The 101,703-nt window shown below is 46.5% G+C and overlaps 1 protein-coding gene and 1 pseudogene across 1 annotated transcript; both read left to right on the top strand.

Annotated features, from left to right (window-relative positions):
• Positions 1-8,297: 8,297 nt before the first annotated feature.
• Positions 8,298-14,661, top strand: LOC121171530 (annotated as a pseudogene).
• Positions 14,662-22,919: 8,258 nt separating this feature from the next.
• On the top strand, positions 22,920-98,802 carry ADCY10 (adenylate cyclase 10). The gene is made up of 32 exons (XM_041003250.1): positions 22,920-23,067; positions 23,649-23,753; positions 25,574-25,612; positions 25,802-25,945; positions 28,734-28,939; positions 31,746-31,842; positions 36,562-36,650; positions 40,749-40,940; positions 42,691-42,809; positions 43,100-43,176; positions 47,850-48,039; positions 50,447-50,502; positions 51,510-51,663; positions 54,393-54,585; positions 55,071-55,157; positions 57,573-57,847; positions 61,315-61,451; positions 64,625-64,753; positions 66,211-66,489; positions 66,627-66,917; positions 72,908-72,977; positions 73,296-73,527; positions 75,816-75,923; positions 79,315-79,490; positions 80,090-80,246; positions 81,389-81,593; positions 81,671-81,767; positions 82,380-82,495; positions 85,002-85,119; positions 92,391-92,586; positions 95,770-95,958; positions 98,610-98,802. The coding sequence occupies exons 1-32, from the start codon at positions 22,920-22,922 to the stop codon at positions 98,769-98,771; spliced, it is 4,833 nt and encodes a 1,610-aa protein (XP_040859184.1). The 3' UTR covers positions 98,772-98,802.
• Positions 98,803-101,703: the final 2,901 nt, after the last annotated feature.

The following is a 101,703-nucleotide window of genomic DNA, read 5'->3' as shown; positions in this document are numbered from 1 at the left end:
TTAGAAAGATTCATTTGGATGATATTTGACCAAGTCTCCAGCCCATGATGAGTGTTAAGTTGTTGAATTGAATTCAGTAACTGATGGATGCAGCAGAGAAAAGACTAGAGAGAGACGGACCTGAATTGAGCTCCATGACTTGGAAGTGCCTAGCAGAGTCCGTGGGATATAAGCAGGCTTCCTGTAAATGTTTCCGACCTTCGTTTCCACCGCGAGGACAGACAAGCCACAGTTGCCTTCCTTAGAGGTAACAGTATGTGGGGCCGATGCAGTGGCTCAGTTCACCTGCAAGCACCAGCATCTCTCATGGGCTCTGATTCAGGTCCCACCTGCTCCACTTCCCACCCAGTTCTCTGCTGGTGGCCTGGAAAAGCAGTGGAGGATGGCCCAGGTCACTGGGACCCTGTACCGACAGGCTCCTGGCTCCTGATAAGCTATCATGGCCATTTGGGGAGTGAACCAGCAGATAGAAGATCTTGCTGTCTTTCCTCTCTGTAAATCTGCCTTTTCAACAAAAATAATAAATTAAAAAGAAGAAAGAATGGTATGTTCAACTTGGGGCTCAGTTTGGAATTCTGAGCTTTTTGAAAAAGGTCTTTTAGACTTCCTAAAAAGTCATTAGAACTATAGTCAAACTAATCAGAAAAGTTGTTTAAGCATTTGAACAAACAAAATGCATGTTTTTTAAAAATATTTTATTTGTTTTTATAGGAAAGGCCAATCAAATTTATACAGAGAAGGAGAGACAGAAAGATCTTCATTCACTGATTCACTCCCCAGATGACCACAACAACCAGAACTGAGCTGATACGAAGCCAGGAGCTTCTTCTGAGTTTCTCACATGGATACAGGGTCCTGAGGCTTTGGGCCATTCTCTACTGCTTTCCCAGGCCACTAGCAGGGAGCTGGATGGGAAGTGAAGCAGCCAAGACACAAAACTGGCATCCATATAGGATCCTGGCAAATGCAAGGTAAGGATTTAGCTTCTGAGCCATTGTGCTGGGCTCTAATTTTCTTTTCTTTTTTTTTTTTAAGATTTATTTATTTATTGGAAAGTCAGATATACAGAGAGGAGGAGAGACAGAGAGGAAGATCTTCTGTCCAATGATTCACTACTCAAGTGAGCGCAACGGCCGATGCTATGCTGATCTGAAGCCAGGATCCAGGAACTTCTTCTGGGTATCCCACATGGGTGCAGTGTCCTAAAGCTTTGGCGGGCTCTAATTTTCAAATGATACTGAGCAATGACTGATTTCTTTTTAAAGACTTATTTTGTTTGTGTGAAAGGCAGAGTTACAAAGATGGAGAGAGCAGTCTTAACATTCTGGGGTTCATTCCCCAAATGGCCACAACAGCTGGGGCTGGGTCCAGCAGAATCTAGTTTTTTTCCAGATCTCCCATGTGAGTGCAGGGCCCAAGGACTTGGACCATCCTCCACTGCTTTCCAGGCATATTAGCAAGAAGATGGATCAGAAGTGGAGCAGCCAGCATTCAAATGGCATTTACATGGGGTGCTGGTGCTGTAAGCAGCAGCTGGCCACATGTAGTTACTTTTAAAACTTGGCACTTAGTTGAAAATCCTGCATTTGATCTTTTGTTTGTTGAAATGTATATGTTAAATTAGCATTTCACCTCCTTTCTAGTAAAATCACTTCTTTCTTGGATAGGGTTTCCTAAGTCCCACTGGTTAGTAGCATTTCGATACACTCAGGAACAATGCTTCTCTTGGTTTGCACAAGTTTCCTTAACAAGGCACCACATGCCTGCTTTCTGCACCAAAATTTTCAATCCCACCCAATAGTGGGTTCTAAATAACTCCCGTGTGTATCTTGTCAAAAAATCTCACGGCCAATGCCATGGCTCAGCAGGCTGGTTGTTCACCTTCAAGCACCAGCATCACATATGGACACTGGTTTGTGTCCTGGTTGCTGCATCTCCAAGCCATATCCCTGCCTATGGCCACGGAAGGCAGCAGAGGATGGCCCGAGCTCTGCTTACGGCCGCGGAAGGCAGCTCTGGCCATGGCAACCCTTTGGGGAATGAACCATTGGAGACAAGCTCTTTCTCCTTCCAATAAAAATAAATCTTTTTTTTTTTTTTTTAATTCTCAGCGTCATTTGGATAACAGCTAGTGAGCAGTTTTCCCACTTCTCTCCAAGATACAGAAGAGTTTTTAGGCCAAAGTCCTTGCTGTCACTGTAGAAACCTACTCCATGAAAATGCCTTCCACAATGGTGAAATCAGTTGTTCAGTGCAGTTTCACAGTTTCTAACAGGTCCTTATGGATGGCTTTGATAGATAAGTTCTGTTAATACAGATCTGAGCGTGCTAAGCTTCAGCTCACTTCCTCCTCTTACCCGAGCTTTGATGTTTTCAACAGTAAAGCAGGGATAACTTCATAGAATGGTCGTAAAGATTGATTGAGATAATATTTTAACACATATCAGGCCCATGATAAGTGCTAAATGTAGAAAGCGCAGCTAAGATCATTACTTGAAAATAGACTGAGAAGGTGCTTTGTAACTGCAAAAAGGGTCCACAGTTGGCCCTCCATGTCTGCAAGTTTCCCATTCATAGATTGAACTAACTGTAGGACAAAAATATTGGGAGGAAATTGTATGTACATGGGACATGTTAAAAACTTTTTTTTTAGTATTAATCCCTAACAGTACTGCATGGCAATTATTCATGACATTTATATTAACAATTATAAGCAACCTAGAGATGATTTTAAAGTGTACAGGAAATAGATTATCTGCAAGTACTGGGTTATTTCAGAGAAGGGACTGGAGCATCCTTGGGTTTTGAGTGCACAGAGGTTCTAGAGTCCATCCGCTGTGTGTACTGAGGAGTGTTAACCAGTGGACTTGTCATCTGAAGGCAGCTTTGGACTGGCAAAGCTTTCGTATTTGATGCCAGTGAAACACACTGCTTCTGCTTTGGCTTTCATTTCAAGGACCACTGGTGTGGGGAGCATCAGAGCAGCTGTTTTTGCCACAGTGAAACAATTTCTTCAGGTTGTTAAAATGCTAGCAATTGCAGGTTAGTAACATAGTCCTCTGCTAGACCTGCTTTGTACAAGACAAAAATAGAATATACTGGCTCTTCCCCTGAGGGGCGCATTTAATTGTATGAAGTATGATTCTAATTATAACACTGGTTTCTGCACTAATACCAGTAAGTTCACACACCAATTAAATGAACCTCTTTGTTCCTCCTCTAAGATAATTATGTTTTGCAACATTTTGAAGCACACATTAAATTTAATTGTAGCACTAACCATGTGAAAACATTTGCTGGCTCTTCAATTTAGAGAGTCCACGTAAGTCTGTTCAGAGGCATGGGTACCTTACTCTCCCAGCCACATAACTGTGATGGGGAGAACCCATACCTGGCCAGACTTCCAGCTGGGAATCCTAGCTCCCTGTCCACTGCTGCCAAGTGGTGGGCGAATCCTGGGCACATCCAGGCCCGAGGTCTGAGAATTTCCTCTGTCCACAGTGATAATGCTGTAGTTGGCTCTCAGGGATGACTTGGGCATGCCCGGGATTGTGGTTCTGCCCACTGCCTCCACGTTGGTGGGCGGAGTCCAGGTAAGTCGGCTCAGAGGCACGGGAACCTTACTCTGCTAGCCACATGGTTGTGGCTGGGAGAACCCACACCTGACCAGGCTTCCAGCTGGGTATCCTAGCTCCCTGTCCACCACTACCAAGCAGTGGGCGAATCCTAGGCTTGCAGGTAGCCAGAGCACCAATCGGCACCGGGCTATACCTACTGGATGCCAGGCAGTGAACGCTGGTGTCTGGGAGTATGGAATTACTATCCAAGTACATTCATGATTAAGGCCACCGTAGATGTAGGTGAGGAATGAATACAGAGGGACACCCAATGATAAGGTCACTGTACTTGCAGGTAAGCAAGGAGATCGAGACCTGGTGGTTTAGATGGGAGAGACTAGAAAAATCTGTATGGGTCAGACTCATGCTCCAGCCCACATGGGAGCTCTGAGTTAAGCTAGGAACATGAAACTTTGCTGACCACCACATGCCAGTGCGTAAAGCTAGGGCTGGGGACCTGTCCAGCAGGACTAGAACCCGGTGCTTGACTGAATGTTAAAACAGGGGACAGGTCACATTAGGCAGGGCCATAACACTGACCAGCATGTGAAAGAACCAGATCTGGGGTAGATTCTATGGGGAATATGTGGGCCAAACCTGTAGAAATACAAGATTCACTGGTTAACTGAGGAGTTGGGGTGGTGATGGTTAAGCTAGCTGTGACCTTGGAACCTGCCAACACTCATAGGTGCAGGGATTGAGAACAGTCTGGGCAAGTCCAGACTACAGCACCCACATGTACATCCGAAAGAGCATGTAGGGTAGGCAGGGCCACAGCATTCACCAGCTCATACAAAACCAAGATGGAGAGAAAAGCTAAACCAGACAAGGGACTACCACCTGCTGTGTGAGATCTGGGTCAGGGAGTAGGCCCAGTGGGGGAACTTGGGAAATTCTCCTAGTGGGTCATAGTTCCCACTGATGAGCATGTTGTTCAGGCATGGGGATTAGGCAGGCTAGGCAAGGTAGCTTCGTCCTTTGGCAAGTGTGAGTTGGTTTTGGAAGGGAGTGGACCACGCAGAGCAGAGCAAACCTTAACTCACCATCAAGTACAGAAACCAGGTTGGAGCTCAGGTCAAGCTGTGTCAGGCTGTTACACCTGCTGGTTTACATGAGCCATGGATAGGGGCAGACTGAGCAAGGGCAGGTTGCAGCACCAGCCAATCAGAGTTAGGACTGGTGGTAGGCTGGGTCAGGTCAGGCTACATCATCCAAAGGCAAAGGCCAAGACAGGAGAGGGAAAGGACTTTGCCAAGCTGCATCAGAGCAACCACTGGCATGCATGATAACTATGGCTGGGAAGAGGCCTGGTTCCCAGGGACCATAGGGGAGCAAAGGGGATGCCCTGTCTGGGTTGTGGTTCCCATCGGTGAGTGAGAAGGCCAGAATGGGGGCTGTATTCTGGTCTGGACATGACTGCAGAGTCCCTTGGCACAACAGTGGACTGGATCTGGGGGTGTAGGAGACTGGACTAGACTCCAGCACCCACTGGTGCTCATGAGAAGCAGGGTAGGTGTAGGATAGGCTGGGCTAGGTCTCTGCCCCTGCTGAGCCATGTGTGAGCTGTGTCCAGGTATGGACCAGGTTTGACTGGGCTGTAATACCCAACAGTAAAAAACCCGAATGGGTGAATGCCAGTCAGGAAAGGTCACTGTTCCGGCTAAGTAGGGCTGGCCCACAGACCCACCGGTGTGTGAGATCTGGCAGTGAGAGAGGTTCAGATGGGAGAAACTGGAGAAACTCCCCTGTCAGGACACAGTCCTTGCAGGTGAGCACAAGAACCATGATAGGGAGAAACCCATCTAGGGAATGGTACCCACTGGCATACATTTGGCACAGCTCAGGGGCGAACCAGGCTGGGCCACTTCACATCATCTTCTGGTGAATCCAAGCACAGCATGGTGTGTGTTTCAGGTCATGTTGGACCACAACACAAGCCAGGTCACATGAGGGCCAGGACTGGGGGTTGCCTGGGCTAGGCTGGGCTGGGTTGTAGCCCCCACTAGCATGAGCTGGAATTGGAGGTGGGCTGAGCCAGACCATGCTACAGCACCCACTGGCAAATATGGAGGAGAGGCAGGACATGCCAGACTGGGCCACAGTACCCAGCGAGCACACATGAGAACCAGCAGGGGAGGGGGCAAAGCTGGAAGGAGGGCTGCATGGGACTCCTCTGCTGGACTACCACTCCCACTGGTGAGCATGAGAGTTGGAATGGAGGCAGATTAAGCTGGGAGGGCTAAAACACCTGTTAGCCTCATGTGAGCTGGACCAGGGGAAAGTCAGGCTAAGGTGACTATTCCTACCAGTGCATGCATGAGTCAAAGTGGGATTGGGTTGGTTGGGCTTTGCCACAGCATCAGCTGCTGATGGTGGCAGGGGGCTCAAATACTGTCAAGCCGAACTGCAGAACCACCTGGAAGAGTACATGATCCGGGAGTGGGAGGGGGCCCAGTAGAGAAACAATAGGCACCTCCCTCCTGGGTTGCCACTCTGGTGAACATGAGAACCAGGACTGGGACAGGCATGGTTAGACAGGGAGTGGCACCTGTTGGGAGGTGTGGGCTAGATAGTGGGGCTGATTAAGTTGAACTAGGTTTCAATGCCCATTGACATGTATGAGAGCTGAATAGAATGTGGGACAGACTGGACCAGTCTGCTCTACATACTGGCAAGCACAGGAACCAGGGCAGAGTCGAACCTGGTGGTGGTTAAATGCAGGTTGATCTGATCAAGCTTCAGCTCCCACTGCTTTGCGTGAGGACCAAGTGTGTGGTGGGTAGGATTGGGTTGGACTCCAACACTCATTGCTTTGTGTAGGAGACAGGGCTAGAAGCAGAACTGACCCAGCAATTGCAACTACCAGCATGTGTGTAAGCTGACTGGGGTGACTGTGCCAGACCCTGTATTGGCAAGCACATTCAAGAATCTAATCTGGGATGACTTCAAATGAAATTTCTTTTGAGAATCCCCCCAATCGAATGCCTATTGAGAACCAGAACCATAAAGAGAATTGGAGATTCCATGGTCTGTCCGTGGAGTGCATGTGTCAAAGCTGACCCTCCCTAATAGCTGAGACAGGGCAGTGGACAGCATATCCAGGTGCACATGGAGAACATGGTAGTACATTGGAGCCTGCCTAGGACACCTTGTGTCACATGAGAGGACAGAACAAATTGAGCAATTATCCCAGCCAAGTGTTGACAATAAAAATCTGGGCAAGTGGAGACGCTAAGGTGGACTAAGCAATCAGTGGATTCTGGAGAGATTTCATTGTGCTTGGAATGGTGAGATCAGCAGTAATTCAGAACTGTTGAACCTCTTGAGCAGCACCTTCAAAGCATGGGGGACCCTGGGATGGTGTAGGGTGGCTGTCCCCCATCCCAGTGTGCAGAAGCATTTGGGAGGCTGGATGTGGCTTCTCTCCTTCACCACTTTAAGATACAGGAAGGAACAAAGAGAATGTGGAGGACCTGGCGCAATAGCGTAGCCGATAAAGTCCTCGCCTTGAACATGCCTTGAACATGCCAGGATCCCATATGGGCATCAGTTCTAATCCTAGTAGCCCCCGCTTCCCATCCAGCTCCCAGCCTGCGGTCTGGGAAAGCAGTTGAGGACAGTCCAAAGCTTTGTGACTCTGAACCCGTGTGGGAGACCCAGGAAGAAGCTCCTGACTCCTTGCTTGTGATTGGCTCAGCTCCAACCATTGCAGCCGCTTGGGGAGTGAACCATCAGATGGAAGATCTTCCTCTCTCTCTTCCTCTCTGTATATCTGCCTTTCCAATAAAAATTAAAAAAATTTTTAAGCACCCACCTTCCTTGAGCCGTTGACCCTTATCACCCTAATTAATTATGTAAATATCAAAAAAATTAAGAGTGAAAAAAATAATCTTTATAGGGCCCAGTGTGGTATCCTAGTGACTAAAGGCTTTGCTTTACATGCACGGGGATCCTATAGAGCACCAGTTCTAATCCCAGCAGCCTCACTTCCCATCCAGCTCCCTGCTTGTGGCCTTGGAAACCAGTCAAGGACAGCCCAAAGCCTTTGGGACCCTGGACCCACGTGAGAGACCCAGAAGAGTATCTGTGCTTCTGGCTTTGGTTCAGCCCAGATCCGGCTGTTGTGGTCATTTGGGTGGTGAATCAGCAGACAGAATTCCTCTGCTGGGGTCTGTGCAGTGGGTGTTGAGGACACGAAGGTGTGTGGAGAACTGTTCCATTGCTGGCAGGGCTGCAAGGAATTTCCCGCTGTATGGTAGGGCTTGGCAGATGTCTCTCTAAACCACCTGAAGGCAGTTCCACCTTCCATTGCATGGACACCAGATCACCCTGCTGAAGAATTCTGTAATTTATTCAGGCATTGTTTACTGTGGAGGAGTTTGTTTTTTTTATTGTTAATGTGAGCTTGGAGGTTAATCTCCCTGATAACGGCAAAAGGGCCTTTTATTATTCCTGTTGTCTTTGTCTCTGCTGCCCCCATTTGATCATCCTTGATCTTTAGGTTCCCTTTTTGTGTGTGTGTGATGCATTTCTTCCATTAACTGAATCAAGATTAAGTTGTAGAATGGGGATTGTAGTAGTAATGTTACTGATTGATATGCACCATCTATTGACAACTTCTATTGAGAGCTTTAAGGTGAAACAAATGGCAGAATTGTTCTTGGATACACCCTCTTCACCATGACGTCAACAGTCTTTGCCAGAGCTTGTGAGGCTTTCTGTATAAATAAAGGGGACAGCTTTCTTGCATTTGTCCATTACGATCCTGAAATTGTAGTGGTCCATTTCTTTTCTCTACACCTACTCCACACACCCACAAACTTGGCTGGAGTTGGACTTAGGCATTCCTCTCTGTCTCTCCTCCTCTCTGTATATCTGACTTTCCAATAAAATTTCTTTCAAAAAGGAACCTCCTTTTGAAAAAAAAAATTAGGCGTTGGGCTGCGGGGCTTGGGTGAAGAGAGCTCTTGGCAACGTGGCAGCAGCTGGGGCGACCCCGCTTCCCATCCAGCTCCCTGCCTGTGGCTTGGGAGAGCCAGTAGATATCCTCTCTGTATCTCTGACTTCCTAATAAAAAATAGATCTTCCAAAAACAAACAAAACAAGTAAGTCAGGCCTTATGTAGACCACTTGGACCATGGGGAGGGGAGAGGAGAGCAGCCAACCAATCAGAAGCAAGTCAGTGCCCAGTGCTCCTGATGGGGGTGTGGCCTAGAAAACGGCGGTTACAGGAAACTGTCACTTCCGCAGCCAGCTACAGACATGGCACTTGCGCTGTCTTCGGAATAATGTCACCCAGTCCCCTGCCCTGTCTTCTGCTGCAGTCCTGAAAGATCTAGACCCTAATCTAGGCTCTGGCTTTTCCTTAGCCTTGGTGAAGGAGCAGGTATGTTGGAGGAGGAGTCTGAGTAGAAAGAACAGTTAGTTACTGAGCCAAAAGATGAGGGCGACTGGCAAGAAGACAGACATTGGAGCTGGGAGAAAGGGGGAAAGGTCAGGTTGGGAGTCAAAGTTCAAGTTTGTGCGTGTCTTTCTGTTGGAGAGCTGGAAGGCCATGTTAACCTCGTGCTATTCTCTAACTTACCCATTTCCTTTTGTCTCTTTTACAAGATCAGCCTTTCTCTCTCTCTCTCTTTTTCAGTGTTTAAATAGCAAGGGTCTATCTTTTTTGAGGGAGACACCAGAAAGCACTTGTAGAGAAAGCTGGTTTAATACATTGTGGTCTTTTATCTACCCGGGCCCCAGTGATGTGGGGCCAGGGACCGGGCAGCCCCGGTGGAGGTCACGGTCAGGGCTGCAGTGAACGGGACGTAGCCCAGAGGCACCAAGGGCACCGCCCTCCTGCACTGGCTGAGCTGCTGTGGGAGCCCGGACCCTGGAGCCAAGGGTGGCGGTGCGAGGGACGTTGAGGATGCGGCCACGCCTCCGAGGAAGAGGCCGAGGAGGAGGCGGAGGCCGGCTCAGGGTCCGAGGCAGAGGAGGACGTGCTGTGCAGTGGATACAGGGCGTCCGGCACCCGCACGCCGTCAACCCGGTCAAGCTCATGCAGTATCTGCTCCAGTGCCAGCTCATCAAGGAGCAGGACAAAGGGATGCTGAGCGCTTACCGCTTCTATACACCACACCGAGCACCTGGTGGACATCCTGCGTTGCAGTGGCAAGAGGAGCCTACCAGACCTTCCCGGAAGCCCCGGAGTTCAAATATCAGGGACGCTTTTTTTTTTCACATTTAAAAATACTTCATTTTGTTTTAGGATACAGTTCCACAGGCTCTGTGTTATCCCAAGGTCCTTCCTTCACCCATCAGGAACACTTTTCGCAGTTCATGAGCCGTGTTCCTGGATGAGGAGGGGTTCCAGGGTCTAGCCCAGTTCTTGATGACCGGGGTGCGGGCGGCTGCAGGACACTGGCAAGAGCCGGCAAGTGGTGGGGAGCCGGAGGAGCCAGCAGGGCTGGAGCAGCAGTTGTGGGAGCAACAGCAGACTCAGGAACGCTGCCAGCAGATGCAGGAGGACTGGGAAACAGCCTGTGCCTCAAGGATGACAACTATGTGATCGCCAGGCGTCTGGCCCAGCTCAGCAAGCAGAAGAACTCAGCCGTGTAGCCTAGCTGGGACCTGCAGCTGGCAGTGGACCCGCTGAAGCTCAATGTGAGCTGCCTGGAGGAGGAGTGCACGTTGCTGTGCAGGGCCTGGGAGCCGCTCCCTGGGACAGAGGAGATGGAGAAGGAGCCAGAGAGCGTGCTGAGAAACAGCAGCTGCTGGCATCACTGCGGGAGCTGCAGCAGCACGTGCAGCAGGAGGCGAGCCGGCGGAGGGTCTGGGGTTCCAAGTGGAACATGTTGGACGTTCTGGAACATGACTGGCAGAAGGCACAGAACAGCAGGCAGGAGCTGTACTAGACGCTGCTGGCAGTGCAGGGGGTGCTCAGTGGGCCAAGGAACTGTGCAACAGGTACCTGCAGGAGATGGAGGACCTGAGGCTGAAGCACTGCACATTGCAGGACTGTGACCTGCACAAGCACCGTGTGGCACACCGTGCTGGCCCAACTGGACCAGGCCATCCAGAGCCAGGACTGCATCCAACTGTAGTATTTCTAGAGCCTCATCAAGAAGGACCAGTACCGCAAGCAGGTGCGGGGTCTAGAGGCTGCCAAGGCTGCTCAGCAGCCTGGAGGCACTGCTGGAGGCGCAGCTGCAGAGGGACCAGCCTCAAGGCCTTGCCTCCTCTCATTCCTCATGTTCCAGGTCCTTCAGCAGCATGTCAGACGTCACAGGGAGTGTGACACTGAAGCCCTGGTCCCCAGGTATGTCCTCCTTCTCCTACAACGTGTGGCCTTTGGGAAAGCTAATAGGTGCTCTGTCCTGGCGCGGTGGCCTGGATCACCTCAACAGGTCTCTGATCATTGGAGTACCTGGCTGGAGCCCTCCTGGGGGACCAGAGTTTCCAGACAAGATCCCAGACTGCCTGCCATTCCTCGGGGACAAATGTTCTGGGGCAATCATGCTCAGGGTGCTGTCTGGGCTGGGGTCAACCAGCACAGAATCACAAGAGCCAAGAATGGAGGTAGCTGGCCATGGGGGTGTGTGCATGGAGCCAGAGACCCAGCATAGAACCCTAACCTGGAATCAGGAGTCCACACTCCCCTCCCTGCTGGACTCCCAGGCTTACCAGTCCTTCCATGAAGCCCTCAATGCCCAGGGGCTGAGTCCCTCTACATCCAAGACGACCTCAGCCTGCCCCCAGCAGATTAATCCCTCTGCCTTGTGCATGAAATCCAGGAGATCCTGCACCCGGTGGACTTAACGTAACAGCAGCAATAGGACTAGTGCTGCACATGAGTGGACCCCTCATGCTGCAGGGCCTGGATCAGGGCACCATTCCCAATTACAAGAGAGCCCAGCAGAGTCTGGATGCCCAGGAGAAATGTCTGTCTTTTACCCCCACTGAAGCCCTAGAGTAATCTGAAGAAGCAAGTCCTGGACCAACTGTGGCTGGTGAAGCCCAAGTCTGGGGGTTAGAGGTAGAGGCAGCATGGGGGACTCTCCAGGGCAGCTGCTGCTGGAGCCCTGTCCAGATCCCAAGCGGAACCTGAAGACCTACAGCTTGGTGTGGCCACTGTTGGTATCTGCCCTGCTGCCCGTGGTGCTGCTACTTGAGTTCCCAGCACCCCAGCTCATCCACAACCTGCTGGACCTGCCCAGCTCCCTGCTGGACTTACAAGTGTGCCCAGGGGAAAGCCTGTCTGGGGAGAAGCAGGGTACACTGTCCATGCCTGGAGCCCCAAGGCCCAGCCCACCACCCCCGGGCTGGGTGCCAGGATCCGTGCCATCCAGGAGACGGTTGGGAAGAAACACTCTCTGCTGGAGCAGGGCACATGGGACATGCGGACACTGGTCCACGATGAGGTCTAACCATCATCATGCAGGTGGAAGTCACCGAGAAGAAAGTGCAAGAAGTCTGGGGCTGCTGAGCCAACCAGGCTGACTGGACTCAGAGCTGCTGCCGTACCAGTGCCACAGCTTGGAGCAGGTGCTCCATGGGCTGCCTTGTTCCTGGGTGCAGGTGCCAGGTTCATGCAGAGGACCTGGTCAAAGGGAGTCCTCAGCCACATTCTGCAGGAGCAAGCCTGCCTTCTGTGGGTGGAGCGAGGCAGCAGCCGAGGCTGTCAGAGCAGCATTGAGGCCCGAGGCCTGAGGAAGCCAAGCCTTTGGATGGCATCTGAACTCTCAAGCCTCATTTCATGCATGGCCTTCGGGTGCCAGTGGGAGCTGGGACGTGGTGCTCATTTCTCAGACTCCCTGCCATGGAGGCCATGCTTGCACCCTGTGTGCACAGGTCACACACTCCCACTTCTCACGCGCAGGCTCAGGTCTGACTGGTCCCTGCCCCAGGCCTTGCATGTCTTTGGCCTGTTCCTACAGAACTTAAGGCTGTGGCATTTCTTGTGTGAGCCAGCACCACACTGAGCCTGTGTGGCTTCCTCCTCTGTGGCCGCCTTTGCCTGGCTCCTCGCTTGGATGTCCCCGGTTCTCCCCTGTGTAAATGTTGTGTTCTCACCCAGGGACGTGTGGGCGCTATCACACGTGTGTTCCCACTGACCATGTGTCACAGCGACTGTCCCCCACCCTGCATCTTGTCCTGCCAAGAGTGTGGGTGGGGCTGTACCCAGAAGCAAGGTACATGGCTCATTTGCGGGCCTCTCCCACTGGGAAGCTGCACATTACAAATCATTAAACTACTGTTATTGCTATAACTCACAAGTAATGATATTTATTCTTTGTTGTAATTTCTTTAGCACTGCTTGGGTCACACTCTGGCATCCATTCTTACGTGAAGGTTCCTGATACTCTTTCTCACCACTCTAGCGATGCATTGGTATATTGTTGTATGTCCATTAACTTCATGGTGATGAAAGTTTGCTATTATTCTCCCTGTTGTGGGCTGTGTATACTGCTCTGTATTTAAGGGGATGTATAGTGTAAGTGTAGTGAAAACGGATATGCCCAGAGGTGGAGACAGAGAGCAGTATGTCTCTATGCATACAGAACAAGGATGGACTCCCAGTGAGATGGCTGAAGATGTTCTGACAGTAAGTGCTGGACTCTCCGATTACGTCCATGCCTACGTTGTTGGGAGGCACTTCAGTGGCAGCATGATGGACTTATCAATGTTCATGAAAGACACCCATTGTAAAACTGAAGGGGGAGTGGGGCGGGGAGAGGATTTAGAGAGGGGGAAGGGAAATTCCAAAGCCTGTTAAACCATGTCAAAACAAAATTAAAAAAAATTAAATAGAATGTGGTCTTTACACAGGGAGCTTCAAATTCAGAGGAAGACTGAATATAAACAGGCCAAAAAACAATCAAAGATATCTGTGTAGAAAAGAAGCCACATAACTTTATGGATACCAAGTGCCACCATCACCCAGAAAAACAGTCACCATGTCCAGGGTTGCCCTGCTGGATTTCATGACGTCTGGACACCATCCCTTGAAGTTCATCTTCTTCTTTAGACTCTTCTAAAATCTGAGTTCAGATATAGATAAATGTTAGGAGAAATTCATTAAAAAAAATTAGGAAAATTCCAGAAAAGATGTAATCAATTCCTAATGCTCTTTCTCACTTTTATGTATTACTGAGTTTTCCTTACACCAGAGTGAAACAGAATTCTCCTTCATTCAGAAAACTCTTTTCTAAGATTTTTTTTTTATTTGAAAGGCAGAGCTACAGGGAGTCAGAGAGATCTTCCATCCACTGATTCACTCCCAACAGACTGAAACAGCCAGAGCTGACTCAGGCTGCATCGAGGAGCCAGATTTCATCCGGTTCTCCACATGCATGTAGGGGCCCAAGCACTTGGGCCAGCCTCTGCTGCTTTATCAGGCATATTAGCAGAGAACTGAATGGGAAGTGGAGTGGCCTGGACTCCAGCTGGTGCCCATGGGGGAAGTCGGCACGGCTGATGACGCCTTAGCCCACTGTGTCACAGCACCTGCTCCAGGAAACTCTTCCCTGATGTATATTACAGCTCCTTTCAGCTGCTTGCTGTCATTGAAGGAATCTTGGTGCTTTTATGTTTCCTTGCACTCACTCATTTCATGTTCTGTTTCTAAAGATTGTTTATTTGAAACAATTAGAGAGGCAGAGAAATCTTCCATCCATTGGTTCACTGCCCCTCACCTCCGCCACTGGCCACAAACACAGGGCTGGATCAGGCTAATCCTAGGAGTCAGTAGCCAGGAACTTCATCCAGCTCTCCATGTGGGTTACTAGGGCCCAGGCACTTGGACCACCTTTCCTTGCCCTCTGGGTGCTTTAGCAGGAAGCTGGATAAGGAATGGGGCAGCTGAGACTTTAAGCAGTATTCAATGGGTTACCAGCATTGCAGGCATAGCACAACCCACTACAACACTGGCCCCATGCTGTATTCTTGACTGTGACAGAATCGGCCAAACAATTGATGAGGGTTTTGTGACGATGTCTTGAACGTGTTCTTACATTAAACACGTTTTCTGTAGGTCACAAACATCTTCAAAGTGGCATAAGGCATATGAGTGGATGTAGTGCATAGTAGAAAGAACATGGTTTCTAAAGGCTCCCAGACCTGACTTTTCCAGCTATGGAACCTAAGGCGAGCTGGTATCATTAAGCTTCTTTTACTAAGTCCATAAAATGGAGATCGGCTGTGCCTCTCAGTGCTGTTTCAAGGTCTCAATGAGGTCATCTATGCGGAATGTTTCACAAGTTAAGGCTTTAAAATTGGTGGTATCTACAGAAAACGAATATCACTACTAATTTTCTAATATTCCAAAATTTAAAGTCCGGGCCGTCTTCAAATAGAAACATATGTTGTTCCTATGAGTGCTTTTAAGAATTCTCCTGTGCGAGTATTCGTTTTAGACACCTATTCCATTTAGATTCATGAGCAGATAATTTTCTAGTTCTACTGCTACTTTTGTTATCTTAATCCCAAAATGTATCTACTATATATGCTGAGTGATTAGAAATTTAGAAAAATGTGTCCATGTCCTCAAATTACCCTATTTAAAGCAAGAGCATCTTAGCAATGATCTTATTCATCTTCCCACTAAATGCGAGGAACCCCTGTACCTCACAGGCAGTCGGTCATCCATCATTTCCTAAGACTGTCCAGCTGGAACTTTCCTCATTAGATTGTATTTGCCACCCAGGACTTGAGGGTCATTCTTAATTTCTTTCTTTTTATGTTATTATTCATAACTTTAATTTTAATATTGTTTACATAGTTGAGAGCGATGCATATCCGTGTGGGTCTATAATTAAGGAGGGTTGAAGTGTAGAGGAAGGTCCGTGAGATAAATGTTTCAGTTCTTTTTTCCTGTGTCCCGGAGTGGGGGTGATTGGAAGGGAGCCTTAGAGACCCGGATGCGGTAAGAATGCTCCGGGGATCTGCTTGTGTGGTCTTGATAGCGCAGCAACATTGTTGGCTTCATTGCTCTAAGGCTGAGAAAGTTGGCCAAGGTCTATTGCCTGCCTGACTCGTCTGCTTCAGTGAATCCATAGACCCAGACATGAGAGTTGTTTAGTTTGTTCTTCTTTCCACCTTTGGGTGAGGCGCTCCACATCCTCTTGGCCTAGATGAGCTGGCTGTTATGTCCCCTGTGTGCATCTGGACATGCTGTCCACCGCGCAGGCAGCAGCAACTGAGGAGGCCCAGTCCTGATACATACACTCCAAGGCTGGACTACACACCTTGTGATTTTCCCTGTGCCTGAGATTTGAGTCCAGTGATCTAGTTGGGGAGTCCCTCAAGAAACCCCACTTGGGGTGACCTCAGACTTGACTCCTGTGAGTGTCAGCTAGTACAGGGTCAGGTTCGGTTGGTTACCTGCGCCTACCAGTGCACATACGGTAGACTCAGCTGCCTGGTCAGTTCTGCCCCAAGCCCGTCTCTCATGCAAACTGATGGGTGCTATGGCCTAGCCCAGCCCCGCCCACCACAGGTCTGACCCTCACACACACACCAACAAGTGCTGCATCTAGTCAGGGCAACCCTCAATGACCCCCAGCAGGCCTGCCTCCAGCCATGGTTTTTGTACTTGTCAGCAGATATTGTAGTTTAGTCGGCCCCTCCGGCATCCCTTTCCGCTCTTCTATAGTCCCATGGGTGCTAAGGACTGGCCCAGCCTGGCCTGCCCCCATGCCCAGGTCTCAATGTTACCAGCAGGAGCAGAGGCCTAGCAGGGGAGTCCCCAAAGTCCCTACCAGATCTGATCCCAGCCCCAGATCTTACACATGCCTGAAATGGCTCAACCTCAGTCCCAGCTCTCACCAGCAGGTATTATAGCCTACCCTGGCCTGGCCTGGCCCAGATCCGGCTCTCATGTCAACCAGCAGCTGCTGTGGCCTTGCCCAGCCTGTCCCTGCAGGTCATTCAAATGGAGCAACAGACACTAAAACTAATCTACTTTCTTTGCAGTATTAAAGAAAGCATAACAGCCTGTGGTGCTAAGGCTGAAAAGGTTCATAGTATGGTTGTTAGATAAAAACCAACATTTTGAATATAATATAAGGGAAATTATTCATTATTTATTTAAAATTCAAATGTGGGCATCCTACATGTTTGTTTACACAATCTGGCCATCTTATAGTTGATAGCCAGAGAACAAAGTTTGAGATGCTGGTGGTGGAGGGGGAAGACAAAGCAGGGCGGGAGAGGGAAGAACAGCTCAGCTCTGCTCAGGCCTCAGGTTAGGGACTGCTCAGCAGCCAAGCCTACAAAAGACATATTGTTTAAGGGCTTTTAGTCTTGAAAAGTAACTTCCTCAAAAATAACTTTCCTTTCCCTCTCCCATGAACTTTACTTGCTTAGCCAAATGTTGGCTTAGCCAGATTTTAATGTCAGGCAGGAAGGAGTAACATTCTTTAATTGTTTGTTTGTTTAAAGATTTATTTATTTTTACCGGAGAGACAGATTTACAGAGAAGAAGAGAGAGAGAAAGATCTTCCATCCACTGGTTCACTTCCCATATGGCTGCAAATAGCTGGAGTTAAATTGATCTGAGATCAGGAGCCAGGAGCCTCCTACAGGTCTCCCGCACGGGTGTAGGTCCCAAGATTTTGAGCTGTCTTTTGTTGCTTTCTAAGCAACAAGCAAGGAGCTGGATGGAAGAGGAGCAGCTGGGACACCAACTGGGACCCACATGGGATCCTGACACTTGTAAGAAAAGGATTAGCCAATTGACCCATCATGCTGGGCCCAGGAATGTTTTTTTGTTGACTACAAAATTTGCATTAGACTTTGCATGGGGACCTATGTCTCCTATGTACCCCACCACCTTCACATTTCAATCCAAATTTTAGAAGGCATTTTAACTAGCATTTTAACCCAAATGTCACCATCGTCTCCTGACTTCCCATTTTCAATCTCTCCCGTCATTCCGCAGGTTCCAGAGTCAGTGAACTTCCAATTAAATATGCAGATTAGACTCATGCATCTGGCTCAGATTTGGGCGGTTTGTTACCTTAAAACTCCATGACAGCTACCATGGCCGGTACACATGAGATAGAGCTTAGTTTAGTCTCAATAGTACCCCCGAAAAAACACAAGAACCTCAAATCCTACACTTGCCTACCAATATGGCTGGAGCTTAAAAAAAAAAAAAAAAAAGATTGATGGTAGCCAAGTACCAGCTAGGATCTGCAGCATCTGAACTCTCATGCTTTAGTGGGTATATCCATTACATATTCTTTGGCCCAGCAGTTTCACTGCTAAATGAAATACCTGAAAGAAATGAACACAGATGTTTAGCAAAACATTTGCGCAACAATGTTCTTGGCAGCATTATTCCCAATAGCCTGAGACAGGAAATAAGCCACAGCCAATCGTGGTCAATAGCAGCATAGAGAAATACTTCATGGTACAATCAGATCTCTGACTCCAATGTAGTGCTGAACAACTATTCTTTAAAATACACCTTTTTTTTTGGATGATGTTTACATAGTTGAGAAAGACGTGGACCACACTGATTAGTGTGGGGAGGGTCAAGGAATAGTGGAAAGTGGATGAGACAATTGTTCCAACTTTTTTGCCCTGTATCTGGGGGTGCAGGGAGAGAAGGGGAGAGGGTTGCTTCTAACAGCTTAACCACATCAGTGCCTGGGGTTGGGGAATGGCCACTCAGTGTCATCTCAGGGTCCCTGATGTGGAGCAATTACTGATAAAACAACATGGATGCATATTATAGCTGAAAAATCAAACACAGATGATATAGTGTGCATACATTTACCTAAAATTTATAAGTTGATAAAGATGAATCTGTGGCATCAGGAGAGGAAAAGGGGCTTGTGGCTGGATAGTGACGTAAGGAATGCTGGTAATTACAGGGTCTCCCCTACAGATTCCTTTAGTACCCCGTTGCTGGAGGGGATGAGCCTGCTGCCCACCACCCAGCCTCCTGGCCGGCAAGAGACAAACAGACAGACAGGGGTTCTGTCTAAGCAATTCCAATTTATTGGGGGAAATTCAATTTCTTACATAGGGTAAAGAATAGCCTCAGGCCGGGAATTTGGGGAATTCCAGGAGGGGAGAAACTAGGAGCCAATTCCTAGGAGCATGACTGCGGAAGCCACCTCTCATAGGCCATGGGTAGGTGAGCGAGATGGCCTTGGTCAATCAGTATTTCCTTGGAACTACGTGACTCCTGTCCTGGTTCACACTCAGGGCTCTGTCCTTGGCCTTTTTCTTGCCCATCAGTGACCTGGACTGTTAGTCGCCATCTTGTTGACTTAGTGAGCCCCACAGTAACGTTCTTTGTCTTTCTATGAGTGAGTGTTGCATGAATTTGTTTATGGTAATACAGTCTATACACTTGTGATTTGTGCGTTTTCTCTGCTTGTATAATGTGTTTCTACAAAAATTTTCTATAAACATTCACATTTAGCAAATCTAGATTTCCACATTGTATATGTATGCACTTGATTTTGTCTTAAAAGGAACCAAACTTCTAAATACGGTGCTTTGAGTGCATTCTTCTGAAATGTCATTGTTATTTTCGTTAAAGTGTTATTACTCTAGGATCCAGATCCCATCATTTAGTACCATAGTTTTCCCTCTGATCGTGCAAGTGTACCTCCAAAATTTCACAGAGTGTGGGGCCGGTGCTGTGGCGTAGTAAGCCTCCACCTGCAGCTCCAGCATTCCCAACTCCTGGCAGCCTCCATTCCACTCTGCTTTCATAAATTTGTCATAAAATGGAAAGATCACATAGTGGTTGTTTTCCTGGGCCTAGATTATCTTACTTAGAATCATGTTCTTCAAGTTCATTCATGTTGATTCAAATGACACAATTTCTTTAAAACCGAAAAACATTTTATTTTCTTAATGTATATGTTTTTTGGGTTTTTTTTTTTTTTTGATAGACACCTTGATTTGTTTGGATCAGTGATGCTGCAGTGGACATGGGAATGTAGAAATCTTTTCCACATTCCGATTTCATTTCCTCTAGGTTTATATGCAGAAGTAGGATTGCCACATCACATAGTGGCTCTATTTTTAATTTTTTGAAACGCCTCAATGCTGTTTCTCATGATGGCTCTATTTCTAATTATATCGTTATCAGATCCCTCTAGCACGCTTTCAGAATTTCCCTTTACACTGACACTGGAACACTAGTAACCAGCTCTATTTTCTTCATTCCACCAATTCTGTGTTTTACCCACAAAGATATGGGAAACTTGGCCAAATACCTTATTAAAGTCAAGATTACTAGAGTACGCCAAGAAATCTGCAGAAGGGGCTGGCACGGTGGCACAGCAAGTCAAACTGCTGCCTGTAGTGCCAGTGTTCCATGGAGGAGCTGATTTGAGTCCCAGCAGAGGCACTCCTGATCCAGCTCCCTGCTAATGTGCCTGGGACAGTAGCACAGGATGGCCCAGGTGCCTGAGTCCCTGCTGCTTTTGTGGGAGTCCTGCAAGAAGCTCCTGGTTCCTCACTTTGGATAGGAGCTCCAGCTATTGCAGCCATTTGGGGGAGTGAACCAGGCAATGGAAGGTCTCTCTCTCTCTCTCTCTGTATGCATGTAACTCTACCTTTCAAATAAATTCATCTTTAAAAATTTTAAAGTTTGCCAAAAACATGTGTTATGGGAAAACTACAAATGTACTTAAATGATTGGCGTCAAAAAAAACTTTTTTTTTTAAAAAATGTTGTCTTCATTTATTTGAAAGGCAGAAATACAGAGAGAAAAGGAGAGACGGAGAGAAATCTTTCATCTGTGGATTCACTCCCCAGATGGCTGCAACAGTTGCGGCTGGGCCAGACAATCCAGGAATTTGTCCAGGTCTCCTTACATGGCTGCAGGGGTCCATAAACTTGGGGCATCCTCTCTGTCCTCCGAAGCAATGTATGGGAAACAGTATAGGTAGTGGAATAGATGGAACCTGAACCAGCACCTATATGTAATGTCTGTGTTGCAGGTGGAAGTTTAATCTGTTAAGCTACGATGCTGGTCCCATAAACATCTTTTAATTTCATTTTCCATGAACTTTTTGAAGTACCTTCATAATTCCTATCATTTTCTTGATTTAAAAGTATAATAACCCTTCCTCCCCACCCCCGAAAAAAGGTTAATTTACGCTTGGCTCTAAATCTGCTGATTGCTTTTATCTGCCCCTTGCCATTCTAAACAAGCGTGTATTGTTGAGTGTGGTGAGTGCTGAGGATGCTCGCACATGGTCCAGCTCTCTCCTGCAGCACACAGGGTGGGACTGTGCTTTCCCACCTGTTGAAGTTCCAAGTGTTCACAACACTACTTTGATCAGTGCCATGAATAGAAACGAACTGTGTCATTCTGGGGGGAGAACGAATCTGCTCCTCCCCGTGTCCTGTGGCTTGGCAACCAGACTCTCCCAGTCCAGACCCCAAGGTGAGCAGCAACGGAAGAGACTTCAGCTAAGGTGTCACGGACGTGTCGCGAGCAAGAAATGAAGAAGCAAGAAGCCACTGTTATTTCAAACCACCGAGGTTTGGGAATCACTTGTTAGTGCCACATAATCTGGATTATTCTGACAGATAAATCATACTATGATGTGTTGCATTTACCAGTTTGTGTTTTCTGGAATCCACAGGCAACCTCACCTTTCGCAATTCAGGCGAGTGTGCGCATCTATGGTTTTCTGTAGAATCTCTTGTTCTCCATATTTTTGGAGATCGCTCACATTCCATCCATCGGCCCTTCATTCTCTGCAGACGTAAGTGATTTGGGACAAGCCAACTGGAATTGACCTAAAATGACTGCGACTTCACCACTGCTCTCCGAGCTTGGACGTCAACGCTTTCTTAGCAATGTCTGTTCCACTTTTCAATTCTCTGTGCCGGAGAAGGCAGAAACAAGAAGCCTAGCGTTCATATTTAGCCTTTTTTCTTATTTTGTTCATATTAATGTTTCAATAAAACTTTAAAATCCCTCTAGATTTTCTTAACGTTAGTGTTTTCCCCTAAGTATTGGTTTATTCTGAGCTTTCTTTTGTCCTTCTGAAATGAATCACATAGCACTTCCCAAATCCACAGCTTGAAAAACAAAATTTATTTTTTATGAGCTATCATCAATGGTTCCTGGTACATGTTGAGGGGCTCAGTGAGTTTCAATGTTACTCTTATGTTCAAGCCTTACATAATTCTCCTCTGATTTTTGTTCTCATTCTAACATTTGAGTTTACTAAGGTTTTTCTTTTTAACACCTACCCAATATCTAACATTTAGTGCTCATTTTTAGAAGTTTCTGTACATTTTAAAGTTAGTCTGTTTAGTCACATTTTTCCTGACTTCTGTCAACAAATGCTTTCTTAATTCTAAGGGACGCGTGTGACTGTCTCACTTCTTCCTTGTAATATTTAGTGTATCCCAGTGTGACACAAGTCTGGTTGAATTACTATCCAGTCCTTCTGTAATGATCAGAATTAAACCAGAATAACAACTCTTGTCTTTTTATATCCTCCTGTCTTGTGTATCAATTGTTCCAAGAAGCAGGGTTGCTCTGAAAATGCTGGAACGCTATTTCTGTCTGTGCTACTTAAGCATGATGTTTACTTTCACGCATGAGCATTTAAACTGCTAAAAAAATGCTTAGGAAATCCTCATTTTCTCAGACCTAACTGGGCAACAAATTCAGATATGCAAAGTTCTTCCCTCTTCCAGTTTAAGGCCTCCCACCCTCTTCAGCTCACACCCTCTCTTTATCTCCCTCATCCTCTTGAACTCTTTCTGTATGTTCAACGTTATATCCATATACTTAATCCCCTGTGTACAGTGCTCTAACACTCAGGACCCACTTACAGTCATACACATAAGGTCATAGCTACACTTTTTTTTCCAAGTAAAGCAGGCAGGGGGAAAAGAGATTCAAGGCAAGGAAAAGGAGCAAGGCCACGTGAGGACAGAAAGACAAGGGAAGGCGTGTGGCCAGAGTGAGCGATGCTGCTGGCTGCCCTCCACCAGGACGTGCACAGTAAGGGCTAGCCCTTCACGGAAACTGTGTGCCAATTTAGTTCCCCTCTTCCATTTCTCATTCATATGACAGTTGTTTAGTTTAGAGGTTCAATCTGTTAAGAGTTTGTCTCTGCGCAGCAAATTGGCCCTTTGGCAGAGTTCAACTCTTCCACCACCTTAATAAACAAACAGTCCAACAGGCTGGCGCCATGTTAGGGAAGACACAGAAACAGGAAGGGGAGCACAGGGATGCATTTCAGATTTCTTCCCTTCCCAACTTTTGTTTCTAGAGGACCTGTCTGGGGCCTGTTTTCCATCGCCCCCTAAATCCTGAACATGAACACACAAATAGAAGAGTTACAGGACCGGGCCATCATCAGAATAGCAGCTCATTTACCAGACCTCATTGTCTATAGCGATTTTTCTGCCCAGCGACCCACTGTGGATTATTTTGATGGAGTCCTCATGTTTGTGGATATTTCAGGCAAGTGCCAAAGGGATGTTTGTTTGATATGCATCTGTAACGGGCTGGTGTGGGATTGCACTTGGTAGAGTTTGGAGCTCATGGGCCATGACAGCCAGTGGTCCCCACTGAGAACACTGGAGGGAATGGATAAGCCAAGAACCCGGCCCCCTTCCATCTTCTCTTATCCAGCACTTTTAGTCATGGGCACCTGTTGAAGAAGTGCAAGCTCCATGCCTGGAACTTCAGGCTCTGGTTTTCTTGCCTGAGCTTCACCAGTGTATGCCCCAAACTCCGCACCCTCTTCAGAAGTGTTTGGAATCCCCTCTGTTTTTATCACCTTGGAAACTTCTCTTTCCAATCAATCCCCAGTCTACAAGCTGAGAATTTGGAAGGCAGATTCTTGGAGCCTTTCCCTGACTCCCAAAATAGTAAGCACAGGCAGAGGAGACCACGTGTCTGATGCCTGACCAGCTACAGGGATCTCTAAGAAACTCCTTCCAGTTTTGCATGCTGAGGCCCTCTCTTCTCAAGCACAGCTCTCTTCTGGCTCTGCCTGGGCCCCTGAGCAGCTAAGAGAGCCAGCTGCGTATGTATTCCAGGATTTACAGCAATGACGGAGAAGTTCAGCATGGCCATGTACATGGACCGAGGGGCTGAGCAGTTGGTGGAGATTCTCAACTACTACATCAGCGCAATTGTGGAGAGTGAGTGGTCCCGGCGGCTTCTGCCTGCAACAGTGTCACTGCGTTTCTCCTGTTTGTGTCAGAGCACAACAGCTTAGCACCTTTCATTTTCTTGATAAAATATGTATGAAACAAGTCCTTTTTTCCCCCTTGAAATATAGAGTAGAACAGATATAGTAGACTCAGTTCTCACTCAGGACATCTGAAGGAATCGTTGCACTAGTTAAATGGATGAGTTGCAGAGTTTTTTTTTTTTTTTAAAGAAATGTAGTAGCAATACTTTCAGTTACAATCAGCATTTCCAAATAAATTTGCAAAGTTAAGAAGATTTACTTATTTAAAAGGCAGAGCTACAGAGACAAGGAGAGATAGAATCTTCCATTTGTTTGTTCACTCTCCAAATGCTGACAACAGCCAGGACTGAGCCAGGCAGAAGCCAGGAGCCCAGCACTTCTTCCAGGTCCCCCAGGCGGGTGCAAGGGCACAAGCACTTGAGCCATTTTCCACTGCTTTCCCAGGCACGTTAGCAGGTAATTGAGCTAGAAGCAGAACAACCAAGACTTGAATGGCTTGCCTTTGGAATGCTGTCTCTGCAATCAGCAGCTTAACTTGCTGTGCTATAACAGCAGCCCCTCAAACTTTCTTTTTCTTTTTTTTTACTAGCATCAGCATAACTTAGATGTAGTCATTAAGAGATTTTAGTATTAAAAAGTGAGAGTGATTTATAACACCTGATAGAATATGAAGCATGCTGGTGGAGGAGTGGGGTCCCTTCTGTTTCTGCCCACCTCTTGTTTGCATTATCGATCTGAACCACTCATGAAGAAAAGAGTTTATTCCATTTAGGCAAACTCGGGCCTGCTGTTTTATCAGACTCTGTTTGTTATACTGTCCTAGTGGTCCCTACCAGACAAGATCAAATGCACAAGCCGTGGATGATTCCTTTGTGCCTCCCACTCAGCACAGCAGGTGCTCAGCAAATTTGTCCTGATGCATAACTAACAGAAAAACAGTCCAGTGATGCAAACAAAATGGCAGGCTGGTGACAAAGTAACCCAAGTTGACTATGATTGTGACTTCCTTATTTCTTGGCCTTTAGCTTCACACACCCACTCATGCAAAACCCAATCTGTTACACTTATTGATCAGTAAAAAGAATTCCTGGATTGTAAGAAAGAGCTGGCACTTAGATTACTGATTAGCATGCAGGCTAAGATGTGTGGGTCCTGATCAGATTCTCTGGGATTGGAGCTGAGCTCTGGCCCTGGGTTCCAGCTTCATGCTAAACAGTTCTAGTAACTGGACTCCTGCCTCATCCCCATGTGGGTCTCTCTACACTATCCCTCCCTCTCAAATGAATAAATATTAAGGGTCAGCACCGTGGTGCAGTGGGTTAAGCTGCAGCTATAACAGTTGCATCCCTTCCAGTGGGCCGGGTGAGTCCTGACCGCTCTGCTTTTGATCCAGCTCCCTGCTAATGCAGGATGAAGTCCCCAGCTCTTGGCTTCAGCCCTGCCAGGCTCTCCTCACTCTGTTGCTCTGCCTTTCAATGAGTGAATAAACTTTTACGTATGTGTAGTTTTAGAGGATTCCCCATCCTAGAAGGAAGGCAGCTCATCCCAGGCTCCCAGCAACCCTGCCTTCCTCTTCCCTGTCTTTTCCCGTATCTGACTCTGTATGCTTGCTCCACGGCTAAGGGAACAGGACCCAAGTGGGCTGAGTGAGCCAGCAGCTGGCATGGCTGTTCTCCCAGCACAGCTGCTGTCCTGGCAAGAGACAGGTTCTTCTCACAGCTTTAAGGAGCCAGAGTTTGACCTCATCTATTGTTGTTGTTTCCCCAGAAGTATTGATTTTTGGAGGAGACATCCTGAAATTTGCAGGTACGGAGGCTGCCTGGCAGGGAGGGGATGAGGCGGGAGTAGGGGCTGCTGGTGCTGGACTGTGAAGGAGGCTACGTCAGGTGGCTGTTTAGGGGATGTTTGCGGTTTCTGCGAAGGTGGCCTACAATAAGAACTAAAAGCCAGGGCAGGTCAGATGCCCAACTGTGTGCACGTGTGTGTCTCTCACAGGTGATGCGTTGCTAGCCCTGTGGAAGGTGGAGCGAAAACAACTGAAAAACATTATCACGGTGGTAACTAAATGTAGCATGGAGATCCAGGAATTCTTTGAGACCCAGGAGTCCGAAGAAGGCCTAGATGTAAGAGTTAAGATAGGTAAGCATCTTACAAACAAGAGGGTGCTGCAGCCTGATTCCTGGGATTCTGAAGGGAAAACAGTGGAGCCCGGAGGCTGAGCTCCATCACTTTGCATGCAGTTTTGGAAGCAGGTGGACCGGAATGTGAATTGTTGGTTCCCTCACTTGCCAGTTGAGACAATGTGGGCTAATCATGGTTAGGATGGCACTTGGCATGTAGTAACCATTCAACAAGAACGTCTTTATTACTATTATTGCTGTTATTGCTACAACTGTCTGCTTGTTGAGGTTGTGCAGCATGAAGTACAATAGAGAGTAACTTGTCATTATTTGGATTCAGCAGTGACACGAGATTAGTCATCCTTCACTCTATAGGAATGGTGCACAAGGAAAGCTCAACAGCTCAGGCTGCCCTGCAGTTCCAGCTTCATGCAGGGCTTTGTGGAATCATGCACAGAAAAGAAAGACACTTCAGGCAATGGAACCATGGTGTAGCAGGCTAAGCCTCCTCCTTCAATGCTAGCATCCCATTTGGGTGCTGGTTCAAGTCCCGTCTGCTTCTCTTCCAATCCACTTTCCTTCTTGTAGCCTAGGAAAGCAGCAGAACATGGCCCAGGTACTTGGGTCCCCAATCCCATTGTGAGACCCAGAGGAAGCTCCTGGCTCCTAGCTTGGGATTGGTCCAGCTCCAGCTGTTGTGGCCATTTGGGAAGTGATTCAGTGGAAGGAAGACCTCTGTCTTTGTCTCTCCTCCCTGTAACTCTGCCTTTCAAATAAACAAAAATAAATGCTTAAAAAATGAAAAAGAGAAAGAGAATGAAGAAACTTCAAAAATGGAATTAAAAGTTCATGGAATGCATTTAGCCCATTGGTTAAGATGTCTGTGTCCTGTATCAGCGGGCCTGGCCTGGGTTGCCGGCTCTGGCTCTTGGTTCCAGCTTCCTGCTGACACAGACCCCGGGAAGCAGCATTGATGGCCCAAGTCTGTGGGTTACTGCACCTGCAGGGGAGACTTGAGTTGTCCTTCCAGCTCCAGGCCCTGCTGAGACGGACATTTAAGAAGGGGATCAGTGGGAGCTTAGTGTCTTTGTCTTTCTGTCTCTCAGATAAAGAAACAGACAGTGAGAAGTCTTTTTCCTGTAAAAATTTAAATCTGTACAAATTTTTCATAAGACACATTTCCTGTGAATATTAAAAAACATGTGTCCCTTTTACTTAATTGAAGAGCAGACACAGAGAATCTTCTACCTGCAAATTACCTTAGCAGCTGGACCTGACCCAGGCCAAAGCTAAGAGCTGAGAATTCAACCTGTGTCTCCCGTATAGGTGAGAGACCCAAATACATGAGCTGTCACCTTGCTGGGCTCAAACCTAGGTGCTCCAGTTTGGGATGAAGGCATCGGGTGGCATTGTGACCACTGTGCCAAATGCTTGCACTATTTTCTGTCAACTGTATGAAGATCCATTGTGTTATGCACATCTCATCGCAGTCCTGGGATGTACACACCATTTTATGCTTGCCATGGGTGGAGAATGAGGTTCTGGGAGACATAAATGATGTTAGCTTCTGCCTTACTGAATTGTAAAATTTATGATTCTCAAATGAGGCTGTTGATGGAGTCATCAGAAGTTAGCCATTTCTCAACTTTCTTTAACTTGTGTTCTCTCTTTTCATCTTATTCCAATTAAGTTAAATATTTTGTTGTGAAGCAGGCTCATTCCAAGTCCAACATCCAGGGAATTAGAACGATGGGCCCACCGCCTGGCATGCATGCCAACTGGCTGCCAGAGCCAGGTTCCCCCACCCCTTCTTGCAGTGAATCTAAGCATCAGTGTGTTTTCTACAGCTGGAAAGAAAGTCACACATGGATGATACCAGGGGAAATCACACAGTAGAGCAAAGATAGGAAACACTCTTTGGAGGCCAGTGTTCAGGCTCAGCAGGTCAAGCTGCAGATTGAAAAGCTGGCATCCCATACAGGTGTGCCTATTCAAGTCTCAGATGCTCTGTTGCCTGTTAAGCTACTTGCTAATGTCCCGCGGGAGGCAGCTGAAGATGCTCCAATAGCTTGGGTATCAGGATGGGTTTCGTGGCTTCTGGCTGCAGCCTGACTGATGAGGCTATTTTGAGAGTAAACACTGTCCATACCTTCTCTCTCTCTTTCTGCCTTTAATTATAATCATTTAGAAGAGTTGTGTATCATTTGTAGTTCAGTATTTACGCGCATATTTTTGCAACCTCTGTCTTAATACCAGTACCAAAAATTTCCTCTCCCACCCAACTCTAAAATAAGTGGAACATTTTTGGAAGGGGATAGGTGGGTCAAATGTCCATTTTTCCCCATGCTGCGATCTGTAGCTCATGTCTGAAATTCAACCTTAGAGGCTTTTTGTTTTTAAGCCAGTGAGCCATTGCACCAGGCCCGAGGGCTCCTTTTTTAGTTAAAGCCCTTATCTCTGATAAAATGCAATTCATCCCCCAAACAGGAATTATCGAAGTTGTTCTCTCTTACCTTGAAGGCTAGCCAATGGAAGACAAGATGAGATAATTTCAGAGACTAATAGGGGCATCCAGGGAGATAAATATTACAGAGGTGAAAAAATAATAGAAAAATTTTCTAGCTTCTTAAAGAGAAGGTGAGCTTGGAAAGGCCTAGGTCTGGAAGAAGTGTTCTCTGCTGCTTATGTAAAATTTTAGGAATGAGGTTTCACTTGTCAGGCCAAGATTTTTATTTTTCCAGGAAGCAGTGCTGTTGGAGAATGACCCGGAACTGAGTGTGCAAACCTGTTATTTGCATCTTTGCCAGGACTGGCTGCTGGCCGCATCACCCTGATGATCTTCGGAGATGATTTGCGCGACCACTTTCTGGTAACTGGTCAGACAGTTGATGATGTGCGTTTTGCGCAGAACATGGCGCAAATGAATGACATTGTTCTGTCACCCAACTGCTGGCAGCTCTGTGACCGGAATATGATTGAAATCGAGAGGATCCCTGATAATAGAGCAGTGAAGGTAGGTGTGAGGCTGCTGCTGGCTCCGGTCCTGCCAGAGAGTTCTGCCAGAAGAGACTGAGGAAGGCTCGAAGGAGGGAGACTGGGCTGGGATTGGTCTGGGAGAGGCTAAGCTGGCTGTAGTCCTGGACAGCTCCTGGGGGGGGGAGGGAGGGAGCTGAGGTTAGGGAGCTCAAGGAGGAAACGTGAAGCCTTCCCTGTGGGCAACTGAGGAGGTGACCTTGCTGGAGGAACCAGTAGGGCGTGCTGGACATTCGCTAGGAGAGTCACTTGAGGTTCCTCACCGTGTTTGCCCACCCCCGTCCTAAGCCAGGAGCAAACAGCACAGAGGGTGGAGATTGGAGGTGAGCCAGAGCAGCAAAGTTGAGGGAGGGAAGAGAGACCTCTGCCAGGGCCCTGCCTTATGGAAAACACAGTAGCTAGCTCAGGGCTGATCAGTGGAACTGTTCTCAGAACATGGTCAACTAGAGAAGCTGTGTTTTGAGGATGAGGAAGGGGAAGAGAGTCATGTTGCTAGATGAACCAAAGGAGTGGAACTGCAGAGCAGAAAGAAAGAAAACAGAGGCTCTCTACACAATCGCTTATCCTACAGCCCTCGCCACCAGCATGCCCTCACCAGCAGAGGATTAGCCTGTTGAGCCACAGCACTGGCCATGTGTTCTAGGATGCTGTACATGACATCCCAGTGCATTTTGTGATTAACAGGTTCAGTTCTACTCTGTCTTTTGTGACCTTAACATTTAAGAAGCATATTGATTCATTGTTTTGTAAATTGTCTTTTTTTTTTTATTTGCCTGGTGTTGTAGTAGAAAGCAAGAGAGGTCACCCCAGACACAAGGGTAGGATGTTAGGAGAACTTTATCAACAGGAGCCTCTACACTGCGTGGCCGCTGCCAGGGGTTAAGTTCCCATCAGTGCACAACAGCAGAGATTTTTTTTTTCACAAACCATCCAATCAGTGGAACACATTCCAATCAACTTAGATGGTGTGCATTACAAATCATCCAGTCAGCTGAACTCCTTAAGCCAATCAGCTAGCAAAGGTGTTTATAGAAGCAAATAGGTGCAATCAGCTATGCTGGAAACTTAGTCAAGGAACCAAAATGGAGTCCCATCTGCCCACAGTTTTGGTGCTAACACCCAGCTACACCCCATCAGTGTTTTCTTATGATCAGACTGAGTTTATACATTTGGGGTGTTTTGAGAGAGAGATCTCCCACCATAGTGGCAGGAGGGGGTTCCAAGGAAGAAAAAGTCCTGAGGTAATGGTGGAAATGGTCTTTTTAAAGCACCATCTCAGGGGAGTCACTCAAATGACAAAGATGGAGGGACTCATTCACAGTGGACAATAATGTAGCACCTTGTAGAGAACCAGAAGGGTGGAACTGGTAACTGCCTCCTCCCATTCTGATTCTGCTAAGAAACAGGGAACTGATACGTTGATTCTGTCATTTGGTTCCCCTCAAGGGGAGAATGTGCTCTTGGGAGGGTATGAAGCGTGGAGAAGCACGATTTTCTATTTTAAAAGGTAACTTCACCAGGAATCAGAGACCTTAACTGTCTACTATCCCATCTGATTCCTCACACTGACAAGAATGCCAGAAGAGAAGAGGTGATGCCAGTCTCACTGTGTCGTTCCACAGAGTTCAAGGTCTTGATATGTTCGGATTGATGTTTCTAATATTTTTTTGGACATCATTGAGTTCATTGTCCTTTAAAACTTATGAGACGGAAATGATGTACAGTTTAGCCAGGTTTTATTTGAATTAATGCATTATGAAGAAAGCAACAGAACAGGAAAAAAAAAGTCCGAGAATCCGAAAGTCGTACAATGCTGCCGTGGGAAACCTCAGGCGAAAAGACAGAGGCGATCCTGACTCTTGCTTCACCAGAAAGAAGAATTTTCATGCAGACAATGTCAGTATGCAAAGGAAGATATTAAAGATGCAAACTTCTTGCCACCGCAGCAACCGGGAGGGTTTCAAGAAAATGGTGGAAATGGTTTCCTCCAAGCACAATTTGGGAGAGCATCACAAAAGCCACCCAAAGGGTGTGACTAGTAACTTCTTCCCATTCTCACGATAAGCTAAAAACCGGGAGGAGTGGGAACACACTTTTGTCTCACTAAAAGCACCTTCTGGACTGGAACAAGCATTGTGTAAACTTTTGAAGAGACTCCCTCTTTCTCATTCCAGCAAGAGAGCTGACCCTGGCTACCTATTAGCCCAGCTGACTATCACAAAGCTGCTCCCCTAGCATGATTCCCATCTCTGTATATACTGAACACTAAGAAATTAATGAATACCATGAAGGACTTTCTGAATTTTAATTTTAGGGCCCGGTACAGTAGCCTAGTGACTAAAGTCCTTGCCTTGTATGCTCCGGGATCCCATATGGTGCCAGTTTGTGTCTCAGCTGCTCTACTTCCCATCTTGCTCCCTGCTTGTGCCCTGGATAAACAGTAGAGGATGGCCCAAAGCCTTGGGAAACTGTACTCAGGTGGGAGATGCAGAAGAAACTCCTGGCTTTGGATAGGTTCAGGTCTGGCTGTTGCAGCCATTTGGGGAGTGAGCCAGTGGATGAAAAATCTTTCTCTCTGTTTCTCCTTCTATCTATAAATCTGCCTTTCCAATGAAAACAAATAGATCTTGCATTTTAGAATGTCAGTTTAACACATTGAAGATCTGCAGTGGTGAAATTGCTGATTAGACAATCAGAAGGGTACTTTTGTACTTTGTGCTATGAAATTGCACTCCAAGGACCAGAAGACCCTCAGAATAACTAAAAACTTCTCTTGTCTTCTCTAGGTTAGCTTCCTAAAGCCACCCCCTTCTTTTAATTTTGATGAATTTTTCAACAAATGCATGACCTTCATGGATTATTACCCCTCTGGTGAATACAAACGTAAGTACCCCCCAGTGGACAAGGCCCGGCGATCGGGTGGGTCGCGTGTCCATGCCAACAGCTCCACTACTGGCACAGGACTCCTGGTCAACATTGACACCCAGAAGAGAACTACTTGCTGTTTCCCGAATAGTGATGCTCAGTAGGATTCTCCCGAAACACTGATTCCTCTTCCTTACTTCCCAAGTGCTTCTAAGTCTCTCCCAAAGAAGCTTTGGTGAATTCTACTTTCCCCTTACAGCCTTCACTGACAAACTTCCTGCTCTATCTGCTGCTGCTGTCCATTTCCCTGATTAGCACTGACAGCCTGTGCAGCAGGGCAGTGCCCACCTGCTCTTTAGTCTTCTGCGTCCCAACATGTAATTCTACCCTCTCGCCCTTCTGTCTACGGAGACAGTTTATCCCAAGGCCACAAAGGGCAATGAACTTGTTAACTCAGGTGACCTCTTGTCAGGGCCACATCCTTGGACGTTGACCTCAGATTACTATGGTGTTCTCTTACTGAGAATTCAGTGCAACAGGCATAATCAACCTCTGTTCTTATCTCCCAAGAAAGAAAGATTTTCATGTGGGCATTGTCAGTAAGCAAAGCAGGATTGATCAAAGAGAGAACCCTTCTGCCACAGCATCATGATGGGGGCTCCAGAGAGGACAGACCCCAGAAAATGGTGGAAGCAGTTGGTGTCTTTCAAGCACCGCTGGGGCTTGCAAAACAACAGCTAACACACAGCAACGGGGCACAAAGCCCATCAGAAGGATGTGACTGGTAACTTCTCATGATAAGCTAAGGATTCAGAAAGGTGATAAGGCTTTTTTTTTTTTTTTATCTTGCTAGAAGAATCTTCTGGGCAGAAGCAAGCATTTTGTACACGTCAGAGAACTCCTCCCACCTTTTCTCATCATTCATGCTTTTCTTCCATCTGACTAGGATTGTCACCAGGAATGACTATTCCTTGTTTTCTCCTAAAAAAAAAATGATAGACATAAGAGATTGGCAATAAGCAGCATGCGATTGATGGGTTGGTGAAGAAAATATAACTGGCAGTCAGGCGGGCATCTTGTCCAGGGATATCAGCATTGAGTGCTGGTTCAAGTCTTGGCTGTTCCACTTCAGATCCAACTCGCTGTTGATACACCTGGAAAGGCAGCAGAAGATGGCTCATGTGCTTGGGCCTCTGCCAACTATGTGACAGGCCAGGATGGAGTTAGGCTCCTGGCTTCAGCCTGGCCCAACCCTGGCTGTTGCAGCTATTTGGGGCATGAACCAGCAGATGGAACATCTCCCAGAGAGATCACTTCCCTTCTCATAAATCCAAAAGAAACAAACAAAAACCTTGAAAGTCCAGTCTACATTCACAGGAGTTTTGTGGCTCTGGGTCCACCATTTCTCATCTTACCTCTTTGGCACATTGCTGGGTGGAGGGATGTCCAGTGATGGAATTCATGAAGTTCCTCCTGATCACACATCAGTACAATATTGTGGAACCAAATCGTCTCCAGGGCATAGGACTGGAAAGATGTTACTGTGGGGGTCCAGAGTGATGGTTCAGTGGCTAAATCCTCACCTTGCATGCTCTGGGATCTCATATGGATGCCGATTAGTGTCCTGGCTACTCCACTTCCCATTAAGCTTCCTGCTTATAATCTGGGAAGGCAGTAGAGGACAGCCCAAAGCCTTGGGATCCTGCACCCATGTGGGAGATCCAGAATATGTTCCTGGCTCCTGACTTCAGATCACTCAACTCTGGCTGTTATGGCCATTTGAAGAGCGAATCTGCAGATGGAAGATCTTTCTGTCTCTTCTCTCCATAAATCTGATCTGCTTTTCCAACCAAAATAAATCTTGAAAAGGAAAGGATTAGCTCCATGTAGCATTATCTGACATGGATAAGACTTTAATGTACAATTATTGGGATGCTTCTAAGGGGTGCCCCTGGTTTCCCCCCTCATTCAATCTCACAGTCTTCCCTCTTTGTCCCTTGGGAGAAGACTGGGTATGGCACTTTTACAAGGCGCTCATGTTCCAGGTCCCAAAAATCGTTTGTCTCACCTTCATCCTGGCCCTAGTGGCTGGAATTCAAAACCAGACTTTTAAAAAAAATATTATTTAAAATTTTTGCATTAACAGGTAATACATGCATGTTTTAAAAGAGATTTTAATGCCACATTTGAACACATATGTATGTCCTAAGCCAACCATATCAGGCAACCAGCCTTTGCATTTCCTTATCTTTTCCTTTTGTTTCGAGTCTACCATTTCCTCTATTCCAATTCTTCCTTCCTTCTTTTCCTCCTTCCTTCCTCTTTTCCTCCCTCCCTCCTTTCCTTCCTTCCTCTCTTCCTTTTAAAGATACATTTGTTTATGTACTTGAAAGGCAGAGTGACAGAGAGAGAAGAAAAATACATCTATTCAATAGTTTACGCTCCCAAATGTCTGCAACACCCAGGGCTAGGCCTGGCTGAAGCCAAGAACTCATTCTGGTCTCCCACACTTGAGGCAGGGACCCAAGGACTTGGGTCATCATCCTCCACATTCCAGTCATGTTAGCAGAAAGCTGAATCCGAAGTTGAGCAACTGGGACTCAACCCAACACCCAGAAATAGGATTCCAGCATCTCAAGATACCACTTAACGTGCTGTGTCACACCGCCACCTCCTGTTGCAATTCTTTATATAGAATAGAAAATAGCACTGTAACCTAGAGCCTATTACATTTACCCTATGTTTTAGAACCCATTATCCAACTTGTCCCACCCCTTTTCCCTATCTTCTTGGCCTCTTGTAATGACTTTTAAAAATTAATTACCTTATATGAAATGCAGAGTTACAGAGAGGAGAAACAGAAAGAGGCCGTCCATCCACAGAGGCCCACATACTTGGACCATCACCTGCTACCTTGCAACGTGCAGTAACAGAAAGTCAGGACTCAAATCAGTGTTCCAACATGGATACCAACATTGCAGGTGGTGGCTAAACCCTTTGTACCACACAGCTGGCCCCAATTGTAGTACAGGATGGGCACAAGTTAAAGAGAGTAGTAGATCCAGTGTGCCTGGATACTGGGATTTGAAACCAGGCTTCATGCCTTTTGAGCAGCCGGCAGTTGCTTCTTAAGCAGCTTGTTGGGGGAAGAGCAGAGTGCCACATGGTCCCTGCTAAGGTGGAGGGGAGATGTACAGGAAGGCTCCTTGGTGATGTTTACTATGCATTGTCTTAATAGTATGAAGTTTGCCAGGTGCAGAACTTTTGAAGCACTCACTCTTCCTGCCACCTTTCCCTTATTTCTGTGTGCAGTTTCGTAGAGTGGCCTAATAGATTCTAACACATTCAACTATCAACCTTTGTAGTGAATGGAACCTTCAAAATAATGAAGCCCACCTGCTTTGCTCCAAGGGGAGGAGATAGGCAACCAGGGCAGTGAAGTGGTTTGTCCGGGATCACGCAATGAACCGATATGGTCAAAGGACAGAATCACTCCACGTGGGGCAGCTGTGTGGCATAGAGTTTAGCCACTGCCTGCATTGTTGACCTCCCGTATTAGAGCACTGCTTCGAGTCCTGGCTTCCTGTTCATGTGCGTGGCAAGACAGCAGATGATGATCCAGTTACTTGAGCCCCTGCCACCCACTCGGGGAGCTCAGATGGAGTTCCTGGTTCATGGTTTCAGTCTACTTCAATATCAGCCATTGCGGCCATTTAGAAAGTGAATCAATAGAAGGAAACATCTCTCACTTTTCTCCTACTTTCTCTTCTCTGTCTCTCTCTCTCTCTGTTGCTCTGATTTTCAAATAAGTCCTTTAAAAATTACTATAACTTCATTGAAAGATGTCAATTGACCCTATTTTCTATTCTAGAAGCAGGCACCACTTCATAAACTAGAACATGTGTTCCAATGAGCCAAAAGACTGGTTTTACAGACAGGAAAAAAAAAACTATAAAAGCCAGAGAGGAAAAACAGATTGGCCTTTTCACAGTTATTTTCCTTGAAAACCAGAGACCAAGAGGCAGGCAATGAAAAAGATAAACTGGTTGACCTCAGATTACACCAGTCACCGTGTGTGTGTGTGTGTGTGTGTGTGTGTGTGTGTATAAGCATTAAGATAGAGGAAACATTATCATGTGTATTCATACTACGAAATTTGCCTCTAGATCTGTTATCTCTGAAAATCAGGGAAACAGTTTAGATTCAGCCTGGTGCTGTGGAACTTTAGCACAACTGTATCACTTTGGCTTTCAGCGGGGGCTGCGGGAGCCCAGTGCAGAATCTTACTCCACAACAGTGATGGTCTGTAATTTTAGCATGTCAGCCTATGCTGAGGAGTTCCCCATGTCTTATTCCTGTTGCTGTTTCAACTCCAGCACCTTCTTCATTCTGTCACTACTCCTCCACTGTCTTTCTCTCATTCTGTCATTCTGTCACCGCCCCCTCCACTATTTCTCTCATTTTTCATTGCTACATACTGTTGCAACAGTTTTGGAGCAAGTCCAGAGGTGAATGATTCCCCCAAGCCCTGAAACACAATGACTATCAACCAGATGCAACAGAATGTTGGGAAGTCCACAATTCTTTTGGTTTCCTTCGCCCTTTTTGGCTGCTAGGTGTCCCAGAATCCCCTGACTGAGCGGTGGGAGTTGCTGCAAGAGGGGGTGGAGACTAGGGGATTCTTTGCTCCAGCCCTTGGATCCAGACCTTCCTGGGTATGCTCTCCTGCTCTCCTAGACCTCCTGAGGCTCGCATGCATGATGAAGTCTGATCCTGAGCTGGAGTTGTCCCTGAAGAAGCATGTGATGGAAAGCATTTGGAAGCAGGTACTTCATAAGTGAATGCCTTGGTGTTGAGGAATGTCAGTAATCTTTCCTAGTTGGAAGGATAAATAGATGGGCTGGCAGACTCAAGTAGTACAATGTTTCATTGACATAAAAAAGAAATTCTCAATGCATAGGTTACTGTAAATTGTATTGTTCAAATAAGGATAGTAAGAGTCTAAGGGGGAATAATTCATAATCACACTGTGACATTAGGTATCCGCTGTGACACTGGTTTCTGGAACTGGGCCAACTTGAGCTGCTGCAAGAGTACAGCAGCATGGCCCTGGTGTGGTAGCCTCGCATCTAAAGTCCTCGCCTTGCACATGCCGGGATCCCATATGGTACCAGTCAAGTCCCGATGGCTTTGGGAGGATGGCCCAAAGCCTTGGGACCCTGCAACCGTGTGGGAGACTTGAAGAAAGCTCCTGCCTCCTGGCTTCCATTGCAGCCATTTGGGGAGTGAATCAGATGGAAGATGGAAGATGGAAGATCTTGGGGAGTGAATCAGATGGAAGATCTTCCTCTCTGTCTCTTCTCCTCTCCATAAATCTGATTTTCCAATAAAAATAAGTAAATCTTAAAAAGAGTATATAAACATATGACTACTTTAAAAGCTACATGGCAGGAAAGTGTTAAGTGGTTGAGCAATCGTGCAGTTTCTCTAAGTCACATGCATTAGAGCTTACTGTGAGATTTAACAATACAGGTTATTAATATACAGCACACTATCTTCAAACCTCAGATTTCCCCCTTTATTCTGCTAGAAATAAAATAATTTATTTGAAGAAAGAAAGAGACAGCAATAGATAACTAGCTCCAGTCTGTTGAGTTCCTATCCACATGCCTGGAGTAGGTAGGTGAGGCCAAAGCCAGTAGCCAGGAACTCAATCTAGGTTTGCCACATGGGTGGCAGGGATCCAGGCACTGGAGCCATCACCTGCGATGACTTCCCAGGACACACATTAGCTGCAGGTTGTCAGAAGTTGGTCCAGAACTAGAACTTAGGCACTCTGCTGTAAGATGCAGGCATGCAAAGCTGTGGCTTAATCACTAGACAAAACGCTCACCCTAATTCTCCCTTGTTATTCTCTCAGAAATAGACTCTCAAGTATATTAATTCATATGAATTACAACTGCAATTTTATTATAATTATAGTGCCACCATAATTGGTACTGGCAAGTCATTCAGCTCTCTCGTGTATTCATTCTTGATGACCCTCAGTATATTTTTAGATTTTATTTCTTTTTATTGAAAAGACAAATTTACAGAGAAAAGGAGAGATAGATAGAGAGAGAGAGAGATATCTTCCATCCCTTGATCTATTCCCAAAATGGATACACCCCCCCCCCGCCAATAGTAGGAGCTAAGGTGATCTGAAGCCAGAAGACAGGAGCTTCCTCTGGGTCTCCCATGTGGGTGTGGGGATCCAAGGACTTGAACCACCCTCCACTGCCCTCACAGGCCATGAGCAGGAAACAGGATTGGGAGTGGAACAGCCGGGACGCAAACCAGTTCCCCTGTGGGATGACAGCACTAGAGGCAGAGGATTAGCCTGTTGAGCTACCACCCCACTAGATATTTTTATCTCCATTCTGTATATCAGAAAACTGAGAATCAGGGGGATGTTTGACACTTTCCTGAGGTTGCCAAGCAAGAGCTGTGGCTTGAATCTGTCTGAATCATATGATTTTTGCACAGGCTGTATACTCTCATAATATGTGTCTGTTTTAATACTTAATTCCATCAAATGCAATTACATCCTGGAAGAAATCTTTGTGAGACATGCCTGATGTGTGGCAGCTGCCTTCCTTGCGTGTGGGATGAATGTCAGAATGCACCTGCTGCCTTCATCTCAGCACTGACATATTACCTGTAGGGCTTGCAATTGTTCCACTGTGCAAGATTTTTGAAACACAGAAAAGCCACCCCCTGCTTCCTTCCCACCACCAAGAAATAAGAATAAGCTGAAAGCCAGGCCCGTGGGAATGGCGTAGAAGGATTCTGTGAGTCACTGGGAACATTGTGGGTAGCAATCATAAATGTATGATGAAGAAGTACAGCTAACGGGGCTGAAAAGAAGCAAAAGACAAACCTGTCGTGACTTTAAGAAGGCTTGCTCCTACACATAAAGAATGGAGGTTATGGTGCTGGTATCTGGCACAGTGGCTAAGATGCTACTTAGGACACCGCCTTGCATGTCAGAGTGCTTGGGCCTGAGTCCTGGCTCAGCTGCTGCACCCCGAGAAGCAGCAGCTGGTGGCGCAAGTCCTGCATGTCTGCCACCCACACGGGAGGTCTGAATTGAGCTCCGGGCTCCTAGTCATTTGGGAAGTAAAGCAGCAAATATGAGTGCTCTCTCTTTCTCCTCCTCTCTTCTTCTGTCTTGATGCCTCACAAAGGAAAATAAATAAGATTTCCTGAGAGACAGAGGCCTTGGGTTGGGCATTACACAGTGAGTTAAGCCACTCCTGCACATGCCAGTATCCTATATAGGTGTTGATTTGAGACCCAGCTTTTCTACTTCCTATCCCATTCCCAGGTAATGCACCAGGGAAAGCAGTGGGAAATGGTCCAAGTACTTGGGGCCAGCACCCACCACCCATGTGGGAGACCTGAATGAAGCTCCTGGCTTCTGGGTGGCCTGAGCCATTTGGGAAATGAGACAACAGATGGAACCTCTTTCTCTTTTTCTCTATAACTCATAAATAAATCTTTAAAATAAATCAAAACTGTTGACCAGTTTTCCAAGCTAGAACTCAGTATACATGGTGTGATAGGATATTTTAAAATTATTTATGAATTCATTTAAAAATTTGAAAAAGTCATTGGATTAGTTGAACATTTTAAGTGAGCTTTTATGAGAAGAATTAACTGACATGGCATGAAGCCGTCCTGGACAGGTGAAGCATGGCGGTGACGCCCTCTGACCTAGCTGTCACTTTCTTCTGGAAGACGTGCTTCACAGTGTCTTTGGAGAATCTGGTACTTCCATGCTGTTGGGGGACGTTTTCCCCTCATTGGTTTGCTGTGCATTCATTCAACAAAATGCAAGGCTAATGATTGGCAAGGATGGTTTAGAAACTCTGTTATTTCTGTCCCCTGTGCCTGTTGTGAATAAGCTTGTTAAGCAGGGCAGAGAGGGGCTGGTGCTGTGCCCTAGCTGGCAAAACTACTACCTTTGTGAACCAAGGGAGTAAATAAAGACATTGGAACAGGTATTAGAGATGGGGCTGGTATTGTGGCATAATGGGCAAGCCACTGCTTGCAGTGGTGGCATCCCATATGGGTACCGGTTCGAGTCCTGATCGGGTACCTTGCTAATATGCCTGGGAATGCTTCACCATTGCAGCCCTTTGGGGAATGAACCAGAGGATAGAAGATCTCTCCCTGTCTCTCCTTCTTTCTCTTTCCATAATTTTGCCTTTCAAATAAATAAATGACTTTGAAGAAGGAGGAGGAGGAGGAAGAAGAAAAGGGGGCTAAATGAAATATACCACCACAGAGAGGCAGGAAAGGGAGACATGGGATGCTGGATGAGGCATCTGAAGATTTGGGTTCACACTGATTACTGTCTCAGCCCGCAATATGACCTGGGAAAGCTGCCCCACTTATCCACATCTCAGGCATCTAAGATGTCAAACAATCACAATCATGCTGATTTATTTCACTGAAGGATAAACTGGGCTAGAATGTGAAAATATCCTGAAAGATACCAGGTTGTGAAATGACATAGTTGAAATGCATAACGTATGATTTTTATTGGAATGGCAGTTCTTCCTCTTATTGTACTCACTCATATTAACACGAGGGAGCTAGCAGTTGGAGTATCATACTGGCTGCTGGCCCAAAATCAGCAAGCATGGCAGGCAAGTCCCCACGGGAAGGGACTTAGGAAGTGGCCTCCATTTCCATCTGTTTGACTTCGGGCAGTCTGACTTTGCCATGAATGTTGCCATTCTCATAACTTCAGCTTCCTCAGACACTGAAAACGTTGCCTCCTACCCAACAATGATTTTGAATATGGAGGTAAGGAGTGTGTCAGAGAAGGGATCCGATGCAGAGGAAATACGTAACAGAAGCTGCTGTGCCTCTTGCAGATTGAAGACAAACAGCTCCGGGGTTATCTGTCTGAGCTTCGCCCAGTGACAATTATGTTTGTGAACCTGTTATTTCAAGACCAAAAGAAAGCTGAAGTCTTAGGCTCGGCCATCCAGGATGCCTGTGTGCACATCAGTTCTGTCCTGAATGTTTTCCGAGGCCAAATCAACAAAATCTTCATGTTTGACAAGGTAACTGGGAGCTAAGGAGCCAGAACCCGTTCATAGTTCAAAGGTGACTTTCATGGTCAAAGCACATTGGTGATTTGGAGGAAATGGACACTAAAAGTGCAATTTAGAAACATGATAGTTTAAGTGGCAGGTGTTGTTAGGGTCCAGTTTTGCCAATTTCCTAAGAACAACAAAGAACCTCCCTGGTAATGCAAAAACAAGCAGAGTTTATTGTTCTAGCATGCTGGAGTCAAGACCGTTCTTGGGGCACGCAGGCCAGCCAAGGAGAGGTCCGACCCCCAAACCAGAAAAAGCCAGTGATTATATAGGCCTTTTCGGCCATTCCATGCGTCATAGCCCACGCAAATCCAAACGCAGCAATCAGCTTTAAGAGTAATATATCTTAGCAGCACATCCTGTTCCTGGAACTGGGCAATTGCACCCCCATCTATCTGCACCTGGGTATATTTTATAGATAGGGCTTGCGACCCTGACTCCTCCTGACTTAGTAAAGCAGCATTTTCTTGTCACTCAGGGGCCTAACACAGTCTAACACTCCTTGACAGTGTATTGCTACCCACAAGCAGTGCTCTGTGTACTTTGTCTAAAGTCGCTCATTTCATCCTTATGACTACTCTAAGTAGTTGGTGCTTTTGCTATAATCTTCATTTTCTAGATGAGCACGCTGGGGTGGACATGAGAGTACCAAGACAAGGGCAGAGGAAGCCTTGCCCATGATCATCTCTGCTGGTGTGTGATGTATGTGTGTGATGTGTGTGTGTGTGTGTGTGTGTGCTGTATGTGTGTGTGTTTGTGAATGTGTGATGTATGTGTGTATTTGTGTGATGTATGTGTGTGATGTGTGTGTGTGTGTGTGTGTGTGTGTGTGTGTGTATGGTGGGGACTGGGACTTAAACCCAGGTGGTCTCAGGCTGGCCCTTCCCAGTCTACAATCAGCAGGCCCAGCCATGTATGCAGTGTCTTCAGCCCAGTGTGTAGTATATTACCCAGGGATTTTAGGACAGGAGTCAGGATGCTTTCTTATCCCAGAAGCTTCTTCCCAGTAAGCCCCGCCTGCCATGTCATCACCTCCAGGGGAAAGGAGCACACTTCCCACTGTGGGATGTCTTTTGTGTATTTGAAATCAGTTGGGAGAAGGACAATGTGATGACGAATGGCCGCAGAAGGGTTAGTGAGAATTGGTTCCCCTTCTCTGCACGTTGCTGTCGTAGAAGAGCACGTCATTGCCGCCTGCATGTGCGCACTCACTTAGGCCATCGGCATTTAGCCAACAGTTCCCGGAAGGCTGGAGCTTGGGCTGAGGAGCTCACACACACAGTGCCACTCAGCTGGGCAAGGAAAGACATTTTAAATTCCTTGAGCATCTGACACTTGAACAAATTCTTTTTATAGAGCGTTGAAGAAATTCAGTCTTTCAATGTTCATTTGCATTTATTTTTTAATTCTCATTTCATCAGGATACAAGGATAGCCTCAGTTTTATTTATTTGTTTATTTTTGGACTCAGTTTTAACTCAACAAGTGAATGCACACAAATAGCTCAGCATGACTCATCATCTGTAGAGCAAAAGCAAGCCCTTGCCAAGGGTTCAAGAGTTCTGTTGATGATGCACTAGACATTATGTGAGGTTCATTAAAAGGATGTAGAAGTCATGATGAAATCTGACTCAAGTTGTGCAAATTGCTGCTGCCTGGCTGGTCCGGTTTATAGCTCACCTTCCACAAGCTGCACCTGCTGACTGTTCCTACAGGGATGCTCTTTTCTCTGCGTCTTTGGCTTCCCTGGGGAGAAAGCACCTGATGAGGAAACTCGTGCTTTGGAAAGTGCCATGAATGTATTTGACTTCTGCTCTCAGGTCCAGAAAGTCCAGTGAGTGTCGACCCTGATCCCATCCGGTGGACCCTGCCCTTTTTAGAGGATGCAGAGGTGGGTGTGCAGGGGACGGAGAGGGAGAACTGAAAGCTTCGTCCCGGGCATCCAAGTGTCCCTCCTTCACCTCCCCAGGCCATGCACATGCCTTGAATTCATCCCAGAGGCTAGAAGAATTCTTTATGAGAGGCCTTTCCCACTCCTCTCCACGCCCACTCATTATTTCTCCCACCTTTCTACCTCCTGTACTCATATTCTCTCTCTTTCCCATAACCCTCTTCCCGGCACAGTACTGTCTCCATCGGTGTTGCGAGCGGGATTGTCTTCTGTGGAATTATCGGACACACTGTGAGACACGAGTACACAGGTGCGCCGAGCCAGCTTTTCCCCATTTTTCTTTCTGCTGGACTTTTAATAAGGAAGCCTAGAAATGAATGACACGTGAGCCCTGCCCTCGGAAAGCTTACAGTCTTCCAAGTGGAGCTATGCAGCTAGGCCCATAGACAGCCTCTGCATGTTTGCCAACTATGCACTTTTGGGTGTGTTTGTGAGGGTAATGTTTACATAAGCAGATAAAACATTAGACCTGATAGTTAAGACCGTTGTGTCCCATATTGATGTACCTGGGCTTGCACCCTTCTCTGGCTCCTGACTGTGTCTGCCTGAAAATGCAGATCCTGGGAGGCAGTGATGATGGTCCAATTAATCAGGTTGCTGAGTTCCCAGCTCCTGGCTGTGGCTGTGGCCCAGTCTCAGCCACTGTGGGCATTTGCTGGGTGAGCCAGCTCATGGGAGTGCTCCCTCTCTATATATATATGTGTAAATACATAAATAATATCAAGAAAAAAAGCGTAGATACTCCACTGGAATGGAGTGGGGGGATGAAGGCTAGATGCTCATGGAATTGAAGGTTTTCGAAATAATTTGCCTATTAACATGGATCATCTACTCTTAATCCCTGCAATAGAATTGGACTGCTTTCACAAATCACAAATCATAAATATTGGCACAGCTGAGGAGACCTACTACTTTGCCAAGAGAGTAGCGGTAAGAGGTGTCACCTACAAGTCTCTGGATGCATACTGTGAACCCTCTTCTATACGGGGCTGAAGATATTAATCAATGATGCAAAAAAAAATGACTGCAGCTGAAAAGTGTTGTTCTAGTATCAAGGGAAACTTCATTCTATGCAAAAGATGTGTTTCCAAAGGTAGAGCAAAGGAGTCTGGTTTTAAAGACAGAGACTATAAAGAAACAAATTACCTAAAGCAGAAGGGTCATTTCAAGGTGGCTTTGCTCCTAAGGCAGAGACAAAACGACAGAAACACAGATGCCTGGTTAGCGTCAGGTTGCTGTTTTTGTGTGTAGGACTTAAAGCCGAGGGAGCTTCATTCGTAGGCCAGTTGAACAGGCCTTTTGGCGCAAGCAGCATTGCACAGCAGGTTGAGCTGCTCTCTGTAACAGCTGCTAAGTGATTGCCAGCTGAAGTCCCAGTTTAGGTCCCTGACAGTGTGTTCAGAAAAGCAGCAGAAGATGGTTCAAGTGCGTGGGTCTATGCCATCCACGTGGGAGACCTCATGGAGTTACAGGCTCCCTCCGGGCAAGTCCAGCCATGTGTGCTTTTGGGGAGTGAATCAGTGGATGGAAGCTCTTTCCCTCTTTTTGTCCCTTCCTGTCACTTTGCCTTTTGAATAAATAAAATAAATCCTTACAAAAGAAAAGGAAAGTGATCTGTTTGAGAAGTTTGACTATCCTCTCTCCTGATTCCTCGGAAGGCCAGACAACAACTTTGTTTTGCTTTGATACTGTGGGAACTTTCGTGTGGAAGACTCTATTTTTCATTTTTATTCTAGTTTTTTAAAGAAAATATTTATTTTTATTTGGAAGGGAGATTTCCAGAGAGGAGAGACATAAAAAGGTTTTCCATCTGCTGGTTTACTCCCCAAATGACTGCCATGGCTGGAGCGGAGCCTATTGGAAGCCAGGAGCTTTTTCCAGGTTTCCCACATGGGTGCAGGCTCCAAAGGCTTTGGATTATCCTCTGCCACATTCTAAGGCCATAATCAGGGAGCTGGAAGGGAAGCAGAGCAGCTGGGACACAAACCTGCACCTCTATGGGTTGTAGGCATTTGCAAGTGGAGGATTAACCTGTTGAGCCACCAATCCTAGTCTCACTGGGGAGCCCCTCCAGGAGCTTAGTTCAAAGCGATGGCCTCCTTAACATTTAACAACTTCAAAAAAATACAATATTTTAATCAAAAGTATTAAGCTTGTGTTAGAAACATTTATTACCCAAATAGCAGTACACTGAGGGCTCACCGTCAGCCAGGCACTGTTGAGAGTGAGAAATGAGTCGTAAGTCGTAATCTTCCTCAGCGACATCCTGAACTAGGTACTGCTATTGTGGGGGTGAGTGTGTCCCCAACCTTGTAGTGGGAATTGAGAACCTCAGCTGGGCTCAGAGGGATTCCCGGCTAGCCTCAGCCCTGACTCTTGTCTTTGTATATCTAAGAACATAACCAGAAGACAAGCAGGCAAGCAGAAAAGCAGGATTTATTGAGAAGCAAAACAATAGCACATGCTCAGACAAGAGTGTGCGAAACCTCAGCAGAGTCATTTCCACAGGCTGGGGTCACTTTTTAACAGGGTAGGGGTGTGAAGGGAGGGCCCGGAGGAGGACCCAAAGGAGGTTGAGGGTGGGGCTGCACCACACGTGGCGGTCTCCAGGGAGGTGTCATCGCATCTAGGACATGATGGAAGGTGACGCTTAGCCACATGAAGGGTGGGTGTGCTGAGCCTTCCATTATGTAGAAGCATCGTGGAAGACGGGAGGATCTGGGTGGTGGACACAGTGTGGGAGTCAGTTTAGCTCCCTAACCCTTTCTAACTCCCTGCCTCATCCCCTCATTATTATCATCCCCACTTTATAGACTGGGAACCTGAGGCATGAAGAGCTAAAGTAGGTTGCCCTCATTCTTTGCATATCCTAATTAGAGACAGAGCGTGTGTGTGTTCAAAGTATCTGCCACATCACTCCCCTTCCAGCTCCACTTACTTTTAAGAACTTGCCAAATGCAGGCTCATTTACAGGAGCGTAGAGACAGAATTGTGTGCCTCATCTAGGTACTGATGGACAGCAGGTCCCAAAACTGGCTTGATGAGTTGCAATAGGACCGCCCCATGCCCTGCAACCTGCAAATTGGGTTCACCCATTGGGTGGAAGAAAGAGGCACTTATCCCAGGGTATGGAGCAAAGAGCCAAAACGTTTAGGCTTCCTGAAGGGTTAGGAGCAAAGGTTGTTACTCACTGAAGTTAGGGCTGGGAAGTATGTGTTCAGCTGTGTCCAAGCTCCTGGTTGGTTTATAGGGCTGGTGGCTTTATTTTAAGATTAAGTTATGCAGGGCCCAGCAGCATGGCCTAGTGGCTAAAGTCCTCGCCTTGAACTCCCCAGGAGCCCATATGGGCGGGTTCTAATCCCAGCAGCCCCACTTCCCATCCAGCTCCCTGCTTGTAGCCTGGGAAAGCAGTTGAGGATGGCCCAAAGCCTTGGAACCCTGTACCCGTGTGGGAGACCTGGAAGAAGTTACTGGATCCTGGCTTCGGATCGGCATAGCATTGGCCATTACACTCACTTGGGGAGTGAATCATCGGACAGAAGCTATTCCTCTCTGTCTCTTTTCCTCTCTGTATATCTGACTTTGTAGTAGAAATAAATAAATCTTATTTTTAAAAAATTAAGTTATGCAGGGCCCACGTGGTACCCTAGTGGCTGAAGTTCTTTCCTTGCATGTGCCAGGATCCCATATGGTCGCCAGTTCATGTCCTGGCACACCTTCTTCCCATTCCAGCTCCCTGAATGCGGTCTGGGAAATTAGTTGAGGATGGCCCAAAGCCTTGGGACCTTGCACCCATGTGATAGACCCAGAAGAAACTCCTGAATCCTGGCTTAGGATCGGCTCAGCTTCTGCTGTTGTGGTCATGTGGGGAGTGAATCATCAGACAGAAAATCTTCCTCTCTGTTTCTCTTCCTTGCTGTATATCTGACTTTCCAATAAAAAGGAACATATCTTTTTAAAAAATTAAGCTATACATTTGAGAGAGAGAGAGAGATTAATTTGATTAATCTTTCATTGCTGCCACATTTCCCAAATGGCCACAAAGTTAGGGGTTGGGCCAGGCTGAAGCCAAGAGTATGGAATCCATTTGGATCTCTCACATGGGTGGCAAGGGCCCAAGTACTTGGGCCAACTTCCACTGCCTTCTCAGGTGAATTAGCAGGGAAGTGATTCAAACTGTCATTTACATAGGATGTTGGCTTCACAGTGGTTTAATTCACTATTGACCTGTCTTGCTCTTCTTTGATTGGTCATTGATATCTTGTTCATTATGACGGGCTTCAGTGAATCTGAGAGCTATATACAGGTGGTAGTCTGGAATCCCACACACACATACACATACACACACACACACACACACACACACACACACACACACACACTCCTCAAGTCAGTACCTTAATCACTGGGAGAAATAAGTGACCTCATGAATCCAGTGTTAGTGGCACCACTCTCATTAATGAGGTAATCTTCGTAAGGTGCTGATTTGCAATAAAACAATAGGGCAGGGACCCCTTAAGCCAAAGAAGGGAGTTTAAGAGGATGGAACCTGGTGGTATCTAGCATCTGAATTCAAGGTGTTGCTTAGGGTTCAATTTCAGGGTCAGTACCCCTTGGGCATGCTTGTGCCTGTCTACCTTTAGAAGATCAACTACCCCTTATGTTTAAGGACTTTCCACCCCTGAGCAGGTCATCCTCTTGGCCTCCCAGGTGAGGTAGAAACTTTGCTGATGGCTAATTGCATTTGCTTCTTGCATACTTCAAGAATATCCATTAGTTCCTACAGGTGGTTTTAGGGCCGGATTTGTGTGTAGTTCACAAGAGGCCGAGGAAGCAAAGGGTAAAAAGTCCTCTGAGGACAATATCCCCAGGTTACTTTCAGGTTCAATAACTCTTTCTTAACTTTCTCCTTCCTGTTAATAGTCATTGGTCAAAAAGTCAACATAGCTGCCAGGATGATGATGTACTACCCAGGAATTGTGACCTGTGACTCGGTCACCTACAATGGCAGCAGGCTGCCAGCCTATTTTTTCAAAGAGGTTCCAAAAAAAGTTATGAAAGGTGTTGCGGATTCTGGACCCGTCTATCAGTGTCTGGGACTTAACGAGAAAGTGTGAGTATGAGGCATTGATGGCAAGGACTTTGTTAGTTTTTGTTTTATTTTTTAGGAAAGAAATGGGAGAATGCTGATGATGAAGCAATCAGCCATGCATGTGAGATTTTACTACCACTTGATGAACTGAATTCTAACCTTTTTCTAGACCAGGGTTCTGACCTCTCAATTGTCATCTTTCCTCCATCCTTGGACGTTACGCTCAGATCTGAGAATCTGAGAGTGATTCTTCAAATTTGTGGGCCCAGAACACAAAATCTCCTTCTCACCCCTCCCCATCTGAGCACCTGCTGGGTGCCCAGGTGGACCAAAGTTGTCAACCGTTAAATATTTACTTGTTAGCCAACTTGTGCCCAGGCATTCATTCACTGGGTTAAAAGAGTATAAGATACTGTTCTGTTCTGGGTCCTTAGTGTGAAGCATTTGCCCAAAGCTCAGTTTAGTTGTGTTGATATGATTTTGGACTTAAAATCCTTCAATGGCTTTCAACCATTTACATCATGATGCTAAAATGCCTTGGAGTGACATGTAAGGTAATTGGCTTTCCCACTTCATCTCTTCTTCTGCTCCCTCCTCTTGGGTATCTAAGTGGATTTCCTTACCAACACCCACCCCATAGGAGTCTACTGGGAAAATCACAGTTTTTGAAATCCAGCAAAAGGATTTGTTCCACTATGAACAGTTCAGTCAGACAGCCTCTTTTTACTTTGTGGAACTCTACAGTGCAGCTCTGTCGGCACACACATCATGCTCCATCACAACCACTAACCTGATAAACTTTGCACTTATTATACAAAAGCTCTTTGAGAAAATTGATCATTTCTTATTTCTCTTTCTAAAGGTTTGTTTTATTTGAAAGGCAAAGTTTAGAAGAAAGAAAGAAAGAATGAGAGAAAGAAAGAAAGAGAAAGAAAGAAAGAAAGAAAGAAAGAAAGAAAGAAAGAAAGAAAGAAAGAAAGAAAGAAAGAAAGAAAGAAAGAAAGAAATCCTCCTTCTGTTGGCTCATTCCCCAAATAGCCAGTCTGAAACCAGGAGCCAGGAGCCTCCTCTGGGTCTCCCATGTGAATGCAGGGACTCAAGGACCTGAGCCATTCTCCGCTGCTTCCCAGGTCATCAGCAGGGAGCTAGATCAGAAGTGGAGCATCTGGGACACAAACCGGCACCCATGTGGGATGCTGGAGTCACAGGCAGAGGGTTAGCCTACTCCACCACAGTACCTGCCCCTTCTTGTTCTTTCTTATATCCCCTGTGCTTGGCACAGAGAAGGCCTTTCAAGTGATGAACAGAAGAATGGATGGATAAGCTACGAAGTGAATGGCACAGAGAACAGAAGCTTGTTAGCTTGTCTATTCTGCCAAGCTAGAATGTCCTGCCAAGGGCTCAGTAACAGAATCAGGATTGTATTGGTTATTAGTCACTTTTGTTTTCCTGGGAGTTAACATACCTAGAATATCAATAAAATGTTATTTGAGCAAATGAAAGATTAATGATAATTTATTTGTGAGTACTAATCAAATGTTAGACATTTTTACCTCAAGATATATAACTTACTTTTACCACTGACTATCTGAAGTAGAAACTATTGCCTACATTTTGTAAATTTTAAAATCTGAGAGTCAGAGATGCTGAATAACTTGGCCATAGTCATCCCTCTAATAAGCAATAGAACAGCCAGTACAATAGCTCAATTGGTTAATCTCCTTTTAAGCAGTGGGATCCCATATGGGTGTCGGTTCATACCCTGGCTGCTCCTCCACTTCCCTTCCAGCTCCTTGCTTGCAGCCTGGGAAAACAACAGAGGATGGTCCAAAACCTTGGGACCCTGCATCTATGTGAGAAACCAGGAGGAAGCTCCTGGCTCCTCGCTTTGAACTTCTCAGCTCCAGGTACTGTGGCCACTTGGGCAGTAAACCAGCAGATGGAAGATCTTTCTTTCTGTCTCTCCTTCTCTCTGTAAATCTGCCTTCCAATGAAAATAAATAAATCTTTAAAAAGGTGGGGAGGGCACTGGAAAGTTCCATAACAAAGGACACAGATACAGGTTAAGGTGAACAAACAAGACCATTGCTCCATACCTACCACACAAACCTATCTAATCCCAAAGCCCAGAGGCTCCTATGTTGTGTGTCTGCTTTCCTGAGAAAGGGGTTTATTCTGCCATTGCAGATTCAAGAAGCATTTATTGATCCATGTCCAGGTGCCGTGGAAACAGCTGTTTGGATTCTGCTCTCAAGGGAGACCTCCTCCTCTCTCTCTTGACATATGCAACCCTTGAGCCAGGGGATAGATAGTTATTAGAAACTGAAAAGGAAGCTTTGCAGACTAAGACCTAAACCCCACTGCTCTCAACATTGCCCTGTTTTAAGCCTAACATCTGTTTTTGTTTTTGTTTTTTGCTTCTCTTCAGCAACTTTGGGATGGCATACCTTATCTGCAACAGAAATGAGAGTTATCCCTTGCTGGGTAGGTAGCAGCCTTGATTTTAAATGTCCTGCTGAACTGTAACAAAGCATGCAGAAAAATACACTGATGAGAAGTGCAAAACTTAGTGAATTATCATACAACAAAAACACAGTCTCCACCTAGGTCAAGAAATGGAAAAATAGCAATATTCCAGGGGTACCTATGTGCATTTTCTCACTTCTCCCCCAGAATTCCAGCAGCTTAGATTACTTAAAAGTGTTTTAGATTTCATGTTGGTGGGATCATACCTTGTGTAATTACATATACCTTATTTTCCTCATCAGTATATTGTATTGTGAAACTTGTTTTGTTGATGCTACTGTAATTCATTGTCTGCCATGGTTATGAGGTTATCCATATTGTAAATAGACAAAAATCTCTTCATTCTGTTGCACAGTATTTGGGCTGTTTCCAGTTTGGGATTCTTATGAATAATACTGTCACAAACAGTAATAATACTGTCACAAACAGTAATAATACTGTCACAAGCTCCTTGCAAAAGTTTTTGGTGAATACATGTATGCATTTCTATTCAATGTATATGTCGCAGTGAAATCGTTGGGACAAAGAGTGCAATTTTAGTAGATGAAAATAAGAATTTTTTCAAAATGGATATACTTATTTGTATTCTTACCATTAGAATTAGGGACATGATCCACGCGGTTGCAGGGTTGCAAGGCCATCCTGTAATTGTTCTCCTAGACCACAAGCAGGGAGCTGGACTGTAAGTGGGTTAGCCCAGACTTGAGCTGGCACCCAGACTTGAGCTGAGACAGGATTCTGGAACGTGCAAGGTGAGGATTTAGCCACTGAGTCCTTGCACCAGGTCCTGTAAAAAAGCGTTTTTAAAAGTTTCACTGCACACAGTGTCATGAAGCTTAATGAGTAAAGTCATAAAAAAGTGCCAGGGTAGTCTCAGAAGGAGTGTCACTATGTGCTTTTTCATATATACCCAATTATTCTATGTTGATTGTGTTTGCTCCCTTTTTAAACAATAAAAACAACAGGACGTGATAAGGAGATCAAATACTTCATGTGTGTTATGAAGAAATTTTTGATATCCAACTGCAGCCGAGTGCTAATGTATGAAGCATTATCTGGATATGGAAAAAGCCAGCTACTCATGGAAATTGAGTACCTGGCCAGAGGGGAGAGCCACAGGTGAGTGTGTGGGAGTGAGCATTCCTTGTGGAATCAGACAGCCCCAACTGCCCTGAAAGAGTTGTATTTGTTCTGATGCTCCTCTCTTCTTTCCACGGTTTGACTTATGTGTTATAAATACTTCATTAACAAGAAATATGTTTAAAAAAAACACACCAGGAAATATATTGAATTAAGAAAGAAAGAACCTGCACTAACCCATAGGAATCTTAATTTTTTCTATTCTAGGAATCATAATTTACTGCCAAAAGGAGCTTAGGTATTTTAAAGCTCCCTAGATAAGTCTGATACATCACATATGCTGAGAACAACTGGCACAGATGAAAAAGCAAGGCTGGATTTGGTCTGTAGACGCATGGTGCTTATTCAGCTAGCTGACAGGCAATCGCTGGGTCATAGTGTTTAGGTCCGAGTTAGGAGTGGGGAGTAATGGGTCTCTAGAAGTTCAGGCTAAGGTACCTACCTCGTATTATCCATCTGTTTTCACATGAGTGTCATGAAGGCTATCCTTGGGACCGTCTTCCTAGCAGCCTCATAGACGTGGACAGAATGCTATTCGGTAACTACAGTGATGACCAAGATAATGGTGATAGTGCTTCATATCTTCCACTGTCTCACCTAAAGGGTATAAAGGGAAAATATTAATTCTTTTTAAACAATTGTTAATTTATTTTTGTTTATCTAAAAGAATTTAGAGGCAGAGACAGAGAAATCTTCCATTCACTGCTTCATTCCCCAAATAGCTTTAATGGCCTGAGCTGGGAACATCTGAAGCCAGGAGTCAGGAGCTCATTCTGGGTCTCCCACATAGGTGCGGGATTCAAGCACTTGAGCCATCTCTGCTCTTTCCCAGGTGCATTTGCAGGATGCTGGATCAGTGTTGGGGCAGCTGGGGTCCAAATCACACCAGTTAACCATATGCTATTTCCAGCTGTATATGTATGCATTTAATATTGTTTTTACTGGAAAGTCATGCTTACAGAGAGAAAGATCTTTCATCCATTAGTTTACTCCCTATGGGGCCGCAATGGCTGGAGCTGATCTGAAGCCAAGAGATAGGAACTTTTTCCAGCTCTCCCATTGGGTACAGGGTCCCAAGACTTCGGACCATCCTTCCACAGACAGGGAACTGGATGGGAAGTGGAGCAGCTGGGACATGAAATGGAACCTGTATGGGATCCTGGCATACGAAGGCTATTGTGCTAGGCTCTTTAGCTGTATTTCTATCCCTCTTTAATGTTAGGACTGAGACAGGCCAGTTTTTTACGTTGTTGACAGAAAATTCACCACAACCAAAAGGCATACGTTTATTTAGACACATATTGAATTCCTGTGATATTCCAAGAAGTGTTATGTGTAGTGTCTATTTGCCAGGTCTGTCACATCAGCCATGAGCTGAATGATGTAGACAAGGGAACTTTATTGTCTTACTGTCTGGAGGAGTGTAGGAGTTCAAGAGAGTGTCAGCAGGGTTGGTCCACACTCAGGAAAACGAGAAGAATCTGTTCTAATCCTATTACCTAGTTCTGGGGATTTTCTGGTGATCTTCAGTATTTTTCTGTCTTCATTGTCACATGATCTTGTGTGTTCTCTATGTCTACATCCTGCTATAGGAGAGAACGACAGAGAGAGAAAGCTACTCCATCTGTAAATTTGCTCTCTAAATGGCCTCAGTGACCACTAGGCCAGAGTGAAGCCAGCAGCTTTATCTAGGTGTCCCATGTGGGTGGCTTAGGCACTTAGGCCATTTCCTGCTGCCATTTCCGATATGTTATCAGGGAGCTGGATTGAAAGTTTTACAACTGGAGAATGAACAAGCACTCACAGGAGATGCCAACACAGCAGGCAATAGTTTAACCAGCCAAGGCAAGCCCCACATTCCCCCTTTTCATAGGCTTACCAGGACTTGACCTGTTGCTCACATGGGGGATTCTGGCATCACACGCTGCAGTTTAATCTACTGCGCCACAATGGCCACTTCAAATTGCCCACTTCTATAAGGATACCAGTTATACTGGATTAGGGGTCCACCCTACTCCCAATGCAATTTTAACTAACTACATTTATAACAAACTTATTCCCAAATAAAGTTATATTTTGAAGCAATAGGATCTAAGAATTCAACATATGGATTGGGGTGGAGTTGGGGTTGGTTTACGAGTCAACCAGTAACAAACACCAAAGTTGTGGATATGAATCACATCTGATCCATACCCTCAAGGAGCTCACAAAGAAGAGAGAAGACAGCAAGAAAAGCAGAATATAGTGAGGGTGACGGTGGGGACAGGAAGTGGAGTATTGTGACACAGAGATAACAGAATGAGGTGGTGGAAAGTCTTGAATGTCACAGAAGCGACCAAATGGAAATTTTATGTGGGCAAGTGGCACAAGGAGATCCTCTTCCAATGGACTCCAGGTATCTATGAAGGTGATGCTTTCCAAGGGTCCTGCCACCAGGCATGCTGTTCTGCAGTGGAGATGAGACTAGGAGAACCTGAATGAGGGCACAGGCAGCAGTGGTGCAACGATAGAGAACTGGATTAGATGATCAGAGTTTAAGATCATGGTGGAAGCAGGCTGTTGTATCAGAAATGGAAGTGAAGAATAGTTTCTGGGTAACTTGATAAACCTGTTACTCCAGCTGAATATGAGGGAAAGCTTCATTCAGTCTTTACCATTTCTAAAAGAAATCTTTCAACTCAATTACAATTCTTGATTTTTCTCCACAGGACTATTGCTATTGCACTTACTAAGGTCAGCTACCATCAGCCTTTTTATACTATCCAAATACTAATGGCCAATGTCCTAGGTCTGCATACTTGTAAACATTACAAAGAACGACAGACCAACCTTCAAGATAAAGTCAAGACCCTGTTGGATGAAAAGTACCACTGTCTTCTTAATGATATTTTTCGTGTCCAGGTATTTAGCTTGTATTAGCCTTCTGGTGCAGCTGCAGTGACTGTTCCTTGGTGCCTTAGAATTATCTTCTCTTTGTCCTTTATTTTCTTTCTCTTTTCCACCTGCAGCACCCAGGTGTTAAGATGATGGCTCCCAATCCTCCTTGAGTGTGCACCTGTATTCTTGAGACCAATTGGTGGTATCAAGATAAACCATACTCACAGAAATCCAAATGGTTACCTACTGATGAGTCTCCTCACCGCACTGTTCATGATAGCCACACCAGCTAGTCTAGGCACAAAGTCACGACATCCACAAGTGACTGCCAATGCAATGACATGCATGCCTTATTCTTTCCCTAGTTTGCCTGGCTCATTATTACATAGAGGGTTAGAGCTGGAATGATACAAAGCAGTTAAGTGATTTTTTTTTTCCCATAAAGTCACAGAGTAACTAATTCCTTTTGCCATTTTCTGATTACCAATATTCTGTGTTTCTTTGTATAGTTCCCCATTTCCCGAGAGGTTTCCAAAATGACCATCTTGAGGAAGCAGAAATATCTGGAAGCATTGTTTATGAAGATCCTGGAGCAAGTAAGAGTACCTGGAGGTCAAGCTGTGGGGGAAAGAAAAGTAGATGCAGATGGCTGCACAGCCAGGTGGCTTGAGTGTGACAGACCACCCAGCAAGCAGCCCTGGACGTCTGTGAAGGGTTTGTCTGTCCTGCAGACCTCCAGACTTTTCAGCTGAGAACCTCTCTATTGCACTTGGATGTACTGACTCGCGTTGAATTCAGTGACCAGCACCAAATCCCCTTTTTTTTCTCTTTCAATGTCCTTCCTTTCTCTTCCTGATTATTAATATATAATAGAACGGCAAATTCACTTATCCATCATTTAAAGTTAACCTTGCCCCCTTTTCATCCATATCCACTCAGTTTCCAGTCTACTACTTCTATCTTGAACGGTGTCAGGAATCTCATGGACTTCTGGTTCCCACTGCCATCATTAAGGCTCCTATCTCTTCTTGGCCTATTTGCATAGCTTTCCCATATGGGAACCAGTTCTAATTCCAGCTGCTCCACTTCCCATCCAGCTCCCCACTTGTGGCCTGGGAAAGTAGTTGAGGATGGCCCAAAGTCTCGGAACCCTACACCCGCTTTGGGAGACCTGGAAGAAGCAATCTCCTGGCTTCTGGCTTCAGATTGGCTCAGCTCTGGCCATTGTAGTCACTTGGGGAGTGAACCAGTGGAAGGAAAACCTTTATCTACTGCTCTCTGTAAAATCTAACTTTTCAATAAAAATAAACACCTTTTAAAAAAGAAAGTATAAAGAGTAAGAATGGGTTAATTCAATCTCTTCTCAATTCAGAGGGAATGGGAGTTGGGGAGATCTCTATTTAGAAACCTTACATGGGAAGGCAGGGCTGCTATGCAAGGGGTTGACACTGCAATGGATGCTCCATTTTTGCTTTTTTGCTTTGTTTGAGATGGAGGGAGTAGGGAAGCAGAGAGATATCCAGATGAAACAGATCTGTAATGCACTGGTTTATTCTCCAAAGAACTATAATAGCCAGAGCTGGGCCCTGCCAAGGCTAGAAGTCAGGAACTCAATTCAGGTCTCTCACGTGGGTAGCAGCGACTCAGTCATCGGAGCCTTCACTGTTTCTTCCAGAGCCCACATTAGCAGAGGCAGGTAGCAAAGCCAGGTGCCCTAGTATGGGATGTAGGCATCTTAACTGCTAGGCTAAACATCCCTACTGAAGCTGCAAATGTTGAGAATCACACACCTAGGATAATGCCTGACCCCAACACATGCACAATAAATGCATAATGAGTGAGTGAGTTATTCTGACTAGTGAGAAAAGGGTAGTCTACCAGAGAAAAGGGACACATGATTAATTCTTAAATGTAACCACTACCACAACTTCAGCTACAATAGCTTCAACTGAATATATGTATACACTTAATATATGTTGACTGAGTGATTTCAATTAATGAGTCTCCACCTCACCTCCCCAGGAAAACTTAAAAATGTGTCAGTAGGCATTGAAATGACTTATGGGGCTGGGTTTGTGGTGTTGACAGTGAATCTACTGCTTATGATGAAACCATACCTGATATACTGGATGCCATACTTGAGTCTCAGATGCTCTGTTTCCTAGTATGGCAGTGGAAGATGACCCAAGTGTTTGGGTCTCTGCCACCATGGGGAGACCTGAATAGAGTCCTAGATTCTGTTTTGGTGTGGCCTGGCTCTGGTTGTTGCAGCCATTGGGTGAACCAGTTAATAGATGATCTCTTTTTTTTTTTTTCTCTCTCTCTCTCTTCTTCTATCTCTGTCTCTCCCACTGTTTCTCTCTGTTGCTCTCTCTTCAAATAAATAATCTTTTGAAAAATGAATTGTAGTCAGAGCCAGCATTGCTGCATAGCAGGAAAAATCACCACCTGTCATGCCTGCATCCCATATGGGTACCAGTTAGAGTCCTGGCTGCTCTGCTTCCAGTCAAGCTCCCTGCTAGTGCTCCTGGGAACTCAGCATAAAATGGTCCAAGTGCTTGGCCTGGCCCAAACATTGTGGCCATTTGGGGAATGAACCAGCAGACAGAAGGCCTCTCTTCTTTCTCTTTCTCTCTCTGTAAAACTGTCATTCAAATAAACTTTTAAAAAGGAATTTTAGTTAGTATACATCAGTTATTTTCATGTAATCACACTTTTACTTGGCTTTTGTGAATACCCTTACAATTCCATCTCTCCCACAGACTTCCATTATCTTTACATAAAGTATTATCCAAAGAGATTTTACAGAAAACTCTGTCCAAATTACCACAAATCCCAAACTGGTGAAATGCAATTCAATATAGTTATTGGAAAGAAGAGATTTAACTTAACTGCTTCTTTCCCTTCATCATAAAGAAGCCGCAAAACAGTACACACATGTTCATATGCCAAATGTATATGTAGAAACTGGATGTCTTAGAGCGTGGCTTTTGTTTCTCTACTTTATCCAGACAGTAAAAGAGGAAAGGGTGATTTTCATCATCGACGAGGCCCAGCTTATAGATTACGCCTCCTGGATCTTTATGGAGAAGCTGATCCGGACTATTCCTATCTTCATCATCATGTCCCTGTCTCCCTTCACTGAAGTTCCTTGTGCAGCAGCCAGTGCCATCATGAAGAACAGGTACACCACCTACATCACTCTCGGAGCAGTACAGCCCAAGGACATCCGCAGCAAGGTCTACATGGACCTCAATGTGACCTCAATCCCCAAGGAGCTGGACTTGTAAGTTTCCCGATGCTAGCCGGAAGTCTTTCTGTCTGCACTGATTCCCCAGACCCAGATGTACTCGTTTGTTTGTGTTTTTTTTTTTTAGCATGCATCTTGACATGTGTATTTTAATAGCTTTCCTGGTGACATCTTCACAGGTGGCCCTGGGTTGTGTGTGTGAATTAGATAGTGCCCCCTTTTCCATGTTATGTCCCTATTCCACCTTCTCACACTTTGGCTGAGTGTGTTTGTGCTCCTTCCATTGTGCAAAGTCTGGGTATACTCACCTTACTTACTGATTTCTGTTTCATTTATCTGAAAGACAGAGATGGACAGTCAGAGATCTTCATCCTCTGGTTCCATTCTTCAAACGTCTGTGATATCTAGGGCTGGGTCAGGCTGAAGTTCCATTTTTCATCCCACATGGGTGAGAGGGACTGAAGTACTTGAGTTGTCGCCTGCTGCCCTATAGGGTACACATTATCAGGAAGCCACATTGGAAGCGGGAAGAGCGAGGACTCAACCCAAGCACTCCAACATGCAATGTGAGTGTCTCAGGCAGCATCACTTCTGTTTGTTTTTAAAGAGTTAATTAGGGAGGCCCAGCACAGTAGCCTAGTGGCTAAAGTCCTCGCCTTGCATGTGTTGGGATCCCATGTGGGTACTGATTCATATCCCAGCTGCTCCACTTCCCATTCAGCTCCCTGTTTGTGGCCTGGGAAAACACTAGAGGATGACCCAAAGCTTTGGGGCCTATACCCATGTGGGAGACCCGGAGGAAACTTTGATTCCTGGCTTCAGATCAGCTCAGCTCCAGCCACTGCAGCTACTTGGGCAGTGAACCAGTGGATGGAAGAGTTTTCTCTCTGTCTCTCCTGTTCTCTGTAAATCTGTCTTTTCAACAAAAGCAAATAAGTCATTTTTTTAATGCTGGAAAGGCAGAGGTACAGAGAAAGAGAGAGAGAAAGAGAGATATCATCCATCTGCTTCATTCTTCAAATGGCTGCATCAGCCAGAGCTGGGCCAAACTGAAACTAGAGGCTTCATTTGGGTCTTCCACATGAGTGCAGGCTCCAGGGACTTGAACCATCCTTCTTTGCTTCCATAGGCACATCAACAAAGAGCTGGACCAGAAGCAGAGTAGCCAGTGCTTGAACAGGTGCTCCTATGGGATGCCATTTCTACAAGCAGTGGCTTTACATGTTACATGATGATGCTGTGGGCACTTAATCTCCCAAGCAGCATTTTAACCATTAAATCAACTGCCTACCCTCTATTTATTTATTAAAGATTTATGTATTTTACTTGAAAGTTGGAGTTACAAAGAGAGAGGGAGAGACAGAGATATCTTCTATCCACTGATTCATTTTCCCAAACCAAGCTGGGAACTGAAATTTTTCCAGGTCTCCCATGTGGATGCAGGGGCCCAGTCACTTTGACCATCCTCTGTTGCTCTCCCAGGCCATTAGTAGAGAGCTAGATCAGAAGTAGAGCGGCCAGGCTTTGCATCAGTGCCCATGAGAAATTCAGGAGCAACAGGTGGAGAATTAGCTTGTTACTACTGTACCAACCCTACATTTTATTTTTATTTCCTAAGATTAAATCTTTCTTCCCTCTTATTTATTTGAAAGGGTGACAAAGAAATGGAAAGTTTATTTTTTTCCATTCACTTATTCATTTCCAAATGTTTACAACAGCCAAGGCTTGGTCAGGCTGAAATCAGGAATCTGGAATTCAAACTCAGTCCCCTCTGTAATTGTCAGAGTTCCAAGAACTTGAGCCATCATGTGCTGGCTCCCAGCTTGCACATTACTAGAGAACTGCACTGGGGGCAGAGTTGGCCCTGGAACCAGGCTTGCTCTCTGATGTGGGGTGTAGGCATGCCAAGTGATACTGAGCCAAATATCTCTTCTCTCGCGCAGGGAGTCTTATAGAAGCCCTCTTAAGAACACAAAGTCTCTTGTTTAGCTGGCTATTTACAACACATTTTATATATGGTTTGGGAAAAATTCCACGTCTGTTCTTCCTCTAGGAATTCTGCCTTGGGACTACTGCTGGGGAACAGAGTAAAGCCACTTCCTGTCTTGTGCCCTGGCTGCTCTGCTTCACACCCAGTTCCATGCTAAATGACCTTGGAAAAGCGGTGCAAGATGCCTTGGGTGAGGCTCCTGGTTCCTGGTCTTAGGTTGGCTGAGCTCTGATCATTGTAGCCACTTGAGGAGTGAACCAGTGGATGGAGGATGCCTGTCTCTTCTGTGTCTCCTCCCAGTAACTCTTTCAAATAAATAATTTTTTTTAAGATCTATTTGTTTTCATTGCAAAGTCAGACTTTACAGATATAAGGAGAGACAGAAAGAAAGATCTTTTGTTCGCTGGTCCACTCCCCCAAGTGGCTGCAATGGCAGATCTGGGCTGATATGAAGCCAGGAGACAGGAACTTTTTCCAGGTCTCCCACATGGTTACAGGGTCCCAAAGCTTTGGGCCGTCCTCTAGTGCTTTCCCAGGCCACAAGCAGGGAGCTGGGAGGGAAGTGGAGCAGCCAGGGCACAAACCAGAGCTCATATGGGATCCCAGCACAAGCAAGGTGAGGACTTTAGCCACTAGGCCACTGTGCTGGGCCCTCAAATAAATAATTTTTTTAAAAATTTGCCTTGTCCTTGAAAGAAAGATGTTTGGGGCATCGTTTAAAACAACCCCAGGCCCAACCCCAGCTTTTATAGGCATTTGGGGAGCAAACCTGTAGGTAAAAGATCTTTGTCTTTCTTGCACGCACTTTCTGTCTTTCAAATGGAAATGAAAATAAATTAATAAAAATGTATCAAAATAGGTCCAGGCATAGATTTGATTCTCTTTCTCTCTCTATGTATGTTTTTTATGTGCCTTAACTTTTGATTCAGCAATCCTATTCCTAGTGAATCTATGTCAAAGGTGAATTAGCATGACAATGACATACAAGGACAGAGTTTTTGCTGGGATGTTATTTATACCAATAAAATATGGGGAATAATTCAGATGATCCTTCTGAGGAGATAATTGAATAATCTATCAACACAATGAAGCACTATATACCAACAAAAAGAAATGTGAGAAATCTATCTGCATGAGAGTGCGACCAGTAAAGTGTGTTGTGTGTGTGTGTGTGTGTGTGTGTGTGTGTGTGTGTGTGTGTGTATGTTTGTGTGTGTGTGTGTGTTTACTCTTTAAAAGAAACACTGGAACAATAGACCAAAAACCTGTGGGATAGAGGAATGGAGTGAGACTGAAGGTGAACTTTATTACATAATGTGGGCTTTGAAAACATATGCATCGTTTCACATAGTTAAAAAATGAACTAGAAAGAAAAAGAAAAAAAAAAGCCATTGCTACAACATGGAAACATGAGAAGAGATTGTTGTGGACCAATTCAGAAGCTTCAATATTTCTCCTACCTGAAAGTAAGATGGTGCATCCATGTCAGCAGGTCGCATTGTTTTCATGCCAGGTACTTGGTGGAAGGCAGCTGTGGGATCCCATTCTACTGTGAAGAGCTGTTAAAACACCTTGACCACCACAGGGCGCTTGTTTTCCACCAGATGGAGCTGGAGGAGAAGACCAAAGTGACGTGGAACAACATGTTCAGTAAGTTCCACGAAGAAGGCTCCTTTCCCCTCTGTCCTGCAGTGCAGGTGGCAAGAAAGGTCTTTTCCCTACATGAATTCCTGCAGGGTTAGAAGGTTTTATTTATGGCTTGTGGCAATATATAAAATCTGTAGCATTACAGGCTCAGAGAGAACATCTCATTGTTTGGCATTGACTAAATTAGGCTACAAACTGTATACCTGCTCTAGCTGTGAATGAGAGAAAGCAGAGGAATCTGAAGGCTCAGGACCAGAGCCAGAGACTTAAATGTTATCCAGGGGGAAGAAAGTCCTCGCTTTCCAGAGGTAAGGCGTTTAGCTCCAAAGGAACGGTCAGGGCTGCAATGGTGGTGCAGCGCAGGTTACGTTCTCATCAGAATCCTGGTGGCTCGACTTGTGATTCGGTTCCCTGCAAGTGTATCCTGGAAGCTAAAATGGTCCAAGTACTGGAGACCTGCCACCCACCTGAGAGGGCAGGATGCAATTCCTGGCTGAGGAGTGGCTTACTCTGAGCTGCTTTTGATCATTTTGGGAGTGAACCAGTAGACAGCAGAAGGAAGATGTCTTGCTTTCAAATAAATAAACAAACCTTTAACTAACTAAAAAAAAAATGTCAGTGAGGTTCCTTTGCTACAAAGATGTTCAAGGGGGTGAAATGTGACGTGATAGCGTGAAGGAGGTTGACTAAAATTTGGGTTAGGGTCACAAGAGGGTATAAGAAAGGAAGTTAGGGTAAGGATACTGTGGAATAGTAGGAAAAGTCACTTCTAATCCAGCTCTATGATACTGTGCCTGGAAAACAGCAGAAGATGATCCAACAGCTTGGGTCCCTGTACCCACAAGGGTGATCCCAAAGAAAATCCTAGCTCCTGGCTTCAGCTTAGCCCAGCTCTAGTCATTATGATCATATGGGGAATGAATTAGCAGTTGAAAGATTTTTCTCACTTGCTCTGTTTCTCTCTTTCTCTCTGTTTTCCTCCCTTTAAAATAAACAATATTAAAAAAAGGAGAAGAAGAAAGTAAGTCAGAAATAGATAAGGAATTAAGATCAGAGAGAGCCAGGTTTGTTTGCCCCTGCTGGTGTTTTTAGGTTGCTTGGTTTTTCAGCTCCAAATCTGGGTTATCTAAGGTGGAAAGAAACCCCAGGGAACCCATGTTCTTCCTTGAGTCCCAAGGTCCCTAGCTGACCTGACTTCTCTCCAACTTTAATGTCTTATTTCATTCATTTATGTATTAAATCTGGGGAGTGATTGTATTTAGCAAGAGGAATAGGGAAAAACAGTCTCCCCTGTCTTCCTTGAAGTGTAAATATTTTTTTTCGTGGCTCGCATTAAATGATGGTAACTTAACAGCCACAAGCGCAGGACACCTGCAGAATCATAACTACTCCAACTCTAAGATCACTCTGTTTCAGACCCTTGTTTCTAACTGTCCATTAGGGGTGACTGTCTCAGAAATAAAATCCATTATACTTTCTCTTAAACTGTACCAGCTTGATTAATGGCATCCTTTTGGGTTTCTCTCACCTGCATGGCTATTTTGTCCCATTTGTTGTACCTTTTACCTATTTTATCTGTCATCATTCTCAATGATCCATTATCATAATTTTTTCATGGTCTTCCTTGTGCTGTACTTTAGCCTGCACTGAATGTTGCTTCCAGTGTTAACTTTCCCAAAATAATGGGTTGTATTACTACAGTTCCACTTCTCTTCTAGAAGCCCCTGGCATTTCCCCCATTGCCTAGAGAATGGCGTTAAATGCTCTTCATAATCCACCTCTGCCCTGGTGGCAATGCAGCACTGCCCATGCCGGTTCACATTCCCCTGACCTGAACCTTTGTGCTGGTCTCTGCATTTTCCACTTGGAATATCCCTTCGTCCCCCAAGGACCAATCAAAATATTTCCTGACTCTACCATACATAAATTAAATTGTCCCTAGTCTCCACAACACATGAAACTTTGGGGCTTCCTGGTGTTCTGATTAGTTACTCATAGAAGTCTCCCCTCTAGTGTTTAAGCTCCTGGTAGGGCTGGAAGCATGGGCTGTTCATGTTCGCCTCCACAGAATGGTCAAGCAGGAAGTTCTTAATCATTTGGTCCCGTGTTGAGGCTAACTGTCTAGCACTTACTAGTCATGCCAGCTCATGTGTCACTCATTTGCCGCCTGGCAACCCAGCTCTTTGCTTGTATGACTTATGTCTCCACGAGATGAGAAACATGGCTTCGTTCACCTTTGCATTCCAGCTCACCCAGCACAATGTCTGGAAGCTACTGAGTATTTCCATGAGTGACTGAAGGGACAAGTCAATGATGAGCTTGGAGGCACTAGGATATCAAAGTACTAAACAAGCCAACTTTTCAAGCCTCACCAATTAAAAAAAAGATTGATTTTTTTAAATTTGAAAGACAAAGTTACAGAGAGAGAAGGAGATATAGAAAAAGATATCTTCTACCTGCTAGTTCACTCTCCAAGTTGTCACAACGTCTGGAATTAGGCTGGACTGAGACCAGGAACCAAGAGCTTTTTCTGGGTCTCCTATATGGATGTAGGGGCCCAAGAACCTGGCCCGTCTTGTACTGGTTTCTCTGGCTTATTAACAGGGACTTTAATTAGAAGTGGAATAGCCATGGACTTGAACTGGTGCCAGTGCTGCAGGTGGAGGCTTAATCTACTATACCCCAAGCCTTACCATTTCAAAATATCTTTTTCTAGTAATAGTCTTCTCTGAATCTCCCACAAAATGAGTTTGCATCTGAGTGTGGGTGTGTGAATGCACATACAAGTATATGTTGCCTAAAATGTAAGACCTTTTTTCTGTAGGTATTAATTTGTTAGAAAGATAGAGTTGCAGAGAGGGAGGGAAAGATAAGAGATAACCCACCTGCTGGTTCACTCCCCAAATGGCCACAACGGCCAGGGCTGGATCAGGCCAGAGCAGGGACCCAAGAACTCTATCTGTGTAGATAGTAGGTGGGCCATCTTACACTGCTTTCCCAGGTGTATGAGCAGGGGACTGGGTTGGAAGTGGAGCAGTCGGGATAGGAACCAGTGTTCCATGGAATGGCGGAACCATAGAGGGTGGTTTAACCTGGTGTGCCTATACACCAGCCCTCAAAATCAGACTAAGAAAGGAAAAAGACTCTTAACCTTTCTTCTTTTTGTCTCCCCGTAGAGAATTTCATTAAGGTAACAGAGGAGTTAAAAATCCTTACTGACAGCGGTGATGAGGGGACTGAAGAAGTCTGCAACCTTGCAAGTGGCATCCGACTGAAAAACCTGTCCCTCCCCGCATCACTGAAAGGTGAAGATTTGATCTGGTATATATTTTTTCTGCCTTTGGGATGCACTGTTGCTTTCTCTAGGTTTCTATCTGCTAAAGGAGGAAGGTGGGAGCACCAGTGGACTGTTGTGTGTGGTCCTGGATGGGAGCAGGTGACATGGCTTCCTTGGCTCTTCTGGTTCCATGTGGGAGCCCCCCTCCTCCTTTGGGTATTCTGTAATCTGGTATGAATGAAGGGCTATCCAACTGCATGGAAGAATGAGGCAGGGTGTTTTCTATCACATAGAAACCAAGGGAGTGGGAGAATATTTCTGTTGTCTGCTTTGATGAGAACGAAATGGCAAACAAGGGAGTTTATGTCAGAAATACATACTACCCTTTTAATCCAGTCATTCATTCTTGAGAGAGATTGCATTCCCACCTGCTGGTTCATGCCTCAAGCAGGGACTCTCTCCACCTCCCCAGTTGAAACTGATGCTGAGGATCAGCGCTCAACTTTGATTTCCCTTGTGGGTGACAGCTACCCAATGACTTGAGTTGTTACCACTACCTCCCAGGGTCTGCAGCAGAAGGAAGTTGGTCAGGAGCAAAGCCAGGTATCGAATCAGGGCTCTCCAACATAAGATATGGGCATGCCCCTTGGCATCTTAATCACTAGGCCTAGCATCTCACCCTATCACACTTTTAAAGAAAATTGACTTTCAGGCCAATTTTAGTATGCATTCAACTCCAATTCACACCATCCATAAGTAAGTATTTAGAGTGATAATGTAGGGACAGTGCAAGGTTGTTGGTCTTCAAAGGAGCACCATTTATGTTTCACTTATTGTGCCTTCTAAAGAAGGAAGGTGAACTAGCTTAATTTCCACTGTGCTCTGCGGACAAGCTCAGGAGTCCATGTTCTATCCTTAATGGAAAGACACCCTGACCAAAATGTCCAGGATGTCACGTGACTCATGATGCTCAAGCTTAGATGAGAAGTTGGGATTGGAGCTATGAACTCTCTGACACTTGATGATGACATAGATGAGATAATGTGTTTCAGGAAAATAAATGAAACTCTGAGACAGATAAAGAGAAGCCTTATTGCCAGCAGCTCCCAGGAGGGAGAAGAGCCAGGGAATGAAACAGCAGGGGACAGCTGGGGAAGTTAACAATGAACAGAAATGACAGGTGAGCTTTTTTCCGGCTACTATGTCACACCTCTCCTTGCACAGCCTTATCACACTGTAGCATATCATCAGAGCACCTTGAAGTCAATCTTACTCCCGTCTGATCATCATGCCATAGCTTCTGCAACCTTTGCTCTCCCAGCATTGAGCTATCTATCCATTAGGTTCCAAACAAATACCTCTTTAGGCTTAGCTTGGCTGGGATTTTGTCTTTAAGAACTGTAAAGCAGATCAGTCGTTCAACTCTTAAGCCCATTAGGTAAACATGGATAACTTGTTCCCTGTGATGTGGCTTTTCACCTGCAGAAATCTCTCTGGTCCAGCTGGATAGCATGAGCCTTTCCCAGCAAATGTTGGTGAGATGTGCTGCCATCATTGGCCTGACCTTCACCACAGAGCTGCTGTTTGAGATTCTCCCTTGTTGGGACATAAAGATGATGATCAAGGCTCTGGCAACTCTAGTGGAATCCAACATTTTTGACTGTTACCGGAGTGGCAAGGACCTCCGACTGGCCCTGAAGCAGAATGTGACCTCATTTGAAGTGCATCATCGCTCCTTGTTTCTGCAGACCACTGAAAGGTTGGGTAAGTAACTCCTATAAGTGTTCCTCATTTCCCATCGACGGAAGGTGTGTCTGAATCAAACAGTTGCTCAGGGCTAGGCACCAGGAGCTGGCTTGTGCATCCTGCCTGGTTCAGAACCTCTTTTCTGTTCCCTGTAGCTCACCTCGAACAGGAGGAACTCCGTGAGCTAGAGAGCAAGGTGATTGAGTGCCACATCATTCGATTCTGCAAGCCCATCATGCAGAAAACAGCCTATGAGCTATGGCTCAAGGACCAGAAGAAAGCCGTGCACTTGAAGTGTGCACGTTTTCTGGAAGAAAACGCCCACAAGTGCTTCCATTGCAGAAGTGGGGACTTTGTTCCCTATCACCATTTCACAGTGGACATTCGACTCAACACCCTGGACATGGATACCACTAAGAAGATGGCTGAGTCCTATGGATTTGAAAGTAAATTTCCTTGCTTCCTAATGAACCCTAACTATTCCAGGGGATTCTAGAGACTAAGGTCAAGAAGGGGTGGGGCTGAGCCTTCAAGGGGTCAAGTACCCTGGGTTTGGGGTGCAGAGCATAAGGCAACTCCGGCAGCATGGTGCCAACAGGAAAGGCAAGTGCTGAGGAAGGTGCAGGCTGCTGTCTAGTGGGACCCGCCTCACTGTGACTCTCAGGGAAGGCTTCAGGGGCTCTCATCCTTATGTGGCAAAATGAAACGTGACCAGGGCTCCAATTAAAATGTCCTGTTTATATCACATCAAAGGATGAAAGCCAAGTGCTGAGGGCGTGGGGTCTGACATGATGACATATGGCAGCAAAAGCAAAACCCACCAGGAGTATTAAGGATGTTGTGGCTTCGTTGGTTTAATTTGAGACAGGCTCCATTGGGTAAAGGAGTGGGAGACGATTAATCAGGGATAGGCAGCTCAGAAAAGAGAGTTTGGCTTCAGAGCATGGACTCAAGACCATCTGAAAAGCAGAACTTTTTCACTTACAACCCAGTAACATAAACCAATCTCAAGAGCAGAATTGGGATAGGGGTGTGTGTGTGGGGGGGGGGTATGGAGTGGGTGATAAAGCACCCGAGGACTCAATCACAGCAGGCAGTTCATCCTGAGAGCGCTGTGAGTGGGAGAGGACTTCGGCAAGGGTGCTGGCCCGGTGCAGTGAGGCTAAGGGGGCAGGCAGCGGAGAACTGAAGCAGATGCACATGCAGCAGGAAACCTCATGCAGGATCCTGCACAGGGCCATGATCAAAGAGCACCAAAAACATCGGTAGGAGGGAGCTGCCTGGAAGAGATGAGGCAAAGGGGAAGAATGTTCTAGACTGTGTGGGATCAGTGAGTTTGTCTCTCTCTCACACACACACACATTTTGTAGACTGACCTCATTTTGGGGGAGATAAAATGAATTGAGTCAAGTTGACAGGTAGCAGATAGGACAGTGTGAGCTCTGGCTGCTTTGGGCAGGCTGGCCAGAGTCATCAAAGAAAGCAGGTGCAGTTATTTTTGGATTCTTCACTGACCCTTGGCAGTCCAACCCTGGCGGGCATGTGACCATCTCTGCCGGTGGTGGCTGGTGTGACCTTTCAGCGTGAACTCCATCCCAGTGAGGTCAGGCTGCTCTCATTGCCCTCATCACGACTGTCTCCTGTTCAAAGGCGGTCAACCAGATGTCCTTCAAAGACATTGTTCTTTTTTTCTATTATTATTATTAATTGTATTGCATTATGTGACACAGTGTTATAGGCACTGGGATTCCCCCCACCCCTCTCCGAACCCTCTCCCCATGGTGGATTTCTCCACCTTGCTGCATTACCACGGTTCAAATTCAGTTGAGGTTCTTTCATTGGAAATATTTACCAAGCATAAAGTCCAGCATCTTATTATCCTAGTGAGTTCAACGATTTCTTGGTGCGACCATCTCTGGTCTGAAGGTAAAGCCAGAAAAGTATTATCCCAATCAATTAAAAGCCCCAACATAACATCAACAACAATTTACAACATTATGGCATTAATTGACATGGTATTGATTAGCCAATATGTTAATAGGAAAATGCATGTTCGCAACTGCATCCTGTGACTTCTTCATAGACATTTCAGTTTTGGTTTATATTCAACCGGGTTCTATACACCTCAAAATGGCTATAGATTACTATTCAGCTGTCTCGTGTCTATTTTTATTTTAGTATTTAGCTGTTTATAGTGTTGAAGCACGATTTTGCTGAACTTGGTTGTTTTTCGGATGGTCTGAACTGGCTTATAACTCTAGCAAGACATATGTCATCAGTTTAGGTACAGAACATTTTTTTTTGGAGGGGTGTGCAGAGAAATCCCCAATACCCCAGTGAGGAGTAACTAATCTTTGTGTCCCACCTAGTGAGGAGAACATTGTTCTTAATTCCCTAAATGTTTTATCGTGAAAAATAATTATCCCGTGACCCACTGTCCTCCACTGCTCCAGTAACATTTTTAACTTAGCTTTTCTTTCTAACCATTCCTTCCGTCTACTAAAGGCTGTGATAAAACTGTTTTTTTTTTTAAGTGAAATTCTGACCTTACCTGTTTTCTTGCTCGAGTAGATGAGGATTTAACTGTCACACCACTCCTCAGCAACTCCTTCCCTATATTCTGTTACTCCCAGGTGACATGAAGGTGTGACATGACAAGCTGGATGAGTTTATCCATTCCAGAACCAACTAATACACATACTATGAATAGGTTTCTTAACAAATGTTTACTTTTCCAAGAGCGTCTAGAAAACGGCTTCTTGCAATGTTTTCCTTTTAATTTCCTGCTTTAGTCTTTGTTATCCCTACAAACTTTTTAAAATACGGAGGAGGAGGGGTGTGACATTTAGGTAATACTGGGCAAGGATGGAATTGGAAGCGACTCATGTTAATGTGAAATAGCTCTGGAGCATCCAAGTGGCCAGGAGGCAGCTGACTATACATGAGGTCATAGTTCAAGTAGCTGTCAGGGCTTAGGGATGTTACATTGAAAGTCAGTGTCATAAGGAAGGAATTTAAAGTCATGGGGAGACCTCTTGAGAATTACATAGCGTTGTAAATTTCTAGTTTTCTTCATATTATTGACTTTGTAGTGTGGCTTTTCATTTAAGGGGATGTATGGTAACTGTGTAATGGAGACTATCACGTCCAGGTGTAAGGATATAATGCAGTAAGCATCTCTACTTCCAGATCAAAGATGGACTCCCAATGAAGCTGTTTACTGTTTACTGATGGGATGCTGGACTCTCTGCCATTGTTCACGTTGATGGACATACGACTGTTTATGAAGAACTATACTATAGTAATAAAATAGGGGAACTCAGAGAGAGGGAAGGGGATATGGGTTGGAGGTAGGGGAACTCCCAAGGCCTATGAAACTGTATCATAAAATGATAATAATAATAATCATCACAATAATAAAATGAAGTCATGGGGAGATTGAATTATCTAAGAGAAACTGTGGCTGGAGAAGGAAGCCTAGCTCCAAGGTGAGGCTCACTGATATTGATGGTTTTGTTGGGCTTTTAAAATTATTATATTATTTAATTTTTAAATTTTTTATTTTAGCAGATTCAGTATAGTTTCTAGATACAATTCTAATGACATAATGATATTCCCTGCTTCTCTCCTTCCATATTTTCTTCCCATGATCCTTCATCATTGCTTTTTGTTCTCTTTTTCAGTTTTTGAGATATCATCTCTTAAATTTACTTTACAATAATAAGGTTTAATGCTTCACTAAATAAGAAGTTTAGCAAGTATAAAGCAAGAAGATCAGGCTGGTGTGGAAGTCCAGTGGCCAAAGTCCTCGCCTTGCACTCAGGAGGGTCCCATACAGGTGCCCGTTCATGTCCCAGCAGCCCCGCTTCCCATCCAGCTCCCAGGGGCTTATGGCCTGGGAAAGCATTGGAGGATGGCCCAAAGCCTTTGAACCCTGTACCCATTTGGGAGACCTGGAAGAAGCTCCTGGCTCCTGGCTTCGGATGGGCTCAGCTCCAGCCTTTGCGGCCACTTGAGGAATAAATCATTGGACAGAAGATCTTACTCTCTGTCTCTCCTCTTTTCTGTGTATCTGACTTTGCAATATAAAAAAATAATTTTTAAAAAAAAATAAATTACAAGTCATTAAAATTATAGTAGTTTAGCAATTTTACCCACTCAATAGACAAAGGTATTTGGGGTCTGCTGCAATAGTTTAGTAGCTAGATCCTCACCTTACATGTGGCAGGATCCCATATGGGTACTGGTTTGTGTTCCAATTGCTCTGGTTCCCATCCAGCTTCCTGGTTGTGCCCTGGGACGGCAGTAGAGGATGACCCAAAGCCTTGGGACCCTTCACCTGTGTGGAAGATTTGGAACAGCTCCTGGCTGCTGGCTTCAGATTAGCTCATCTCCTGCCATTTTGACCAATTGGGGAGTAAACCAGTGGATGGAAAATCTTTCCCTCTGTATTTCCTTCTCTCTGTAGATCTACCTTTCAAGTAATGATAAATTGTTTTAAATGTTTTCTTCAGGGGGAGGGTTGTTTGGGTTTTTTTAAAGATTTTTATTCATTTTTATTGGAAAGTGACATATACAGAGAGGAGGAGAGTCAAGAAGATCTTTCGTCCACTGACTCACTCCGCAAGCGACTGAACAGCAGGAGCTAAGCTAATCCGAAGCCAGGAGCTTCTTCCAGGTCTCCCACATGGGTGCAGGGTCCCAAGGCTTTGGGCTGTCCTTGACTGCTTTCCCAGGCCACAGGCAGGGAGCTGGATGGGAAGCGGGGCTGCCAGGATTAGAACTGGCACTCATATGTGATCCTGATGTGTTCAAGGCAAGGACATTAACCACTGGGCCACCATGCCAGGCCCTCAAGTAAAAATCAATCTTAAAATAAAAAAGAAAAGAAAGCTTTACAAAACTGCATTTGCAGCAATACTCTTTATTACAAATAAGGGAGAATATGCAGTATTTGTTTTTCTGTGTGGCTTATTTCATTCAATGTGATGTTCTGAGTTGTATTCATTTTGATGCAGATAGTAGAATTTCGTTCTTTTTTTTAAAAAAAATAGTTAAATCACATTTCATTGTATGACTTACCACATTTTCTTTATCTATCTGTTGACAAACACTTGATTTATTCTGTACTTTAGCTATTGTGAACAGCACTGCTATAAACGTGGTACATGTATCTATTTGATTCAACGTCTGCATGTCTTTTGGGCACATACCAGTAGTGAGATTGCCTGATCATAAGACAAGTCTATTTCTATTTTTTTATGAAATCTCCATACAGTTTATAAGGTGGCTATACTAATTTACATTCTCACCAAGATACGTAAACATTCCCCTTTCTCTGCATCTTCACCACCATTTGTTACTCTGACTTTTGGAGAATAACAATTTGTCAGAGGTGAGATGATGAAGGAAGGAATTTTTACATATCCCAAATCAGGAAAAGAGAGCATGGTCAATTGTACCAAATGTTGCTGAGAGGAGCAGTCAAACGTGGGTGAAGACCCACTCGCTGGAGCCATCACCAGCGCCTCCTGGAACACACTTAGCAGGAAGCTGGACTTGGGAGTAGAACTGGAACTTAAAACGAGACACTCCAAAGTGGGATGTGAGTGTCTGAAGTAGCACTGTCAGCTTGAGGTCAAATACCCAGCTTAGAGTAAAGGTTTCTTTTAAAAATGATTTAGTAGTTATTACTTGAAAGGCAGAAAAGCAGAAACAGGAAGACAGAGAGAGAGAGAGAGATGTTCCATGTACTTGCTGACTCGCTCACCAAATGCCCACAGCAGCCCCTGCTGGGTCAGTTCAAAGCTGGAAGCCTGGGACTCAGTCTGCGTCTCCCATGTGGTCAGCAGGAACCCAGGCACTTGAGCATCACCTGAAGCTGGAATCAGAAGCCTAGCCAGCACTCAAATCACGCACACTAATATGGGACGCAGCTAGGCATCCCAAGCGGCAACTTCACTTCCGCAGCAAATGCCTGCCCCTGGAAAGAAAAGTTGTATTTCTTTGTATTGACAGATTTTTTAAAACTTACTTATTTGAAAGGTAGAGTGAAAGAGAGACACACAGAGAGAATCTTCTTTTGCTGGTGCACTCCTCAAACAGCCATAATAGCTAGGGGTGGATGGGTTGGGCTAAAGCCAGGAGCCAGGAGCCAGGAGCCAGGAGCCAGGAGCCAGAAGCCAGGAGCTGGTGTCTCCCACCTGGAGGTGGGGGCTCTGGTCCATCTATGAGCACTGGGAAATGCATGAGTTCCTAGCTGGGCAGCAGCAGCCCTCCGTTAAGGGGCAGTGGGCACTGGGCAATGCAGGAGCTCTTGGCTGGGCAGCAAAAATCTTATGTTAGGAAAAAGGCACAAGAGTTTTTGATGGATACCAGACAACTACAGAGGACATTTCCAGGCTCCATATGACTCACTTGTTTATTGATTTTCTAGCTAAAGAAGAGACCAAGATTTCCAAAGTAGAGATTCCTAAGAACTCTGAATTATTTCCTGAAAACCTCAGGTACAGGGATGCATATCATTGTTTAGGAAGCACAGCATAAACAATTGTTAAATTTAAAACACAGAACTTTTTGCTTAGTATCATTTGGGCTCTTGGGAAACTTGTGGGAAAGAACGGGGAAGTGGGGGTACCTGGTGAGTGTGGCTAGCAGAACCTACCTGGTGTTAGAATATCTTGCTCTTTTGTTAGCATGTAAAGCTTTTTTTTGATATTGAAAGTTGCCACTTCCTTTCTGGTTAGTTTTAAAGACATTTTCATATTAAAAACTGTACTCGATCTACAAGTTAACCTACTATTCTTTATTTCTGTTTTGAACAGTCCTAAAGAAATGGTGCAAAGAGTTTTGGAATTCTTTGACACCGTGCTTGCAAAAATGAGGATGTCTAATGAAGAGATCATCCCCCTGGAAACCTGCCAGTGTGAGGAGATCCTGGAGATTGTCATCCTGCCTCTGGCCCAACATCTTCTGGCCCTGGGCGAGAACAGCAAAGCCCTGTATTACTTCTTAGAGATTGCATCTGCTTACCTCACGCTGGGAGATAACTACATGGTAAGATGTTCCCACCCAGACTGTCCCCACCCCAGAACATGCACACCCCAGCACAGGCACACCCCAGAACAGGCACACCCCAGAACATGCATACCCCAGAACAGGCACACCCCAGAACAGGCACACCCCAGAACAGGCACACCCCAGAACAGGCACACCCCAGAACATGCGCACCCCAGAACAGGCACACCCCAGAACATGCACACCCCAGAACAGGCACACCCCAGAACAGGCACACCCCAGAACATGCATACCCCAGAACATGCACACCCCAGAACATGCACACCCCAGAACATGCACACCCCAGAACAGGCACACCCCAGATCAGGCACACCCCAGAGCATGCACCCTCCAGGACATGCACACTCCAGAACATGCACACCCCAGACATGCACACCCCAGAACATGCACACCCCAGAACATGCACACTCCAGAACATGCACACCCCAGAACATGCACACCCCAGAACATGCACACCCCAGAACAGGCACACCCCAGAACATGCACACCCCAGAACATGCACACCCCAGAACATACACACCCCAGAACATGCACACCCCAGAACAGGCACACCCCAGAACATGCACACCCCAGAACAGGCACACCCCAGAACATGCACACCCCAGATCAGGCACACCCCAGAGCATGCACACTCCAGGACATGCACACTCCAGAACATGCACACCCCAGAACATGCACACCCCAGAACAGGCACACCCCAGAACATGCACACCCCAGAACATGCACACCCCAGAACATACACACCCCAGAACATGCGCACTCCAGGACATGCACACCCCAGAACAGGCACACCCCAGAACAGGCACACCCCAAGACATGCACACCCCAGGCCCACAAGAGGAGCTCCAAGGTGCGGCCTCCTCCCTGTGTGTTCTTGTGTCTTGCTCGCCCCTCTTTCCTAGGGCAGTCCCATGGCTCAGAGGGGAAAGGATCTAAGAACTCAAAGAGGCATTTGAGAGAAGTTACAATGAGCAGGATATCACATCATTTCAGATACTGCCACCTTGAGTATCATGATGTCAGGTGGGGTGCAGGGGGACTTGCCCCCTCTTGTCTCCAAACACTCATGAGCACAGAACCCCTAGTCTTGTCCATGAGTGTAAATCCAGTTTTAACCCTGCCGTCTGACGGGAGGCTCATCCATTTTTCTCTTCATAGTCTGTGCTGCACGATCACACACACCTGCAGGCCAGGGAAGCGCTAGTGACTTCTGTCTGTGTTATTGTGGGTCAGGTACCCGGGCGCTGTGCCCCGAGTCAGGAGAGCACGCGGTACATAGGAGGGATCGTCAAACCACTCACCAAAAACGCACGTTATGAAAAACCCAAACATGAGAGGAAAACTGGTGTCTGTAGCCCAGGTCAGGACTTAGTGTTCATTTCCAGGTTCTTGGCTCTTAAGCATTTTAAGCACAGGCAGCAACATTCAGAAAGTGATAAGGTTTATTCAGAAGGTGAGGAACACAGTCACAGGTGGGCTAGGAAGGTTTACAGAAAGGATTGCATTGGTGGGGGTAGTGAGCCTTCCAAACTCATGACCCTGAACGAGCTGCCTGCCTAAAAAGTCCAGATCAAAATGTAGTTGGGGAACGCCCAGGTTTCAGGAAGTTGACCCACAGGGCTACCCTTCATTTCTTCCTGGGACTCAAAACATTTTGCATTAATTCCGTTTTTTTTCTGCAAACTATTTGAAGGATATGTATTTATTTATTTATTTTTCATTTTACTTGAAAGGCGGAGATACAGAAAGAGCCTAAAAAAAATCTACTGGTTCACTTCTCCAATGTCCATCACAGCCAGGGTTGGGCCAGGTCAAAGCCAGGATACCATTGCTCAGATAACTCAAGCCCTTGAGGCATCAGCTGCTGTGCATAGTAGCACATTAGGCTACTCTGCAAACAGTAGCCAGGACTTGAACCAGGAACTCTGATATTGGATGCTGACATCCCAAGTAGGAACTGAACCACTGTGCCAAATGCTGCCTGGATACACAGGGCTTCTCACTGCCAGTATTTCAGGGTCTCTGAAAGTCTAAGAGCCAGATAACTCTCCCAGGGGAGAAAGAAGGGAAGGGTCAGGCCTTCCCGGGGAGGAAGGAGCCTTCACCTGTCCAGCTCCTGCCTAGAGTTGGAGGCTCATTGTAATCAGAGGTCTTGGGGTCAGGGTGGAGGTGGCACCTGCTTCTCTTCTTTCTCAGCCCTAAGGTCTGGGTCCACAGCCTGTGTCCCTGGCCACTCAGCACTTCTCTGCTTTGTGTGCTAATTGCAGGCATACATCTATTTAAATGAGGGAGAGAGGCTGCTGAAAATTCTCCAGAAGGACAGATCCTGGAGCCAGACTTTTGAGTCAGCCACCTTTTATAGCCTCAAAGGTCAGGTAAGACACCTTGAACGAATTACCCTGTTTCTTGCCTTGGGCCTTTCCATGGAAGCAGAAAACATCCCAAAAACATATGCCTCAGTCTCCCACTCCCCACCTTACCACAGATTCCTACCCAAGACTCTAGGACCCAGCTCCTGCACTCAGATCTTCTCAGTGCCCAGACTGATAGCTTTGGGAACTCCTTCCATGGCAGCTCCACAAATGGACATGAATGGATAAACCTTTCCTCAGAGACAGAGACCACAAAGACATAAAATCCTACTCTGTCTTCTTTCTTTTTGTGTGTGTTTATTTAAATTACTATTTTTATTTAGGATAATATTTACATAGTTGATTAAGGTGATTATGATTTAGGACCATGGGAAAGTGGGTGAGATCACCATTTCCACGTTCTCTTGTTTTTCTTCCTGTATCTTGGGGAAGGGGAGAGACAAGCAGAGAAGCCACACCCAGCCTCCCAAATGCCTCTGCACCATGGGATGAAAGACAGCCACCTGACACCACCCCAGGGTTCCTGAAGTGGAACATGCTCTGGGGGTCCCACTCAAGAGTTTTCAATAGTTCAACAGTTCCAAATTACTGCCGATCTCACCACTCCAAGCACAATGAAATCTCTCCAGAATCCACTGATTGCTTAGTCCACCTTAGCGTCTCCACTTGCCCAGATTTTCACTGTCAACATTTGGCTGCGGCAGTTGATCAATTTGTTCTGTCCTCCAGCCTCTCTTGTGGTACCAGGTGTCCTAGGCAGGCTTCAATGTACTACCATATCCTCCATGTGCACCTAAATATGCTGTCCACTGCTCCATCTAAGCCACTGAGGAGGCCGAGCTCTGACACACACTCCACGGTCAGACTATGGAAACTGCAGTTCTTCCATGGTTGGGGTTCTGTGTCCAGCAATTCAGCTGGGTGGATTTTCATCTGAGGTGATCCCATATCTGATTCTTGGGTGTGCTTGCCAGTACAGGGTTTGGCATAGTCCATAACTCCAGTCAGCTTACATACATCCCGGTAGTTGCAATTTCTGGGTCAGTTCTGTCTCCAGCTCTATTCTCTACTCAAACCAATGGATGTTTCAGCCCAGCCTGATCCCACCCACCACACACTGGGTTGTCACGCAAACCAGTGGGAACTGAAGTTTGGTCAGATCAACCTGCATTAACCCCCTCACAAGGCCCAGCTCTGCCCTGGTTCCTGGGCTTGCCAGTGTACAACAGACTAATCAGTCTGTTCCACATCCCATTAAGCTCTCATATATGACAATGGGCAATGAAACCTAGTTCAACTCACCCAGTCCCACTATCCAGCCCACACCCGTGCCAATGGGTTTCACTCTCCAGTCCTGGTTCTCATGCTCACCAGTGGGACTGGTAACCTAAAAGGGAGGTACCCACTGTTTCTCTACTGGACCCTCTCCTACTCCCAGATCATGTACTCTTCCAGGTGGCTCTACAGTTTGGCTTGACAGAATTTGAGCCCCCTTCCACCATCAGCAGCTGATGCCGTGGCAAAGCCCAACCAACCCAAACTCACTCTGACTTATGCGTGCACCAGTAGGGACAGTCACCTTAGCCTGACTTTCCCCTGATGGAACTTAAATGAGATCAAAAGGTGTAACCTACCCAACCTGGTCTGCCCCCATTCCAGCTCTCATACTCACCAGTGATCCAATAGGGGAGCCCCATGCAGTCCCCCTTCTGGGCTCACACCTTCCCTTCCTGGTTCACATGTGTACTGGTTGGGTGCTGCGGCCCAGTATAGCATGGTCCTCTCCTCGGCATTTGACAGTTGGCACTGTAGCCTGGCCTGGCCCAGCCCACTCCCAATTCTAACTGGTGGTAGCTACAGTCTAACTTAGCTCAGCTGGCCCCTAGTTCTGGCCCTCATGTGAACTGGCTTCTGTTGTGACCCAGCCCGGCCCAACCCATACTTCATTCTGGCACTTGGATTCGCCAGTGGGTGATGTGAACTGTCCCAGCCTAGTTCGCCTCCCCTTTGGTCCCTAACCAGGCCCTATTCCCAGCTATAGATTTTGTGCATGTCAGTGGTTGCTCTGACTCAACTTAGCATAGCCCCTCCCCTGTCATGGCCTTTGTCTTTCAATGCCATAGACTGGCCTGACCTGGCCAGCCCCCAGTCCCAACTCTCACTTGCAGGTGCTGCAGCATGGCCCTGCTCAGTCTGTTCCCATTCATGGCTCATGTAAACCAGTAGGTGTGATAGCCTAGCCCAGCATGATTTTCAGTCTTATCCTGGTTTTTGCACTTGATGGTGAGCTAAAGTTTGCTCTGCCCTGCCCGGTCTGCCCCCTTCCAAAACCAACCCACACATTAGCCAACAGTTGGAACTTCCTTGCCAAGCCCATTCAATCCCCATGCCTGGACCACATACTCAGCAGTGAGGACTATGACCAACTAGGGGTGTTTTTCAAGTTCCCCCTACTCAGCCTACTCCCAAACCCAGATCTCACACATGCCAGTGGGTGCTGGGCCCTTGTCCAGCCTAACTTGCCTTTCCATCTTGGCTTTGTATGAGCTGCTGAATGTTGTGGCCCGGCTCACCCCACATACTGTTTTAAGATGCCATGCGGGTATTGTAGCCTGGACCTACCCAGACTATTCCCAGTCCCTGTACCCTTGAGTGTTCACAGGTTCCATGGTTATACCTAGCTCAGCCCATTACCATCCCAACTCTTCAACTAACCAGTGGGACTTGCATCTCCACAGGGTTTGGCTCACATATCCCTCACAGAGTCTACCCCCGACTTGGTTCCATACTAACAAGCCCAGCTCCGGATTCCCATGTGGGCTGGTGCATGAGTCTAACCCATGCAGATCTTCTAGTATCTCCCCTCCAAACCACCAGGTCTCAGTCCCTTACTTACCTGTAAGTACAGTGGCCCTGTCGTTGAGTGTCCCTCAGGATTCATTCCTTACCTTCATGTACCACTGTCTTATCCATGGATGTCCTTAGGCAGCAATTCCAGACATATAAGATCCCAGAGTTCACCACCAGGCAGCCAGTGGGCAAATCCTGATACCATTATCACTCTGGCTGCCCACAAGCCGAAGATTTGCCCACTGCTTGGCATCAGTGGACAGGAATCTAAGATCCCCAGCAGGAAGCCTGGCTTGGCACGGGTTCTCCCAGCCATGTGTCTGGGAGAGTCAGACATCTACACCTCTGAGCAGACTTACCTGGATTCCTCTATCTTCTTGCATAAGCGTATCCAATAAGCACTCTAGGGCACAAGATTTTCTTTCTGGGCCGTACATTGCCTCTTTTGAAATAATTACCAAAACTTGCCTAGATGGAAGCTAACAACCAAGTCCAGAATGACTGTGTTTCCTCTTTTCTTCTCTTCCCCTCCATTTCCCTGTAGGTCTGTTTCAACATGGGCAAGATGGAGCTTGCCAAGCAAATGCTGAGGAAGGCACTGAAACTGCTCAACTGCAACTTTCCTTACAATCTCATCTCCGTGTTTTTCCAAACCCATGCTGAGAAAAACAGACACTCCCATTATATGACTCAGCAGGCCCCAAAGAACTCACCTCCAGAGTAAGGGAAGAGGAGGTGCACCACCACCTGTCCATTGTCCGGGCACAATGCTAAACACACTGGGCTCTGTTGAACTGAGAGCCAGCTCCTAGGCGCAGTGATTGGGGAAAGAGGCACTATGCAGGAGAAGCTGAGCTGGAGGTGGACTTGGCTTTAGGACCACCACTTCAGCTGTGTGACTCAGAGTTAATGATTTAACCTGTCTGAGTTTCACCTTCCTCCTACGTAATCCGTGGAATCCGTAATTCCTTTCTTTCTGATAAGGTTGTCGTTAGAATCAAATGTCATGAATAATACTTATGTGCTTTTAGAATGATTTCATTTAACTAGCAGTTAGGGACAGGTGATATGGAATAGGTGCTTGATATAAATCGTCTGCTTGGTCACATAGGAGGTAGTATGTGACCCAAGTAGGTATTACAGTCCTCACTTTACAATGGAGGAGATGTGGGTTCACCAAAATTACCAGGTGGGCTTCAGGTTCAAGGTGGTGTTGACTCCCAACCCCATAGCAAACGCTCTGCACACCTGCTCCCACCCAGCCCGTGATGGTTCCTCTTTCCCTGTGTGTTCTATGTGTGTTTGTTTTATCTCACAAGGAAGAAGAGACTGGCACAGCTTCACCTGCAAGTGGCCTGCTTCTCCTTGCTCTGGCAGATCTACAGTGTCAATTATTATTTTTACCAAAAGTATTATAGCCACCTGGCAGTTATGATGACAATGAATACGGCAATGGAAACTCAAGATGATTTCCAAGTAAGACCTTTTCGTAACTACTCTGTAAACCTCGGAATCCCCTTTGGGAAGAAAGTCTTCCTGAAAGCCAGCTGGGATTCAAAATCACGAGGCTGCCATGAAAGCTTGCCAGACAGCATGGTTTTGCCAAGGTCAGCAACTCTCCGCTCTTTTGGTCCCAACAGCACTTCACAAACTAAAAAGCCACAGAGGACCACAAATATCTCTTACTAATGTGGACTGAACTTACTGCAACATAAGAAATGAAAACTGGGGTCCCTGGCACAATGGCTTGATTGGCTAATCCTCTCCACTGCCTGGAATCCCATATGGGTGCTGGTTCGTATCCCAGCTGCTCCACTTTCCATTAAGCCCCCTGCTTATAACCTGGGAAAGCAGCCAAAGATGGCCCATAGCCTTGGGATCCTTCCCCTGCATGGGTGACCCAGAAGGGGCTTCAGGCTCCTGGCTTTGGGTCGGCTCACTTTTGGCCATTGCAGACACTTGGGGAGTGAATCGATGCCAGATTTTTCTGTCTCTCCTTCTCTCTGTAAATCTGTCTTTCCAATAAAGTGAATAAATGTTTTAAGAAGTGGGAGAATCTATTTTTAAAATATTTAATAAATAAATAAAATAATGAACTTATTGCAGAGATCCAGTGAGATTTTCCATCCATTGGTTTACTCTCCAAACGCAACAGGCAGGTCCACCAGACTTTCCTTTTTTTGCTAAATTACAAAAGAATTATAATTCTTATAACAAATTAGACAGTGTGGAAACACACACAGTAAAAGCAAAAGCTCTCTTCTCCCTCAAAGCCCTCCTCCCTACAGCAAAGGGCCAACCACTCTTTGCCTTTTTGCTATGCAGTTGCATAGCCATGTATAACAGCAATTGCTTTTATTTCTCACAGAAATAAAAATGTTTCTATTTTAAGAACTCCGTGGGCAGAAGGGTCCATTGAGCTTGTCCTATATGATGCAGTAAATAGATCGTAGAAACTCCATTTGATGTCTGTATTTCAGCTCATAGATTTGGCCAAATGATCAGCTCCATTCCGAGCCGAACAGACAAATGCTTCCAGGCACACAGTGGCTGATGCCCCTGACATTCCAGCACCACCTCCATCTTTTCCCATCTTCCCTCCCCCACTGCCATTCCAGATCATTAAGGCTTACCTGCAGTACTCGATGTACAGCTACCTGGCTGGCTACCGGGGCGTGTGGTTCAAATATGAAGTCAAGGCCATGGAACAGATCACCAACCTCCCCCTCAAAGGGGAAGGCATTAAAATCGTGGCACATGTGGCTGATAGACTGAGCTACTTCAAGCTCATGATGGGCCACCTGGACTTGGCCATTGCGTTAGGTAAGGACTGGATGGCCAAATAAGACATGAAGGGGTGAGTAATGTCTCCAAATACTCTGGAATTGTTTTCTTCCCAGGCATTCGAGCCCACAAGATGTGGGCATTGCTCCAGAATCCCAACCAACACTATGTGGTCCTCTGCAGACTCAGTAAATCTCTCTTATTGAAAAACAGGTATTTAGCTTAAGATATTTTCCCAAAGTTGAGGGCAGGAAGGCGTGTGAGTAACATTGGGTGACCAGCTCACCCTGGTCAACAGGGCTAGGAAGCAAGGATGGTCTTGCAGTAAGATGGCCAAACAGGGTTGAATCATCTTTTGCCTTTGGACACTGCTCTTTGTTTAACTGAACACTCCTACATGCATCATCTCTAATCTGGTTGTTCTGGCAGTGACAGAAGGGGAGTGAGACCATCAGCCCAATTGTGGGGGTCAGAGCCCCACCATCAAGGGGAGGGAAAAGAGAATCCTATAGGGAGGCGAAGACCCAGAGAGTGACACCCAGGACTGGGTACTTGGCCATTTTGGCTTGAGTCTGGTCACCTTGTTCACAAGCACTCATGAAAAAAGCAGTTTGGGGAAAGAGTCAATCAAAGATTGAGCATGCAGTCCTCAGTAGGGGCGGGTTCGAAGCCTGTGAGTGAGCCACCTTTGGTCTCAGTTCCTGGGCAGGACCAGTGCTAGACCAGGATTGAAATTCTGCCTTTCCACCACTTCTTTTCTTCTCTTTTCTTTTTAAAAATTTAATCCTACCACTGGTTAATCCCACTATCTTGTCTTTTTCACAGATACAAGCAGTTGATCCAGGTGCTGGAGATGCTGTGGGAGCTTTCTGTAACAGAAGGACACATCATCAGCAAAGCATTTTTCTATGTAATGTGCCTGGACATCATGCTTTATTCTGGTGAGTGTGGCTTTGGGATGGAAAGGAGATTGAGGCCACCCCAGTGCTGATGTGCTGACAGCTGCAAGGGCCGGTGCTTGGAGATGGCTGGGTTTCCGGCTCATGAGTTTAGAGGACGGGTGAAGGAAGAGTCTGGTACTATGAACCAAAGAGCTGTCCCATAGATGCTGAGCCTGGAATAAACAGCAATGAGGAAGCTGCTGGGTCTAAGCCACCAATTTTCAAATTAAATCACACATAAGTAACAGGGACTGGTATTGTCATCCTCTGTGCATCTTACTAGAGGCATTTTTATGTATATATATGTGTATATATGCATGCATACATATTATGTATGTTATTTATAATTTGTTTTATATGTTATATATGTCATGTGACTATGTGTGACATGCATATTATTATGTATATATGAATACATACATATAACATATATATGTATTCCCATTAATATATATGTACATGTGTATAATGTATGCATATATGCGTGGATATGTAACTAAAGACTTGACTTCCGGAGGGACAGAATTAGTGGAGGAGAATAAAAAGGGTAGAGGTTCAGGCTGTCTGGACAGATGGCAAGGGATTTTGAACCCAGTTAGAAGCATTTAAAAAAAAAAAGATTTAGTTTTATTTGAAATGCAGGGTTATAGAGAAAAGGGGATTTAAAGAAAGTGAGGAAGGGGGGAGCAACAGGGAGAGAGAGAGAGAGAGAGATGTCCCCAAGTCTGCCAATGCATTGTCCAAATGCCTGCTGTAGTCAAAGCCGGACCAGTCTGACGTCAAGAGCCAAGAGCCTCTGCTGAGTCTCCACTGCAGGTGGAGGCTTAGGTTACTAAACTACAGTGCCAGCTGCAGCTGGAGGCACTTGAAAAAAAGAAATTTTATTTATTTTTATAGACTAGTCAGGTTTACAGAAAGAAGGAGAGACAGGAAGATCTCCCATCTGCTAGTTCACTCCCCAAATGACTGCAATGGCTAGAACTGAGCCAATCCAAAGCCAGGAGCCAGGAGTTTCTTCTGGGTTTCCCATACGGGTACAGGGTCTCAAGGCTTTGGGCTGTCCTCGACTGCTTTCCCAGGTCACAAGCAGGGAGCTGGTGAAAAAGTAGAGCAGCTGGGACAGGAACCGATGCCCATATGGAATCCTGCACATTCAAGGTGAGTATTTAGTGACTAGGCTATTGTACTGGGCCCTGGAGACTGGCTTGCTTTCTTTCTTTTTTTAATCCGGGCCTGCATTGTGGTGTTACAGGTTAAGCCACGGCCTAACATGCCAGTATTCCATTTGGACACCAGTTCAAGCCTGGCTGCTCCACTTCTGATCCAGCTCCCTACTAATGCCCTTGCGAGAACAGAGGAGGATGACCCAAGTGCTTGGGCACCAGCATCCATGTGGGAGACCCAGATGAAATTCCTGCACTGGCTTTGGCTTGGCCCAACCATAACCACTGGTACCATGTGGGCTGTGAGTCACTGTTGTTCCCATTTGCTCTCTCTGTAACTCTGCCTTTCAAATAAAGAAAATACATCTTTCTTTTAAAAAAATGCTTATTCATTTATTCGAGAAAAAGAGAGAGGAAGAAAGACAGAATCTTCCATTCACTGATTCGCTCCCCAAATGTCCACTATGGCTGACACCAGGCCAGGCTGAAGCCAGGAGCCTGGAACATCGTCCAGGTCTTCCGTGTGGATGGCCGGGCCCGAGTACTTGTGCAGAGGGCTGCTCTGTCGGACAGGCGGGACACAGCAAGGTTCACTACAGGAGCAGCAGCTTTTATTCTGGCAGACCCAGAGGAGCTTCTCCACATTCTGGGGCCCCTTAAAAAGCACTGGAATGTCTTAAAATCCCCGGCACAAACAACTAAGTTTCTCAAAACATGTTCTGATTGGTTGTCTGGTGTCATGATGCAGTGCACACACTGGTTATGTAAGGTCACTGTGTGTGCGCCAGAATCACTGCAGGTGACTTCACAGCATCGGTGTGTTTCTCAGGAACCCTCCCCGCACACCCTCTGTTCCTGGAAGGCCCCGCCTTGAAAGCCTCTATGGTTTTTTCTGCCTTGAAGGGAGAGATTCCTGCCACAACTGGGTCCTCTTCCACTGCTTTCCCAGCTGTGCGGGCAGGAGCGGTGGAGGCAGAGCAGCTGGGACTCACATGGAGTGCTCATATGGCTTCTCCCGTGGAATGCCAGTGTCTCAGGCTGTGGTTTCACCCACTGCACTGCAACACTGGTCCCACAAGCTACCTTTAATTGCAATTTCTCCACAGTTTCTGGTATATCCTCGTGTATGTAATACTATACCTGGGACTCAGCAAACACAGGGCAACACAGTCGTGTGATTTCTAAGATCTATGAGGTTCCTTGGATTCACAAAGTAATCAGAGACAGCCCTCCCTTTGGTGTGAAATCCTACCAAGAGCCACAAGGCCAGAAAGGTGCCCCTCCAGTGCCACACCCCCACACACCTGCCAGCTAAGAAGCTCTCTCCTTTGTCTCTCGTCTAGGCTTTGTTTATAGAACCTTTGCAGAGTGTTTGGACTTCATCATACAGAATGAGAACAACAGAATCCTCAAGTTCCATAACGGAGTCCTCCTGGGACTGTACTCCGGTGTCGCTATCTGGTAACCAGGCACTGCACAGTGCCAGACTTCCCAGGGGAACGGGTTGAACCCCCAGCAGACTACAGCAGACTACAGATGATCTCTGTTATATTTGATGTGTGGGCATTTGCTCCTCATGTAACAAGCTGTGGTAGTGCAGGAATTAATAGGAAAAGGTTATAGTTCTGTCAGCCCATCATCTCTATGGGTATCACTATATGTGCACCATGAGAGTTGTGCTCTCAGTTGGCTCAATTCTCTAATCCACCACCTGCAAGGATCGGCTTCTCATATAAGCACTGGTTCATATCCTGGCTACTCCACTTCCCAGCTAGCTCTTTGGTCATGGCCTGGGAAAGCAGTGGAGGATGGCCCAAGACCTTGGGACTCTGCACTCATGTGGGAGATCCAGAAGAATCTCCTGGCTTTGGATTGGCCCAGCTCCAGCCATTATGTTCGTTTGGAGAGTGAACCAACAGATGGGAGATCTTTCTGTCTCTCCTTCTAAGTCTGTCTTTCAAAAAATAAATTTTGGGTGGGGGAGGGAGAGATGGGCCTATGCTGAGTACAGACTTCTTAAGTTGTCATTATTTCCTAAACAATACAGTATAGCAACTAATACACAGCATGCACGTTGTGTTAGTGGGGATTTGAAGTCATTAAAGATGATGGAAGTGTACTGGTTGATATGTGTAGGTTATGTACAAGTACCATGCCGTGTTATGGAAATGGCTTGAGTGTCTGTAGGTTTTAGCAACTGTAGGAGACCTGGGACCAAGTGCCCTTGAATGCTGGGGGACGACAGATCTTGATTCTGAGGAGTGCCAGGGTTTGGGCCCACCCAGATCTAATCGCACAGGACAACCTTGTTGAAGCGGCACATGTCAGGGGATGTGGCTGACACCTGCAGGGGAGAGACGCTTCTAGCACTGAGCTTTGCGATCAGCTTACCCACTCAGCAGCAGAAAGTCCTGGAAAGCTACAGTTCTCCCCCAGTTGAGGTAGGCCCCTCTTCCTGGAGGCAGAGACGTGGGTACTGTGCTCTCAGTTGGCTCGACTGGTTCTCAGGATGGACAGAGACCCAGCACTGCAGGAATCTGCTTCCCTTCCCTGAGCATCCAACCAACCGATTAACCAAGTCAGTCCTGTCCCTGGTGGCGTGAGAGGAGCAGAGCCTGATGCTTGGCAGAGACAGAGGCTCCTCTTGGGAAAACCAACTTCAGGAAGGAAGCAGCACTCTCCCTGTATTCTGTTACTTTTTAGGCGGAAGGCATAATCCATTAACCTGCTTTCTTTTTAATTCTTGATGATACTTACGTAGTTGAGAAGGATGTATGCCCACGTGGACTGTTGATTAGGGTGGAGAGGATAGAGGATTAGGGTGAAGTAAATGAGGCCATTATTTCTAAATTTCCTTTTCTTCTTCCTGCATCTGAGGAAAGGGGGAAGAGAAGAGAGGAAGCCACACCCAGCATCCTAACTGCCTCACCGCCCAGGGAAGGGGAACGACCACCCAATGTCATCCCAGGGTTCTCAATGTGGAGCATGCTCTGAGGGTTTCGCTGTAATGGTTTTGATAGTTTTGAAATACCATCAGTCTCGCTAATCCAAGGATGAGGAAATCCTTCCAAGGTCCATTGGCTGATGTAGTCCACGTTATAGTTTCCACTTGTACAGATATTTGCTCTCAACACTTTACTGGGGTAGTTGTCTAATTTGTTCTGCCTGCCATCCTCTGCTATGCTACTAAATGTCCTCTGCAGGCCCCAGTGCACTGCCATCTCCCCCATGTGCATTTGGGCATGCTGTCCACTGCTCCATCTTAGCCCCTGAGGAAACCCCAGTTCCAACACATTCACTCCAAGATCAGACCACAGATCCTGCAATTCTCCCCCTGGTAGAATTCTAAACGTCCAATTGTCCAGTTATGGGGTTCCTAAAGAAACCTCACTAGAGGTGACATCAGACTCGACTCCTGTGTGTGCCAGGCTGTGCAGGGGTCAACTCAGTTCATCATCTACATCAGCCTACACACACACTGGTGGTTGCAGTCACCTTGGTCAGCTCTATCTCCAACCCCATCTCACATGCAAACCAATTGATGCTGCAGCCCAGCCCAACCCTGCCGACCACACACTCAGCCCTCATGCACACCAGTAGGAACTATAGCCTAGTTGGGGCAACCCTCAGTAAGTTTCACCAGACGCATGCCCAGCCCTGATTCCTGTGCATGTCAGTAAGTGCAGCAGACTGGTCTGATCTGTCCTGCATCCCATTCAGCTCTTGTACACACCAATGGGTGCTGCAGCCTAACTCAGCATGACTGACCCCACCATCCAGACCACAGTTATATTAACAGGTATGACTGCCTATCCAGCCAGATCCACCCCTAGCCCTGGTTTTCATGTGTACTGGTGGGCGTTTCAGCCCATCAGAGAGTTGTCTAGTTTCCCCACTCGGCTCACTCCCAGCCCTGGATCTTGCATTTTCCAGGTTTTCTGCAATGTGTCTTGACAGGACTTGCCCCTATTCCCAGTACTTGCCAGATGATGCTGCAGCAAAGCCTGACCAGCTTGCACTTACTCTGGCTCATGCATGCAGCAGTGGATACAGTTGGTTAGCCCAGCCTGGCTCTCCCCCTAAACCTGCTCACATGCAGGTTACCAGGTATTGTAGCCTTGCCTAATCTGATCTGCTCCTGGTCCCAGTTCTCATGCTCACCAGTGGCAGCAGCAGGGGAGTCCTCACTAACCCCTATGAGGCTCCCCACCAACACCCTGGGTCTTGCATGTGCCGGTGGGAGCTGTGTCTCAGGCTGACACAGCTTGCCTCACCCCAGCATTTGTCGGCAGATACTATAGCCTGGCCCAGCATTCTGCCTCCAGTCCCAGCTCATGCTTATGATGCTACAGCTTAGCCTCTCAGCTAGCTTGCCAGTGCTCAGTCCTAGCCCTAATGTGAACTAGCTGGTGTTGCAACCCAACCTGGCATGTCCGGCACCCCATCCTGGCTCTCACATCTGCCGCTAGGTGTTATGAACTGACCAAGCTTGGTTTGCCCCCAGACCTGTATGCTGGTGGGTACTATAACCTGTCAAGTCTGGGTTGCTCGCAGTCTTCATTCTTGTGCTCATGTGGAGGGATTGCATCCTGACAGAGGAGTTCCTTAAGCTCCTCTATCAGGTCTCCTCCACGTGGCAGATCTCACACACAACAGTGGGAACTTGGCCTAGCCTTATTTGGCCTGATTCCTGTCCTGGCAAGAGCAGTGACATTGCTCAACTCACCATTCCAGTTCTTACCATTGGATGCTACAGCGCAGCCACACCTGATCTACCCCCAGACCCAGCTCTCACATGCTTCAGCAGATGCAGAGACCTAGCTCAGCCTATCCTACATCACCCTGGCTCTCATGAGCATGAGTAGCTACTGTGGCTTAGCCCAGCTTGGCACACTCCAGGCCCAGTACACATCCATGCTGAGGGACCCTGTAGTCATGTCTAGACCAGATCAAAGCCCCCAATCTAGTTCTCGCACTCACCAGTGGGAACCACAACCCAGCTGGGGCATCCCCTTAGTTCCCCAACCAGTACTTTTCCCAACCACAGATCTTGCATATGCCAGTAGTCACTCTGACCCAGCCCAGCATAGCCCGTCCTCTGTCCTGGCTTTGCCATTAGATGTTGCAGCCTGGCCTATCCTCAACTCTGAACCCAGTCTGAACTCTTGCTGATGGGTGCTAGAACCTAGTCCTGCTCAGTCTGCTTCCATCCTTGGCTCATGAAAGCTGATAGATGTGACAGCCTCACCCTGCATGACCCGCACTCAATCCTGGCTCCTGCACATGCCAGTGTGCTAAGGTTTGGCCAGGCCCTGCCTGGTCCACCTTCCCCATCCCCCAGAATCAACCCCCACACTTACCAACAGGTGAAGCAGCTTTGCCCAGCCTGATCAACACCCAACACCCAAGCCTGAACCACATGCTCACCCATGGGAGCTACAACCCACCAGGGGAGTTTCCCAAGTTCCCCCACTAGGCCCATGCCCAGATCTCACATGTGCCAGTGGGTCCTAGGCCCTTACCCAGCATAGTCTTTCCCCTCTGTCTCGGCCTTTGTATGAGCTGGTAGATGTTGCAGCCTGGCCTGTCCCACACCCAAGAGTGTATCTATGGATGTTGCAGCAAGGATCAGACCAGCCTATTCCCAAACTCAGTACCCAAGAGTGTCAGAAAGTTCCATCATCATGCTTAGTTCAGCCTTTTACTACCACCTACTCTTAAGCAAACCAGCAGAAATTGCAGTTCCACATAGATGAGCCCACAAATCCCCCACCTGGTTCTCTCACATGCTTGTCAGTATGATGGCCAACCTAACTTTACCTGTCCCCTGTTCCGACACTCATCGGCAAGTACAGTGATCTAGCCCTGCCAGGTAGTAATCCAGCCCTAGCTTTAATGTGTGCTGGTGGGTGGCGGTCAGTGGTGGCCGATGCTAACTAGCCCAGCTCCTGTCTCCCACATGGGCAGGTGCTTCAGTCTGACCCAGAGAGGTCCTCCAGCTTCGCCCCTCCAAACTGTTTGGTCCCAGCTCCCTTGCTTACTTTCAAATACAGTGACCTTATCCGTGAAAGTCCCTCAGAAGTCATTCCTCAACTGCAACATACTGCCTCAGTGGTCCTCCTTCCCACACTCCTCTTACCCCTTACCTGAACGAGCCCCAGTCGCTGCACCCAGGAGCACATGGCTTCCCCCAGCCCCGTCTTCCAATGGGTGGCGTGCTGGCCTGGAGCTCTGCCCGCCCACTAGGGTCCCAAGCTCCTGGCATGCGTGTTGGCCTGGGACCTTCCCCTCTACCCACCCAAAATCAAAGCACATTCAAAGTTCCCCAAGCCTGATACACCATCACAGCACGTCAGCATGCTAACCTAGGACTCCCCCCTCTGCTCCGCACCCCATCTGGGACCAAGCTCTTGGGGAAATCCCTAGGCTCGTTCCACTTGCCTGGGCATGAGCAGCCAGGTCCCCACAGGCCCAGAGTGGCACCATCCCCAGGCCCCCTGCAAGCCTGCACCCTAGGCCCCCATGAGCCTGCCCGCATTGGCAGAAGGCAGGAGGCACAGGCCTGTTTTTGTCTTTATTTTAGCTTTTTTTTGTTTTTCCTTGAGAAGCAGAGCAGAGAGCGCTCATTCTCTGGTTCACTCTTCAAATGGCCCGCAACACCTGAGGGCAGGACCTCAGTCCTGGTCCGCAGTGTAGGTGGCAGGAACCCAATGACTTGAGCCCTCACTGGCTGCCTCCTGTATGAGCAGGAAGCTGTAGTCAGGAGCCACAGCTGGGAATTGAATGCAGGCATTCACTGTGGAATGTGAGTGTCCCAACCAGGCCAAATGCCAGCCCCTTACTTTTGCATGTGTGTTTTTGTTTTAACATATATGTATGAGCCTGATGTGATAGCCTAGTGGCTAAAGAACTCACCTTGCGTCCACTGGAATCCCTTATGAGCTCTGGGTATGTTCTGGATGCTCCATTTTCCTTCCTGCTCCCTGCTTGTGGCCTGGAAAGCAGTGGAGCAGGGCCTAGAACCTTGGGACCTTGCATTCACATGGGGACCTGAAGGAGGCTCCTGGCTCCTGGCTTTGGATCAGCCCAGTTCCACCCATTGTGGCCACTTGGGGCAGTTGCCAGTGGATAAACGACTTTTTCTCTCTGCATCTCCTTCTCTCTCTGTAAATCTGCCTTTCTAATACAAATAAATAAATCTGAAAAAAAAAGAGATTCATTTATTTATTTGAAAGGCAGAGTTACAGAGACAGAGAGGGAAAGAGAGAAATATCTTCTATCTGCTGGTTTACTACTGAGACTCAAACCAGTGCTCATATGGGATGCCTGTGTTGCAGGCAGTGGTTTGATCCACTAGACCACAATGCCAGTACCCCCATCCGCATTTATTAAGTTTTTAACTCAGTAAGGCTATAGCTTTGACCATACCCTCAAGGAAGGAGATGAATGGCAAAGTTCTAACAGGGTCAACAGAACAGCAATTAAATCACTCCCATGACTTTCCCTAAGACTAGAAATCAACGCCCACCCGTTAAAATCTCCTATCACATATTACTCATAACCATGCTGTCCAGTGTGCTCCACCAGAGATTGTGTGATGAGATTAAGTAATGTGGGGACCTTCCTGAATGAAGTGCCACAAACCAGAGAAGTTCTAGATTTGAACAGAAAACATCCTCTTATTGTAAAATTACTTGAGAGATGAGAGAAATTAAAATCCAAAAATTAAAGTGCAGAGTCAAACTGATTTGCCTGTGTGAGTTAACGCTCATCCTACTTTCTTGTTTTCCATTGCTACCGGAGAGTTCTCCAGTGATGCTCAAGTTCAAGGCTTGCCACACTGTAATGGGTCAAAGAACCCCTGGACAGTTTGTTAACTCTGATCCCTAGTCTCCCCTCACTCCCCTCAACCCCCAGGGTCTGCTCATTCAGCAGTTCTGAGTTGGACCCGAGAATTAGCACTAATAAAGATTAACTCAAAGTGACCGTCAATAATGCCACTCTGTGGGGGCACTCTTGGAGTAGCACTTGGCCTACTCCATCACTCTTTGGAACTGGAATAATCTCTCTAAATCCCTGCATCCACAGCTTCCAGTGTGTGACAGGCCTCGCTTGTTGGAGAGTTAAATCAATGGTTACCTGTCTTAGCCCATTTTCTATTGCTATAACAGCACACCACAGACTGGGTGCCTTAAAAGCAATACAGACCCTCAATCAGCTCACCATGGCACTGACAGCTGTTTGGTACCTAGTGAGGGTCTTCTTGCTGTATAACACAGTGGAGGGGGTCCCGTGGCCAAACAAAGCGAGCATAACAGAGAGACCCCACTGGAGCTACCCCCTCGCTAACTCATTAATCCAGGCATGAGTTAACCCATGTACGGGTAGAACATTCATGACCCAGTCACCTCCCAGTGGGTCTGCATCCAAGTCCATGGACATGTGAATGTGGGGATGAAGTGTCCAACACATGACTTTTGGGGAATGCCTTCAAGCTATAGCAGGAGCTAATGTCACCTGCGTGTTCCCAAGCATTCTATTCATCGCAAGCCACCAAAATTATAGACTTTGCTGCATCTCACTTTTTTGCTCAGTTAGGGAGAGGAAGTGGGGTGACCTGGAGGTAGATTTTAAGAGGTCCCCAGTCCTGGAAGGGACACACCCAGAGAGATTCATTTCTAAAAATGAGCCCATTCCAGGAGTGGTACTGATTTTCTCATCTTTCTGTGCAGGTATGGCAGACTTCAAGACTGGGACAACTTCTACATCTTTTCAAATAAAGCTAAAACTCTGGCATCAAGAAGAACTCCAACGATTCTTTTCTACAGCGGCATGTCTAGGTACATGGAGGGGCAAACGCTCCACCTTCAAAAGCAAATGGAAGAACAGTCTGAGTTTTCCCAGGACATTGCAGTCGAGCTCCTCAAGGTGAGGTTGCTCTCCAGCTTCAGCAGAGACCACTCCAAAAACGGGATCCCATCTGCCTCCTTTGCTAGTTTCTGTTTGTTTTTCTGGTTATGCACTCCTCATGTGTTGAATTTTTTGTTTTTTGTTTGTTTGTTGTTTTTGTTTTTGTTTTTTTTAGAACGAAAGAGAGGCAGAGAGATCTTAAATCCATTGGTTTACTCCCCCAACTGGAAAAAAACAGCCAGAGCTGAGCTGATCTGAAGCTAGGAACTAGGAGCTTCTTCCAGGTCTCCCACATGGGTGCAGGGTCCTAAAGCTCATGGCCCACCCTATAGTGCCTTCCCAGGCCAAAAACAGGGAGCTGGATGGGTAGTGGAGCATCTGGGACACGAACTGACGTTCATATGAGATCCCAGGAATTTAAGGCGATGATTTAGCCATTAGAAAATTGTGCCAGGTTCAACATGTAGAACTTTCTAAAGGTATTCCCTGCAAATTAGGAAACATATACTTAGAGACCAGTATTATGGCATAGTAGGTTATGTCACCATCTGCAGTGCCAACATCCTATATCAATGCTGATTCAAGTCTCAGCTCCTCCACTTCTGATCTGGCTCCCTAGTAATGCATCTGGAAAAGCAGCAGAGGCTGGTCCAAGTGCTTGAGCCCTTGCCATCCATCTGGAAGTCCCAAATGGAGCGCCAGGCATCAGTTCCTAGCATCGGTTAAACTAAGCCCTAGCTATTTCAGCCATTTGGGGAGTGAGATAGGATCTCTCTCTCTCTCTCTCTCTCTCTTAAAAAAAATAAAATAAATCAATATTTTAGAAATATATATATTTCCCAGGGGCCAGCACGATGGCTCAAGTGACTAATCTTCTACCTGCCAGTGCCACCATTCTGCATGGGCACTGGTTTGTGTCCTAACTGCTCCGCTTCCCATCCAGCTCCCTGCTATGGCCTGGGAAAGCAGTGGAGAATGGCCCAAGTCCTTGGGACCCCGCACCCGAATGGGAGACCTGGAATAAGCACCAGGCTCCTGACTTTCGATCGGCTCAGCTCTGACCATATGGCCACCTGGGGAGTGAATCATCAGATGGAAGATCTTCCTCTCTGTCTCTCCTCCTCTCTGTGTATCTGCCTTTTCAATAAAAATAAATAATCTTTTTAAAAAAACATTATTTTGCAATATGAGCACAATTTGATAAAGTAAGTGTCTCTTAAGAAGGTAATTTATTAGAGTTTGGGAAATGCTTAGCCAGATGATATTCAAAAGGATATTCATTGCCTTCCTCAATGTGTTTTAATTTATTACAAGTTTTTCCCTTTTTCTCTTGTGTAAAAAACAAGTGAGTTGCCTGTCATTATCACCTTTTTAACTTCTTTATTTAACATTTATTTGTTTGAAAGACAGAGTGATAGAGACAGCTTGGTTAACTCCCCAAATGGATGGGGACTGGCAGTCTTCCCTGCTGTGGGAACCACCAGCCAGCTTGGTTTTCCCTTCTTTCTGTGTTCTCACCCCCTTCTGCAGCCTCGCTCCTTTCAGAACCAAGAAGATTCACTGGCTTTTCTGTTCAGCCCCTGACTGGCTACTAGGATCAATTGGCTCACTCCTCAAATGACCACAACTGCCAGAGCTGAGTTTATCTGAAGCCAGGAGCCAGGAACTTCTTCCAGGTTTCCCATGTGTGTGCAGGGTCCTAAGGCTTTGGGTTATCCTTTATTGCTTTCCCAGGCCACAAGCAGGCAGCTGGATGGGAAGCAGAGCAGCTAGGACATAAACTGGCACCTATATGGAATGCTGATGCTTATAGGTAGGAGATTAGCCAATTGAGCCATTGTTGCCATCCCCAAAACAAATTTGTTTGCTGGGCAAGCATGATTGCTTAGCAGATAAAGCTGCCCCTCGTAACACCAGCCTCCTGTACGGGTACTAGTTCATACCCTGGCTACTCCACTTCTGATACAGGCCCCTGCTGGTGACTAAAAAAAAAGAAAAGCAGAGGAAGACGGCTGAAGTGTTTAGATACCTGTCACCCATGTGTTTGGAGATCCACATGAAACTCCTGGCTCTGGTTCTGACCTGGCCCAGCTGGGTGTTGTGAGTGTCTAGGGAGTAAGCCAGCAAATAGAAGATCTCTCTCTCTCTCTCTCTCTCTCTGTCTGTCTCTCCTTTTCTATAACTCTGACTTTCCAAAAATAAATAAATGAATCTCTCTTTTAAAGAAGATCTATTAATTCTTTAAAGATTTATTTATTTTTATTGGAAAGTCAGATCTTACAGTCAGAAGGAAAGGCAGAGAGAAAGATCTTCCATCCACTGATTCACTCCCCAAGTGGCCACAACGGCCAGAGCTGAGCCGATCCAAAGCCAGGAGCCAGGAGCTTCTTCCAGGTCTCCCATGCATGTGTAGAGTCCCAAGGCCTTGGGCCATCCTCCATTGCTTTCCTAGGCCACAGGCAAGGAGCTGGAAGGAAAGTGAAGCAGCCAAGATATGATGAATTGGCGCCCGTATGGGATCTTCCAGCACATGCAAGGCGAGGACCTTTAGCCACTAGGCTACTGTGCCAGGCCCAGTAAATAAATCTTTCATATATATTTTAATTTGAAAGGCAGAGTAACAGAGAGGGAGAGAGAGACAGAGATCTTCCACTTGTTCACTCCTCATATGCCTCTAGGTGTCACAGTTGGATCAAGCCAAAGTGAGGAACTGGGAACTCCGTGTAGATGTCCCATGTGGGTGACAGAAACGCAGGTTCGTGGACCATCACTCACTGCCTCCCACATGCACTAGCAGGGAGCTGGGCCAGAGGTGTGGAGCAGCCAGGACGCCTGCATTGGGTGGGGCCTTCATGTGCTGTCTCACAGGAACACATCGATGTTTCTCCTGAATCTTCAACAATTAACTTGTTTTGCTTTGATAATCCAAAGACAATGGGTTTTTTGTTTGTTTGTTTGTTTTTATTCATTGCAGAGAATATTGATGAGCCTGTTCACATTCTGTGCCCTGCTGTGGGTGCGCCTTGGGGGCCACTCAGCCTGACATGTACCGTCTGCTCCCCGGTGCCCGTATCTGCACACTCCTTCACTGACCGCTCACCCTTGGAAGGTTCCCGCACCCTCTGGGGAGGAAACAGCTGCAGCCCGAGGAGCCCTTTCTGATTCTGACTGCTTTCACTGTGGTCTTGTGTTCCATCTTAGAGCTTGCAGAATCTGGTGGCTCAACAAGCCACTGGCCCTGTCTTCTACCCAAGACTGTACCACCTGACCGCTTACGTGTCTATACTGATGGGGGAAGGGGAGAACTGCGACCTCTTCCTGAGCGCAGCCTTGAAGTTGTCCGAATCCCAGGGAAACGTGCTGGAGTACTGCTGGCTGAACCTGAGCAAGGTGTGTGCCATCACGGGGCAAGCCGAGGGGCGGACATGGGGGAGACACCCACCCACCAACTGGAAACCCTAGAAGCCTACTTCCCACTGGGCTTCTCCAGGCATGGAAGCCTGCTGCCTTAGTCCCTCTGGGTTGCTACAAGAAAATTTCCTAGGTCAGGTCACTGAGAAGCAACAGAGATGTGCTGTCTTCAGCTTTGGAAGCTGTTGGCAGGTCAAGATCAGGTGCCAGGGACTCAGTCTCCGCTGAGGGCCTGCTTCTTTTTGAGGGTACCCCTGGCTGCACCCCATGTGGTGGAACAGCAGAAGGGGGCAATCCATTTCATTTCCTTAAGTGCTTACATTGATTTATGTATAAGGTGATAATGCTCTTACATGGATGTTCTATTGCTTTTACTGTTTTTCCTTTTAATCTATTTATTTGAAAAGCACAGTGAAAGAAAGAGTGAGAGAGAGAGACCAATGCAGAAAGAGATCTCCCATCTGTTGGTTAACTCTCCTCAATGGCTAGGATTGGGTTAGGCCAAATTCAGGAGCCAGGGATTCCATCCTGGTCTCCCATATTGGTAGCGGGAATCCAAGCACTTGGGCCATCCTCCACTGCGTCCCAGCAGGCAGTCAGATCAGAACTGGCACAGCCTGTACCTGAATCAGTGTGCTGATATGGGATGTGGGCATCCGAAGCAACAGCACAAGCCCACTGTGCAGCAATGCCCATCCTGCCCACCTCCATTAGCATTAAGGAGAGAAAGAGAAAAAGAGAGAGAGAGCGAGACACACACACACACACACACAGAGAGAGAGAGAGAGAGAGAATCTTCTATTCACTGTTTCATTCCCCAACTGGCTGAAACAGCTAATGTTAGGCAAGGCTGAAGCCAAAATCCTGAATTCCATCTGGGTCTCCCTTGGGCTCAAGAACTTGGGCCGTCCTCCCGTGCTCTCCAGGTACGTTAGCAGGGAGCTGGGTGGGAAGCAGCCAGGACTCAAACTGGTGCTCCAATATGGCATGACTTGCATTCTAGATGGCTGCTTAAATGAGTGTGCCCACACACCGGCCCTGCTATGCCCGTTCATGGGAATGGAGCCCTGCTGTCTTAATCACCGCCCAGGGCTCCTACCTTTTAATACTGTCATTGTGGGCCTAAGTCCCTACATGAGAATTTTGGGGACAGGCTTTTCTGCACCAGACCCAGTGGCACAGGTTTGCAGCCTTCCTCTTCTGATCCTTTAGGTGGTCATGGACGCTCCCCCTCATCCAAACTTCTTTTAGCATAGTCTCTGCCCCTGTTGCATAAATTACTATTGCGTGTCACTTTCGTCTGCAAGTCCCCCACAAAAACATGTGAAGCCTTCAAATGCCAAAACTGTATTTAGTACCTACCATAGCACCTCACAGTCAGTACTTGTTGAAATAGAGAATGAGTGTGGGGCCGAGCGCAATAGCCTAGTAGCTAAAGTCCTCACCTCGCAAGTGCTGGGATCCCATATGGGCACTGGTTCATGTCCCAACGGCTCCATTTCCCTTCCATCTCCCTGCTTGTGCTTGGGAAAGCAGTTGAGGATGGCCCAAAACCCCACACCTGCCTGGGAGACCTGGAAGAAGCTTCTGGCTCCTGGCTTCAGATTGGCTCAGTTATGACCGATGCAGCCACTTGGGGAGTGAAGCAACAGACAGAAGAGCTTCCTCTCTGTTTCTCTTTTTCTCTCTGTAAATCTGACTTTCCAATAAAAATTTAAAAGCCCATTAAAAAAGAGAATGAGTGTGTAATTATACACACACACACACACACATATATTTGTTTAAGGAGGCACTCATCAGTATCCTAGGTTTGGGGATCAAATTTTGTTTTTGTCTGTGGGTTCACCTTGATTTTAAAGCACCTAAGAGGGGCTGGCACAATGGCAGAGCAGGCTACGCCTCTACCTGCAGCACTGGCATCCCATATGGGTGCTGATTCAAGTCCTGGCTGTGCTGCTTTCAATCCAGCTCTCTGCTTGCACAACTAGGAAAGAAAGAAGGATAGCTTTTGGGTTCCTGTGCCCACAGGGGAGACCTGTAGGAGAAGCTCCTGATGACTGGCTTTAGCCTAGCCCTCATGACTATCTGGGAAGGGAACCAGCAAATGAAACATCTCTCCTTCTATCTCTCCTTCTCTCTGTACTCTTTCAAACAAAAATAAATGAATCTTTAATTTTTTTTTTAAATTTTTAAAAAGCACTCAAGAATCGGCTGGCATTGTAGTGCAGTAGGGTAAGCCACTGCTTGGAGTGCTGACATTTTATGTTAAGTCCTGGCTATGCCGCTTCTGATTCAGCCTCCTGTTAATGCCCTGGGAGGCAGTAGTAAAGGCCCAGATCATCAGGCCCCTGCTATCTATGTGGGAGACAAGGCTGGAGGTCTTGACTCCTGGCCTTTGCTTGTCCCAGACCTGTTGCTGTAGCCATTTAGGGAGTGGAAGGTTCTCTCTCTTTCTCCCTTCCTCTTTCTTATTGTCACTCTTGTCTTTTAAATAAATAAACCTTAAAAGTAAGAAAAAGGAAGGAAGCAGGCAAATAAGCAAGCAAACGAGCTCTAAGGACATTTTGCCATTTCTGGCCCTGGCCAGTCCTGGCCACCGGGTGGCCAGCTAACGCTTTGCCCTCCCCCAGGAATGGTGGTATTCCTCTTGCATGCTGAAGGAACACGAGTGGCAGCAGATCGTCCTGAGTCTCCCACCGTGGGAAAAAATTGCATCCGGCAGGGTAAACATTCGGGACATTGAAAAAAACAAATTCCTGATGCGAGTGAACATCCTGGACAACCCCTTCTAACACTCCGTGAAATAAAGCAGTTTCACAAGAAGCCTGCCCTCGTGCTGATCCGTTATCGCTCCTTCGGTGTAGCCGGGACCCTGCAGGTTCCTACACAGCCTGGTCTCCTGCAGACACAGGGCCTCTCTGTGTGTCGGCTGGTGCTAGCAATGGACCCAACCTGACCCTGCACTAGCTGGTGCTCACGAGAGTCAAGTCTGAGGTCACCACAGGTGAGGTTCATTGGCGGACTCCCCATTGATCCCTGGACTCAAATCCCAGGCACAGGGACAATCACAAGATGTGACATCTAAGCCAAGTCCCAGTTAAAAGGTTTGGCTCAAAGTGAGCATTACTGGGAGTGCTCCTGGGACAGAGACAGGGCCAGGGAAGTTGCACCATAGGATTGATTGTAAACCAGGACTTTTATACTCAGGTCAACACAGAAATCAGGCCTAACAGGGGAAAGAACTTTTCCTTATATGGTAATGTGAGTGCTGATAGGTTCCCTCCGGCCTGGTTGGCCCATACTTGACTTCCAGTCCAAGCAGGGCCTTCTGGGTATTGTAGTCCCTTGGCCTGATTCCATCAGTCATTCCTCGATCCCAAGTGCCTTCCTCCTGCTGGCCGCCACTTCCCACCTGACTGGGCCTCACAAATCATGTGTGGTAATTGGAGAGCACATACTGGGTTAGCACCTCTTTAGTTGCTGATACCAGTGCAGTGGACAGCATGTCCAGATGCACATGAGGGACATGACAGCCAGTTCATCTAGGCCGGCAGAAAATGTGAGGATGAAAACCAGAAGCGACTGGACCACTCTCCTGGCCAAGCTTTACAACATGTTCCCGGGCCTGTGGATGCACACTGAGGTAGGCTTGGTCAGCCAACAGACCTCGGAAAAAATTTTTCAGCCCTGGTGCAACAAAACCAAAGATGTCTCAGAATTATCAAAATCACTTGAGTTACAACTTTGGAACATTCTTCCCCACTTGGAGGTTCCTGAGATGTCATCAAATGACCCTCCCCTTCCCTGGGGGCTAATGAGCTTGGATAGCAAGCAGTGGTCACCTCTCTCCTCCTCAGCAGACCAGGAGAATAAAAAGAAATGAGGCAGAAAAAAACAGATTTTAGAACTTCTTTTTAACTTATTTTTTGTGCAAGAGGAATATTTTTTAAATTGATTTGTTTTGAAAGGTAAATCATTTGTATCAATAATGATTCAAGGATCTAGTGTAATAGTCTAGTAACTAAATCCTCACCTTGTGTGCACTAGGATCCCATATGGGTGTCAGTTCATTATATCCCAGCTGCTCCACTTCCCCTCCAGCTCCTTGCTTGTGGCCTGGGAAAGCAGTGGAGGATGGCCCAAAGCTTTGGGACCCTGCAGCTATGTGGGAGACCTGAAGGAGGCACCTGGCTCCTGGCCTTGGATCAGCTCTGGCTCTGGCCATTGCGGCCACTTGGGGAGTGATCCAGTGGATGGAAGATCTTTCTCTCTGTCTCTCCTTCTGTCTGTAAATCTGACTTTCCAATAAAAATAAATAAAATCTTAAAAAATAATAATGATGATGATGATTCAAGATCCCCAAAACTACAAAAGTAAAACTTTCTCCAGCCCTGTAGTCCTTACCCTAGAAGCAATCAACATTGATAGCATTTTTGTGTTCTCTCATAGTCATGTATATGTTTACTAGTGTATCATATGCTTGTTTTACAACGGCCACAGGACTGTGCCACACATGGTCCCGCAGCTGCCCTTTAATTCAGCTCTGGTGGGGCTTGCGTCACAGGTGTCTGAGCCATCTCACACAGATGTGGAGCAGCTAGGATGAGCAGGTGGAGCAGACTTTTCGAGGTCACACAGCTGGTGTGTATGGCACTGTCCTGGTGGATACAGAGCCTTTCACATGCATGGAATGTACAACAGCAGAGTGAACCTGAAAGGAAACTGTGGACTTTGGGTGATGATGCTGAGCTGGGGTAGGTTTGCTAGTTGTAGTGCATGTCCCACTGTGGTGGGGGAGGTTGTATGTGTGGTGGGGTAGGGAGACATCAGAAGATAGATGGGAATTCTGCACCTTCCACTCATTTTGCTATGAACCAACTCAGCTCTAAAGAAAAATTAAATTAACTAATACAACCCAACCGAAAATAACCCTGAAGTCTATCTCCACCAGCTTCCCCATCTCTCCTCCATAGATCTGGCTGCCTTGCTTCCCATAGGTCTGACTGCCCTGCTTCCCATACCCTGATAGCTTCTCCCTCCTCAGTTCTTCCCAGAACAGGAAGCTGGCAGCATCATTCAACATCTGGGGCTATGGTTCCCACTAGTGAGTACAAGAGCTGAAATGAGAGAGTGACAAACTGGACAAACTGAGTCCCTCAGTGTCCCTCAGCACGGGTGTGGACTGGATCTTTGGTAAGTCTAGTTGGGCTAGGCTACAGCATCTGCTGGTGTTTTTGAGAGCCAGGGTGGGTGTAGGATAGGCTGGGCTAGGTTTTTGCATATGCTGAACTACATGAGAGCTGGGTCTGGAGGTGCATCAGGCAGGATTGGACTGTAGAACCCAATGGTAAGAGCCAGAATGGGTGCAGGCTGGTCAGGTAAGACCACTGCTCCTGCCAGGACAGAAGGGGGGCCAAGTTAGGTTAGGCCAAGCACCTAGGTGTGCGTGAGATCTGCCACAGCTTGGAGACCAGATAGAGGAGCTTGGGGAACTCCTCTGACAGGACACCATTCCTCCAGGTGAGCACAAGAACCAATGCTGGGAGCAGCCTAGACCAAGCCAGCTTATGCTACCCACCAGCATGTGTGTGGGTCAGGTCTGGGGACAGGACAGGACAGGCTGGGCCATTTCATAACACCTACTGGCAGATGTGAGAGCCAAGATAGACTGCACACCAGGTTGGGTTGGGCCACAACACAAGCCAGTTCACATTAGGGTCAGGA

Source organism: Ochotona curzoniae, unplaced genomic scaffold, assembly GCF_017591425.1.
Source record: "Ochotona curzoniae isolate NIBS_2020 unplaced genomic scaffold, NIBS_Ocur_1.0 scaffold_2683, whole genome shotgun sequence".
Taxonomy (NCBI): Eukaryota; Metazoa; Chordata; class Mammalia; order Lagomorpha; family Ochotonidae; genus Ochotona; species Ochotona curzoniae.
Note: the sequence above shows the minus strand (reverse complement) of the source record. Positions and strands in the feature narration are given on the sequence as shown.

Bases quoted from the DNA above. Each gene is read 5' to 3' on its own strand.
- ADCY10 (XM_041003250.1), top strand. From the start codon at position 22,920: ATGAACACACAAATAGAAGAGTTACAGGACCGGGCCATCATCAGAATA. The intron at 50,503-51,509 runs GTAGGTAGCAGC...TAAAAACAACAG, and splicing joins TGAGAGTTATCCCTTGCTGG to GACGTGATAAGGAGATCAAA. The intron at 51,664-54,392 runs GTGAGTGTGTGG...TTTTCTCCACAG, and splicing joins GCCAGAGGGGAGAGCCACAG to GACTATTGCTATTGCACTTA.